We start from the raw sequence: 144,179 nt of genomic DNA on the forward strand, positions 1-144,179 counted from the left end.
TATGTTGCAGCTAGTGTAGCTACTTTCCCTAATTTCATCTCTTTACGAGTCCGACTCGTTGGCTGAATGGTCAGCGTACTGGCCTTCGGTTCAGAGGGTCCCGGGTTCGATTACCGGCCGGGTCGGGGATTTTAACCTTCATTGGTTAATTCCAGTGGCCCGGGGGCTGGGTGTTTGTGCTGTCCCCAACATCCCTGCAACTCACACACCACACATAACACTATCCTCCACCACAATAACACGCAGTTACCTACACATGGCAGATGCCGCCCACCCTCGTCGGAGGGTCTGCCTTACAAGGGCTGCACTCGGCTAGAAATAGCCATACGAAATTATTATTATCTCTTTACGAGCAGTTGAGGTGTAACGGCCTTAAATTCTGCTCAGAATTGATGAACTTTTCGACTTGGGACATCATGGGTTTTAGTTCCAATAAAAAAATTTTCGTCTCTTTATCACCATGAGTAACATTTTATGCCAGGCCTATTAATCTTCTTGTCACTTAATCTGTCTTAACCTTAGAGACATTACTACTGAATGTAGTAGAACTGCTTTACAGTTTTCTACTCGAAGTTCGTATTTGCCACTAGACCGTCCTATTTATTTCTTCTAGCAGAATCTATCCTTTGTTGAGGGATGCATGAATACTGTATATGGTGTGTTTCTGTAGCGGTTGGTAGAGTGATGAGTTGTATGTAGATGAAGAGATGTTTATTACTACGAACATAAACAAGCAGTCCTCGAGCCAGATGAATTAACCATATGCAGGGAATAGAACCCGTGGCCCTTGAACCAAGGGATATAGTCCTAATATCGAAAGGACCGAGCTCGGTAGCTGCAGTCGCCTAAGTGCGGCCAGTATCCAATATTCGGGAGATAGTAGGTTCGAACCCCACTGTCGGCAGCCCTGAAGATGGTTTTCCGTGGTTTCCCATTTTCACACCAAGCAAATGCTGGGGCTGTACCTTAATTAAGGCCACGGTCGCTTCCTTCCCACTCCTAGCCCTTCCCTGTCCCATCGTCGCCATAAGACCTATCTATGTCGGTGCGACGTAAAGCAACTAGCAAAAAAAATATCGAACGAATAGTTCTGAGAGCTAGCTCAGTAGGGAGGGGCTGAAATGGAATGAAATGGCGTATGGCTTTTAGTGCCGGGAGTGTCCGAGGACATGTTTGGCTCGCCAGATCCAGGTCTTTTGATTTGACACCCGGAGGCGACCAGCACGTCGTGATGGGGATGAAATGATGATGAAGACGAAATATCCACCCCGCCTTTGAGCCAGCGGAATTAACCAATGATGGTTAAAATTCCCGACCCTGCCGGGAATCGAACCCGGGACCCGTGTGACCAAAGGCCAGCACGCTAACCATTTAGCCATGGAGCCAGGGAGGGACTACTCTAGTGCCATTGCTGAGAAGTGAAAGGTCTGGCAACTCCAAGCAACTACAAGTGGTGAATGGGTTTGTCTCCATGGCGACGGCAGTGGGTCCGCCCACGTTTCCATGGCAACCAAACCACTAATCTCTTCTGCTCAGCTAGACAGGCAGTAAATGCACCCTCCTTGTGTTTGCTTCTTTTATTATCAGGACTGTAGTAAGCTAATTATTCAACCTATGAGCCGAACAAGTACTAGATATTAAAATATACCTCTAGCCCGGACATCATATATTTCAACCACAAAGAAAAATTAGCTACAATATGTACAAAAATCATTGTACAGTGATAAGAATCTAGGGCTTTGATAAAGAAGCAGAAAGGAGTGAGGCAAGGCAGCAGTTTGTCCCCTCTCCTTTTCAAGCTCTATACATAACGGGCGGTAAAGGAAATGTAAGAGGAATTTAGAGAGAGAATCGCAATCCAAGGAGAAGAAATAAAAATTCGAGATTTGCCAATTATATTTTTATATGATCTAAGTCTGCAGAAGATCTGGAAATATTGCTGAATGGCATGGACACAGTCTTGGAGAAGGAAAGAGAAGAAAATCCTCAACCTGTTTCCAGTCCTTCGACGGGGTCAGGGATGGAATCAGCGAGGATAGAAATTGTGGCAGCTGCCGAAACCTTTCGCACTCCTCTGGAGCAGTGATTAATGACTGAGAGCTGAAATAATATTATATTGGAGAGTGTTGCTGGAATGAAAGATGACAGGGAAAACCGGAGTACCCGGAGAAAAACCTGTCCCGCCTCCGCTTTGTCCAGCACAATTCTCATACAGAGTGATCGCGATTTAAACCACGGAACCCAGTGGTGAGACACGGAGAATTTTTCTTGGAGAAGGAGTACACGATACTGTAAAGGTAAGTTAAGGGTGTATTCTGCTCTTAGGCAGGTCCGAACGTCCGCAGATGTGTGCCTGACCCGGAGTTTACGTACGGTAGGGTGGCCAGTTCCTTTTCGGTCCTCCATTCCCTTACCCCCACCAACAGCGCGTGGCAACCCATCCAAATCTTGACCACGCCCAATATTGCTTAACTTCGGAGATTTCACGGGATCCGGTGTTTCAACATGGCTACGGCCGTTGGCGAGTCCAAGATGAAAAAAAATTCCAAAACAAAGGTAATCGAGTGTAGTCGAAGTCAGGTGATGCAGGAAATATTAGATCAGGAAATGAAGTTTTAAAGGAAGTAGATGAATTTTGTTACTTGGGTAGTAAAATAACTAACGATGGCAGAAGAAAGGAGGACATAAAACGCACTCTAACACAAGCAAAGACGGCCTTTCTTAAGAAAAGAAATTTTCTTACTTCGAACATTGATGTAGGAATTAGAAAAATGTTTTTGAAGACTTTCGTCTGGAGCGTGACATTGAATGGACGAGAAACTAGCTCAGAAAGAAAGATAATAGAAGCTTTGAAATGTGGTGTCACAGAAGAATTCCGAAGGTGAAATGAATTGATCGAATCATGAATGAAGAGATACTGAATCGAATTGGCGAAAGAGGAGATCGACTTGGTGAAGGTTGACCAGAAGAAAAGCTAGAATAATAGGACACATCTTAAGACACCCAGGGCTTTCTGAGTTTGTTTTTGAGATAAGTGTCGGCGGTAAGTACGGTAGGAGTAGATCAAGGTATCAATACGGCAAACAGATTCGAGCAGAATAAGATGTAGCAGTTATGTAGAAATGGAAAGTTAGCACAGAATAGGGTGGGATGGAAGCTGTATTAAACCAGAGTATGGACTGTTGGCCCCAAACAATAACAACAATCTTATGTCCTAAGTGAATGTGGAACGAGCATTAGAGTCGTTAAAATCTCCTCTAGAGAAATACTACTCTCTCCAAGGAAGTAAGCTTTCTAATAAGTCATCCTGAGAAGAAATTTACCAAGTAAATCTTGATAGAAACAAAGGTATAATACAGTTCGATAATTCATTTTAAGCATCGATGTCTTCTTTCTGTTAGCGTTGACCAAATATGAGAAGTTTAATCGCTAGTAATAAATTGTCCAGCAATCTCGACACAGGAATGAAGGCGACATCACCAAGAAAGGAAAGCTGGAACATTTGAATACCTCACAACCTTGCTGTGTTTTAACGGACTTGACAATTACCTTTCCCAGAGCCGTAACGGCGGGTCACCGGCATAACTTAGGGTAATAATGTTACCCCTTGAATTCCTTAATGTGTGCCCATTACAGTCTTCCAGCTGCGTTACACGCACCTTCTTGGGAAATGGTAGTGAATTCTTCTGTCTGCTCAGCGCCTTATCAACAGAGACATTAGTTCCACTGCACTGACGATGTTCACGTTCACATAGAAAGTGGTATAATGTCATCTTCGTGACTGAAATTTGAACTTATGCATTTTACCACTCATCACAACCAAATTTAAAACACAAGCACGTATGAATAGAGCGGAGTAAATAAAAAAAAGGTTGATTAGTTAATTTGTTGCAAAGTTATTAACAAATAATGTTTATTTTTTATATGTCGCATGGAAAATTCTCCATGCGACACAGTTCTCATTATTTTTTTCATTATAATTCTCAGGCTTTTCAATTTTTTAAAAATTTAAGGTAACCCATGAGTGAATTTTCGTGAAAATCGATGAAAAAAATTGAAATTTTGATTTTGACGTCATAAAATACCCCAGGCCTTCTTCTATCGACATATTGCATCATCGAACCGCAACCGCCATTTTTAATGTCCCTGCAGCGATTTAAATGTCTCGCGGAGCCCACTTCTTCAGTCCATGCATCACTTAGTTTTCATTTACATTTTCGTTGCATTGTGTTTGAATGCAAGAAGCGAGGTTCTACCAGTGGAAAGGACCAGAGAAAGAAGAAGAAGATTGCTAAAGCATCAGGAGAGCAGGAGAAAAAGAAATTTGAGGGCCCTACATATGTACCAGGAGGATTTTAGGGTGAGTAGTGCATGCAGATCTTTAATTGCTCTTTTCTCATACTTCAAATTTTCAGTACCTTCCTGCATATAAAATGTCCCTTGCGTTACAGTTTTTGAGACAGGAAGTTCAAACTTGCTACATTACTTCACAGATGTATGGTGAATTAAAATTGCGAACAGTTTTCTTCTGGGAAAAAATTACTATTATTCTTTTTCAAATTACTATTTTTTTGCTGATATTTAAGGAAAAAGTTTTGAATGCTAATTTTAAAATATTCTAGTAGATTATCTATCATTAGCACATTAAAACCAAAAGCAATTTTAAAAAGTGCATGTTTGATGAACATGCTGACAAAATATGGAGTTGAAAAAATCAAATTTGCAATACGAGGAACTTTTTCTATGGCATCCCATAAAAATGAAGTAATTTGACCATATCTTCTGAACCATTAAAGCTACAGAATTGAAAACTTATAAACAGTCCTCTGATATCATATAACATCTTTGGTATAAATTTGAAAAATATAGCTTTGATAGTTTAGGACTTTTGAATTTCACTCATGGGTTACCTTAAGAATTTGCTCTACGTAGCACCGACACAGATAAGTCTTATGGGGATGATGGGACAGGAAAGGCGTAGGAGTGGGAAGGAAGTGGCTGTGGCCTTGATTAAACGTACGGCTCCAGCATTTGCCTGCAGTGAAAATGGGAAACCACGGATAACCATCTTCAAGGCTGCCGACAGTGGGGTTCGAACCCACTATTTCCAGGATGAAAGCTCACAGCTGCGCGCCTCTAACCCCACGGCCATATAGGTATATATATAGGTTCTTAATAATTACTCTGGGTTTTAAAGTCAGGCATACACTATTGGAAATATACGTTTTCCATTTTTTTCGTTATTCATACAATGGGCAAAATTCTAGTTTACCGGGTGAGTTGGTCGTGCGTTCTAAATGTAAAACCAGCTTGTGCGAATGTCAGTATGAATGGATGAATGATTAGGTCAGGATTTTTATTTTATTTCATTTCATTGTTAAGCAAGCAAGCAAGCAAGGAAGCAAGCAAGCAAGCAAGCAAGCAAGCAAGCAAGCAAGCAAGCAAGCAGAGATACTTTAAAATCCTGTACGTATTGAAACTTTATCAGAAAATTTCAGGTGAATTTGATAAGAACTCTGTCGCAAGAAGCATTTTACACATGCCAATGAGCTCACAATATTGTAAGCTAGAAAAATGCAATTGAAAGTTTTGAGAAACATACTTGCTTTAAAACTGCTCTCGACTGTAAGTTACTCCCTCAGACGTCTGTCTCCTCTTACGTACAGCCTAGGTAAATATATTCCAGCGGGATTATTCAAATGGTAGTCCGAAAGAACGTTGAGGACAATATTCTCTGACAAGGTGAGAGAAAGGGGCGTATGCATGTTCTATATAAGTCGTGCCACTATCCTTTAAATCAGGCTTTTAGAGCGTTAAAATCGACGTTAGGGCAAGAGGGATAACGGGATTTGAAAGAGGGGAATAGTGGGATTTTTAAGGTTAAAATTGAAAATTCTATTTCTTGGCAAAAAATCGCAATAATTCAGTCATGACTCATCTTAAAGGGACTTACATTGCCTTGTTTCACAAGTGTTAAAATTGCCCAATGTATGCCACTTTTTCTGTCACTCTTATCTACGGAGCTCCTGGGACGACGACGACAAAGAAGGTTTCATTCCCAACCGTGAAGGGGTGGGACGGGCCACCTAGAGTGTCACGCCCTCTCTCTGGCCAAGGGATGCAGGTGGGTATCTTCTGGGATGGACAGTGCTTCATTGACCTCCATCCATTTCTCGCACCTCTCTGGAGACACAAGAGATGCCCGTCGTCTTGGTCTCTCTCTACTTCCCCTCCATGACGGAATCCAGTATTCTCCTAGATAACTTATCAACCTCCATTCGCTTCACATGAGTCTACCCCCGACGCCGGTTTATGCGTACAGATTCATCCATCGAGTTCATTCCTAACTTAGCCATTATCTCCTAATTCAAATTTTTACAACTTGTTTTACGTCGTAGCTACACAGGGGGATGATGGGATAGGAAAGGCTAAGGAATGGGAATCGGCCTGTTGTTAAAATGGGAAACCAAAGAAAACCATCTTCAGGACTTTCGACAGTGGGGCTCGAACCCACTATCTCCCGAATGAAAGCTCACAACTGTGCGCCCCTAACAGTACGGCCAACTCATCCGGTAAATTCTAAGTACCCTCCTGCTATTTTCCCACCTGTATGTGCCAGTGATCATTATCTCTACTTTGATGTCTCTTACATCTAACTTATGAGAAAGTTACACTGAGTCCACCCAGCTTTCACTCCTGTAAAGCAAAGTTGGTTGAAAGACTGATGTAAAGATAGTTTCGTCCGGGAGCTGACTTCCTTTTTAGAGAACACTGTTAATCGCAACTGCGAGCTACTATAGTAATTCGCGGATATTGTAACTATTTAACTTTATTACACTGCACGTATTGAAACTTATAGATCTGTTGACATAATACAACCGGCCTGACACCTGACACCAGACCTACTACAGTCACAGGGTTGTTAGGGATTTATTGGCCGCGCGGTTAGGGGCGCGCAGCTGTTAGCTTGCATCCGGGAGATAATATGTTCGAACCCCACTGTCGGCAGCCCTGAAGATGGTTTTCCGTGGTTTCCCATTTTCACACCACTAAAATACCGGGGCTGTACCTTAATTAAGGTCACGGTCGATTCCTTCCCACTCCTAGCTCTTTCATATCCTATCGTCGCCATAAGACGTGTGTCGGTGCGACGTAAAACAAATTCTGGAAAAAATAGGGATTTCCTCTCGCGACAGCTACCAATATATTGAGCGGTTCTTTTTCGGAAAAATGTTTCTTCCAACCACTAATTGCGGGCAGGAGCCACTTAGGCTTAGGTCGGATTCACGTATGGAATATCAGTCACCTGGCAGCAACTAACAAAGAAGGACATAAAATTAATGGAATCAGTGAAAGCGAGATTCCTGGAAGCAGCATTAGGGACTTCAAAATACTTACCATCAAAACTAATGTACGAACTAGCCAACGATACTTTCCTCATCGAAGGACATCTCTACTCCCATCCACTAGTCCAGCAGAAGACGTGCTCAATGAGAGAAAACGCAAAAGAGAAGAAATCTGGATCGAATTCTATAGTACAGATGCAATGATTAACAGAGGCTGGACCAAACCCAACCAGAGCATGCGAAGCCCCATCACAAGACTCGCTCTTCACGGATTCCACCACAAACTGTGTGAAACAAAACACTTCCATGAACCAAACAGTCAGTGCATATACAACTTATGTGACAAACCGTGTGGAAGATATCACTTTACGTACTGCAAAAACCGAACTAGATCATTGAACGAGTACAGTAAGGAGATCTGACTCCCTAAAACTTCATGCACATTCGTACGCTGTTATTATATATATATATTTACGGCTTTATGGTCTCAACGGCCAACGGCCGTAGCCGTGTTGAAACACCGGATCCCGTGAGATCTCCGAAGTTAAGCAACACTGGGTGTGGTCAAGATTTGGATGGGTTGCTACGCGCAGTTGTAGGGGGGTAAGGGAATGGAGGTGCGGAAAGGAACTGGCCACTCTACTGTACGTAAACTCCGGCTCAGGCACACCTCTGCGGAGGTTCGAACCTGACTTTGGGCAGAATACACCCTTACCTTACCTTACCTATGGTCACAAGGCTCTTTATATATCACCATTTTCCCATCCCAGCATCAAGTGTCGTCTAACCACAAGCAAAATTAAGAGTGTACCTCAGTGAAAATTAACAAACTTCATTACTTAGAAATTAAGATATCTCTTCTAAAACTCAAAGGAAAGAAAATTCTTCTCACTAATCCCCAAAATTAATATTTGTACACATTGCCATACATTTTGCATCCGCCAAGATACTAACATCGCGGATATCCGCATCGATGTAGGTCTCTAAATATCACTCATTTAGTCTTGATTTTTTCACGAATATGAAGAAAAGTATCATTTTGAGCGTGAAAATGAACTCAGTTATTTTGTTTAGATACAATAATTTATTTTTAAGAGACATGCAATAAAGTAAATCACGTCTATCATAATGGGCATAGGGACCGAAGTAGTTAATAAAGATAAATCAGAAGAAGTCTGGCCAACCTCAAGCTGTTGAGAATCGCATGAGTGGGCATAGGGAAACCATGCCGGACTCAGTTAGAGGACAGATAGTCGCAACTCCGCTCGTAAAAGTCGTGTGTACTTTGAGGGCCAGTGCTGTTGTGTTCCCTTTAAGACTCCACGCAATAATCTGTGGTTGAAATGCACTTTAGAATATAAACTCTACTGTTATATACTAGCTCGTTCACTTTTAACATGTCAAGAAAAAAGGAAGCTGTTCCTAGGACAGTGACACAAAGAAAGGAGGAAAGTAATGATCTTTATAGTCGTGTATGAAAGGTAATTGCTCCAGTTGTGACAGCCTCCGGCTAGTAGAGCTTGTAAATCATTACCATGCGCTGAAACGAGACAAATTGGGCTACATTAATCTTGGAGCACTTCCTAAACCCTGAGCCAATTAGGCCTCACACTTCCCACTGAATTATTACAGGGGAAGCCTTTGGAGAGGCAATTTGTCGCTCGTACTAAAGGTAAAAAAGAATTAACAAAGAAATTCCATTCAAATTCTCGTTGCTTTCCTCTTAAAACGACAGTCGCTTCCATAATTTAGAGTGATTTATTAATTTGTATTTTTTTAACATTAATATCCATTATATAGTCACAATATACCTTAATTGCTATGACTTCAATAAACATTAAAGTAATGACCGTGTTGGAAGCGCTTCCTACCAGGACGGTAATCATGAGCAACTGTTGTTACGTTCTTGTATTCTTAGATCTGTTTTCTGGCATGGTCCATTGCTGTAGTTCGGCTGGTACACTGTACCAGGACAAAGAGAAACGCGCTGTTAGCGTACGGCAGACGATTAGAGAATTGAAAATACCCAATTCATTTTTGTTTAAAAGTGATAGGCCTATTATTAGTTAGCTGTTTGAAACCTTCATTATTAGGCTAGAATTATAAAAAAACTACTGTGTTAATTCTTTGTCCGCCTCTGTGATGTGGTGGTTAGTGTATTTAGTTGCCACCCTTGAACGCCCGGGTTCGATTTCTTTCTCTGCCACGAAATTTGAAACGTGGTACGAGGACTCGAACGGTGTCCACTCAGCCCCGCGAGGTCAACTAAGTAGAGGGGGTTCGATTCCAACCTCAGCCACCCTCTAAGTGATTTTCCGTGCTTTCACACTTCTCCTCCAGTCAAATGCCGGGATGGTACCTAACTTAAGGCCACGGCCGCTTCGTTCCCTCTTCCTTGTCTATCCCTTCCATGCCCCAATAAGACTCCTGTTTAGCATAGCAGGTGAGGCCGCGTTGGCGTGGTACTAGTCCTCCATTTCAGTTGTATCCACGATCCAATGTCTCACGCTCCAGGACACTGTCTTTGAGGCGGTAGAGGTGAGATGCCTCGCTGAGACCGAGGGAAAAGCCAACCCTGGAGGGTAAACGGATGAAGAAAGAAAGAAAGAAAGAAGTTAATGTTTTGAAAGTGAAATGTTATTCCCTTAGTTTGTTAAAACACTTGTTCGTTGTTAACTTTTCTTGAAAACTATGGACAGCTGTCCTACGAGTTATTGTGATAGGTTAATTATTTTCAGAATGTAATGACTTACACTCAAATTGGCTAGTTCACACTAAACTTATGGTGCGGCTTCTCAAGAATTCCGCTGCTGTGATTGATTGATTGATTGATTGATTGATTGATTGATGGTCTCAGGATGGACCTCTGAATCTTTCTGGTTGTCACTTATGGGCGACTTGCGCATCTGAGTGTGATGGTGATGATGATGATATTAATAGTGTGTGTGTTGAGTCATCAGTCCATAGACTGGTTTGATGCAGCTCTCCATGCCACCCTATCCTGTGCTAACCTTTTCATTTCTACGTAACTATTGCATCCTACATCTGTTCTAATCTGTTTGTCATATTTATACCTTGGTCTACCCCTACCGTTCTTACCACCTACACTTCCTTCAAAAACCAACTGAATAATGCGGTAGGGAGCCTACTCATCGTATTGCAGGAAGGGGTCTGCTGAAGGCTTAACGTCTCTTCCTCACGGGTGAATCGCCATCAACAGCAGCAGTTCCACATTCTTTTTAAAAATATAAACATGTTGTTTGCGTCATCAGTCCATAGACTTCTTTGATGCAGCTCTCCATGCTACTCTATCATGTGCTAACCTTTTTCATTTCTACGTAACTGCTATATATTACATCTACTCTAATGTGCTCGACATATTCATACCTTGGTCTACCCCTACCGTTCTTACCACCTACACTTCCCTCAAAAACCAACTGAAGAAGTCCTTGCTGCCTTAAGATGTGCCCTATCATTTTTCTCGTAAAAGTTAGCTAAATCTCTCACCAATTCGATTCAGTATCTCTTCATTCCTGATTAGATTTACTCATCTCACCTTAGGCATTCTCCTGTAACACCATATTTCAAAAGCTTTTATTCTCTTCCTTTTCGAGCTAGTTATCGACCACGTTTCACTTCCATTCAATGCCACGCTCGAAGCGAAAGTCTTCAAAAACATCTTTCTAATACCTGTATCAATGTACGAAGAGAGCAAATTTATTTTCTTAAAAAAGGCCTCCCTTGCCTGCGCTAGTCTGAATTTTGTCCTCCTTACTTCTGCCGTAGTTGGTAACAACAATACTCCTCTACTTCCTTTAAGACTTTATTTCCTAATCTAATATTTCCTTCATCACCTGACTTCGTTTGACTGCACTCCATTACTTTTGTTTTGGACTTATTTATTTTCGTCTTGTACTTCTTCACCAAGAATCTGTCCATACCATTCAGCAATTTCTCCAAATCCTCTGCAGACTCAGATAAAATAACACTCTCTCCTTTAGTCCAACCCTTCGTAGGGGTGTAGTGGCATCACGCGACAATCCTTTTGGTGATCTTCCTCCAGGAGTCTCTGCTTTGGGCATGGTGACTTGTTTGCTGTAAGCTCATCCTGGTCAAGCTCTTGATCTGGTACATCCATCGTAACGGTGCACGTCCTCTAGGTCTTCGGCCATCGACTTTTCCATCTATGGTAAGTATTTCTATTTCAGGATTTTGATTTTCTCTCCTTGGATTGAGATTCCTTTGCAAAATTCATATATGATTTCCTTTACCACCGGCCCTGTATAAACACTGGACAGGAGGGGAGACAAACTTAAGCCTTACTTATGTCCTTGTTGTACAGTGTGTGGAATTATATACATCACTGTAGAGCTAAATATAAATTTATCATCTGTTGCTTCCTGAAATTCAGCTTTGATCATTACCATGGCACTTCAAAGTTTTTGAACAGATGAGGAATTATTACGTTATACAGCGTCTAGACTCTAAAGAAGGAGATATTGTCTGTGATGAATTTACTGACGTATATGATGCAATTTATATTACTTCTGTTTCCCGTCTAAACGAATCATCTGAGTCAGATGATGATGAAAAGGATGAGAGAAGTGTAGAATATGAGCAGAACAGAAGAGTTATATTCTTCCGTAGTTGGTTCATATCCTATTCTATGTGATCTTCCTGCTTCTAGAGTAAGACACCCAAGCTGCAGATGAAGAAAGGTATATTCTTGTTATCAATGAAATGAGACATTCATGAAAGAGCTGTTTAAAGTTTTATGACTTGATTCGCTTTTGCTCGTTGGGGGCTCCGCCCCAAACCCTCAGTTGCACTTCTTTGGAAGTGGTTATGTGGAAAATTACTGTGTCGAAATTGCACGTCGTATCGACAAACTGATTGCGACACAAGACGGCATTTTAGTTGCCTACATGTTTGCTCCTATGACATTTGTTCGTATATTGGCGATTTATTGCATATATAGAGGTAAACGCTTCGATCTGGGGAAAATTTTGTACGTTTTTTCACTAGTTGAAAAATTAATTTCCTCACCTATTGAGCAGCTACAGTCTTAAGACTTTTGAGGCGTATCGAGGATGAAATAATCTACAACTTTGCTTCTTTGACGTTTTGTCGTATCGGTACACCATAGATTGGTTTAAACACTTAGATTAATTTCTGCATATTCCTTTCATTTGTTCATATTTGATCAGCAGCTGAGCCTCCGTGGCTCAGGCGGCAGCGCGCCGTCCTCTCACCGCTGGGTTCCGTGGTTCAAATCCCGGTCACTCCATGTGAGATTTGTGCTGGACAAAGGGAGGCGGGACAGATTTTTCTCCAGGTACTCCGGTTTTCCGTGTCATATTTCATTCCAAAAATACTCTCCAATATAATTTCATTTCATCTGTCATTCATTAATTGTTGCCCCAGAGGAGTGCGACAGGCTTCGGCAGCCAGCACAATTCCTATCCTCGCCGATAGATGGTGGCTTCAATTCATTCCATTCCTGATCCGGTCGAATGACTGGAAACATACTGTGTATTTTCATTACTTGATCGGTAGCTAGAATCATACAATTTGGCTTGCATATGGCCCACGAACTTCCCAATGAGTATACCGCCTTTCATGATACTATCAGTCATATAAGTGTGCTAAACGGTAAAATTAATCATGGGAAATGTACAAAATTGACGTAAAATCGGAAAACGCAACTCTGTATAAGGCATAAAGGATCGAGATACGACTAAAAGTCATAGGACAAAAGCTGTATATCTTTCATGATAGGTTGGGAATGTGCTGTTTTGCGATACGACTTACCGTTTTGCCACAAAGTACCTTTAAACGATGGTTTGCACAGTCATGAAAATTGCCTCCACATTTCGATATTTTTCGGAGGTAAAAAAATTAAACATTGAAATATTTTGGAATTTTCTCCGTCCGTTACAGGCTAAAAGTTATTTACCAAATATCAATTTTTCAAGTGCACCTGGAAGTTCACGTCCGCCATTTTGCTTTTGGGTGCGGGGTAAAATAAAAATGTGAACTTTTTGGAATTTTTCCTTAGGTTACATTCTATTAGCTATCAGTTTACCGAATTTCAAGTTTCTAGCTCGTCTGGAAGTGGGTAAACATTAATGTCAGTAAGTCAGTGAGTCAATTAGCCTTCTGGGATTTATAGAGGAAAAATGCATTTATTTCTGCTTCCCCCTTTTGCAGGCTGCCAAAAAGACAAAGCTTACATGAAAAGTTGATTCACAACTGCAAGTGTCGATTGGAATATGTCTATAAATTATGGGTATACCATATTATAGCCTACGTATTACTTAATAAAAATCGTATCAGTCAATAATTTTGAAATCCTATGAGGAACTCCTTATAGTATAAAGAGTATAAATTATTTCTTACTATTGTTAACGAGCCTTTTAGGGCTGTTAAGCCAATGCCCTTAATAAATTGTTTATACAAATTAAGTTTCTAACATAAGTTGTGAAATATGTGAGTAATGGTGCCTCTTGCTGATATAATCAATCCTAATACCTCTATGGGATTGAGGATATTAAATATTAGCACCGTCGATTAAACACATCATCTTCAAAGACCCATCATAAGGATAAACCAATGATGTGTTTATACATTACACTACAATTATTTATACCGAACAGGTTCGCTCAGTGCAGTGAGGCACGGCCATTTACGGCTTCTAGCTCTCTACTCGGGAGACAGTTTCGTTCGAATGCCCCGTCAGCCATCCTCGAAATGGTTTTCCTTGGTATGCTATTTTAACTTCATGCATATGCTGGTATGGTATATTTCTCAAGGCATTGGGGGCTTCCTTCCCATTCCTAGCTCGTAAAATTTCATCCATACCCACTGTCAACACCCTCACACTGCAGTACCAATGTGTCCCACTCCCAGCGGGGCCGGGAGACAACATACATGTTCCGAGCGGTATATTCATCACCGTATTCTATTACCGATATTAATATATGTATTACTTATTTATGCACCCAATAGCTTTATCATGAGTACTAACCTTTTATACAGGCGGTGTTGAAAGTCGTGTCCTTCAGCATTCCAACATTCCTAGCATCTTCTAATGAAACTGCTATTCACACGCATAAGTTCCTGATGCGTAATTTCTCGTAATTACGGTTGTTATGCTTACTCTGGCTTCATTATCACAGGGTCGTAACTGGTGGACGATAGTCACTTTCTAAGGTTTTAATTTCAATATTTCAGTAGCCCTATGTACTGAGGATTTTGAGATACCACCCCTTGTGAGTGGGGGCGGTAGAATAACACCCACTGTATACCCCTCCTGTAGGAAGAGGCGACAAAAAGGGGCCCGAGGGGCTCACAACTTGGGAGCGTTGTTTGGCGACCACGGGGCCCTAAGCTGAGTCCTGCATTGCTTCCACTTACTTGTGCCAGGATCATTGCTTTCATCTATCCTATCCGACCTCCCTTGGTCAACTCTTGTTCTTTTCCGGCCCCCACGGTATTAGAGCACTCGAGGCCTAGGGAGTCTTTCATTTTAGCGCCCTTTGTGCCCATTGTCTTTCGATAGCCGCCTTTTGAGATACCGACTTGTTGTGCAACACGTGAATTTTTCTTCCGATGGAACCCTTCGTTTCGGTTTAGGAATTACAGCATTGTTCTTCATATATTGAGGAGACATCTGACTGCTTCTCTACCTCGAACTGGAAACCCGGAAAATCTCTCCTAAAATCGTCTGCACACCTCTGTACATGACTCGGTTGTTAAATATGTGTCATACATAAAGACTCTTTATTCAAGCGTGAATTTCACTGGCATTTCAACGGTGTAATACTATAATTAATCTAATTAATTCTACTGTCATTCAGCCACACGTGCTCTTGCAACAAACGTATCACTTCACGGCTTCCCACTACACACAAACTCGAGAACCTGACCGCCTCGTGGCTATGCAGAGAATCAGCATGTTATGAATACATCGCTCGGAGCGTGCATGTGCATGTCAACTACCGCCCCCGCTGGTGCTCACCCTCATGATGTGTACTAGGAAACAGAGCTATGCAAAACGACGTGTAGACTCGCTCAAACCAGCCGCGGCGGGCCTATGTTTGCCGTGTTAGCCGGGCTAACACCATCTGAAACGAAAGGAATAAGTCTACATAGTATAATACATTATAACAACAATAAAGCCTAATTCTCTCACGCGTAAATACCAGTTTAAGTGACGAAAGCTTCGCATCTGTCGAGTGATGAACATATGCCAACTGTGCGCTCTGTTTGCCGTTTCGCAGGGGCAAACATGGGGAGGTTGAATTTAGTCGGGGCGCGCTTGCGCATTGATGCACTCGGTAAAACAGCACAGATCTGACCATACTGGCTACTAGGCTCGCGTGTTTGCCCCAGTCGAGAGGCTAACTTAACAGTAATCGCTTGCAGTGTTCAGTGGTGATTGTTAGGAGCATGTCTTCTGCCTGCAATGGTTTTGTTGTTGCTAAAGGGGGATTCAGTTATGATGGTGTAAGAGTACTGCGGTGTTAATGAGGACTTACTAAAACATTCATTCTCTAGCCGAACTATTGCTGCTAAGATAAAAATCATTTACAATGGGATACTCCCAGTATATCGGTATGGTAACAGAAAGCAAGGAGAAGTGCGTCGTTTTAATGATTCTTGGTACAAAAATGGTACACGGCTGTGTGGATGAAGGTAACTGTGTTCCTTGTATTGGTGGCTTTGCCTTTTATTTTCAACAGAAACGAATATTTGGAAAACAAATGGAGTTTCTGATGTTAACAGTTATTATGTAGACCAAAGAAACGACATGAACAGTCTGTAGACCATGTTGATTCCAAAATAGTTTTACTGAAGTTCAGTAGCACTAGAATAGAGGAATCGCTATGCCTTCAAAATTAATCGAGACAAATATGTAGGAAAAATAAAGCAAAGAGGTATATAGTTGTCTAATAGATGCTGTTTGCTCCGTGGTGGAGCAAGAGCTGCCTTTTAGGGACCAAGCAAAAATCTAATTCAGCATTTTGCAAACTAACGTTAATGACATAATATACTGTATTGTGCTCTCAAGGTCGATGAATTAATTAGATTTCTGAATGACAAACATGATACATTTTATTTGTTTTGGAAGCGGTGCACAGACTAGCATTCATAAGTTTCATCAAATGAAAATGATGTTAAAGTTTTTTTTTGCTGGTGGCTTTACGTCGCACCGACACAGATAGGTCTTATGGCGACGATGGGATAGGAAAGGCCTAGGAATTGGAAGGAAGCGGTCGTGGCCTTAATTAAGGTAGCGTACAGCTCCAGCATTTCCCTGGTGTGAAAATGGGAAACCACGGAAAACCATCTTCAGGGCTGTCGACAGTGGGATTCGAACCCACTATCTCCCAGATGCAAACTCACAGCTGCGCGCCTCTAACCGCACGGCCAGCTCGCCCCGTAGTTCAAGTTAAAATGCAGCGAATTGATGATGTGGAAATTGACAAACAGTAATCATACTGAGACTGTATTGGGAAGTACTTGATACAGTGGTTTGATATACAACCTATCGTTTTTCCCAAATCGAATAAGCTGGAATTTCATTCTTTTTTGGATCTTGACTTGTTTGAAACATAGATTGACTCTTTCCGTGCTCGGCTATTCAAGTCTCAGGTTAAATCATATGGTAGCTATTTCAACGTCCTGGTACTCAAAACCGAGTTGTCAACCAGAATTTAAGAAGTCCTGCATACTAGAACTTTATAAATATATAACATGTTCGGGATTAAATGTGGCTTTACCTTAAGTAACTAAACTCTGTTCTTTAATTTTGACTATTCCTGCTATAAGCATCTCTGTTGAACGATCTTTCTCAGTAATGAAATGAATGAAAGCTGTTTAAGAAGTACACAAACACAAGATAAATGATCAAAATTGTCTAATTTCAATTGAGAAGAATCTCCTGAAAAGCTGTGCGAATAATCCGGGTTTTCATGATTCTGTTACAGACATTTTTGCTGCCAAAAATCGCCAGGTGGAGCTGTGCTACAAGAAGTAATATATGTAGATGTACAGAGATTTGTGTAAGTTTAAAAATTCACACTTCTATTTAAGCTTTAATATCCATAAATTTTGTTTATCTTTGTTTCTACAAACTAGTGTGCTAACACCTTGATAACGATCACGCACCGTCACTGGCGGAAAGGGTCCCATTCACTCTAGACTTGTTCAGAGCTTCCCGCTCCAGCACTCTGTTCAGTAAGTGTTTGGAACGCGTTAAACTTCACTGAACAAATGAGTTTACCGAACTGTCCATGCTGTCTGATCACAATGAGCAGGTCATCCACGGGCGTGAAATATAAAGACCTGCACTACGTGAGGCGAACATATTTCTCGGACACTTTCGGCACCAAAAGCCATACGGTAAATAAATAAATCTTCACCTTCGCATTATAGTTCACCATTTCAAATTTAGATTCATCCATTCCTTCTGTTTTATGACAATGTGGTTTATTTATTTATTTATTTATTTATTTATTCATTCATTCTTTGCGTTTAGGCCATCTGTGGACCACGGTGCTTGTGTTCTAGCTGTGTTTTTGTCGTCGTCTACCCCTTTTAGCATACTGGATTGTGTTCTTAGTGGCCTCTTGAGCCTTCCTGTTGGCCCAGTATTCCTTCATTTTCTCGCTGAATTCTTTCCTGCGCTCCTCTGACCATTTCCCGGCTCCTTTGTGGCTAGCTGATGTAAGGGATGTTAGGAAAGTTTTAGTTTTGACCATTAAACGGTATGCATTTCTGTCAGTAATGGCGGCTTGATTAATATTAAGCTCTGCAAGATCTTTGTCCAGTTGTTTGGTCCAGGGGAATCCAGTAGCTTTGCCTTTGTTAGCAACCTTGAAGATCTTACGGGATAATCTATTAGGATCCATTCTGTATAGGTGTCCATAGCAAGTCAGACGTTTTCTTCTGATGGCATCTATGAGGTTTTCTTGATGCTGGTAGAGCTCATTGTTGGGTTTGTACCATCGCCTTCCATCTGGTAGGATCCTTGGCCCTGTTATTCTTCTCAGGAATTTCCGTTCTTGCACTTCCAGGGCTCTCAGTGGTTTTTTTTTTAAGTTAGGGATAGGCATTCTGCTGCATAGAGGACTGATGGTCTGACTACTGCATTATAGTGTCTCAGTTTTACATTCTTTGATAAATGCTTTGAGGCATACAGTTTTCTGCAGGCACGGTAGGCCTTGTCTAATTTGACTTTCCTTTGTTCAAGAGCCATCGTTTCACTTAGGTTCTCCGATATCCACTATCCGAGGTACTTCACATTTTTAGCTCTCTTGATGTGTTTTGTATCACTGACTCCCATTGTTGTAGGGGCATCTTATTTATTTATTTATTTATTTATTTATTTATTTATTTATTTATTTATTTACTTATATCACCAACAGTGTGTTGCTCTAATTATAGGTGGCTTAAACAGGACACAGTTTACAAGCGCTGTATGAAAATAAATTGAAATAATATTCAGGATGTATTAGAACTATACCGCCAGAAAGTTCGGGGATGCTCTTTGTGTTATGTCAAGAACGATAGTGCAATCGAATTGGAGGAGACAAATTTTCTTTTCGAGAAAATGAGGTTACGCCGTTTACTTCCGGGCGCGCGACTCAAATTGATGAACTCGCCGCCAGAGCGTACGCCGCTGTCGTGCTGCAGGGATGAGAAGGGGATGCAAACAGAGATAATGCTCCGCGCTTGTGCACAAGTTTCCTCGTTCGATTCACACAGAAGTGTCCTCGTGTCTTACAGGCAATATTCACAGTTATTTTTTCTTTCTTTCTTTATTTCATTTCGGCAACTGTGGACCACGTTAATTCGCCCAGTAATCCTTCATCCTTTCAATTTGCAATCTTCTTCTCTCGTCCGTCTATGGTGTTTGGGACCGCAAACTAATTTTTTCTTGGAAACTCTGTGTGTTCTTTATTTTCAACTTGTTTTTCTGTTGCTTATCTCTGGTCCTTGTATTCACATTTCTGTTAGGTCCTTCTTCGCTTCCTGATGCCAGCGTACCACGGTTTACCTGGTCTCAAAATACCTTACTATCTGGTTGGTAATTCTTCCCGGGTCCATTCTGTAGATGTGTCCAAAGATCATGGCTCTCATCTTTGGGATGGTGTCTGAGATCTTTTCTATCTTGCGGTACAGTTCTTGGTTTGCTTTCTTTCTGTATGATCCATCTTCTGTTCTTTGGGCTCCCAGTATCTCCCTCAGAATTTTTCGCTCCGGCAGTTCTAACTTCTTGACCAATCCTACCTTTATCAGGTTCAAACATTCAGCTGCATATAAGGCTTCTGGACGGATTACTGTCTGGCAATGTCTGAGTTTTGCTTTGATTGAGATCGTCTACTTGTTAAAGGTGTTCATACTTAGCTTCTATACCAAGTTCATTTTATTGATTCTCGATATCGGTTCCTCTTTCCCTCACAGGTTGTTATCTATCCACTCTCCCAGATATTTCAATTTCTCTACTTTCCGAATACTTCCTCCCTTCACTCTCACCCCTCCGGGTGCTGTTTCGATGTTGGTCATGTACTGTGCTTTTTCGAAGAGGATCCGTAAGCTTGCCTTACTTGCTTGTTCATGGAGCTGGGCAATATGGGTCCGTGCCTCCTCTGTTGACTGTGACAGAATCACAATGTCATCCGCAAAGGCTAGGCAGTCGACTACAATCACTCTATTCTTATATCCCATTCGTATACCACATATTCCTTGCACTTTCTTGTGCCACTCTCTAATGACCTTGTCAAGAACACAGTTGAGTAGAAGGGGAGAAAGTCCATCTCCCTGTCTGACCCCTGTTTTAATCTTAAATGATTCTGATAGTATCCCCCTGAACGTGACCTTGAAACAGCCGCAACTGCACACACAGTACAAGAACACACTGTAATTAAGATACATTTGTCAGTCAAGGAATGCATCAGATCGTTGCTCCTCTCGTCTGTTGGTCTCAGTAACGTTCTTTATTATTTAACATGCTCAAAGATGGAACGCTGCCGCCCTACGATTGCGTATTCCTACAGTCACAACATTGTAAATGGAATGAAATACTGAACGAAGGAAACAATACGCCCAATGGCTCGATTACAGTAGATGTTCAATATGTTCCCCTCCTACTTCGATGCACAGTTCACGACGGTGTAGTAGTGACCTTTGGACTATGTTCAGGATGTGTAGATTTTCGCGAACGACCTGGAAAGCTGCCTGTATTCTTGGTACAAGTTCATCTTCTCTTTCTATGGGTTTCGCATAGCAGTCAGTTTGTTCAGGACCAACTGTATACAGCCTACTGGGACTGAGAAGTGACTATGCGAAACGAACGAGAAACTTGTGCATTCGCACCGAGCATTATCTCTGTCTCCCACTTCCCACCTCCCCTCCCTTCCCTTCCCTTCGCTCCTCTGACGCACAACAACTAGCAACGGCTGGCTCTCTGGCATAGCAAATTTGAATCGCGCACCCGGAAGTAAGGTAAGGTAAGATAAGGGTGTATTCTGCCCGAAGGCAGGTCCGAACCTCCGCAGAGGTGTTCCTGGCCGGAGTTTACGTACGGTAGGGTGGCCAGTTCCTTTCCGCTTCTCCATTCCCTTACCCCCCAACCAACAGCGCGTGACAATCCATCCAACTCCTGACCACGCCCATTGTTGCTTAACTTCGGAGATCTCACGGGATCCGGTGTTTCAACACGGATACGGCCGTTAGCCGGAAGTAAGAATGTAACCTTATTTCCTCGAAAGGAAATATTTTTTTCACCAATCCGATTACTTGATCGTTCTTAACATAATGCGAAGAGCATCCCTGATTTATTTTTGTCGGTATAGTTCTGATACACTCTGTATAGGAACAAAATTGAAATATCAAAATTACAAAGAAAAAGGAAAGCACATTTTAAAGTATTCTGTAAACAATAAAATAAACTTATTCAGTTCTTCTTCTTCCCGGTTGAACCGTGCTGCTGTATTCTTTGTCAAGGCGACTGAAATTCGCCTACCCGATCCGAGGTAATCAGTCTCCCAGGTAGCAATGTATTCGAAACATCGTCAAACTGTACGGGATATACAGAAAACAACAAGACGGTTCCACCAGGAAGAAGTAAATCATTCTACACACCGTGGAAGCTTCAATTCTAATAAAATAAAATAAACTATTTCCACGAGGAAACTAACTAGCTTACTAGCTGATAGAAAAGCAAACAAATCGCTTTAACGTGTACTAATTACTTCCACAGTAAACTTTCTTTAGTAATTTCATATATCTCTTTCAAGACCAGGAACGAAGTCAAAATCATAATTATCGAAGGTATGTTGTAAACCATTGCACGTTACGCATGTCCTAGCTCAAGGTGAATGTCTGAAAAATATTGTTTTCATATCCATAAAATTAATCATGTATTCAAGAAATTACTGAGGCACTTTTTAAAAATCTTCAGTTGAACACGAGGATGGCTGACCTTCCTGGGTGGAACAAGAAGTAGGTTGTTCCATTCTCGAGTTATTTATATCATATTTTATAAATATCACCAGCCGTTTGTTCTCACTTACTCTGTAACTTGTTGAGAAGATCAGTTTTGCGTGTACCGAAATAAAATGTAACGGGAAGTCATTATGGATGTCATATCAGCGAGGATATTCTTAGTGTCTGGAGTGGGGCCAGCACCTCACTTGGACTGGCCAATTCACATTCATAATGGGAGCTCCTCCGCGAATGAGGGAGGAAGTAAGGAACAGAAGCACTGGAGAAGGAATTCATCTATTAACGCCCATCGTATGATTAATCATACTTTAAGAAACTTTCCTTAAAATCTTCACTTTTAATATGCAAGTGAACGGTTGTAGTTTAGACCTCTTTTGATGCTTTCACGGCCCATAATTATAGACATGATATGAGTAATAAAGTTATTGGCTCTACGTCCTACTAAATACTTTTACGGTTTTCGGAGACGCCGAGGGGCTGGAATTTTGTCCCGAAGGAGTTCCTTTATGTGCCAGGAAATCTACCGACAAGAGGCTGAGGTATTTGAGCACCTTCAAATTCCACCGGACTGAGCTAGGATTGAATCTGCCAATTTGGAGTCAGAAGGCCAGCGCCTCAACAGTCTGAGCCACTCAGCCCGGCATGATATAAGGTTTTGGGCTTGTGCCATGTCAAGAAAACAAGGTGAAATTATTCACATTTCGCAGAGAACTTTGCTTCGCGTCTTCAGAACGAAATCTCGACAGTTCACGAGGAAGACTTCTTCAATAAATTATTCTGAGGACGCAGAGCAAAATTCTCTGCGAAACGTAAATAATTTTTCATCATTTTCTTGACACGGCATAAGCCCAAAAAACCTGTATCATACCTACTCTTTTATGGTGTTTTGTACAAAGATTCATATGTTTGATTATAATTATGTCCAGCCGATAATAACTGAATAATAATAAGCGGTTGATTAAGAACATTTTTACCATACTCGATAGCAGACCTAATGCATGTGATAAGTGGTTCACGGAGGTCAGGCAGGATCTGAAAAATTTTGGACTAAATCTTGAAGTCATTGTTAACAGAACCAAGTAGCGACACCACATCAATAACTTCAAGGGCTTTCGTGAAGAGCAGCAGAACAGCAGAAAGGAGACAGGCTGTCAAAGAGAGGATGCAACGATACTGGGCTGCGAAGAATGTTGCATATTGTGGTCTGTAATGACTGTAGCCAACGGCCGTAGCTGTGTTGGAACACCGGATCACGTGAGATCTCCGAAGTTAAGCAACATTGGGCGTGGTCAAGATTTGTTGCGAATGGAGGAGCGGAAAGGAACTGGCCACCCTACCGTACGTAAACTCCGGCTCAGGTACACCTCTGTGGAGGTTCGGACTTGCCTTCGGGCACAATACATCCTTACCTTATCTTTAACGACCGTAAACGTATAAAAAGTTGAATATTGTTGCTTAACTCTCCTACCGGTCCGCCTCTGTGGTGTAGTGGTTAGCATGATTAGCTGCCAGCCCCGGAGGCCTGGGTTCGATTCCCGGCTCTGCCACGAAATTTGACAAGTGGTACGAGGGCTGGAACGGGGTCCACTCAGCTTCGGGAGGTCAACTGAGTAGAGGTGGGTTCGATTCTCACCTCAGCCATCCTGGAAGTGGTTTTCCGTGGTTTCCCACTTCTCCTCCAGGCAAATGCCGGGATGGTACCTAACTTAAGGCTACTTCCTGCCCTCTTCCTTGTCTATCCCTTCCAATATTTCCATTCCCCCTCAAGGCCCCTGTTGAACATAGCAGGTGAGGCCGCCTGGGCGAGGTACTGCTCATCCTCCCCAGCTGTGTCCCCCGACCCAGAGTCTGAAGCTCCAGGACACTGCCCTTGAGGCGGTAGAGGTGGGATCCCTCGCCAAGTCCGAGGGGAAAACCAACCCTGGAGGGTAAACAGATAAAGTAGAAGAAGAAGAACTCTCCTACTGCCATGTACTACTAAAGAAGTAGAATTATTTAAATAAATGCTTTTATAGAGATAGGCCTACTTCAGATGTTTCGATATACAGAGGTATTAGTAAAAGAAAGGGAAATGTCTCGAAGGGCTTGGATATGAAAGAATCCTTAGGCCTCACAAAGCTAATACCGATAGGTTTGGAAGAGAGCAGTAGTTGACCGAGGGAAGTCCGATATAAATAATAATAATAATAATAATAATAATAATAATAATAATAATAATAATAATAATAATAATAGTAATAATAATAATAATAATAATAATAATAATAAGTGGTATGCAAGTGGGATGCTGCAGTCGCTTAAGTGCGGCCAGTATCCAGTATTCGGGGGGTAGTGGGTTCGAACCCCACCGTCGGCAGCTCTGAAGATAGTTTTCCGTGGTTTCCCATTTTCACACCTGGCAAATGCTGGGGCTGCACCTTAATTAAGGCCACGGCCGCTTCCTTCCCACTCCTAGCCTTTTCCTGTCCCATCGTCGCCATAAGACCTATCTGTGTCGGTGTGACGTAAAGCAACTTGTAAAAAAAAAGTGGGATGCAAGAACAAAGGAGTTTGAGTTAACTGTTTAGCCTTTGCAGATGACATTGTGGGTCTGCCAGTCAACAGAGGAGGCACGGAACCAAATTGCCCCATTCCAGGAAGAAGAAATTAAAGCAGGACTGCGGATCTCCTTCGAAAAGACGCAATACATGACCAACATAAAAACATCACCCAGATGGATGACAGTTGATAGAGAAAGGATTCAGAAAGTGGAGAAATTCAAATTCCTGGGAGAGTAGATAGACAATGAGCTGTCAGAAAGAGAGGCACTGTTACCGAGAATCAGCAAGATGAACTTGGCATATAAACTAATTATGAACACTTGCAACAAGAAGAATATCTCGATCAATGCAAAACTCAGACACTACCAGACAGTAATCCGCCCGGAGGCTTTGTATGCAGCTGGGAGTTTGAACCTGATAAAAACAGGATTGGTCAAGAAGTTGGAACTAGTGGAAAGAAAGATTCTAAGGAAGATACTGGGACCCCACAGAGCAGAGGACAGATCATACAGAAAGAAAGGAAACCAAGAATTATATCTTAAAATGGAGAAGATCTCAAATACCATCCGGAAGAGGAGAGCGATCTACAGACTGAACCAGGGAAGACTGACCAGTCCGATAATAAGATTTTTGAGATCAGGAAAACTATAATGCTTGCTATCAGGAGGTGAAGAAGGACCTGGAAGAAATGGGAAAAGGAATGGGATGCTTACAAGTCGACGATCAAGGCTACGAAGAGGTTTAAAGAAAAAGATCGCGTACCCAAGGGCCATGGCAAAAAAAAGAGATAATTGCAGAGTGAAAGGATGAAGGAGAACTGGACGAGGATTAAAGCCCAGAAACAGATGAAGCTGAATTCGAATTAACGTGGTCCATCGTCAGCCAAAATGAAAGAATAAGAATAAGGTTCTACGGACACTCTTTTGAGGACGGACAATAATGGACTTACGAAGAGTACCTTCGAATTCTCCAGGAAGTGGAAGACAGAACAGAAATGGTTTCGAGAAGTGAGGTTGGACTTGACAAAGATGGGAATTCCGGAAGATTATATCGTGGACGGAAATCGATTTAGACAACCCGTCAAACACTTCCGTGATTTCCGGAAGACTGGAGAAACACAAGTGAGAAAAAATAGGTCCTATACAGAAGAGAAGAAGAAGGAAATAGGAGAAAGAATGAAAATATATTGACAGAGAGTGAAGGCAGTGAAGGCTAAAAATGCTGCAAATATTGTCAAACGTGGAATATACACGGCCGAAACGACAATTTTAAAAAATCCCTTCAGGCCAGCAACTCAATATTGAAATCATCCTAGGGATACGAGCTACGAATTTTAGGTAAATAAAATAGAATAAATAATGAGAATATATTCTTTATTTGTTCCTAAAAATTACAATCCTTTTCTTTATCATCGTTATCCGGTCGATTAGATTAGCAGTTTGCCTTTTTCTAGCACTACGAGTGTTAATGGGAGTCAATGCATTGTTTCACTTAAGCTCCACTACGAGTGTTAATGTGAGTCATTGCATTGTTTCACTTAACGACCACTACATGCGCAAATGTGAGTCAATGCATTGTTTCACTTAAGCTCCACTACGAGTGTTAATGTGAGTCATTGCATTGTTTCACTTAAGCTCCACTACAAGTGTTAATGTGAGTCAGTGCATTGTTTCACTTAAGCTCCACTACGAGCGTTAATGTGAGTCAATGCATTGTTTCACTTAAGCTCCACTACGAGCGCTAATGTGAGTCAATGCATTGTTTCACTTAAGCTCCACTACGAGCGTTAATGTGAGTCAGTGCATTGTTTCACTTAAGCTCCACTACGAGTGTTAATGTGAGTCATTGCAATGTTTCACTTAAGCTCCACTACAAGTGTTAATGTGAGTCAATGCATTGTTTCACTTAAGCTCCACTACGAGTGTTAATGTGAGTCAATGCATTGTTTCACTTAAGCTCCACTACGAGTGTTAATGTGAGTCAATGCATTGTTTCACTTAAGCTCCACTACGAGTGTTAATGGGAGTCAATGCATTGTTTCACTTAAGGACCACTACAAGTGTTAATGTGAGTCAATGCATTGTTTCACTTAAGCTCCACTACGAGCGCTAATGTGAGTTACTGCAGAGTTTCACTTAAGTACCACTACGAGCACTAATGTGAGTCAGTGCATTGTTTCACTTAAGCTCCACTACAAGTGTTAATGTGAGTCAATGCATTGTTTCACTTAAGTACCACTACGAGCGCTAATGTGAGTCAATGCATTGTTTCACTTAAGCTCCACTACGAGTGTTAATGTGAGTCATTGCATTGTTTCACTTAAGCTCCACTACAAGTGTTAATGTGAGTCAATGCATTGTTTCACTTAAGCTCCACTACGAGTGTTAATGTGAGTCAATGCAATGTTTCACTTAAGTACCACTACGAGCGCTAATGTGAGTCAATGCATTGTTTCACTTAAGCTCCACTACGAGTGTTAATGTGAGTCAATGCATTGTTTCACTTAAGCTCCACTACGAGTGTTAATGGGAGTCAATGCATTGTTTCACTTAAGCTCCACTACGAGCACTAATGTGAGTCATTGCAATGTTTCACTTAAGCACCACTACGAGCGCTAATGTGAGTTACTGCAGAGTTTCACTTAAGCACCACTACGAGCACTAATGTGAGTCAATGCATTGTTTCACTTAAGGACCACTACGAGCGCTAATGTGAGTCAATGCATTGTTTCACTTAAGGACCACTACGAGCGCTAATGTGAGTCAATGCATTGTTTCACTTAAGGACCACTACGAGCACTAATGTGAGTCAATGCATTGTTTCACTTAAGCACCACTACGAGCACTAATGTGAGTCAATGCATTGTTTCACTTAAGGACCACTACGAGCGCTAATGTGAGTCAGTGCATTGTTTCACTTAAGCTCCACTACGAGTGTTAATGTGAGTCAATGCATTGTTTCACTTAAGCTCCACTACGAGTGTTAATGTGAGTCAATGCATTGTTTCACTTAAGCTCCACTACGAGTGTTAATGTGAGTCAATGCATTGTTTCACTTAAGCTCCACTACGAGCGCTAATGTGAGTCAATGCATTGTTTCACTTAAGCTCCACTACGAGCGCTAATGTGAGTCAATGCATTGTTTCACTTAAGGACCACTACGAGCGCTAATGTGAGTCAATGCATTGTTTCACTTAAGCTCCACTACGAGTGTTAATGTGAGTCAATGCAGAGTTTCACTTAAGCACCACTACGAGCGCTAATGTGAGTCAATGCATTGTTTCACTTAAGCTCCACTACGAGCGCTAATGTGAGTCAATGCATTGTTTCACTTAAGGACCACTACGAGCGCTAATGTGAGTCAATGCATTGTTTCACTTAAGGACCACTACGAGCACTAATGTGAGTCAATGCATTGTTTCACTTAAGGACCACTACGATCACTAATGTGAGTCAATGCATTGTTTCACTTAAGCTCCACTACGAGTGTTAATGTGAGTCAATGCATTGTTTCACTTACGGACCACTACGAGCGGTAATGTGAGTCAATGCAGAGTTTCACTTAAGGACCACTACGATCACTAATGTGAGTCAATGCATTGTTTCACTTAAGCTCCACTACGAGCGCTAATGTGAGTCAATGCATTGTTTCACTTAAGGACCACTACGATCACTAATGTGAGTCAATGCATTGTTTCACTTAAGCTCCACTGCGAGTGTTAATGTGAGTCAATGCATTGTTTCCCTTAAGCTCCACTACGAGTGTTAATGTGAGTCAATGCATTGTTTCACTTACGGACCACTACGAGCGCGAATGTGAGTCAATGCAGAGTTTCACTTTAGCACTCATATCTACATTAGATGTGGACATTCTTCAAAAACTCAAGAAATGTCTGAGGACATTGAACTAAAGAGCACGTTACAGAAAGAATTATGTAAATAAGTTAATTCGGCTAGGATTTGAATAAAAAAGAAAACGAGTAAAGAAAGAAGCGATTTTAGGGTGTTTATCCGGAACTGCATTTTGGTGGGAAGTGATTTTCGAAATTTTGGTTTTAGTTTTTTAGAACTATTCAAGGCTCACAATTTGAAACATTGCTGAGGCCTTTAGCCCTTCAACGTTGGGCACAATTAAGGAAATTGCTTAATTTTACGTCTTTTCTGCTAAGAAAATATTTTTATCATTAAAAAGTGCAGGATGCCATAAGGAGAAAGAGTACCGTAACCAATAGGTATTATTCCACAAAATATTTTCTTTTAGGTAAATGAAAATAGGGTAGCTTCAAGGTTGCTGTGTAGTTTCTGTAGAAGGATATCGAACTCTTTAATGCGCCCGTCACAATTGGGTGGAGAAGGTCAGTTGTTGGGCCAAGACGTCCACGAGTACCGTGGTACCATAAGTTACTGTGGTTTGTTAGATTCGCCTTCTTTCAAGGTCAAAATTCTCAGGTTGGTCTTCATTTGTCTCTAGCTATGTGAGGGTGGATGGTGATGATATCTATTCGTCTGTTGCTCCCGTCAATGAAGAGACCACGCATAGGCTGCGTAGATGTTTAGTCTTACACAGTTGCAATCAGGGAGTGGTGGTAGTGATTAGGTAACCATCCTTTATATAACACCAATCAGAGGGAAAAATGGAAGATGAAGGCATCGGCCGAAGAAAGACAAGGGACACAAAGGGCATGAAAATGAAAGACTCTCTAGGCCTCGAGTGCTCTAATACCGTCGGGGTCGGGAAAGAACAAGCGCCGACAAAGGGAGGTCAGATAGGATAGATGAAAGTGAGGAGCCTGGCACAAGTAAGTGGAAGCAATGCCAAGACTCAGCTAAGTGCCCCATGGACGCCAACCCACGCTCCCAAGTTGAAAGCCCATGAAGCACCTTCTAGTCGCCTCCTACGACAGACAGGAGATAGCGTGTGTGTTATTCTACCGCCCCCCACCCACAGGCGTTAACAATCAGGGATTTCATGGTTGATTTATATACTCTTTGACGTGTACTCTTTTAAGGCCTTTCTGCGTGCATGTTCCTTGGGGACTTACTGTTGTTGTTGTTGTTGTCGAATAATAAAACCAGATATTGAAAATGAAATTAAGATCTTGTCCTCGGATATATTCACTGGCGACGATGAATGTCGAATCCTAACAGTAAAGTTGTGAAATCCATGACTAACGAACGGGCTGGAGCGTTGGTTTCAGCACAGCCTGTTACACAGGTTATATCGGGTATGTAAATTCCATTAGCCATATTTAACAAAGTCGAGCGCGTCGAAAATTTTATTGAAAGGCTTGAATATTATTTTGATGTGTCATCTGTAACAGGGGCAAGTCTTCTTCCAGTATTAAGTTTAGCGTTAGCCTCGGATGTCTATGAAGTCTTAAAAAGTAGTCTGTTACCTCAGTCAGTAGCTCAAAGCTCCCATGAATTATGTATTGATAAGTTAAAAGGAGTTTATTGTTCACCAACGTGTGTTATAGCAGATAGCTAGAAATTGCAGTAGCGCGTTCAACAACCGTGAGAGTTATTGATGGGTTATGAAATCAGGTGGTCATTATGTCATCAGGTCGGGCCGAGTGGTGAAGCCGCCCCATCGGTTCGCACTCAGACCTAGATTCCTAGCCTGAGTAACTAGCACAGTGTATGTTTATTGTACACATTTAAGCGGGGACCTACACCTTTGAACATAGAACAATGGGGTATGTTAAACTTTTTTCCCGGAGCAAATAATTAATGCTAAAAGGAAACTTAGTATCACGCACACATTATTCCTTAATAATATGCCTACATATTTAGAAAGCATATACACCCATACCATTATATATAATTAATTATTCAAAATGGCGGCGTATAATGGTCACTATTTTGCCGTTTCTCTGATATAATGTTATAGCATGTACTAGAATCAGTGAAGTCCATCAAGTATAAATATTTTTCCTTGAAGTTATTTTCAAGTAGTCAATTTTTTCATTAATTCTCATTTGATTTTTTTAAACTTAAGCAATTAAGCTAGCTCATTAATTCTAGCCTATCTTCTTCTTCTCTATGAAATATACATGCATGCATGCATGCATGCATGCAAAATTTCATCTTAATATCTTAAAAACTTTCAGAGTTATCAGGGAAACGGTTCTAAAAAAAAGAGTTACGTGAAACGAGCAAAAAATTTACCGATTAAGGGCTTGCTTGGGTGAGAGGGCTTCACGTTTTTGGTCATAAGTCATAACTCCGTAAGTATGGGAGCTATTAACAAAACATTTACTCTGTTATAAAGAGAAAAGTTCAATTTTAAATAGAAGAATAAATTGAAAAATAGCATTTTTAGTCGGTAAAAAGTGCTGGTCCCCCGTTAAAGTAAAATAAGTAGTCCTAAATTTTAGGTAATATACTATACTTCTGTGGAATTGTATGTATCCCTTACTAGTGGGGAGAAATAATGATATATAAGCTCTTTGATGTATGTACTCTTCGGTGATTTCTGTGTGCTTTTGTTTTGTATATGTTCTTGGGTAATTACTGTTGTTTTTATCGAATAACAAAACGAAAGATTGAACATGAATTTTTTTTTGCTAGGGGCTTTACGTCGCACCGACACAGATAGGTCTTATGGCGACGATGGGATAGGAAAGGCCTAGGAGTTGGAAGGAAGCGGCCGTGGCCTTAATTAAGTTACAGCCCCAGCATTTGCCTGGTGTGAAAATGGGAAACCACGGAAAACCATCTTCAGGGCTGCCGATAGTGGGATTCGAACCTACTATCTAACATGAAATTAAGATCTTGATCTCGGATATATTAATGGTATGATAGCCAGTATTGCGCAGCAGTTCACAGTGTGGATCCCAGGACGTGCGCGAGTGCCAGCGTCGACAGGGGCTCTAGTCTTGAAATCTGCCTGGTACAGAGCGCATGGCTGAAATATTTGTGGTCATCCTCAAGCCCTTGTGGTCCCTAATCCATTTTTTGACTGGAGTATGTTCCTTAAACAGGGCTAGTCACTTTCCTTTCCTTTATGAGGCTTCAGTCTAGAACTCAGAAAAATCGAAAGAAAATCAGCTCGATTTGTTCTGGGTGATTTCCGACAAAAGAGTAGTGTTACGAAAATATTGCACAGTTTGGGCTGGGAATACCTGGCATAAAGGAGACGAGCTGCTCGACTAAGTGGTGTTCCGAGCTGTCGGTGGAGAGATGGCGTCGAATAACGTTAGCAGACGAATAAGTTTGAGTGGTGTTTTTAAAAGTATAAAAGGTCACAATTAATGAAAATAAAGTTGGGATTCAAAAGGACAAATTGAGACATATATTCTTGTTTATAGGAAGGTGAGTTAGGGATTGGAATAAAATTTATCAAGGCGGATGTTCAATAAGTTTCCAAAAATTCTTTGCAATTATTTAAGAAAAGACTTAGTAAACAACTGAAAAGGAATCTGCCACCTAAGCGACAGCCCTAAATGCAGATCAGTAGTATGAAATGAAGTGGCGTGTGGCTTTTAGTGCCGGGAGTGTCCGAGGACATGTTCGGCTCGCCAGGTGGAGGTCTTTTTGGTTTGACTCCCGTAGGTGACCTGCGCGTCACGATGAGGATGAAATGATGATGAAGACGACACATACACCCAGACCCCGTGCTGTCGAAATTAACCAATGATGGTTAAAATTCCCGAACTTGCCGGGAATCGAACCTGGGACCCCTGTGACCAAAGGCCAGCACGCTAACCATTTAGCCATGGAGCCGGCCCAGATAAGTGGTGATTAGTGATTAAGCACGTGGTTGGAGAAGGTTCTCCAGGATGAGGAGCCGTGACAGTGGTATGATATCCACGAGAAACACAAAATACTCTATGACGGTCACCAACCTTCTGTGAGAAGACAGTAGAATAACGAGAAGAAGAACAAGAAGAAGTTGTAGTTGCAGGAGAAGAAAAAGGAAAAGAAGAACGAAAAATCTTACAACTCTCTGGTTCTCAATATTGTTCAAGCCTTGCATTCTTGAGGATTAAAGCAACCGGGCGAGTTGGCCGTGCGGTTAGAGACGTTCAGCTGTGAGCTTGCATCTGGGAGATTGTGGGTTCGAACCCCGGCAGCCCTGATGATGGTTTTCTATGGTTTCCCACGTTCACACCAGGCAAATGTTTGGCCTGTGCCTTAGTTAAGACCACGGCTGCTTCTTTCCCACTCCTCGGCCTTTCCTATTCCATCGTCCCCATCGGTGCGACGTAAAGCAGATCGTAAAAGAATAGAGGATTGAACATCGAAATACTTGCATTAACCCTCTCGTAACGTAATTTCGTTTCGAAAAGAACATTCTTTTTTCATTGAAAAATTACAAAATACAATTCCAGTTTGTCTACAAAAATCATTCATGTGCATTTGCTTTGAGAAGGGTAAGGCCCTCATACAATCAGACCTTTAAATCTTTCGGAAATACAAAGTAATTTATTTATTTCAATAGAGGCACCTGAGGCAAGGCTCATAATGGTTCGGTACTTTAATTACATTTAGGAACAGAGATGAAATTTGAGAATCAGCTTCTAGGACATAAACATGCTTTAAAATTAATTCTAATACTAAAGTATCATAGTGATAGAAACCTACTAAATCAGTACTGTATATGCTAGACATTTTTACTGTTAGAAAATCAACAAGGTTGGTTTTAAAGATTAGCAATTTAGTAGCTTCTCGAATATGCTCAGGATGGCTATTGGAAATCTTTACAGAGTAATGCCATAAAGAATTAGTGCCATACTTAGCTGACTCTGGTGATTTACGGTGCATTTTTGTTGTTTAAGTTGCATAGAGTGCTGGAATTGTACGCACGATAAGAGAATAGTATAATTGAACGAAAACATTTCTACTATAGAAAACATAATTATTTACCCACCAATTATCTTTAATTTACGTGGAGGTTTCTGTAACTTCGGAAACAATGGTTTGACAGATCCACCACAATGTTTCTCATTTCCATCTCTGAAGTAGGTGAAAGTCATTCTCTTAAAAGGAAGTACCTAAGGGCACATTGAATAAGACAGGCATTCAGGATTATGAATGTGTCATCCACATACCTAGCCCAGAATTGAATATTAGCAGATTTAATGTTATTGTCGATGGCGGTGTGCTCTAGGAAATCAAGGTAGATCTCTGCCGAAATCCCCGAGTCCGGTGAAGCCATTTCCAAACCGTCTTGCTTGTAACACTGTAGAATTAGTAAACAAACTAGACAGTTTCAAACTTCAACCATATCATTCAATGCACTCCTTTGATATAGTCAACATGTATCCCAGTATAAAATCTAATTCATTATTCCCGATTATCTAAAAAAACTTACTAGCTAACAGTCAACTAAGTAAACTTGAAGTTCAGGACTTCATGACTATTTTAAGATTACTAATTAACAATAATTATTTTACATTTGGTGAGGTATTTACAAGCAAGACGGTTTGGCAATGGTTTCACCGGCCTCGGGGATTTTGGCAGAGATCTACTTTGATTTCCTATAGCACAACGCCATCGACAATAACATTAAATTTGCTTAGACAGGCATTAGTGACCTCGTGTGAGGTGTGGGTGCTCGAGGGTGTTGATGTTCTGGGGCATGTCACCAGTATCCACAGCGCATTAACATCGCATCTGCTTTGTGCTTTAGGGGAAATATTTCGCGTATCTCTTAGGCAAGTGCATGCATTCCTTTAATGTATATCTAAGAAAGCTTACACAGTCTACGGAGGCTAACCGGATGTTGCAAGGAACAAAAATAAGTCTTCTTTGACTAAATATTTATCGAAACATGCAGAGGGGAGAATTCCACGAGTGTGACCATTGTTCTTAACTGTATCTATATGCTTGTTTATGCCAAGAGTTACTCAGTGTGCTTGAGGCTCAGGTGAAATTTAAACTTCTTCATTGTTTATTTCGTCCTTGAGCGGGAACATTGGCCGAATTCTGTAAACAAGAATGAAGGAAAAGAAACCTTAATTTATACGAATCACTGAAAACAAAGGGGAATGCACCACACTGATCGTGAAGAGGGAGACCAGATAGCATGAATAAAACACATTTGAGCCCTAAGAACATGTATAAAATACATACATTTCCTTGCATACTTGCACCCAATGATATAGAAATACTGCACTTCCTGCAGAAGGTTTTACCAATACAATATTTTTTTATAAAAAATTAATTTCCCAGAAGGAAACCATAATTTAATCGCATCGATTGCAAATGTTCGAACCCCACTGTCGGCAGCCCACAAGATGATTTTCCGTGGTTTCCCATTTTCACACCAGGAGAATGCTGGGGCTGTACCTTAATTAAGGCCACGGCCGCTTCCTTCTCAGTCCTAGCTCTTTCCCGTCCCAGCGTCGCCATAACACCTATCTGTGTCGGTGCGTCGTAAAACCACTAGCAAAAAAAAAAAAAAAAAGAATGTTCAAACATATAAGCTCTTTAGCTCTTTTAAATCGTGAATATACTAGCGTTTCGCCCCAGTGTAGCAGTGGGCTCATCGGGTGGATTGCTACACCTTCCGAAGATTCTGGCGGCTTGTAGTGGTGTCTCGATGGCACATAAGCCGACAGCGTCTTGGAAAGGTGTAGCAATCCAACTGATGAGCCCACTGCTACACTGGGGCGAAACGCTGATAGTTTTACGGTTGAAGAGGCCTAAAAAGCTTAAATAATTTTTTAAAATTATTTTTGATACCTTTAAAATATCATCATCATCATCATCATCATCATCATCATCATGAACATCATCACCTTTTTACAGTTCCACTTTCCCGGCTACTGTTGGCGAGCCTCTTCCACTCTGTCTTATTGAGCGTTCTGTTGTTGATGACTTCCTCTAGTGTCCTTCCCCGATATGCAATCTCCATCCAGTGGGTTCTTGGTCTTCCCATCATCCGTTTTCCTGCCACATGTCTCTCCAAGTTAACACAAGCCCTTATTGTTGACTAAATCCTCATTACATGCCCGAACTACCTCAATATGGACATGCTGAGCCGATCCGACAATAATGTCTCAATCCGAGCTTCCTTTTACAACATGGCATTATGTTTTTACAAGTTGTTTTACGTCGGACCGACGCAGATAGGTCTTATGGCGACGATGGGACAAGAAAGGGCTATGAGTGGAAAGGAAGCGGCCGCGGCTTTAATTAAGTTATAGCCCCAGCATTTGCCTGGTGAGAAAATGGGAAATCACGGAAAACCATCTTCAGAGCTGCCGACAGTGGGGTTCGAACCCACTATCTCCCGAATACTGGATATTGGTCGCACTTAAGCCACTGCAGCTATCGAGCTCGGTATGTTATTCCTTAACTTGCCCAGTTTTGGGTTTTGAATTGTGGACCTCAGGAACTTCATATCAGGTGCCTGAAACCAAGATGAGTCCTTCTTAGTGAGGGTGCATTTTTTGATACCTTGATTTTGTTGGCACTCTGAGGCCCCAGAGTTTCTCTTACTTGCTGGTAAAAGTGAGTGAGAACTCTTTTATACCCTATTCGTCACTTCCTTGTGTATTGCGAGAAATTACACTGTCGAGTAAGTAAATTTTCCTCACTTTCCAGTGGATGGTTTCCTAGCATGGTGTTCGCTGGTCGTCCCTCTCTGTTTGCCATCACTACTGTTTCAAATTTGCTTATCTTGAGATTGAATTCCTCGAACTTAACCTTCCATTCATTGAGTCGCAATTGTACTTGTTCCTCAGTTTCTCCCCAGATCATTACGTCCTCAGCGAAAGCCATTGCAATCAGTGTTTCGCCGAAAAAAAAAAAAGAACCCAAACCTTTTCATTCCAACTGACTGTGGTTAAGTCGACTGTAAGGATTCACAGTGTTAAATATGTTATAGTATTTCTGACATTATTTTTATCTGGCCAAGACTAAGTAAGTGAACATGAAGCGTAATAGGACCACCATATGGGATTGATTATTACTGGATATTCAGACTCAAATTACGTCGGACTCATTGGCTGAATGGTCAGCGTACTGGCCTTCGGTTCAGAGGGTGCCGGGTTCGATTCCAGGCCGGGTCGGCGATTTTAATCGGTTTTGATTAATTCTTCTGGCTCGGGGACTGGGTGTTTGTGTCCGTCCCAGCACGCTCCTTTTCATTTTCACACAACACACTATACTACCAACCACCACCGAAACACGCAATAATGATTACATCCCTCCATATAGGGTTGGCGTCAGGAAGGGCATACGGCCGTAAAACAGGGCCAAATCCACATGTGCGATGCAGTTCGCTCCCGCGACCCCACAGGTGTGGGAAAAGCGGTAGGGAAAGAAGATTAAGAAGAGGATTCAGACTCCAGTTACACTGATTACAAACCTTATGTAGGCATGGCAGTCAATAGGCCTGAGCATTCATGGATTTTACACAAAATGAACAGCCATCTAGCCTTTCTTTTTAATATTATCAACAGTCTTCTTCTTGGATGAATAAGGATTTCCACAAAAATCACTCTACTTAACATTTGTCGAGCCAGTATGAATGACCATTCCAAAAAACACCTTATCCTTTTTTCATATCATCATCATCATCATCATCATCATCATCATCATCATCATCATCATCATCATTTAGTTCTGATCTGCATTTAGGATTGTCGCCCAGGTGGCAGATTCCCTATCAGTTCTTTACCTTGTCTTTTCTTTATTTCGAAGAAGTTGGAGTTTTATCGAATATCTCCCTTGGTAAAAATATTCCAACCTCTAAGTTTACGCTTTCAGAAATATTTTGTCATGTTTAATAATAATAATAATAATAATAATAATAATAATAATAATAATAATAATAATAATAATAATAATAATAATAATAGCTTTACGTCCCACTAACTACTTTTACGGTTTTCGAGGACGCCGAGGTAATGGAATTTAGTCCCGCAGGAGTTTCTTAACGTGCCAGTACATCTATCGATACGAGACTGACGTATTTGAGCATCTTCAAATACCACCGGACTGAGCCAGGATCGAATCTGCCAAGTTGGGGTCAGAAGGCCAGCGCCTCAACCGTCTGAGTCACTCAGCCTGGCTCTGTCATGTTTAAGTACTGTTTATTGATAGTATTTGTTGTCTACAATCGGTGTTGCTTCTGATACGAATGAATAAATTAATGAATTTTTTTCTTTCTGTCCTCAAGGGCTCACCCTGTGTGGGTGAGGGCGGTAGAATAACACCCGAGGTATCCCCTATGCCTGTCGTAAGAGGTGACTAAAAAGGGCGTCAGGGGCTTTCAGTTTGGGAGCCTGGGTTGGCGACCACGGCGCCCTTAGCTGAGTCCTGGACTAGCTTCCACTTACTTGTGCCAGGCTCATCACTTTCATCTGTTCTATCCGACCTCCCTTGGTCAACTCTTGTTCTTTTCCGACCCCGACTCTGTTAGAGCATTCGAGGACTAGACAGTCTTTCAATTTCACGCCCTTTCTGGCCCTTGTCCTTCCTCGGCAGATACCTTCATTTTTCGAAATGCAGATCCCTTCCATTTTTCTCTCTGATTGGTATTGTATAGAAGATTGATGCCTAGTTGTACTTACTTTTAAAACAGTAATCACCACCACCACTCCTCTCAGTCATGGTTATCCATCAACACTACACACCACACACAGCCTGTGCGGTTGCTTGGTAACATCGCGTTGTATCGCCAATTTTTTGACGCGAATTTTCAGATGATTCCCAGTCATAAGAAATATTTATATCAAAATATAAAGTAATAAATGCAATTTTAAAACCATAACGGTGTACCTCTTCCCGTAACTCTTCCCTGTAAGATTTCTGTTCCCTGTCTGGAGTAGATTACGTACGCAGACACTAGTTTAGATTAATTTTACAACATTATATCTGTATTAATAAATGCAAGTCGGTTTGGAGCGATCTATATATAGAGTATAAAGATGAAAATAGACGTGAACTAATGAGGCACTTCCAGACACCTCAGAAACTTATAACTTGGTACCAGAGAAGCTGATAGCCGCAGGATCCCTAAACGAATAGAAAATTCTCTAAATTTCCTGAGAGGGTACGCTGGAGGGCTTCAAATTTGGGGCACAGCCTAAGAACGCAGTGGGATATATTCATCCAAAGCGATAACGTATAGGTTTCGTGGGCTTAAAATCTTTCAAGAAATTTCTCATTTTTACCCTCCCCCCCCCCGCCCAAATTAAGATGGTGGCACAATCTGCCAGATGAGCTAGAAAATTGAAATTTGGCTAAATTATAGATTTTAGTCTGTAGCGGACGGAAAAATTTCGAGATGTTTAAAATTTTCACATTTTACCCCCAAAAAATATCGAAATATGGAGGCAATTTTGTAGACCTTCCTTTCGAAGTATTTGGTGAATAAACGGTAAGTCATATCACAAAACGGTTGGCACAATCCTCGTTCAATGAAATCTCACTCACCGTGCGAAAAGTAATTTAGGTAGAAATGCGTATACAGTATATAATACCGTAGCGAAGGATGGGTACTTTTGCTAGTTACTTGGATGATTGAGAGAATTATTGATCCCCGCAGGGCATTAGAAGATAGGTAGTGATAGGAGAGGGTAAGGAGCTGTACAAGATATCTCTAGTACTAGCGAACCTCACTCAATATACGGACTTCAGCCTGTCGATCAAAGACGTATGTTTCCCCTGGGCTAGTGAAATCCTCAAAGAGCCAGGCTAACAAAGTTAGTCTAGCTACAACATACTGCTGGATGGTTGATGTCATCAGAGAGGCTTCTGCCAGGTCATGTGGAACACTGGACAATGTGTGCGTCGCTAAATAGATTTCTTCCTAGATCGGAACTTATCCTAGACAAGTGGGGCTTTCCTTACAAGCGTACCTTTTGTGACTGTGGCATTGTACAAACCACAAACCATATTATGAATATAAGGGCGGATTATGAGCGCTATGATGTACGGTAGAGGACTGAGTGAAGGCAACACGCAGTTCTCGAGACTTGGAGAAGAATTTTGTCACACACAGAGGCATGATTTTTTCCGCATTAATGTATGTTCGATTTCACAAATGGAAAGAATTTTCGCTTCATTTCGCGAAGTAGGACTGACCCCATCGTTTTAATTTCGCTTTAACCCGTTCCTAAAGTTATTCAAAAAAGTTTAATTCCTGTTATTTGTGAATTATTTTTGTGAAAGGTAGATAATTAGATGATGATGATGATTGTTGTTTTAAGGGGCCTAACATCGAAGGTCATCGGCCCCTAATGGTACGAAATGAAAGAACAAAAATTGCAAAGGCATCCACTGACCAAAATAAAAATTAAATATGGCATGAAGAATGAATGGATGGACAGGAACTCAACAAAACACAAAACAAACAAACAAAAACCAGTGGATCGGACTCAATACAGATCGAAAATAACATTATTGCCGACCAAGGAACCACTCATAAAGCACAATGATGCTTGGTGTCTAAAGAGGGTGCAAAATCCACGTCTAAGGCCCCACAGAATGGTACATGTCGCGAGTAAAATAGAACCATGGTATGTGTCATGTTGGGGTATTAATCAGAAGTAGCGAAGACTCACGGTGTTCCACAAAAGATGGTACTACTCACAAGTATTGCAATACGTACAAGTAACGCAGACCTATGGTGTGTCTCACACAATGACCCAACTCCGAGTCAACGCAAACCAAGAAGGTTCCCCACCTAGGTGTACTAAACACGGGCGCCGGTATTCCCGTGGTGTTCCTCACATAGTGGGTACTAATCACAGGCAACGCAGACCCACAGTGCTGCTCAAATAGTGGTACAACTCACAGGCTACGCCCAGACCCGCGGTGTTGCACACATGGGTACGACGCACGGGTACTGGAATCCACCAGGCCAGGCTTTTACTGCTACTAATCACAAACCTATTTCGTACCGAATTTAGTGGTACTACTCGCAAGTACAGGCAACCTATGGTGTTCCCCGCGTGATGGTACGATTCAAAATTAGTTTCATGGTTCTAATTCACAGCCCTTGGCCGCCCCTTTTAGTCGCCTCTTACGACAGGCAGGGGATACCGCGGGTGTATTCTACATGTGCGTCCCCCACCCGCAGGGGGTAGTGTGTTTGGTCCGCGAGAGGTATTTTATTTCCCTCAAGTCCGCCGGCAAGCCGGTTAGGACCCCCCTATCCGCCACCTGGGATGCTCCACGTGGGAGTATCACCTCTCCCCCTGCTACGCCTGCGTAGCAGGTTCGTGGGGTAGATAATTAAAGAGAAGCAATATTGATAATCATTCATTATTGCTTATGTAATCGTGATGAGAACTATAACATGGCCCTGGTCAAGATAACATAACAAATTACCTTTCACCCTGCATGGCCATAGCTTTCACTGTATATGATCATGCCATTAAGAGATTTTATAGAATATTAATACGACGAGATAGTTCTGTCGAAATGAGAAGTCCTTATTCTGTCCTTTGTTTCCCTTGACACACGTGATATTGTAATACAATTTCAGGATCGTTGTTTTCCATGAATTTTGCTGCATTTTAGCACTTATTGCAAAATAAGTAAATTTCGTTTTAAACTGACCTTGTCGCTTTAATTCGCTGTAATTCGCGAAAACGAAATCACTTATTTCTTGACCAGAATCATAGGGTTCAAAATCGCTTCAGAATTTTTGTCGCATTTATATTTAATGCGAAAAAAAACCATGCCTCTAGTCATACATCTTCTTAAGTTGACACAGAAAAATTCTGACATGTTTCAAGTACTGTTTATTATAGTGTTTGTTGTCTACAATCAGTGTTGCTTCTGGCATGAATGAATGGATCGTTGGATGGATTAATTAATTAATTAATGAAATACTTCTTTCACCGGGATGAGTGGTTCAGACGGCTGAGAGGCTCTGGCTTTCTGAGCCCATTTTGGCAGGTTCGATCCTGACTCAGTCCGGTGTTACTTAAAGGTGCTCAAATTATTGTTTAAGATGGCGGAGAGCTCAGTCATAGTGTAAAGTGTGTGTCAAGGCTAACTCGTAAATCTGCAAGATAAACAGCAACTAAGTGCCGTTCGCGACCTAATCTCCATAGTTTTAATAATCACCGTCCAATACTGACAAAAATCATGACGCTACGGGATGTAGTTCAAAAGGTATCGGCAATTGAAGATGCGATGCAGCATTTTCGCGCCCAACTCAAGGAGGCGACCAGCAGCGCCAACCGGGAGGAGAAACTACAGCGGCTGGAGGAGGAGTTCTGTGCGTTTCAAGAGAAAGTGTCTGGTGAACTGAAAGACATAAAAAATAATATTTTAAAAATAGAAGAAAAGCTGGACGAGCAAAGAGAACGGATGGACGAAGCGGAACAATACAGCCGCCGAAACTGTCTAATTTTGCATGGCGTCCCGGAAGCACCAGGTGAAAACGTGTACGCTAAAGTATTATCAACTATTAAAGAAAAACTGGATATCGAGCTTAATATGTCAGACATTGACCGTTGCCATCGCCTAGGTGTTCCGAAGCGAACAACGGCTGATGTGGTTGCCACGGGTAAACGCCCACTGATTATTAAGTTCCTGCGGTACCAGGATCGTGACCGCATTTGGAGGGCTAAACGTCGGCTAAAAGGCACGCACCTTCTCCTGACGGAATCGCTCACGGGTACCAGGAAAAACATTTTAAATCGTGCACGAGATCACTTTGGCCTAAATCGTGTCTGGAGCCAGGACGGTCGCATTGTTGTGCTATGTGACAATGGACGAAAGGTGTTAATTACAACAATGGTACAACTTGTTAGTTTAATGTAAAACACGAGTGAGCATTGATACGGACTCATTACTGAGATGGCATTAATGGATAATGTTGTAGTTTTAAGTAAATGTGCGTGTATGTGTGTGAGTGAATGTGATTGTGCCCCTGGAAGTACTTGTGGTGAAAACAAGGTGAGTAAGCAGAAGTATTTTCTAGATAATGGCTAGTCACAATACAAGTGCTATTTCTACCGATTGTAGTAACCTTGATGTCAGTGACCCGCTCCCACCCCTTTCCCAGTCGCCCCCCTCACCCTACCCTTCAGCAGCGTCAGCGGGAAACATTCTCAGGGAAAGTCTTTCAAGATATCGGCGAGCCCTACAGTGTTGTCATATTAACGCGCAATCGTTAATGGCTCACATTGACGAAATACAATCCCTCTTTCATGATAGTAATACCTTGCACTGCATATGTGTAACTGAGACTTGGTTACAACCCTCACTTAACTCAGGCCTGGTTGAATTAAATAACATGACTTTACATCGTCTAGACCGAAGAAAACGTATAGGGGGAGGGTGTGCTATATACTGTCGTAATGATCTCAAAAGTAAAATAGTGGCTACTTCAGACCAGACGATTCCCAATCGACCTGAGTTTATGTTTATAGAAGTTTTGGCTAACAATCAAAAAGTACTGATCGGAGTAGTTTACAAACCCCCAGACGTAAGACATATATCGGACCTTGAAATTTGCTTAGCAAAGTTAATTCCACTGTACGAAAATATAATTATACTTGGAGATTTTAATACAAATCTGCTGACTGCGACAAACGACTCATTACATTTACAAAATATGTTCTTTAGCTTAGACCTGAACATCCTACATCTAAATGCTACTAACCATCTACATACAGTAAACCGGACGACTCATACTTTGATTGACTTGATCATAACTAACAATACTCAGAAAGTTTTAAATTACGGACAGCTTGCAGTGCCAGGTATTTCTACCCATGATCTAATATATGTCTGCTATTCATTAAAGATGCCAAAATATGAAACTAAATATATAACACGCAGGGATATAAAAAATCTGGACAAGGAAAGAATACGACACGAAGCATAGTATCTGCCGTGGAACGATATTTTACACATGGATGATATTGACGTAAAAATAAATAAACTATCTGATCTGGTGTTAGAACTGTATGACAGATTTGCTCCCAAGAAAGAGATCTGGGTGACTCGACCACCTTCTCCGTGGCTGACTAGTGAGATTAAATCAGAAATGGCAAAGCGTGACTCATGGTACAGAAGGTTTAAACGAACGGGTAATGCTAATGACTTTGAAAATTACCGCGTTCTCCGCAACAGGGTTAAACAGTTAATCAGAAACAGTAAATATAAACACATATGTCAAGTATCGAAATGCAAGAACTCGACAGAAATATGGAAACAATTACGAACGATGGGTATAGGTCGAACGTTATCAAAGCAGGCGCCGAATGTATCCCTTGATGACTTAAATTTACACTTCACGTCGGCCGAATCCACTGTAAGAGCAAATAATAATAATAATAATAATAATAATAATAATAATAATAATAATAATAATAATAATAATAATAATAATAATAATAATAATAATAATAATAATAATAATAATAATAATTTTCATAACTGTACAAGTAATAATAATTTTTATAACAATAATAATAATAATAATAATAATAATAATAATAATAATATTCATTTTATGCCAATTCAAGATACATTTGTGTTTAAATAGGTTGGTATAAATGACGTAAAACGAGTTATGTATTCTCTCAGATCAGATGCTGCTGGACACGATGGCATACCTCTGTCTTTCTACAAATATATCATTGGTGCCATCCTGCCGATCGTAACACACATTATTAACTACTGTTTAACCCAAGGAATTTTCCCTACGGCGTGGAAGGATGCCCTCGTCATCCCAATCCCAAAAAAGGATGGACCCAGTATTCCTTCAGATTACCGACCAGTTTCTATCCTACCACCCCTGTCCAAAGTGCTGGAACGCCTGGTACATGAGCAAATCCTTACGTACTTACATAAATATGCTTTACTCGACTCTTACCAATCAGGCTTTAAGAAAAAACATAGTACCATGACAGCTCTGCTAAAAGTGACAGATGACATTAGATATGCAATGGACAACAAACAAGTGACAATACTTACTCTTTTAGATTTCAGTAGCGCATTTGATACTGTCGATCCTAGGTTGCTTCTTTCCAAATTACAGTCCTTAAACTTTAGCCAGAAAGTGCTGGAATTTTTCTATTCTTACCTCACAAACCGCCGGCAGTGTGTGGTTGCAAATAATAATAAATCAACGTGGCGAACAAAAAATATTGGTGTTCCACAAGGGTCAGTCCTAGGCCCTCTCCTATTCACTTTATATATAAATGATATCACCAGATCAATTAAGCACTGCAAGTACCATCTTTATGCTGATGATCTGCAAATTTATTACCACACTAGAACTAATAATATACAACAAGCAATATGTAATGTAAACGCTGACCTTGAGCAAATAGATAGCTATGCAATTAAAAACAACCTTAAATTAAATCCCCATAAAACGCAAGCCATTATCATCGGTACATCAAAGAATCTTCACATTTTAAAACAAAATTGCATTCCTCCCGTAACTTTAAATAGTACTGTTATACCTTATTGTGAATCAGTTTCTAACCTTGGTGTTATTATAACGGAAACTCTAAAATGGTCAGCACAAGTTAAGAATATCTGCAAAAAGGTTTATTGTGGCTTGCACCCCTTAAAACGTTTCAGAAATGTATTCCCTCGATCACTAAAAATTCAACTTGTTCGGTCATTATTATTTCCCATTTTTGACTACTGTGATGTAATTCTTACGGATATAACAAAAGAATTAAGCTTGAAACTACAACGCACTCAAAATGCTTGTCTTAGATATGCTATGGATTTACGGTATGACGCTCGAGTTTCTCCCTACTATAAACAATTATCTTGGTTACGACTAGACGACAGGCGTAAACTACATGCAAATACTCTTATGTACCAGGTACTTTCGGAAGACATCCCTGCTTATCTCTCCAGCAATTTTCGTCACCTTGGTTCTTTACATCTCCATGATACTCGCTCAGTGTCCCTCCTAGAAATACCTGTCCACCGAACAACCACATACCATCGATCATTTACTATCACCGCTTCGGGATGGTGGAATGCTCTTCCCAAAGACATCAAGGATGCTGCATCAAAAAGTATATTTAAAACCTCCTACCAGCAGTTCCTCGTTAAGTGCTTCCAGCAAGGTACAGTACCTGTATGAGTGGAACGAGTGATTGTGTGTGAAAATGATATGAGATTATTGCACATTAAAATAAATATTGGTTTAATATAATAATTTAAATTAAATTAAAAACATCCACATTGTATTTACGAAGTAGGAGTAGTCTAAAAATAGCTAATAGTAAGTACAGTATTTAACTTAGATCTAGTCTTGCAAGGATACAATTAGTTAAATTTTCATTTAGTATTTTTATTAAGCTTATTAGTATTTTTACATTCTTATTTCTTTTGTTGTGTATTGATTTTTTTTTCTTTTTCCTCAAACCTGTATTATGTAGGCAGTTACTTTTTCTTTCATTCTTCTTTGCATGCATATATTCATATTTTTGTTTTAAAAATTAGTGTTATTTGTAGTTCTTAGTATTTTAAGTTAATGTCATTGTATGGAATAATAATAATAATAATATGTGTGTGGTTAAGTGTAAGAAAGGGCCAAGAGCCCTAACTTCGCCACAGAAAAATAAAAAATAAAATAAAGTGTTATACAAGTACGTCAGCCTCGTGTTGGTAGATTTACTGGCATGTAAAAGAACTCCTGCGTGACAAACTTTTAGCACTTCGACGTATCCTAAAACTGTTGAAGTAGTTTGTAGGACGTAAACCCCATGGCATTGTTATTATTATTATTTTTTATTATACATATATTATATATAATTGGGTTTATGTGCTTCTTCGGTACAATGTACATGGAAGAAGTACTATTTAGTACATACGTACATATGCTCCATACATACCGGTATATACTTAAATATTGACATATAATTTGACAGGTATTTATAGGATATATAAATGGGCAAAATTATTAGTAGGCGATTTTCATTAGTCCTCTGTATATGGTGGATGGTTCATACCAATAAACTTCCTTACTATATGGCAAGTGGCCAGGATTACTTCTTTTTGTAATTCTCTGTAAAAGGGAGGATGGATATTAAGTGCTTCAATGCTCCTGTGTAGTGTCTTTGGTATAATACCATTACACCCAATCGCTACTGGATTCCCCCTGTAGGTGGGGGCGGTAGAATAACACCCACGGTATCCCCTGACTGTCGTAAGAGGTGATTAAAAGGGGCCCCAGGGGCTCTAAACTTTGGAGCGTGGGTTGGCGACCACGGGGCCCTTAGCTGAGTTCTGGCATTGCTTCCACTTACTTGTGCCAGGCTTCTCACTTTCATCTATCCTATCCGACCTCTCTTGGTCAACTCTTGTTCTTTTCCGACCCCGGCGGTATTACGTATGGAGGCCTAGGGAGTCTTTCATTTTCACGCCCTTCGTGGCCCTTGTCTTCCTTTGGCCGATACCTTCATTTTTCGAAGTGTCAGACCCCTTCCATTTTTTCTCTCTGATTAGTGTTATATAGAGGATGGTCGCCTAGTTGTACTTCCTCTTAAAACAATAATCACCACCACCACTTCACTACTGGAATGATGATAACATTATTGAATTTCCACAAGGTTTTTATTTCTGTGGTCACATTTGTGTACTTGGATATCTTCTATGAATGTGTTGATTGGAGGTGGTGAGGATTGGCTATGCCAAGTATGAAGCAGATTTTCTTGTTTTTATCTACAAAAAAGTTGTATCCGGCCTATTGTAAGTAATAGTGTTATCAGTGATGATACTTCTATTCCTGTAAAGTTTGTAATTTTCACTTTCCAAGACTGATTGGGTTTGTACTTCCAATATACTGTAGTACAATGGATTAGGTTAAATTGTCGGGCTAATTTCTGATGAATAATTTATGCAATTTCGTCATGTCTGTACTTGTATTCTGTATTTGCCATTAATCGACAACTTGAGGTTATGTGCTGGATGGTTTCTGAAGATGAATCTTACATCGTCGGCACTATTATTATTACCGTATTATTGTTATTTCTTTCTTTCTTTCTTTCTTTCTTTCTTTCTTTCCTTCTTTCTTTCTTTATTTTTCTTTCTTTCTTCCCTCAAGGGCTCTCCCTCTGTGGATAGGGTGGTAGAATAACATCCACGGTATTCCCTGCCTGTTGTAAAAGGCGACTAAAAGGGGCCCCCGTGGCTATGAATTTCGAAGCGTGCGTTGGTGAGCACGGTTTCTCTAGCTGAGTATGATGTTTGTTTAAAGGGGCCTAACATCTAGGTCATCAGCCCCATAGCTCAATCTGGTGTTGTGTCCACTTACTTGTGTCAAGCGCACCGCTTCTTTCTTTCTTTCTTTCTTTCTTTCTTTCTTATCCGATCTCCCTTGGTCAACTCTTGTTCTTTTCATATCTCGATGGTATTAGGTTTTCGAAACTTAGGGAGTTAATCATATTTTACGCCCTTCGTGCCCCTTGTCTTTTCTGCCGATACTTTCATTTTTGGAAGTATCGGATTTCTTCCTTTTCACCTCTGATTAGTATTAATAGAGGATGGTTGCCAGGTTGTACTTCCTCTTAAAACGGTGATCAACTCCACCACCACCACCACCTCAAGGGCTCTCAATTTGAAGCGAGGGTTGGGGATCACGATACCCCTAGCTGAGTCCGGCATTTCTTCCATTTATTTACGCTAGACTCCTCAATTTTTTTTGCTAGTTGTTTTTATGTCGTACCGACACAGATAGGTCTTATGGTGACGATGGGACTGGAAATGGCTAGGAGTGGGAAGGAAGCGACCGTGGCCTTAATTAAGGTACAGTCCAAGCATTTGCCTGGTGTGAAAATGGGAAACCACGGAAAAACATTTTCAGGGCTGTCGACAGTGGGGTTCGAACCTACGATCTCCCGAATACTGGATACTGGACCGCACTTAAACGACTGCAGCTATCGAGCTCGGTGAGACTCCTCACTTTCAATTTTCCTAAATAGCCTCCTAACATGGAAGCTGCGAAAAGCGGAAGTGCTGAAACTCAAGGTCTTTGAGATGTGGTGCTGGCGTCGACTCTTAAGAACACCTTGTGCTGATAGAGTCACACACGAGAACGTTCTCACAAGAGCAAATGAGACACGCACCTTGGTTGAAGCTTCAAACAAGAGGAGAAGAAATAGCTTCGTTGGCCACTTGCTTCGTTATTCTGTTTGATGCACCATCCTGTGTGAAAGGAAAATGGAAGATATAAGGACCAAAGGAAGACCTAGAGTGTAATTTGATGATAACCTAATACTTTTCCAGTCAGTGACCGGGTCAGGGATGGAATGAAGGAAGCCCCCATCTTGCGGCGAGAATAGGAATTGTGCCGGCTGCGGAAGCCTGTCGCACTCCTCTGGGGCAATGATTAATGATTGACAGATGAAATGAAAAGATATTTGAGAATGTTGCTGGGATGAAAGATGAGAGGAAAACAGGAGTAACCGGAGAAGAACCTGTCCCGCCTCCGCTTTGTCCAGCACAAATTTCACATGGAGTGACCGGGATTTGAACCACGAAACCCTGCGGTGAGAAGCAGACGCGCTGCCGCCTGAGCCACGGAGGTTTGTATCTAGAGTGCAATTGATAGAACGTATAAAAGGCTTGATTGAAAAACTAGAAGTTGGAGAGAGAGAAGTATTCTCCGTAATATCCTAGGCCCGATTAAAAAAAAAGAACTATACACAAGTATAAACGCAATGCGTCTATGCAGCAGAGAAAGGGGTTACCGAAATAAAAAAGAAAGAGCCAACATTTCTGAGGAAAATTCTGGAACCCAAGAAAGCAACAGGAAATGAGTTTGTCTTCCGTTTGAGACCAAATCAAGAGCTATATTAAAAATGCGAGAACATTTCAACCTCGATAAGAAAAAAAGGCGACTGACTTTCTATGGACACCTGATAAGAATGGGGCCGGAACGCCTTGCAAATAAGATCCTCATCTTCCACGAAAGAAGAAAGACCCAAGTACCATGGCTGAAAGAAGTTCATCAGGATCTTAAGAAAATGTGGAGAGAGATATTACAAACAGAACAGTGTTCAGAAGGAAAATTGCGGAGGTGGCGGATCTGTTCGTAGAGAAACCCAGGAGAACAAGAAGGGTGTTCTCGGATGAGGAACGAGCAAAAGCGAGCCAGAGAATGAAGGAGTATTGACGTAAAAAGAAAGAACATCAACAGTCAAGGAAGCTGTGTAATCGTAATCCATAGGAGGTTGAAACGATCCTAAATACATAACAAGTAAAAAAAAAGGGTATCTGGACTTTAGAGGAAAGTGCTACCACGCGTCCTAACCGATGATCCTAGCACAGTGAACGCCATTGTCTAGGTTGTTCTTGATCTAAAGCTAACAATCACTGCCAGCACATCACGCTATACACTCCCACCTGTCATAAAAATTACCTCTAAATCAATCAGAATCCTATTTACTGACCAAAAGTGAATGGCATATTTATATGGAGCTGACATCTCAATTGCACTAAGCAGCCGGAATATAAATCATTAATTAATTTCGCTCAATGATATGCCATAAACTATGGCTGGCGGTTGTATTGGATGTCAAGAGCGATATATTATTATGTTAACTAAACAGCCAAGCTGCTTTATTAGCTCGCTCCATGTTTTTACCATTAATGAATCACATACGAAAAGAAACGACAATGAACATTTTAAAACTTTTATGTGTTCTAATACGATGGGAAGGGAAGCTGGAGAACATGAAGAGAGGGGCATGAGAATTTGTAGGATAAAAGTAGAATATACTGCTGTGCAAAACTTAAGTACGAAAGTAACTTTCGCATGTTGTGTCACATCCAAGTAACATAGCTCGATGAAACTTGAACCATACATAGGAAAAACTGCTACAGTACGTTATACAACTGAAAGGAATATGAGATGAGACGAACAGAAAATTTTATACAGAGACAGAGACGTAAGTCAGTGCGACTCATAATGGTCTTCTGGACATCACAGAAGAAGGGAGATGGTTCTTAAAATGGCATGTAGTGACCACGGACAGCGATGCATGCTCTGCAACGTGTTCCCGTGCTGGCCACAAGATTGGTAAGGAGTTCTTCAGTTAGGGCGTTCCATTCCTCCACCAGCGCGGTTGACAATTGCTACAATACGTCTGCCCAACATGTCCCACACGTGGACGATGGGATTTAAGTTGTGGGAACGGGCAGGCCAGTCCATTCGTCGAATACCCTCTTGTTTCAAGAGCTCCTCGACCTGGCGCTGTTCGATGCGGTCGTTCATTGTGATCCATAAAAATGAAATCCGGGCTGAATGCACCCATAAAAAGATGCACATCGGGAAAGAGTATACTGTCACAATAACGTTGATCGGTGAGTGTACCCTTCTCAAAGATTTGGAGAACGGTACGCCCATGCAACGACATTATGCCTCCCCACAATATAACACTTCGACCACCCAAATGATCATGTACGATAATGTTCCTGAGTGCATTACGTGTTCCCACCTCACTACAGACGAGGGTACATCTACTGTAGATTCACTATTCAGACTGAATCTGCTCTCATGTGAGAAGAGCGCGCGATCCCACTCCTCGTCGGTCCAGACCTGATGCTCTTGGCACCATCCCAAATGGTGCCGCCGATGTGCGGCTGTCAGCGGAACACAACGTAATGGTCGTCGGGCAAACAGACCACCCTCATGCAGCCGTACCACTGTGGAGCGTGAGATTGGGTGCCTTGCAGTTCTGTTAAATGTGGTTGCAATTGTACCCGCTGTTTGACGTGAGTATCTTCTTGCCTGTTGCACAATGTAGCGGTCATCTGCTGCTGTAGTTGACCGTGGTCGACCCCCTCCTCTCCTTTGGGCAGCGCTGCCTGTCGTTCGGAATGCTCTCCATGTAGGTGAAACAATGCGATGAGCAATACCAAACTCCTGGCTACACTCGTCACACATCGTTGTTCTTTCAGTTCTCCCATGATTCTTCTCATGTGAAGTCATCCAAATGTTGTCTCCGGGCCATGTTGTAATGAATAAAACCACCACAGTGCACCGTAACAGCTCGTTGATTGACTCTGGGTGTCTTGCCCCGTTCCTTCCACTGCCTCGTTTTGTGCGGTCAGACCCATTTGCCGTAATAGTCGCGCTGATCTCACGCTAGGTTTCAATGCATGTGAGGGATACCCCTGGCAATACTGTATGTTACCGCACTTCCATTCATTCCCACCAAGTAATTGTAATGTTATGTTGCTTTATGTATCTCGTCCTTAAGTTTTGCACAGCAGTGTGTGTGAGAAATGCTAAGAAATGCCTTTGGGTTGCGCTCCAAGAATTGCAGTTGCCAGCGGTATCCAAATTCAAGTACCCAAGGGTTATGCCAACAAAGGGATTGTAAAATGGAGGATTAAATAATGCAATACGGGATAAGCTGTGGTTGGTTAAACTGGAGAAAAATAAGCTGAATACTCTGTGATAAGAAGATGAATTAGAGACTAAAAGGGAAGGTATTCAAGTCAGAACTGCTTCCGGCTGTGGCGTGGAAACGTGGCCCTTTACAAAGACCCAAGAAAAGAAGTTCGGTGCTCATGGTTTAAGTTTGTTTTTAACCTTTCTTGAACATCTACAATCTCCTTTTATTTTCTTTCACATGTACCAAATGCATTTGAATGGAGGTTGTTTTCTGCACTTCATATATATTCAGTTAATAATATAATACAAATAATAAATGCCTCCGAACGACAGGAATGTCGGGTCTAAGACAACCGGAGAAATTCGAGAGAAAGATCCTCTGCAAGATAATGCGTCCAAAAATCGTGGATGGCCAGCGTAAGTTACGAGTAAGGGGAGAAATCTACCAGGAATGCGAAGGATTGATTGAGTCAATGTAGAAAAGAAGACTCCAATTTTATAGACATCTGTTTAGAATGGATGTGAAGAGGCTGAGAAAACAGGTTTTTAACACACTTAACAGTAGAACTTAAGTTTTCGACAAATGGTTCAGAGAGGTAAGAAAGGATTTTTTTTTTTTTGCTAGGGGCTTTACGTCGCACCGACACAGATAGGTCTTATGGCGACGATGGGATAGGAAAGGCCTAGGAGTTGGAAGGAAGCGGCCGTGGCCTTAATTAAGGTACAGCCCCAGCATTTGCCTGGTGTGAAAATGGGAAACCACGGAAAACCATTTTCAGGGCTGCCGATAGTGGGATTCGAACCTACTATCTCCCGGATGCAAGCTCACAGCCGCGCGCCTCTACACGCACGGCCAACTCGCCCGGTAAGAAAGGATCTTGAGCAGTCTGGATTAAATCGGAAACACATCCTAAACCGAACAAAGTCTACTTCAGTGATCAACAGCTTCAGAGTCTTCCATGACGAACAGAAAATGGACAGAGGAAAGAAGCCGTGCTGCCAGAGAAGTGGCAGCAAAGCAGGCTTCTAGTAATGTTGCTTAGCGTTGTCTCAAATGTCCGTAAACGAATATAATAATAATAATAATAATAATAATAATAATAATAATAATAATAATAATAATAATAATAATAATAATAATATCGAGCGAGTTACACGTGTAGTTCGGGTCGCGCAGCTGTAAGATTGCATTTGGGAGATGGTGGGTTGAAATCTCACCGTCGGCAGCCCTGAAGATGGTCTTCCATGGTCCTTCATGTTCACACCAGGTAAACGCTTGGGGGCTGTTCCTTACAGTAATTAAATACACGGCCACTACCTTCCGTCGCTGAAAACCTTCGATGTATTACTGTGACGTTAAACCAGTATAATGATAATGATAATAATAATAATAATAATAATAATAATAATAATAATAATAATAATAATAATAATAATAATAATAATAATTGTTCCGAGGTATCTGTGGAACAGCAGAGGTGAAAGAAGGTGCGGGGGTGAACAGGTCTCAGAATACGAAATTAAAGTTAAGATAAAATTTAACAAGTTTATATTTTCTTAGCAAAATCAAGAAATAACAAGAATGGCAGGTACAGAGTAGCAAGGTAACAAATGTACAATTACAGTATTCACAGGATTTGGGCTTCGAGCCCCGGACTCACAATTCTTGAGCAATTAGCCCAACTTTACCCAAACAAAACAAGATTCCACAAAGGGGCAGAAGACCCCAATCATGTTCAGAAGCACTTGCTCCCAATTACAAGGTAAAGCCTCCTCGAGGCACCCAAAATCAATTTCAAAAGAGCGATCCGCTCTCAAAGTTTAAGCCTATCAAAGGCCACACCAAACTCAACTTTCAAGCTGTCCTCCAAGGACATAGGCACAGGGGTAAAAAAGATACCCAACCTACTGAGGCCTATTAAGTGAAGAAACAGAAATATTACATGGCCTCGACAATACCAATTTGAGAGGAGGCGAAGCTGCACTCCTAATACATCTTGTGTAAAACCTACTTGGCACTAGGCCGTTAATGCAAGGCTAATCCCATACTAAAGAGGTGACTTATATGAGAAGACAATTTACATTACGCTAGACCGGAAGAAACGGTTGAGAAAAATAAGTTCACCTCAAAGCAATATGAGTGGGAGCTCGAGAGGGTTAAGCACTCTCTATCCCAATTTGTAGTTTAAAAGATAGAATATATACTAAGTGTCTTTACATTTTAGGGGAAAAGTTACATGGTGGAAAGGCTTCGGACCTGCCCCGAGAGTTAAACTGCTGAGCTGACAAGAAAATAATTTATTAAACGGCCATTACCTTGTGGTTGAACTGCTGCCCGAAGAAAGAGGCGCTTCCCGCCCCCTGCTACGTACTTTACACACTGAAAGATGTTACTGAAGTGGCCCGGAGACCCAAAAATCAGCAGTTTATATACTCTCGCGGAAAGTTCGAATTGTTTCAAGAATGAGAACACCCTCCCACAAGAATTTTATTGGCTAACCAAGAAAACCCCTACACAAGATGAAGAAGAAACACATTATTGGTGGAAAAATAATTCGAGAAATTCGGGATTGGTAAATTCAAAACAAGGGGAAAGAAAGGGTTAATATTGCCAACTTAAACAATGACTGAAAGAAATTTAACAAAGAACAAACTTATGAACACCAAATTTCTTCAAAAACATAGTTCTTTCACTTCGCACCAGGGTGCATAATTGTATTTCTTCAGTAGTGCCATCTGGAAGAGAATGTCCACACTTCTTACTACAGGCAAAACAAAAATACATCGAAAACGACCCAGTTCAGAAACTTCAAAATTTCCAAGTAGTGACATCTTCTGAGAAACTTGAAAATTAACACCGTAGATAAAGTTCAGGCTTCCTCCAGTAGAGGAGTTTCAACTGGCGCAAGGTTTGACTTAGCGGCGTGGGGGTGTACCACCCGGTACAATAATAATAATAATAATAATAATAATAATAATAATAATAATAATAATAATAATAATAATAATAATAATAATAATCACAATTCTGAAAGGATCACCGAAATGGCGATTAAAGTTCTATGGCCACATTCTCAGAATGAACAACGACAGGCTCACTAAAAGGATTCTCGACCTTGCTCTCTCAAGAAAGTCAAGGCTTGCATCCGGGAGATAGTGGGTTCGAATCCCACTGTCGGCAGTCCTGAAGATGGTTTTCCGTGGTTTCCCATTTTCACACCAGGCAAATGCTGGGGGTGTACCTTAATTAAGGCCACGGCCGCTTCCTTCCCATTCCTAACCCTTTCTTATCCCATCGTCGCCATAAGACCTACCTGTGCCGGTGCGACGTAAAGCCAATAGCAAAAAAAGGAAGTCAAGAAGAACTGCTTTAGTGAAAAAAAGAAAGATTTTCAGGAAATTGGAATCCCACAGGAAATTGTTCGAGATCGACTCCAGTTCAAACAAGCAGTCAACAGCCATCATTCTGCTGAGAAAATGAATACCAGGACCATAATCCATGGACTGAAGAACGGAGGAAAATATTCAGTGCTCAGACGAAGAAATTGTGGGAGAAGAAAAAATCAGTATCAACTAAATAAGTTCTATCATTCTCCACAGATAGGTATAACTCTGTAAAAACAATTAATAATAATAGTTTTACGCCCCACTAACTACATTTACGGTTTTAGGAGACGCCGAGGTGCCGGAATTTTGTCCCGCAAGAGTTATTTTACGTGCCAGTAAATCTACCGACACGAGGCTGGCGTATTTGAGCACCTTCAAATACCACCGCACTGAGCCAAGATCGAACCTGCCAACTTGGAGTCAGAATGCCAGCGCTCTACCGACTGAGCTACTCAGCCCGGCATACATTAATTTCCTGTCGCTCTAATGTCTGCATATTAGCATTTAATATTTTTCGGCCCTCGTTGCTAATACTGACACTTTCGATATGTCGTAACCAGATATTAGACTTGCTACCTCGCACTCAATAGGTTTCTTGGCAGAGATAGTGCAATGTTTCCAGTCTTCAGTCCCGGGTTCGATTCCATAAATTTAAGAATAGGAGGTAGGCTTGTATGTGATTCAAATGGTAGGCTTCATGAAGCTCACCTCTTCCGGGGATGTTCTTGTAAAGAGCTGCGCCACCTCGGTATGGAGACAAGAGTTTACTTTCTTTTAAACTCTAGCACGGTTGTGGCTCGTTAATTTTCTTACCTTTCCGAGGATTATTAACTGATCTCTTAACTTCTTCCTCGTAGCGAACGTCGTTGCCTCGAAGTTGTTTGAAATTCCCTAAGCGTCTTGCGGGTTGTATCTTATTTCCACTGTCGATAATCATCAGTTTGTCTTTGCTGGTGATTTATATCCACACCGAACTCCTGTCTGACCCTCTTTATCTGATCGATTTCTTAAGAACGTAGCAGGTTTATCTTCGCTACTTGTAAACAAGGCTGAGTCGTGAGAAAGAAACAAGAAACGTCTTTCATATCTGCAGTGCAGAATTTACCTTACTAAAGCTTAAAAGACGATGCTAAAACATTCTTCTTCTTCTTCTTCTTCTTCTTCTTCTTCTTCTTATGATTTCGACTCCTTGGGTGAATGGTCAGCGTTAAGCCTTCGGTTCAGAGGGTCACGGGTTCGATTACCGACCGGGTCGGAGATTTTAATCGCTTCTGATTAATTCTTCTGGCTCGCAAACTGGGTGTTTGTGTTTCCCCCAGCATTCTACTTTTCATATTTACACATGACACCACACGCGACACAGTCGCACCAGAAACCCGACAAGTGTGGAAAATATGATAGATGATGATGGTGATTATTTTTATTATTATTTCCTTGTGGCATTAATACATCGAATATATTCGGCGGCGCAAGTATGGGAGAGAGCTAAGATAAGGAAGGTAGCGACCGTAGCCTTAATTAAGGTACAGCCACAGCATTTGCCTGATGTGATAATGGGAAACCACGGAGAACCATATTTAGGGCTACCGATATTGGGTTCGAACCCACCATCTCCCGAAAACAAGCTTACAGCAACGCGACCCGAACCACGCGGTCAATAGAGGCTGGATGTCAACATGTACTTCCTCTTAAAACAAAAATCACTACCAGCACCACTTTTAGCCAGTAATAGTGTAGAATAAAAACTTACTGAAGCGAGTAACAAGTGTAGTCTAATCTGCACAACGGTTATGCTATGAGTTTTGCATAAAACATCAGGGGCACGGCCCATCAGAACCCCTAGAATTTATGTTACTCTCAGTACATTACAGATGAGCGGGGTAGTCAACACTTTCTAAAAGTGTCGACACCCCTGGGTGGGGGGAGGGGGGGTGACGATAATCCCAGGGGTCCGTGATAATAATATAAGTTGTAAGTATTTGAAGAGTGAAATGTTATTGTACACTAAATTCATAGACCATTATACTAAATTTGGGAACTATCGAATATATTCGGTGGTACACGTATGGGAAAGGGCTAAGAGTGTGAAGCTACAGACCGTGGCTTTAATTAATAGCTACAGCATTTGCCTGGTATGAAAATGGGAAACCACGGAAAACCATTTTCAGGGCTGCCGAGAGTGGGGTTCGAACCCACTATCTCCCGGATGCATCTATGGCTTCACTGTTGTATGACTTGCATACACCATATGTATATCTTAACTTGGCCAATAGGTAGTACAATTTAGCAGCGGAGAAAGAAGAAATACTACGAGGCAATGCAAGTGATGTAATTGTGAGACACTTGGAATTGTTAGTCAACACTCTGACCATATTTTACGCCTCTGGTTGAGAAAATCTCGTGGATCAGAAATCCCTTCTTTGAAACTGAACGTGAACTGTCCTCCCTTGAGGAAGATTAACTAGTCGACGTATCTGGGCAGAGAGAATGTGAAAAATACATTGAAATATGATCTGCGTGGAGAATCAGATGAAGCGGCATGTTTAGATCCAGGGATTGTCATGACTGTATTGCAACTCTACGTCATTGATCGACTTTAGGGTCCATGACATCCCCTATACGCTACAATTTCTGGAAGTGAAATACTGATTTTTTTTTTGCTAGTTGCTTTACGTCGCACCGACACAGATAGGTCTTATGGCGACGATGGGACAGGGAAGGGCTAGGACAGGGAAGGAAGCGGCCGTGGCCCTAATTCAGGTACAGCCCCAGCATTTGCCTGGTGTGAAAATGGGAAACCACGGAAAACCATCTTCAGGGCTGCCGACAGTGGGGAATACTGCTTTTAATGACTTTCATAACAACATAACTGTGTGAGTGTACCTTTTCTGCTCCCACACCAGTGAAAACGAAGTAGAGAAACCGAGCTAATGCACAGGCTAATTTTGGTTTGAGTGACTACGCTTTGAAAACAGCACCATCCGTCCCATTGATCCAACAACCGCAACATGTGAAATTGTTCAATTATTTAAGTTTTCAGACCAAGACTGTTGTAATTATTAGCCAAGTGTCACACTGTTTTATAATTTCTGTGCATTTATAAAATATCTTTATGAAAATTAAGTTAAATTTTCAAAGAAAGTGAATACTAGTCCTAAATAGTATACGGTTTCGCCTCTGTGATGTAGTGGTTAGCGTGATTAGCTGCCACCCTCCAGAGACCCGGGTTTGATTCCCGGCTCTGCTACGAAATTTGAAACGTGGTACGAAGGCTGGAACGGCGTGTACTCAGCCTCGGCAGGTCATCTGAGTAGAGGGGGCTCGATTCCCACCTCAGCCATCCTCGAAGTGGATTTTCTTGGTTTCCACCTCTCCTGCAAGCAAATGGCGGGATGGTACCTAACTTAAGGCCACGTCCGCTTCCTTCCTTGTTCATTGTCTCTCCCTTGCAATCTTCCCATCCCCCCACAATGATCCTGTTCAGCATAGCAGGTAAGGTCGCTTAGGCAATGTACTGGTCCTCCTTTCCAGTTGTATACCCCGACCCAAAGTGTCACTCCCCAGGACACTGCCCTTGAGGTGGTAGAGGTGGGATCCCTCGTGAGTCCGAAGAAAAAACCCACCCTGGTGGGTAAACGGATTAAGAAATAAAGAAATAAAGAAAAGAATATTGTACGAATAAAATCAAACTTCATGTCATTACAAAACTCTGTTTTTCTTTAGTAAATGCAGTATTATGTTCTGTGGCTAAGGGGTCGTTGCACATGCATGCGATATACTAAGGGGGCCTCAGAGACTAAAAGTTTGGAAAACATGCTCTAACCTATTGAAAATGAAACTCCACAGCCTGTTTTCAGTCCTTCTACTGGGTCAGGAATGGAATATAACGAATCTAGTGGCGAGAATAGGAATTTTTCCGGCTTCCGAAGCCTGTCGCACTCCTTAGGGGCAATGATTAATGACTGACAGTTGAAATGAAATGATATTGGAGAGTGTTGTTGGAATGAAAGATGACAGGGAAAACCGGAGTACCCGGAGGGAAACCTGTCCTAGCTCCGCTTCGTCCAGCACAAACCTCACATGGAGTGACCGGGATTTGATCCAAGGAACCCAGTGGTGAGAGATAGGCGCGCTGCAACCTTAGCTAAGGAGGCCCTCTTGCACTCCAACTTCCCACTGCCTAAAAATTCGGTCTTTAGTAATCACAGTCGAAAGTGATCAGTCAGCCATGATCCTCCAGCCTCGTCAAGGAGTACCTCTCACCAGAATTACTTCGAGCTATGCAGCAATATCACTGAACTGGGCTTGGAGACATTACTCATTCATCTCCGCTTTAAGTATTGGCGACCACATAAATAAGCCTTACCGTTCCATCTTGTGACAGCTGGAGCAATTAATACCTTATACGGGCGGATCTGTGTCGTTATAATTGAAGTAATTTCGTGTGACAATGATTGAGAATGATAACCATTTTCTGATGAATTATGAATAGAAAATTAATTTTCTTATTAAACTGCTCTTTGGACACGATCAGTTCTGAGCACACTTATTTCAAAGTTTAAAACCAGTAGTATAATAACCAATTATTTGAAGTTGAAAGGTGATATTACATGCTTGACGTTAAGAACTCATAACAGGTTACAGGTCGGCGGTTTGCAGACTAGACTTCGGCCTTCAAGTAGCCACGGCTGGTCCGTAGTCCCACCGACTAACTGAGCAAAAGGCATTGGCCACGGTAGTGCCCTCCACGGATATCCGCAAAATCAGTGTCTTGGCGGATACAAAATCTGTGGCATTGCGGATAATTTTGGTGATAATTTCTAAATAATGCTTATTGATTTTAATTCATGTATTCTGCTTGTTGCTAGGTGAACCTTGGCATTAGTATGGGAGAATGAAAAAAATGAAAATCCACAGCCCGTTTCCAGTCGTTCGACCGGGTCAGTAATGGAATGAATGAAGCTCCCATCTAGCGGCGTGGATAGGAATTGTGCCGGCTGCCGAAGCCTGTCGCACTCCTCTGGGGCAATGATTAATGACTGACAAATGTAATGAAATGATATTGGAGAGTGTTGCTGGAATGGAGGATGACAAAGAAAACCGGAGTACCCGGAGAATAACCTGTCCCACCTCCGCTTTGTCCAGCATAAATCTCACATGGAGTGACCAGGATTTGAACCACGGTATCCAGCGGTGTGAGTCCGGTGGGCTGCCGCGTGAGCCATGGAGGATCTCTGGGAGAATGCTAATATATAAAAAGCCTTGAGACCATAAAGTCATAAATCTGACCTGAGGGAAGCATTCTATACGTCGGTAGTATAAAAACCTCTCTACAACTGCTAAATGTTTTCATTCCTCCCCTGAAAGGGTACGCGGGCCACACTGGCGGTTACGCCTCTCTCAGGACAGGAGATTTGTATTGGAGAATGTGTTTGCTTAACGTGAAAGGATTGGCAGCCGTCGCCTATAATAGGAACTGTCCCGGAATTCGCCCTAGTGTAGGAGAATGGAAAACTACGGAAAACCATTCTGAGGCATATTTTATACATCCGCGCAGAGCTCCAGGCCGCGGCTCTACCGTGGCTCTACGCCTCTGTATTCGGGAGATGGAGAGGGGCTAGTCCTCATCGTCGGCTGTCCTCAGAGGGATTTCCGTGTTTTTCCATTCTCCTGCGCTAAGGCGAACACGGGACGGTTCGTAGCATAGGCGACGGCTGCCAATCCTTTCACCTTAACCGCACACATTCTCCGATACAAATCTCCTGGCCTAAGAGGCGGCGTCACTGTCTAAGAGGCCCGCCTTCCCCTTCAGGGGAGGAATGAAAACTTTTACCCCCTGTGGGGGCGGGGAGGGGCGCAAACGAAGGAATACACCCACGGTGTCCCTCTTCCCATCCTAAGAGGTGACTAAAATGGGCGACACCCCCTGTGGGTGTGGAACGCAGACGAAAAATACACCCAAGGTGTCCCCTGCCTGTCGTAAAAGGCAACTAAAACGGGCGACCAACGGGCGGTGATGATTTTGGAACCATGAGATCACCTGTGATTAGTAGCACTACGTGAGGAACACCATGGATCGACGTAATCTGTGATTACTACCATGGTATGTGAAACGCTATGGATCTACATTACCTGTGATTACTACCATGGTATGTGAAACGCTATGGATCTACATTACCTGTGATTACTACCATGGTATGTGAAACGCTATGGATCTACATTACCTGTGATTACTACCATGGTATGTGAAACGCTATGGATCTACATTACCTGTAATTACTACCATGGTATGTGAAACGCTATGGACCTACATTACCTGTGATTACTACCATGGTATGTGAAACGCTATGGATCTACATTACCTGTGATTACTACCATGGTATGTGAAACGCTATGGATCTACATTACCTGTGATTACTACCATGGTATGTGAAACGCTATGGATCTACATTACCTGTGATTACTACCATGGTATGTGAAACGCTATGGATCTACATTACCTGTGATTACTACCATGGTATGTGAAACGCTATGGATCTACATTACCTGTGATTACTACCATGGTATGTGAAACGCTATGGATCTACATTACCTGTGATTACTACCATGGTATGTGAAACGCTATGGATCTACATTACCTGTGATTACTACCATGGTATGTGAAACGCTATGGATCTACATTACCTGTGATTACTACCATGGTATGTGAAACGCTATGGATCTACATTACCTGTGATTACTACCATGGTATGTGAAACGCTATGGATCTACATTACCTGTGATTACTACCATGGTATGTGAAACGCTATGGATCTACATTACCTGTGATTACTACCATGGTATGTGAAACGCTATGGATCTACATTACCTGTGATTACTACCATGGTATGTGAAACGCTATGGATCTACATTACCTGTGATTACTACCATGGTATGTGAAACGCTATGGATCTACATTACCTGTGATTACTACCATGGTATGTGAAACGCTATGGATCTACATCACCTGTGATTACTACCATGGTATGTGAAACGCTATGGATCTACATTACCTGTGATTACTACCATGGTATGTGAAACGCTATGGATCTACATCACCTGTGATTACTACCATTGTATGAAAAACGCTATGGACCTACATTACCTGTGATTATTACCACTATATGAGGTACACCTTGGCTCTACGTTACCTTGATTAGTAAGACTATATGAGGAACATCATGGGTCGATGTATCAGTGATTAGTACCATATAAGAGAAACACCATGGTTCTGCATTACCTGTGAATGAATGAAAATCTACAACCTGTTTTCCAGTCAATGACCGGGTCAGGGATCGAATGAATGAAGCACCCATCTTGTGGCGAGGATAGGAGTTGTGCTGGCTGCCGAAGCCTGTCGCAATCCCCTGGGGCAATGATAAATGACTGACAGATGAAATGAAATGAAATGATAGTGGAGAGTGTTGCTGGAATTAAAGAAGACAAGGAAACTCGGAGTACCCGGAGAAAACCCCGTACCGCTTCCACTTTGTGCAGCACAAATCTCACATGGAGTGTGAGGGATTTGAACCACGGAACCCAGCGGTGAGAGACCGACGCGCTGCCATCTGAGCCACGGAGGCTCCTACTTGTGAGTAGTACCATTATGAGGGGCCGGTGAGCAGGATTTTAGACCCTTTTGGACAACAAGCATCATCTTAGAAAATAAGGACCGAGCTCGATAGCTGTAGTCGCTTAAGTGCGGTCAATATCCAGTAATCGGGAGATAGTGGGTTCGAGCCCCACTGTCGGCAGCCCTGAAGATGGTTTTCCGTGGTTTCCCATTTTCACACCAGGCAAATGCCGGGGCTGTACCTTAATTAAGGCTACGGCCGCTTTCTTCCAATTCCTAGGCCTTTCCTATCCCATCGTCGCCATAAGACATATTTGTGTCGGTGCGACGTAAAACAAATTGCAAAAAAAATAAAAATAAAAGGCATTGCGAATTGGATCCACTGATTGTTTTTGGTTCCACGGTCATTTTTTCACCATCATTCGTCTTAGATTCTTTTTTTTTTGCTATTGGCTTTACGTCGCACCGAAACAGATATGTCTTATGGCGACGATGGGACCGGAAAGGGCTAGGACTGGGAAGGAAGCGGCCGTGGCCTTAATTAAGGTACAGCCCCAGCATTTGCCTGGTGTGAAAATGAGAAACCACGGAAAACCATCTTCAGGGCTGCCGACAGTGGTGTTCGAACCTACTATCTCCCGAATACTGGATACTGGCCGCGCTTAAGCGACTGCAGCTATCGAGCTCGGTATGTCTTAGATTCTAGTCAGTGGATATATTTAGAAGTTTTAATTATCGTTTCATTTCGTTGGGGCCGATGACCTAGCTGTTAGCTCCCTTTAAACAACAGACTTCATCATTGAAAACATTTAATAGTAGTAGTATTGCACGATACAAGCAGAGGCGTATTTAGGCTTACGCAGCAGGTTTTAAGGGGTAGTTTTAAAGCTGTTTATTTTATATTTAATTTTAAGCATTTCATTCACAGCTCTTGAAAAGAGAACACGAACTTAACTCGCAATGAAATGAATACGAATGACGTTGGCAACAGTCAGCTCAAATTTAATGAACGTCCTGGCAACGGAAAGAGGACAGATTTTGTTTTTGTAATGACGTCGCGTCGTCACACTGCCATCGTTAGTACATTTTTTCGGTGTTATGCCTTCTCATGTGATAATCTTAAAGAACTTATTAAAATATGCTAGAATAGAAAATTGCAACGGCGTTACAGAGGCGACGTGGACGACAGCTTTAACCCGCGAGTGGTCGCTATATGAGATTTTCTCTCACATTATTTTTTATTGTGCTATTACTTCACAGTGATGGAAGGGAGGTGACTGTTACCTCTTCTAGCTGAGTTTATAACTGTCGTAAGTAGAGCGATTCACATTTGAAGGGAAAGCACCCCCTCCGCTAGTCAGAACAAAGGTTCCTATGTGTCCGTGCGCGCTGCGTGAGAGTTTCTCTCATCGCGCGAAAAATGGCGTTCGTGTTATTTTCAAGTGGAGCGGGAAACTTACGCCTGTTGTGCGCGTTAGTATTTGTATTATGAGCACTTCTTGTTATTGAAAATGTTATTGTATTCAGAAAGCTTTTTACGCAAATATTACTAGATATAATGCATGTGTGAAATTTTCAGGACGGAAGTTATATTTATGTACATTGCATATGTTATTTTAAGTAGTAATTTGTGTCTTTAATAAACAGCTAATCATTTCATTTTTATGTCCGGCTCCATGGCTAAATGGTTAGCGTGCTGGCCTTTGGTCACAGGGGTCCCGGGTTCGATTCCCGGAAGGGTTGGGAATTTTAACTATAAATGGTTAATTTCACTGGTACAGGGGCATGGCGTATGTGTCGTCTTCATCATCATTTCGTCCTCATCACGATGCACAGGTCGCCTACGGGAGTCAAATCAAAAGACCTGCACCTGGCCAGCCGAACTTGTCCTCGGACACTCCTGGCACTAAAATCCATACACCATTTCATTTTTCGTATTTCACTTTTATGGAAAATATATAAGGTAGAACCTGTGTTTCATTTCAACAGTAAAATTCAGCCTTACGCCCCTCAAAACTGTGAAAAATGACATACTACTTTAATGTGAGAGAAAGTCTCACGCGCGACCACTCACGTTACATTTCGGCTAGCGACCACTCGCGGGTTAACGCAGATGAGTGGTGACTGAATTTAGGAAAGGGGGAGGAGGGCTGTCCGAGGAGGTAAAAGAGTATTCAGTTCATCTGGAAGAAAGTAGTTTTAATTTCCCGTCAGGTAATTTAAGAAACGAGATTTCCACTTCTGGAGGTGCACATGACACACCAGAAATGAGTACAGACGGCTGGACGTAGAGCTAACCACTCTACGCCATCATGTGCCGAGGTTACGGATAGTGGAAGCTTTTACCTTCCATCTCTTCAAGGACCTTCATGATCTGTACGGAGATGACTTTGCTTTGATGATTGAATTTGATGATTGATAAGGCGATCGAATTCATCCTTTTCGGCTCAATAAAATCATTTTTACTTTTTAGTTCGTTTGGGCCGCCTGAGGACCACAGTGCTTCTGCTTTATCCGTGTTCTTGTCGATGTTTGCCGCTTCTGATTTTCTTGATGGTAGGTTTGGCTGCTGCTTACTCCTTGGTAGCTTGACCTTGTCTGTTGGCTTCATTCTCTTGCTGAACTCTGTGGTATAAGTTCTACTCAGACCATTTCCTGGTCTCATTGCGGTTAGGGATGTTAGGAAGGGTGTGGTTTTAATAGCTGAACTGTGCTTACTTCTGTTAATTATGATGACATTAATAAGTTCTGCCAGATCATTCTCTATTTGCTGGATCCATGCCGATCTAATGGCTTTACACTTGCTGGCTACTTTGAAGATCATATGGGAATGCATTCTATACAGGTGTCCTTAGAAAACAATTCATTTTTTTCTGATGGCATCTGTGAGAGTTTCTTAGTATTGGCAGAGTTCACGGTTTGATTCGTATCATCGCCTTCCTTCTGATAGGATTCTGGAACTTCAGGAACTTCCTTTCGTGTACTTCGAGGACTCTTAGTGGAGATAGGCACTGTGCTGCGTGGAGGACTGACGGATTGACTGTTGCACTGTAGTGTCTTAATTTGGCATTCGTCTACAGATATTGTGAGGCGTACAGTTTTCTATTATTACTCTAAACATTATTTTATCAATTTTCTTAGTTTAAACCGGGCGAGTTGGCCGTGCGCGTAGAGGCGCGCGGCTGTGAGCTTGCATCCGGGAGATAGTAGGTTCGAATCCCACTATCGGCAGCCCTGAAGATGGTTTTCCGTGGTTTCCCATTTTCACACCAGGCAAATGCTGGGGCTGTACCTTAATTAAGGCCACGGCCGCTTCCTTCCAACTCCTAGACCTTTCCTATCCCGTCGTCGCCATAAGACCTTTCTGTGTCGGTGCGACGTAAAGCCCCTAGCAAAAAAAAATCTTAGTTTAATACATAATTTTACAGTTATTTTCACTTTTGTTTCCACTTAATTTGTTCAGGGAGGAAGGTTACCTAGTTGTACTTCCTCTTAAAGCCACAATAATCACCACCACCACCACCACCACCACCACCACCACCACCGAGATTTTCAAGCTATTGAAGCCCCACTCGAGGACTTACCTCATTGTTTGAAAATGATTTGGAACTCATGATCTTGGAGATGTGTGAATTAGTTAAGAAATAATGTTTTTTTTTTTTTTTGCTAGGGGCTTTACGTCGCACCGACACAGATAGGTCTTATGGCGACGATGGGATGGGAAAGGCCTAGGAGTTGGAAGGAAGCGGCCGTGGCCTTAATTAAGGTACAGCCCCAGCATTTGCCTGGTGTGAACACGGAAAACCATCTTCAGGGCTGCCGATAGTGGGATTCGAACCTACTATCTCCCGGATGCAAAATAATGTATCAACAATACAATTTGAAACCCATACTAACCAGATACTTTATATCTACAATACCCATGACAAGGTTCCTATTTTATGTTAAACCTTGCGGTGTTACCCTGACACCCCCCCCCACCCGTTCTATTTATTATTTCATGATTGCGGCACGCGTACTACATTTTTCTGTAATGAAGCCGATACTCTACCTTTTTGTATTCCTCTCACCGTAACACATATCGGAAGCTTGACAATCATACGGCACATACATTAACAAATTATGGTAATTAGTTTAATTACCATAGAATTAGAGTGTTAATTCAGAAGCTGACAGGTCAGCCTTTCGGCGATATTTTAGTTAATTATTAGTTAGCTATTTCTTCGTATTTGTAACACCACAAAAACGCATCGGTACAGTACGAGATAAAATCATGTAAATCTATAAATATGAAATAAAAGTTTTGTTTGTACACTGCTTAGAATTTAAAAAAGGATGTTTTTTTATAGGTCGTGTCCACAAGGAAATGTCATTTTTAATTTTCAACCATTTCTGTCTGTCTGTATGCACAGGTATCACGTGAAGATGGTTGGAGAGAATTTAATGAAAATCGGTAAATAAAGTTGAGGAATGAGGCCCTACAATCTAGGTTATAAATAATTTCATTCACGCTGAGTCAAATGGTAGTTTAGGGGAAGGCCGAAAGTTTAATTCTCAAATATCTATGTTATTAGTGGTCCTACCGATAAATACTGCATGGCTAAATCTGTATATAATTAAGTGTTCGATCTCTCTAATGCAATATTACCGTACCGGCAATAATAACAGAGATATTCATGAAATTAGATTTTTGTTGCCAAGTCCATATCAACGCCGAGTATGGGAATATTGTACAACTGTGTTAACTGGAGATGGTTTTCGTTATTATTGTCTTAATGTGTAAAACCCCACGGTCATCGGTCGATATCGATAAGGAAAATTGTGAAGATGGTTATAACAATGAGGAAAAAATCGTAGTAAAGGAATGATCTCTTGAAGATTAAGACAAGAGGTAATCATGAAAGAAGGAAGGACTCCCTTTACTTTAGATGCCCTATTATCACTGAGTCGGAAGAAAACTAAATGTGAAGGCCTATAATATCGAAAGGCCATGAAAATGATCAACAATAACCTCACATGGGCCATTGTTGTGATTTGTCTCTTCTGCTTCCACTCATCTCCAGTAGATGGCATCACTGCTGCGTCCCGAATAAAACAGCCCGCCTCAATATTGGCGGAAAATAGCTGGGGAGTTGGATTACTTTGTAAATTCTATATTACTGTCCTGTCAACGACCGGTAAAGGCTTCCACCATTGTTAACCGCGGCACGTGATGGGGTAGAGTGGTTAGCTCTACGCCCGGCCGCCTTTGCCCCATGGAATTAACCTGGTACTCATTTTTGGTGTAGGCTGAGTGAACCTCAGGGCCCTATGCACCTCCGGAAGTGGAAATCTCGTTTCTTAAATTTTACGACTTCCTGACGGGGATTAGAACCCACGTCCTTCCGGGCGAACCCAGCACGCCTTTACCGCCTCGGCCAGGCAACCCCTTTGTGATACATATACCATACATATTTAGTTACATTTGGCAGAATGTTATGGGAGAAAATGGGTTTTAAATGTAAAATTACAATTGGCAAACAAAGCATTATTACAGTGAAAAATTGTTTGAATTCAGCGGAATAACTTCGTGACAAGGAAAAAAAAAACTCAATTCTTTCAATTTCACTCATAATTTTTTTTAAACAAAATGCCCAAAATATCGATTTTTATCTCCGGAGTGTCGCCTTAAGTATATTCACTAAGGAAAATAGAGTAGCCTAACTATTTGTGCTCTTAAGTTGTTATTTAAGAATGAAATAGGTAAAAAGTAATGATTTATTGCTATCACAGCACTACACTCAATTAAAAACCTGATATAAACAACCCTAGATAAAAAGGAGGTTACACAAACTTAAAGAAGCAAAGAGAGAATGTGAAGATTGGTCACTAAGTTTTTGGAATTGTTTCAATGCAGGTGGAGCCACCACAAAAGTATCGAAGGATGATTTTGATATGAAGACGGTATATTGCTGCCTTCATTAATGGAGGCTGGCATTGAGGTACCATCACAGCATTTACCTGCAATTGCTGTAAAAAAATGAAACAAAAAACAAGGAAAACAAATTTTAGGGTGGTTGAGAGCAGGTGTTTACGCTCCTTCGCGAGATTAGGAATTTTCACTTTCCTCGCTTTCCCAATTATCATCACTCATTTCCGGGAATTTATCAAACCTATTTTATAATTGTGACTATTTCCGTCTCGTTTTTAATACATTTCTGCCACAACAGAAAAGAAAAACCACGAAGTTTCACAATGTCAACAAACTTATATGAAATAGACCAGCATGGAAACCGCGCTTCGAAACGAAAACTTTTTTTCTACAAAAAATCCAAATCCATCTGTTTTGCCTAAATAAAGGGCCTGTGTATACGCTCCTGGCATCTATCGATTAATATTTCAACCCTAAGAGGAAACACGGTCGCAAAAGTGCATAATTCAAAATTCCGGATCAGCACTTATATCGCTCGCGCGGGAGTAGATAGGTTCCGGATAAAGACGTGTAACACTTGGCTAAGGTGTGTGGAATATTGCAGAAACAAGTGAAATGACAAGCTACGTGTTTAGTTAGTGGGAATAAGGCAGACCGCAGAGTTTGATGGGTGACCGCCTCAAAGTGACGGGGTTGGAAAGTCATTACACAACTAGCTCTGTCTTGCCGAGCAAATTACTGCTTCAAAGGAAAACAATGGTGTCGACATTATAACAACTTCCGCGGGCGCTCGACACAACTGACAGACGTCAAACGAGGAATAGTTGAGTAACTTGCTCATTATCCATCTTATAAGCCTTTAACATGATGTTTTATGCGAATAATAGGCCTGAGCCGAGTATGTGGTGAAGATTGTTGATTGTTGAAAATATAGCTTGCTAGAGAACAGTGTTTCTCAACTGCTGGGCCGCAGACCCGTACCGCGCCCAGATATCATTCATATTCGACCGCGAGATATTCTTCTAGATCAGAGGTTTCCAAATGGCGGTCCGCAAAGCCATATTCAATCAAATCAGAAATTGGAAATTTATTGAACATTGGTAATTTATTCCAATCCCTAACTCCCCTTCCTATAAATGAATATTTGCCCCAATTCATCCACTTGAATTCCAACTTTATCTTCTTATTGTGATCTCTTTCCTACTTTTAAAGATGCCACTCAAACTTATTCATCTACTAATGTCATTCCACGCCATCTTTCCGCTGACAGCTCGGAACATACCACTTAGTCGAGCAGCTCGTCTTCTTTCTCCCAGTTCTTCCCAGCCCAAACTTCGCAATATTTCTGTAACGCTACTCTTTTGTGGGAAATCACCCAGAAAATATCGAGCTGCTTTTCTTCGGATTTTTTCCAGTTCTTGAATCAAGTATTCCTGGTGAAGGTCCCATACCCTGGAACAATACTCTAGTTGGGTGTCTTACCAGAGACTTATATGCCCTCTCCTTTACATCCTTACTACAACCCCTAAACACCATCATAACCATGTGCAGAGATCTGTATCCTTTATTTACAATACCATTTATGTGATTACTCCAGTGAAGGTCTTTCCTTATATTAACACCCAGATACTTACAACGATCCCCAACGCAGTAATTAAAACTGAGATAACTTTTTCTATTTGTGAAACTCACAACCTGACTTTTAACCCCGGTTATCATCATACCATTGCCTGCTGTCCATTTCACAACATTATCGAGGTCACGTTGCAGCTGCTCACAATCTTGTATCTTATTTAGTACTCTATACAGAATAACATCATTTGCAAAAAGGCTTACCTCTGATTCCGGTTCTTTACTCATATCATTTATATATGTAAGAAATACATAAATGTCCAATAGTACTGCTTTGAGGAATCCCTCTCTTAATTATTACAGGGTCAAATTAATCTTCGCCTACTCTAATTCTCTGAGATCTGTTTTCTAGAAATATAACAACCCATTCAGTCACTCCTTTGTCTAGTTCAATTGCACTCAGTTTTGCCAGTAGTTTCCCGTGATCCACTCTATCAAATGCTTTAGACAGGTCAATTGCCATACAGTCCATTTGATGTACTGAATCCAGGATATCTGCTATATCTTGCTGGAATCCTACAAGTTGAGCTTCAGTAGAATAACCTTTCCTAAAACCGAACTGCCTTCCATCGAACCAATTATTATTTTCGCAATCATGTCTTATATAATCAGAAAGAATGCCTTCCCAAATCTTACAAGCAACGCATGCCAAACTTATGGTACTATATCCCAACCTTTTGTCTTTAGTATATCCCCAGAAATCTTATCAATTCCAGCTGCTTTTCTAGATTTCAACTTCTGTATCTTGTTGTAAATGTCATTGTTATCTTATGTAAATTTTAATACTTCTTTAGCATTAGTCGCCTCCTCTATCTGGACATTATCCTTGTAACCAACAATCTTTACATACTGCTGACTGAATACTTCTGCCTTTTGAAGATCCTCACATACACACTCCCCTTATTAATTATTATTCCTGGAATGTCCGTCTTGGAACCTGTTTCGGTCTTAAAGTACCTATACATACACTTCCATTTTTCACTAAAATTTGTATGGCCACCATTATTATGCTTGCCATCGTGTTATCATTAGCTGACTTCTTTGCTATATTAAATTTCCTTGTAAGTTTCTTCAATTTCTTCTTACTTCCACAGCCATTTCTAACTCTATTTCTTTCCAACCAACACCTCCTTCTTAGTCTCTTTACTACTCTGTTATAATATACTGGATCTTTACCATTCCTTACCACCTTTAAAGGTACAAACCTATTTTCACATTCCTCAAAAATTGCTTTAAACCCATCCCAGAGTCTGTTTACATTTTTATTTACCATTTTCCACCGATCATAGTTACTTTTTAAAACTCCCTCATGCCTGTTTTATCAGCCATATGGTACTGCCTAATAGTCCTAATTTTAATATCTTCCTTTCAACCCATTTATTTTTAACTACCGCAAAACAGCTTCGTATTCGCTAATACCATATATTTCTTTGGTTTCTCTATAGAGCTCATCTGATTTTTCCAGCACCACATCCAGGATATTCTTCTCTCTAGTTTTTTTCATTACTTTCTGAATCAGATGCCCCACCCATATTAAATTATTTGCCATTTGTTGGTCATGCTTCCTGTCGTTCGCATTACCTTCCCAATTGACATTTGGTAAATTGAGATCACCCGCTACAATCACGTTCCTTTCCTTATCGTTTCCCACATAGCTGATTATATTATCAAATAATTCTGAATTAGCGTCTGTGCTATCCTTTCCCGGTCTGTACCCTCCAAAGACATCAAGTTGCCTATTATCTTTAGAGATGAGCCTTACACTTAGAATTTCACGTTTGTCATCTTTATCTTTTTCGTAGCTTACACATTCTTCTTTCACCAGGATGAATACTCCCCCTCCTACCATTCCTATCTCTACGATTCACACTCCAGTTCCGTGAGAACATTTCTGCATCTATTATATCATTTCTCAGCCATGATTTAACTCCGATTACAATATCTGGTAAGTGTATATCTAATATATTACTTAATTCTATTCCTTTCTTTACAATACTTCTACAGTTGAGCATTAACATTTTTATGTCATCCCTACTTGATTTCCAATTCCCTGTTCCCTTATCACCGCTCCGTAGGCCACGCCGTTTCCCTGAATGTTCCTCCCTATTACCCTTCCAAACAAATTTCCTAACTTAAATGTAACACTGCGGTTCAAGTGAAGGTCATCTGAGCCCAGATTCCTATCTCCTACCCACCCATTAGGATCTAGAAATCTCACTCCCAGTTTCCCACATACCCACTCTATAGTCTCTTTCGAATCCCCAATCACCTTCCAGTCAGTATCCCTGTTACTCAGTATTCCATTGATAACAATCTCCGCTTCCTTAAACTTCACCCGTGCGGCATTTACCAGGTCCCACACAACCCCAACTATGTTGGTGCTTATACCTGCTTGTCTTACGTTGTTGGTACTAACGTGAAACACTGCCATCTCCTTCCCTCATCTTTCTCTTCTACTGTACTTTCCTCAACATCTGCCTTAACCTAATTCCTGGATAACACTCTACCCTCGTACCCTTTCCTCCACACACTTTCCCAACGTGTCTAACGATGGGATCCACCATGACCAGAACCTCAACCCTACCCACCTCATTTTATCCCCTCCTCTCCTGGTTAGACCTATCTTTCCTGACAGCTGCAGAAGCTGCTTCCTCCTCCCTTTTCTCCATTCCATGACCCTGTTCCACCTGTCTATTCCTATCCAATACTCCACATTTCTCTTTCCTACCTTTTCCCTTTCTCCTACTTCCACACTTCTGAGCAACAGTTCCCTGTTCCTCATCTTCCCTCGGTAGTTCTACCTGCAGTGAATCGTACCGATTTCCCACAGACACTCGTCCTGAATTCTGATCCTGAATGGAGCTCTTAGCCTGCAATCTCCTTCCCCTTAAAACATTAGACCACCTGTCTTCTTCAATTTCCGCTTTTCCTTCTCTTCCCCCTTTTACACCTACTGTATCCTGTACATTATTTGAGGGAGGTCTACTTTCCTTCCTGCCCTCTGAAAGAATCCTAATTATCTCCCTCAAACTCTACACTCCTCCCACATACTCCTAAATGCCTGGCCACACCAACAGTTCCTACACTTGCACTCCTTAGCCATTCTTTACTGAACAATGAAAAGGAAAGGAAAAATATCTGTGGAAAAAAATGAAAGGAAAGGAATATTGTCTAGGATAGTTCACAAAGATCCCACGACAATAAGTTAATTAATATAGGCTACTACTACACTGCAATACTACTTAATTGTACGACTTTTTATTCCTACAACACCCTAACAGGATGAAAATTGCTGATAATTAATGGAAACAGAGAATAATACACAAGAATTACACAATTCTTAACTGAAGTTAATTCTACCCTAATTACTTCAATAGAATTCTAGTAAGAGAGTTACTAGAGGTACCACAGATACCATACTACACAAATATTTCACAGTAATAGAATAAACACACTATTTTCTAATAAGATACTACAATACACTACAATAATTTTAAACTACGTTCAGACGTTTTCTAATTACAACTGGTTATTACCAAGCACAAACAGGAAAGGAAATTACAATTAAAGTTCAAAATTCGAAAACCTACTCAAAATAATGGAATAGGCACTCTAATTTCTAATAAGTTACTATACTACACTACAATAATTTTTAAGGTACGTTCAAACGTATCCTAATTACAATAGGTTATTACTAAGCACGAGTAGAAATGAAAATTCCAATTAGGCCTAAAGTTAGATATTTGCAAGAAATACCGGTACTCATGATTACCAACAAAGTTTAACACGTAGACAGATTAATATTAGTACTACTTTGTCCTACTATGCTGTAATAGAAATTAAACCTGCCGTTTGCACAAGAATACACACAAACATAACAGGCACGATACTTTTTAATATACCGTTTCTACACTCCAATTCTCAACTTAAATGTTACATTCAAAATTAGGACTGCATGAACATAAGGGGTTAAATGAGCCACATGTAGTGGGGTTAAGTAAACAGTGGCGTAGTTAACCACAAGTTTGCAATTTAATTCATTTTCATATATCCAATTTTATCCGCAGGATTCAGCATGCCGAGAGTCAGTCAGATTACGGACGACAAACCATCTAAGTTATCCAGAACTACTGAAATCTGCTGTAAATCAGCATAGAAGATTCCTTTGAGGGAACTACAAAAGGACACAGGTATTCTATGAGCAACCATAAAGAGTTTTGTTACAAATGTTTTAACGCGAGGTATTGACAGTGTGAATTTTAAACCCTCAAATAAACATTTAAGGATCTTCACGCCGGTTGAAGAATTTTTTTTGGCTGATTACATCAAAACAGCATATCTATCAGTCGAAATTCACTCCAAAACCTTGCCATTTTGTAGCAACGTCCCACAAACCCGGGTACTGTTTGTTGTTTGTAAATCACCCCCCCCCCCCCCAGCCCCCACCAGTTCCAATTCCCAATCCCCACTACTGTAAATTGCAATCTATCTGGTCAACCGAAACAGTTCCCTTGTGAGCGAACAAAAGCCTTACGCATTCGTGAAAGTGCCACTAAAGTTGGACAGTTCTTGCTGACGTCACAGATAATTACGAACAAGCAGAACAACTACCATATCTCATTAAGAACACAAGTTTGAATTTCAAGTACTAAACTAATTATTTCTCCTCTTTAATCATATCCTTTGTGAATTTCTACACAGAGAATAACTAGTTTCGTCTTCTTCTTGATGCCATCGGAGGAAATACAAATGCATTTAATGAGACGTGGCGAGGACAAAAGCCAAAATAAGATGATGTGGGAATGGAGTTAAAATCTCCACAACTTAAAACAAATTATTTTTGGTGAGGAAAAGCGTTAAACGTTTCCGTCCTGTGCCCATGATTTCTGGATCACTTCCTGGGGCAATAAATCTCTGAATTATTTCTTACTAGCGACTCACTCCTAATTTTCGAATTTATGGTGACAGACCTTGGTTGATTTTCCTCCTAATTTATGTACGTATGCATGTATGTATGTAAGTAGCTCAGTGTGGCACTTTTTTATTGCTATTACGGCCACTTACTTGTTAGCTTATTTAGCGATATTTAAACGATTCCTTTGCTTTCAATAGAACGATGTTAACTCCTAAACTTTTCAGCCACATAGTAAAAGAAAGTAAAGGAAAAATGACCTGAAGGTAAATAAGTAGACTTTCATAACTACTTAATGACATTATAATATATAAATTTGGGGATTTTAAATCGTGAAATACGCATTATGTGCTGACGCGTTTATACTAGGAAGTCAATATGTATATGCAATTTTGCTGTAATTATCTTTAGGTTGGCTCTATGGCGTTACGTGCTCACCAGCAGCTGGATGGCACCGTTATCTACATCTTTGGTAGGTTTCAGCGTTATCCGATCAGTACAGCTTGCGCTGTTGCGACGTAAATATGGTCGCACAACTCTCTGTTTGCACCAAGAAAGAACAACATTCCGCAATCTGTTTTTTGTGGTCTCAGGGTGTACCAGGAGAGGAAATTCATAGAAAACTTTCAGAAAAATACGGGGACAATATTTTGCCACAGCCAAGTGTTTACCAGTGGATCGAACTGTTCAAAAGGGGTCTTACGAGCGTGAAGAATGAGGAAGGAACCGGACGTCCATCTGCAGGCATAACTAATGCCAAGAGCAAACGTCTGAGCATGGAATGGAAGAATTATTCTTGAGGCGATAGAAGTTGCTAAGCACTCGAATAATTTTAACAAAGGGGACATATACTGAATAAATCATGGCTTCCCTCCGTAGTTAAGGGCACCCGGAAGGGGTGAAATCGAAAACTTTTGTTTTCAGTTTCATAAACCTACGACTTTTTTCTTTCGGATACTTTCCGTTTCAGACCTCTGCGACGTTTGTATTATCTGGAGTGCTGCAGATATCGCGCATGACATGTCCTCGAACAGATGTGACATGACATTACTTTCCATTTGACAGCGGTGACAAAGACTCTGTTGAAGGTGTTCATATTTCAGAACGTGGTCATTTTCTGCGAGAGGATATCTCTGCTGCAGGGAAGTTCTACTTTCAATTGTTGGCCAACCTGGACGGCATAACGATTGAGAACATAAGTGCGTGTGTTTATTGTTTGTTTTAAGGCTTCTTTTACAACAGTATTCAGCTGCTTTGTTTTCCTTCGGTTTTATTCATTGAACAAGACGCCTAGACATAGTAATAGAATTTTAAAGGTACGGAATAATGTGGAAAAGCCGAAAAATCATTGTTGTTGTTCCGAACGAAACGATGAGTGCGCAAACGCGTGTTCTCCAAGTGACTACAAAAAAGATGCAGAACGAACAACTGCAGCACAGTTTGTGTCCAGTGTTGCCAACTTAGGGGATTTTCCGCTAAATTTGGCGGAATTAGAAGACTGTCGGCGGAGAAATATGTCATTTAGCGGACAGCGGATTTTTTTTGGCGGAATTCTAGATTTATTATAGCGTAATTTAGCGTTTTATCCATTTTACTTTAAAAAAATTGTACTCCAGTCTGTCTCTAAGCTATTTCGTATTTCTTGTCAGGAGCTAGCAGTCACACGAGGAAAACATGTTATTTGGATTTGATGTTATGAGATCGTGGTGTCATAAATTTGTAATGCGTGGGGAAAGGGTACTTATCTCTTGGTTGACGAATGACGACAGATTATGAAACTATGAGAGAGTTGCATTTATATTTATGCCATGAAGGAAGACTGTTTAATGAACTCTCTTGTTCTGTGTGTGGCCCTTGAGGTAGGATATTCGCCTAGTTTACCCAGCAGTAAAACGCCTTCAAGTTTTACCTCGCCGGCTCGCAGGCAGGGGGTTAATCCCAGTGGAACTCACAGATCAGGTGAATACGGGCATTTACGATTATTATTATTATTATTATTATTATTATTATTATTATTATTATTATTATTATTATTATTATTATTATTATTATTATGTGCGTATGGACCCAATGGATCAAGCAAAGCTCTAACGATTCTGTTTTCTGAGTTGCCAAACAGCTCTCATCCTTTCTCCGTGGATCCTTTTTCGTTCTTTTGTCCACTTTGCTCCAGTCTTCTTTTTCACTTCGTTTTCTGGTTGCACTTTCCATCCATTAATGTTTTGCCTATAGAGGTTTGCGGACGTCTGTTGCAATGTTGGAAAGCTTTTCTGTCACTTTGCGTGACCTCGGCCGAGAACTTTCCTCAGATTATTATTATTATTATTATTATTATTATTATTATTATTATTATTATTATTATTATTATTATTATTATTATTATTATTGCCCATTATTTTAGATCGGATTTCTTGGCGGAATTTTAGCGGATTTTTAGTGGTATTTGGCGGATCTTGAAAATATAAGTTGACAACACTGTTTGTGTCCACAAGGAGAGGACACGTGGTGAAAATACCATACAAATAAAGGAAACTACGACCACGACCACAAGCACAGTCTCCCGTATTCAGCCGTGGAATCCATAAGGCCAGTCTTCAGAGACTTATCCGATGAAAAACTCCTCCGGAAATGCCTCCACGGTAAAACCCAAAATCGTAAAGAGTGCCTAAATAATTTGATCTGGACTCGGATACCCAAGAGAGTATATGTGGGTATAAAAACATTCCACTTTGGTGTTTATGATGCCGTGGAAACATACAATGAAGAGAATATCTCGAATTGCGAAGTTCTACAAAGACTATGTATACCTCCAGGACACAACACTGAAACAAATGTCAATTATAGATAAGGAAAGAAGAAGGAAAGCAGATGCAGCAGAAAAGTAACTGGTGAAGCTTGGAAGACAGAACAAAAGAAGTGTAAATAGAAAATTACAAGATGAGATGGAAGAGAAACCATTTGATTCAGTGTATGGAGATGGAATTCATTAAGAAACTTTGAGGCTCGGTTCCTGGCAAGTAGTTTTTTGTGTATCTAAGGAACATTTACACGGATGCCATTGAACGTACATTAACCAAACTTGTAGGTGGTATGTAACTAATCATTCTACGTATTTCAACACGAGATTTTGAAAATCAAAGGTATAATTTCTGAATTATGGAACAAAATGTCTCATTTTAAAACCTACAATTTTGATGTTCACTTAAACATGTATATTAAAAAAACATCAGATATTAAAAAATGATATCATCTGTCAACGTGCGAAGGTCTAATAAATATGTGTACGAAAATGACTTTCTTTGGTTCATAACTGTATGAGAAAATGATCCTGAAAAACGCCCATTTTAACAAGGCAGGCATAACCCCTTCCGGATGTCCACAACTCTTCAACATCTTTCTCCTTGACTCTGGAGGCCCTGGAAAGAAACAGGGTCTCTCTGTTTTGAGTCTAGTTACTCTGGAGTGACAGTTGCTACTAAATTCTTTTTTTCTGTCCTGAAGACTTTCCTGGTTGCAGGTTTGAGAAATGCATCCGCTTGTATAGTCGTAATATTAAAAGATGCTTCTGACAGTTCTTAGAGGGAGGTCTGTTTACTGCCTGCCTGGCTGTGGAAAGGGGAATAGGGGGTATGAATCTCATGGCAGCGCGGGCATTGCTTCCACTTACTTTTGCCAGACTCCTCACTTTCATCTATCCTATCCCACCTCCCTTGGTCAACTCTTATTTTTTCCGACCCTTATGGTATTAGAGCACTCGAGGCCTAGGTAGTCTTCATTTTTACGCCCTTCGTGGTCCTTGTCTTCCTTTGGCCGATACCTTCATTTTTCGAAGTGTCTCATCCCTTCAATTTTTTCTCTCTGATTAAGTGTTGTCTAGAGGATGGTTGCCTAGATGTACTTCCTCTTAAAACAGTAATCACCACCACCACCACCTCTCACTTCTGAGTTACGTACAGCACAACACAGCGGCCTGAACGAACGAACAAGTGAGCCGCAAGCGAAAGGAAGGAGAAAGGAATGAAGGAATGTAGCAACACCGTGCAATGCTCCTGCCTCCAGCACTAGCTGTCAAAGCGCTTCCTTTAATATTATGAGGATAATTGTTCAGCCTGCTTGTTCAGCCTCCATGAAGATGATGTAGATCGCTTTAGTCCAAGTCTTGTTTGGGGCTGTCCTCTGGATCTTTTAAGTTGGGGACAGTGTAAATGAGAAAAGAAAGAAGATATTCTTCCATTGCACAACCAGGATCAAACTAACGTTATTCTCAGCCGTTGTATTCCTTCGTCATTGGCGGTCAATCAATCAATCAATCAATCAATCAATCAATCAATCAATCAATCAATCAATCAATCAATCAATCAATCAATCAATCAATCAATCAATCAATCAATCAATCAATCAATCAATCAATCAATCAATCAATCAATCAATCAATCAATCAATCAATCAATCAATCAATCAATCAATCAATCAATCAATCAATCAATCAATCAATCAATCAATCAATCAATCAATCAATCAATCAATCAATCAATCAATCAATCAATCAATCAATCAATCAATCAATCAATCAATCAATCAATCAATCAATCAATCAATCAATCAATCAATCAATCAATCAATCAATCAATCAATCAATCAATCAATCAATCAATCAATCAATCAATCAATCAATCAATCAATCAATCAATCAATCAATCAATCAATCAATCAATCAATCAATCAATCAATCAATCAATCAATCAATCAATCAATCCCCTGAAGAAATGCGTCTCCTTCGTTGTGGTATCTGTCCAGGTAGATGCCATCAAATGCATACCGGTGATATTTCTGTAGGTCGATGAGTCGATGTGGAACCCAGCGGGACGCAATTTGCCTCATGGTAAGACACTTCGTCAGTATGTACCACACCGTTTAACGACTGAGACCAATCGCTACCAATAATACCCTGGCAGTTCATCGATGTTCTATAGAAAACAGACCACGCACGATGCCAATCTGATGTTGAGGAATGTGGACCTGTGAGGTGCAAATCTGCAGTCTCACTCCGACCCGCATTAAACGCCTTGATCCATCGTGTAGCCATTCTATATAGTAAAGCATTCTCGCCACAGGTTTCACGTAATCCTTGGTAAGATTCTGATGCATTTTTGCTATGGGAAACCTCGATTTTACTCCAGGAACGCTGAGCAGTTTTTGAAGTTATGCTTTAGAGCGGCGAAATCGACACTCTTCACTTGAACGCCACACAGCAACAACACTCCCAGCTGGATGTCTACACATCGACAACAGCGCCACTTGACCGCTCCCTTTATGAACATGCCCGATCTCCTGCGAGTATCTGGACTACGTTGACACTAATTTATTTAAAGCCCTCGTAGATTCGAATGTTAACTAAATTTGGCAAACAGGATGTGTCGACAAGCCCTCTCTTCTGGTTTCCTGGCCCACCCGATCGCCCGATCTTACACCCCTGGAAATTTCCTGTTTCAAATCGCAGAGCAGTACTGTTGTCCAGGCTCAGATACTTGTTTGAAAGTTGGAATTTTAGCCGACAAATAACTAAACATCCGAGCTCTGTCTATCAACACGAACACTACACTGACTTATTATTGTTGTTAGTTGAGGTTTGCGCTGTCTGATCTGTTGCCAGTCTTCACCGCGTGATTGCATTATTATTACAAAACCTATTCGTAAATGACCAGCACACTAGAGTTAGTGGTGCTCTACAAAACGAGAAATAACACAAAACTCAGTTTCATTTTTCATTCGAAGTTATGAAGTTACGGTTGTTTAACTGCTTCAGAGGGGAGTTGTGGTCAGGGATGGTCTGGAACTTTACTGTTCTCATACTGCAGTGATTTATCTCTGTGAGGTCAAGTTTGAAGGTTTTGTTCTGGCAAGTGAAATACACTGGACACCGCATGCTACTTGAGTGTACATCTGCTGCCTGGAAATTTGTGGCTTTATAGTCACTTGGTGTGAAAAAGCCATTGTATAAGTATCTAGTGGGCACGAATTCTTCTCGTCTCATGACAGCTGGACGCTGCTGTAACAAGGATTTATTCTTTAGCGGAAAACTATAATAAATCAACACAGAAGATATACCTAAAATCTAGTTTTATGCAACCCGTCGCGTTTACTACAATTCTGAAAAACATAGGTTCCTCACCCTAATTTGGGTTAATATAACGAAATGTTTGGTTACGGGCTACAAGGCAGCAGAAATCGTGATCGTCAATGTTAATTTAGACTCCGGATTATTTTGCAGTAATAGATTAGAATGAAAACTAATTCGGTTATTAGGAAGTGACGAATAGACCGCTCTTTCGTAATGTAGTGAGAATAACGTAAATTCTAGAAGTTGTGACGGGGCAAGCCTCTGCTGTTTATGCAACACTAATAACATAACTGTTGTGCAGGACAGTCTGTACTTGTTACTCGCTTCAGTATATTTGCATTTAACCCATTACTGCCTAAAAATCCGGCCTGTATTAATTAATTAATTATGGTTCGTCCGGCCCCGCGGTGTAGGGGGCAATGCGTCCGCCTGTCACCCGGCGGCCTCGGGTTCGATTCCCGGTCGGGTCAGGGTTTTTAAATTGCAATTATTAATATCCCTGGCCTGGGGACTAGGTGTTTGTGACGTCCTTAATCTTCCTTTCCTCACATACAACATTCCACACTACCGCCATTCCAATTACACACAGGTTCATACAATATGGTGATAGTAGGGGCAAAAGATCCACAAATAGCATTTTAAAAGAAAAAATAAAGAATTAATTATGGTTACCCCGGATGAACCCGTAAAATGAGCCCAGATACGGAAAACTGTATGTTACAACAGGAGGAGCACACAGAGACTGGGAACAGGTATTATTTAGGCTGGAGTACGGTCGCAGGGTGACAGTTGACAGGGCTCAAAGGTACGGAGGTTCCAATATCACACAAGCAATTGTTATTTTACCACCAGTTGCCTGAGATGTGGCAAGGTTGTATACTTACTAGTTTCCACATACTGATTTGTTTATTTGGTGGTAAGGTTGTATACTCACTAGTTTCCACATACTGATTTGTTTGTTTGGTCCTGAAAAGGGTCATTGGTATGGTGGCATAGTGCATTGTGCTTGGTTGTTCGAAGCTAGGAGACTATGACAGGATTTGATTTACGTACGTCGTTTACTGTTGCACTTACTTGAGCTGACGGCCTTCGTGGTCGATACAGAGTCGCGCGCGATTTTGTAATGACCGCCCGGCACGTTGCAAAATCTTCGGTGTAGCATATCGGCATGCTTCGGCGATGAGCTGTCTAAGTTGACTAGGATAGGTTTGTTTTACATGAATCAAGAGGAAAATTCCAGGGGTGTAAGATCGGGCGATCTGGTGGGCCAGGGAACAGGTCTTCCTATCCATGTATCAAGATACGTCGTATGGAGATGGCGCTCACAAGTCTGTTTTCTTCTACTATCTGCGTCCGATGAGAAGTCGCAGCAGCTTGTAGTTTACGGCAAGAGTAACAGATACTACACTCTTAGCTACAAACATCAGTTGTGCCGGACAATGCGAGCTCTCTGAATCAGTGCATATTCCTTATCAAACTGTTCATGATTCAGTACATACAATAAATGTGTAACTAAGGCACAATTGCACTACCACTTTCAAACCTTACGACAACACTTCAATTTGCTAAAGTCACCGGAGACGGAACAGATGTTTATTGTCAGGCCTCAAGACTTGAGACAGGAGCATGCGCAGCAGCCATGCTTACCCCGCGTCTACGCGACTTCTCGTCAGACGACCACAGTAGCCCGTATCCAAACATCGTGTTACATTACCACGGATTAATGAGATATACCGATGTTTTTCATAATTCTAGTAAGTACGGCGGGTTGCATAAAACTAGATAGCAAGGGACATGTGGGTCACCCTGTATGTTTGCATGCATTAAGTTACGTTCTTATAATATTCAAGGTGACGACGACGGCAACATTTGTCTAATTGCATCGGTTCAGTATGATTTCAGAATGTGCACCCTCATGACTCACGCATTGTTCCTGATGAAACTGTCGAACATTGTGATTGAGACTTTCGCAAGGCTGAAATAAGGACTGTAGTGTGGATTCTTTTGCAGTTCTGGAACATTTCTACAGATCATCCCATGTTAAGGAAACAGTATTGCTCTTATGAACCTACAAGGAAAGAACACTCCCCCTCTTATACACGCATAATTCTTCGTGATTAAGAAATATTATAATGAAATTTATGCTCGACGATGCCGAAATATAAATATTATGTGCCAGAAAACTGAATCTTAATGAGGCTCATTAAGTTTCATTACGATTCAGGTTCTCCACCAATCAGAGTTCAGATTTTCATTATGATACAACTGTTTGACCAATTAGGTAAGGATAGCATCGCACCTGCGCTCAACGCGCTAGCTTCGCACTTGTTTCCAAAATCAAACATGTCGGACACACATATTAACATCAATGCACCTTCAACTTTCAATATTCCACAACCACACGGCACATTCCCACAAATTCACTTCACCAACTGTACAATGAACAATTTGTATTTGAAATAAAGCTAGGTTATGACAACCTTCTATCAAAGCTTTGAAAACATATGACATTGTCAAGGTCTCTGATCCACTCACGGAAAATCAATAACCCAGCGCATGCGCTCTGCGTTCTGTTCAGTAAACTCAACTGGCAAGCGACATCTCGACAGAAATTTATGAATATTTAAAAAATAGAATTATAATATCGTCGAGCATAAACAGTCGTATTCAACTCGCCTATAATGGCAATTAAGACACGAGTATGACACTTATAAAACTCGCTTCACCCGTTTTTTAGACACACTCGTGTTTTAATTATTGCCATTATAGGCTTGTTGCATAATATACTATTATATTGTATTATTGTATTATGGACTGACCCAGTTAGATCATGTCAACAACATAGACATCCGAAAAATCATGGGAGTTGCCCCGATCGTAAACACGATGCTTGAGACCCGACTTCGGTGATATGGCCAGGTAATGCGTAGAGAAGTTTCATCTATTGTACAGACAGCATTTGGCATCACGCCATCTGGAAATCGGCCACTTGTCGGCGCAAAAAAAGCGCTGGTTTGATCGCCTTCAAGAATACATGCGCTATGTTCAACTTGTTCAAAATGATGCGCTTAATAGAACCAAGTGGAGAGTGGCTTGAAAAAAAAAAACGCGGACTCTGCTCCACTGCGGGACAATTGCTAAGGAGAAGAAGAAGAAGAAGCTTTTAATATGAAACAAAAAAGGATGAGGCATTTTTCTCTTGCGTAATTAAAATAAGAAGTGAACTTTTCTATTTCATAAATACATACGCACGGAGAAGCACAATGGCTGAACAGCCATCACTTCCTTCATTTTCGTACTGTGTCGTTGTGGTACATGTAAAGCGTAATCCGTTACTCTGTGAATCCTGGCAGCTTGTCACTGTTGCAGAGAAGTCGTCTGTTTATGTAATGCGTATATTTTTATTCCTTATGTCAGTGAGTACATGTCTTGTGTTGAGTGAGCGTTATGTGATTAACCCTTTCCCACCCTTAGCGCCCGAAAGCGCCTGACTGTTCACTTTGCCTTCCGGTCCTTAGCGCCCGAAAGCGCCTGACTGTTCACTTTGCCTTCCGGTCCTTAGCGCCCGAAAGCGCCCAGCTGTTCACGTAGCCTTCCGGTCCTTACTGCCCGAAAGCGCCCGATTGTTCACGTAGCCTTCCTGTCCTTACTGCCCGAAAGCGCCCAGCTGTTCACGTAGCCTTCCGGTCCTTAGCGCCCGAAAGCGCCCAGCTGTTCACGTAGCCTTCCGGTCCTTAGCGCCCGAAAGCGCCCGACTGTTCACGTAGCCTTCCAATCCTTAGCGCCCGAAAGCGCCCAGCTGTTTCACGTAGCCTTCCGGTCCTTGGCGCCCGAAAGCGCCCAGCTGTTCACGTAGCCTTCCGGTCCTTAGCGCCCGAAAGGGCCCAGCTGTTCACGTAGCCTTCCGATCCTTAGCGCCCGAAAGCGCCCAGCTGTTCACGTAGCCTTCCGGTCCTTAGTGCCCGAAAGCGCCCAGCTGTTCACGTAGCCTTCCGGTCCTTAGCGTCCGAAAGCGCCCGACTGTTCAAGTTGCCTTCCTGTCCTTAGCGCCCGAAAGCGCCCAGCTGTTCACTTTGCCTTCCGGTCCTTAGCGCCCGAAAGCGCCCAGCTGTTCACTTTGCCTTCCGGTCCTTAGCGCCCGAAAGCGCTCGACTGTTCACTTTGCCTTCCGGTCCTTAGCGCCCGAAAGCGCCCGACTGTTCACTTTGCTTTCCGGTCCTTAGCACCCGAAAGCGCCTGACTGTTCACTTTGCCTTCCGGTCCTTAGCGCCCGAAAGCGCCTGACTGTTCACTTTGCCTTCCGGTCCTTAGCGCCCAAAAGTGCCTGACTGTTCACTTTGCCTTCCGATCCTTAGCGCCCGAAAGCGCCCAGCTGTTCACGTAGCCTTTCGGTCCTTAGTGCCCGAAAACGCCCAGCTGTTCACGTAGCCTTCCGGTCCTTAGCGCCCGAAAGCGCCCGACTGTTCAAGTTGCCTTCCTGTCCTTAGCGCCCGAAAGCGCCCGGCTGTTCACTTTGCCTTCCGGTCCTTAGCGCCCGAAAGCGCCCGACTGTTCACTTTGCCTTCCGGTCCTTAGCGCCCGAAAGCGCCCGGCTGCATTATCTGCACACGTCTGCCATCTATTTGATAATTTTGGATTTTTTTCGGCAGTGAAGTGTTTATAAGGCATTTATGAACATGAAGTACAATCTACAAGGCTTAGGAAATAAAAAAAAAGAGCGATACTTTGTCTTGACGTTGGCTAGGCAACAGTCGAACTTCCGCGAGTGCAGGTCAGCGGTTTCGTTCGTAAACATGGCGGCAATGAATACTGCGGATATTGAAACTGAGCTGAATATAGGCGGAGAAAGTGACACAGAGTAGGGCTGTAGGTGAATTTCTAGTGAGTGAATATATCAAGGAAGATAATTTTAGTGTTAACAGTGATATAATTGAAAAGGGATTTCGAGAAATCGGACCTGATAGCGATGCCACGGCAATTCAGGTAACACAAATATTTCGTTTCGTTACTCCGAATGATTATATGGATGATGTTGAACCTTTCATTAATTTCGAAAAAGTTTTACGAGAAATGGATTATTTTTTATATATGTCAGGAGGAGACAAACTATTCAGTGACACAGCCAGTTGCGCTATATCCATGCAACATTCCAACAGGCACATTCCGGTAAAATAGATACAGAATGAGAAGACACTTGCTCAGTGGAAATAAAAGCTGATATGCGTGGACATCATTCCTCTTCCAGAATCACGTAATTATTGGTTTAGAGGGATTCAGACAATATGAAAATATGACAAAAACAGCCTACCTCTGCGTCGAATATCACCAGTAGGGGTGGGGTGTTGTGGGTGGAGGTTTGAACCAACAACATTATGACTCTATAAATAGATAAATGGTTGTGATGGTATGTTTTTTAATATTATTGAATACTAACTGATGTACCCGTGCTTCGCTACGGAATTTTAAATTTTATACAGAATTCTAGGTTAGGTAGTGTAAACGTTGTGAGCAAGATTGTATTAAGTTGCATAGCTCTTAACGTTGCCCTAGAAACACGACGGGGAAGTCACCAAACGTCTTTTCTCATATGAAGATTGGGTTGGGGAATTTTCATTGTAATGGTAGGCCAGCTTGCCTACCGTGTCACGATCAGGTTGGAAAGTTTTCATTATAATAGCAGACACTCAATCTCCGCCTGCCTTTATAGATTCTCAGAAAGACTCTCTTAGCGGTTTTCCCAACTGAAATAAACATGGATCATTACAATGACATCAGTAGGAATGGCGCGATTAAAAACAATGCTTTCATATGAAATACTCGATCAAATGAGAAACCGCATATTTTCTCACTTTTAACGAACAGTACTATGCTGCCGAACTAACAATCCAAAGCTACAGAGCTGGAATGACCAAGACCCAGACATCCGTGAACTATCTTCATCCTTTTTTCGGCGGGGATTCGAATAGTGGATAGTCCCAAGGCAAAAACTATGCCCGTTTACTCATCTGTTTCCTGGGAGTACCCGATGAGTCGGAAAATCTCAATTCACTACACTGGCGGGGGAAAGAACTATCTGACGTGGAGGCAATTTTTCCTCCAAGCCAGAGAAGAAACCACATCTTCGCTGCTAATTTGGAATAAAATTAATGTAGATTTAATAAAAGTGAAGAGGAAGAAGCATTTCTTAAGAAACGGCTCTTTTCAGGGTTGAGTTTTGAGTGATTTAGTGAATTGTGGTGCTATAATTTGGAATAGGCCTAAAATGTAATTCTAGACCAGTTCATACTACTACTAACTGAGCCTCTGACTTAAGTGCGCACACTGCTCATTCAAAACAGCGCGTCAGAGTAGGTATCGAATAGCTGGCATACTATGATGAACCAGTGTGTTACGTACCAGCAGTATCAGAAAATGTATGAACCAGAGGAATGGCATGCTAGACGAAAGTTATCTAACTCCTCAGCTATTTCCCGCCAATATTCAGTTAGGCTGTTATACTCGGTACGCAGCAGCAATCCCATCTATCGGAGTTGAATGTCAGCAGAAGAGACAAAGAACATTAGAACAAACAACGGCCAGTGTAATGTTATTGTTGATCAATGTTACGCGCTTTCGATATTGTAGGCCTTCACATTATTAATTGTCTTCCGGTTCTGAAATACCACTCTTATCATAGTCGGTACGGTAAAACTGAATAAAACGTAAACGATCGGAAATTGTATTCTCTATAACTTTTGTTATTTAGTACTTTTCCATAGGACCAAGAACATAGGTATTTAAAAATTAAATTTTAGGTGCCTTCCCCTAAACTACCATTTCACCCAGGGTGAATAACATTGTTTATAGCTTAAACTGTAGTTTCTTATTCCCCGACTCAATATACCGATTTTCATTAAATTCTGTTTACCCATTTTGTCGGGGCTCGGCGTTGATATGGACTTAGCAATTCATGAATATCTGTGTTATCATAGCCGGTACGGTAAAAAGGCATAAGACGTAAATGATCAGAAATTTAATTGTATATAACTTTAGTTATGTAGTATTTATCGATATGACCACTAATAATATAAATATTTAAGAATTGGATTTTAGGCCTTCCCCTAAACTACTATTTCGCTCAGCGTGAATAAAATGATTTATAGCCTAGATTGTAGCGGCTCACCCCCCGACTTTACATACTGATTTTTATTAAATTCTCTTCAGCCGTTTGTTTTTTCGTGATGCGTGTACATACATACAGACAGACAGAAATTACGGGAAAGTAAAAAGTGCATTTTCTTGTTACCGTGGACATGATCGATACAGAAATACCATTCTTTTCAAATTCTGAGCAATGTACAGACAAAACTCTTATTTTATATTTATAGATATGAATACGTTTTAAACTTTCTCTGAAACAATGTTCTGCTTCATTTTTTTCTAAATAATAGGTTGAAACCTGGGGATAAGCGAATTGAATGGGTTAATTAGCCTACATGTGCATTTTCTTTCTCTAACATCAATATTTACTTTACGGATGAGGCTGAGGAAGAAACAAAAATAAACTGTGCATTAACATAAAGAAATAAATGAACTGGATTAAAGCCACTATATATATATTTATTTAATAATAAAGTTGAGCTTTCAGTCAAATTGCACGCATTGTATTGGCTTTATTATTAAATATATATAGTGGCTTCAACCCCGTTCATTAAACTGTTTATTATTTGCAGATTACGTTCTTCCTCCTTTTATTTTGAACTTAAAAAACTCAGTTTTACAAATCAAAATATCCGCCGTTTTTCCGTTATGATGTGAACATCACAATGCCCTTACTTCCCCAACACCCTAGAGTTCATGAATGTAATTTCCAGACCGAGCTCGATAGGTGCAATCGCTTAAGTGCGGCCAGTATCCACTATTTGGGAGATAGTGGGTTCGAAATCCACTGTCGGCAGCCCTGAAGATGATTTTCCGTGGTTTCCCATATTCACACCAGGAAAATGCTGGGGCTGTACCTTAATTAAGACCACGGCCGCTTCCTTTCCACTGATAGCCCTTTCCTATCCCATCTTCGCCATAAGACTTACCTGTGTCGGTGTGACATTAAACAAATTGTAAAACAAAAAAGTTAGTAAAATATAAAATTCATCGTCACAATAAAGGCATGTTCAAAAATTCATTTCACACATAATTAACAGGTGATAAAAACCCTGAAAATAAACGTTCCAAAAAAAACGTACCCGGGCAGCATGGAGTAATTTTATATTAAGACACGTTCTCCGACCTATTTGTCCGACTTGTTGGCTGAATGGTCAGCGTAATGACCTTCGGTTCAGAGGGTCCCGGGTTAGATTCGCGGCCGGGTCGGGGATTTTAACCTTCACAGGTTAATTCCGGTGGCACGGGGGCTGGGTGTTCGTGCTGTCCCCAGCATCCCTGCAACTCTCACACCACACATAACACTATCCTCCACCAAAACTACACGCAGTTACCTACATTTGGCAGATGCCGCCCACCCTCATCGGAGGGTCTGCCTTGCAAGGGCTGCACCCGGCTATAAATAGCCACACGAAATTATTATTATCCGACCTATTGATAATGAATGCTGTGGAGCCGCACGGGTCCTCTAATAATAATAATAATAATAATAATAATAATAATAATAATAATAATAATAATAATAATAATAATGAAATGGCATATGGCTTTTAGTGCCGGGAGTGTCCGAGGACATGTTCGGCTTGCCAGGTGCAGGTCTTTTGATTTGACTCCCCTAGGCGACCTGCGCGTCGTGATGAGGATGAAATAATGATGAAGACGACACATACACCCAGCCCTCGTGCCAGCGAAATTAACCAATGATGGTTAAAATTCCCCACCCTACCGGTAATCGAACCCGGGACCCCTGTGGCCAAAGGCCAGCACACTAACCATTTAGCCATGGAGCCGGGCATAATAATTTCATTTAATAATAATAATAATAATAATAATAATAATAATAATAATAATAATAATAATAATAATAATAATAATAATAATAATAATCTTCTTCTTTCTTCTTTTCCTACCGCTTTTCCCACACCTGTGGGGTCGCGGGTGCGATCTGTGTCGCACAAGTGGATTTGGCCCTGTTTTACGGCCGGATGCCCTTCCTGACACCAACCCTATCTGGAAGGATGTAATCACTATTGCGTGTTTCTGTGGTGGTTGGTAGTGTAGTGTGTTGTGTGAACATGAGGAGGAGAGTGTTGGGACGGACACAAACACCCAGTCCCCAAGCTAGAAGAATTAATCAGAAGCGATTAAAATCCCCGACCCGGCCGGGAATCGAACCCGGGACCCTCTGAACCGAAGGTCAGTACGCTGACCATTCAGCCAACGAGTCGGACAATAATAATAATAATAATAATAATAATAATAATAATAATAATAATAATAATAATAATAATAATAATAATAATAGTAAATGGAAACTATGGACAGAGAATTTTTCTATGGACAGAGACATTTTTAGAAAGAGGGTAGTAAGTATGGAAGGATTCGACGAAGATTCAACAAGAAGCCTGGTGGTAAGTGGTCCGAGGACAGAAGGAAACAGCATATTGAAAGGATGAGAAAATATTGGAAGGAGCGGAAGAGAAAACAACAAAGTATGAAAAACTGAATTGAAATTGGCACGTGGTACTTAACAGGCCTCATCGGAAATAATAATAATAATAATAATAATAATAATAATAATAATAATAATAATAATAATAATAATAATAATAATAATAATACCCGCAGGGTTCGCTTGTACGGTCACTTGCTACGAATGGACGAACTTTTAATAATTTTGACTCAAAGTCAAAAACAACAATTCTCTGGTACGTTAGCGTTAAGAGACACATCGAAGAAACGAGCCTACGACCAAGCGATGCGCACAAACGAGACTTTTTTTCAGAACAAACATTATGACTTTTGGGACTTTCCGGGATGGAAGTAGATAACTGGTGCAAAGTGATAGGATCAACGCCGTGCTCATTAGCGACCTAATGAAAACCTATTGGATCAATCGAAAATTGAGTAAAGGCCAGAATGTATAATGAAACGTATCCTTGTCCCTAGTGGCCGATTAGCGAATAAATAATAATAATAATAATAATAATAATAATAATAATAATAATAATAATAATAATAATAATAATACCTTATCCGTTCTGGATGTTTACCATCCTCGTGCCTTAGGGTCGCGCAACTGTGAGCTTGCATTCGGAAAATAGCGGGTTGGAACTTCACTGTCGGCAGCCCTGAAGATGGTTTTCCGTTTTCACACCAAGCAAATGCTGGGGCTGGACCTTAATTAATTAAGGACCCGGCCACTTCCTTACCACTCCTAGCCCTTTCCTGAACCGTCGTCACCATAAGACCCATCTGTGTCGGTGCGACGTAAAGCAAATTGTAAAAATAAAATACAATATCCTCCTGCCGTGCGTAGTCTTGTGCAGACGTTTTCCTCAGCCGTGAGAAGCGTAGATATTCAGAACGATTCCTCCCTTGTGTAATGACTGGTATTAGATTTCCCATTAGTATCATCTGTTACGTACTGCATTGAAAACGGCTTGATTCTGTGAGTGGGCAGCACTGATACATTATAGCTAAATTGGCGAACAGGTTCTGTAACACATGTCACTTGCTGTGGAAACGTAGATAAAATCGACATGAGTGGATTTGCATGAAATGAACTGAGAAATGATCCCGGCTTGACATCAATGAAGAATGTGGTAGGTGTTCATCACGTTACATTCAGCCAAAAAAAAAAAAAGCTGTCTTACTTTTTAAAATCTTAATCTTGACAGGCGTGTAGAGTTGTCGAACAGAACTTCATTCACTTTCGGTTACGACTCTATTAGAATTATGTTCTTTGACGTGAATGAAAACTTCAAGTCACCGTTTGTCTTATAAAACACTGGTCGATTTAAAATTCTAGCAGCTCTCGTAGTGATCAGAATGGAAACTATCCAAGATGCTGTAATTAAATGGGTAGTAATGTATGTTGCGTTAAATCAATGTAGAGTGGTTGCGAAAGGAAGGTGTCAAATTTACGTTTAGACTATTGAAGGATCATTAGTATGCCTTTCAGTAAATGAAACTCAGATTGATAATCCAGAGTTTACTAAAACAGCTTTGGCAAATCAGTACGTCCGTTCTGCTGGACCGATTTGCTTATTCTCTCCGGAATTACCTGCCGGTGAATCATGAGGCTTTGATAGGTCTCTAAGTGCAGCCAACTTTGAGTAAACACTCCGACAATTGCAGGCGAAAGCTTACCTTAACCCGCAATACATTCTGTACTTAAAAGATTGTTAAGTGACTAATTCTTTCATTAATATTCTGATATGTGATTATCATACTTAGTAATGACATGGCATGCAGCCATGTTTGATTGCTACTTGTCAATCCAGAGTTTATACATTTCCTCTGATCACGGAAGAATACCATTTCCTGCTAGATACTCTTTGATTCTCTAACCTTTTCCAGCTTCCAAATATATTCAACAGATGGCAGAGCGTTCCTAATAACTTACATGCTGCTAAGAGAAAAAAAGTCTACGTACAAACAGACCCCATCATGAAATACGCCTTAGATATTATCTAGGAATACTTATCGAAGGATAATCAAGCCACACTAGAAAGAGTGAAGGCCATGTGTGTTAAAAAAAATTATCTGTCTGGGAAAAGAACGCTCTTTCGAGACTAACCTATGACCTCACAAGACAACCGTTCTATATAGAAGAACTGCCATTAAAAATATCATTGTCTAGTACGACACAATACCAAGCTTTACTTCAGGAACTGTAGGATAAAAAATGGATAGACTTTTACCAAACAGGCGGCATGATGACGTAAGCATGGATTAATTCTGACTACGAACTGCTGCTTACCATAAAGCGCTTCTTATTACATGCTCATGAAACCATCGAAAAGGGCAGGCAAAACAATATAACTAAGGAGGCATATCAAGACGAGTTATCTGACCTATTGATAAGGAATGCTGCGGAGTAACGCGGGTCCTCTAATCATTTATTTGTATTTAACGATTCGTTTTGGAGGGAGATCTGTATGGAATTTGCAGTTGTAATTATAGGATTCACTGCATCGAAAAGGCAATTGTTACTCAGGGCCTCTGAAACTGCCTCGAATGATATAATCAGTTCTCTAGAGCAGACGTCAGCACGTAGTTGCTCTAGGGAGCCGGTGCCACTTGCTCCGCTCGGGACGGGTGTTTTTGTCACGTGACAAGAGAGCAGCAGTCAGGCGGGTTGCATATCGTGGCCGTACTGTACTTGCGCCACTGGCCTTCAGTACGTACTACGTCATGCACTTCCCCTACTTCTTCCCCTACTTGCTCGGTAAGCTGCTCTCATGCCTCGAGAGCGGGGAGTAAACTGGCTCCGAAGGCATTTCGCTCTCAACTGACGATGCCTGCTCTAGAGAATGATGAGATGTGGCGTCTTTGATAAAAGATCCTTCCATATGTAACTAAGTCATGGCCAACCATCAGTACTTCACATCACAGTTCTGCAAGATCACATAGACCGTCTCCACTGTACCCAGGTTGTGTGATACTGGCGTTAGAATGACTTTCGCGTGACTCCCAAGCCACGTTGGGATTGCGGGACAATGAACTTGCGGATGAAGCTGCAAAAGAAGTGTCACTCTTATACCCACACCTATGAACTACTACGGATATTTGTTCTCAGCTACGTCGAGGCATCTTGGCGTCCTGGGAATTGGAGTGGCTAGCTATCCGAACTTCCAACAAGTTGAGAGCAATTAAGAAGACAACTGCCGTGTGGCGGTCCTCTTTCCGGCCTTCACGGTGAGAGGCCGTAGTTTTGTGTAGGCTGAGGATAGGTCATGGAAGATCTTCGCACCCTTGTCTCCTAAAGAAGTAAGACCCCTCCCAGTGTGTTCTTGTGGTGCCGACTTCACAGTGGTCCACATCCTCACAGAGTGAGCCGATCTCTCTGGCTTAAGACGGAACCTCGGCCTGCAGGAGCCAACAACTGCACTTCTACCAAAGTATCTAATAACTTTCTTTAATGTTGTATAGGTACCTTTCCCTAACTAGGATAACGTTTACACACAATGAAATCAGTGGAGGCTGGTAACCAAACCAGACCAAACCAATCCCCATGGCACTACAGCCCTTGAAGGGCCTGGGCCTACCAAGCGACCGATGCTCAGCCTGAAGGCCTGCAGATTACGAGGTGTCGTGTGGTCAGCACAACAAATCCTCTCGGCCGGTATTCTCGGCTTTCTAGACCGGAGGCTGGTAACCACAAATTCTAAATTATCTCGCAAGCGGCTCGTTTCTTCTAGTGTCATGTACTTACAACTGTTTCAGTTTGCGCAACGATTTATGAAGCACCCTGTATAAAATCGTCTTTCTGTCCGTATTTTTTCATTTTTAACCTGGTACTTGTTTTTTTGTACCGGACAGCTAAATAATAGCATATGCCGGGTTCTGTTTCATTTTATCTATTTGTCTGTTACAGCATCACATGAAAAACGGCTTCAGGCATATTCATGACATTTGGGAAGTTAAGTATAGGTTGTTCAAAAGAATGTAGCAAGAGGGGTTATTCACAGGGGTCGCAAAACATGAAACTCAATGAATCTCTCTTACGGTTGATTAGACAGGAAAATTCCTCGTAGAAAAATTGATTTAGAAAATTACTTACAAAGATTTTGTCATAACTTTTCCCAATAAAATGAAAGAAGGGGAAATACCTGTTGTTTTAAACTAACTCTATGAAGTTCGTACTGGCATTTTTTACATGGTTTGTATAATTAATGTGGCAATATTAAGACAGCTGTGGGAATTGATTGTAATTTATTAATTTATTGTTTTAAATTATTTTTGTTGTTGTATAAGATTTTGTTTTGTTTGGACCTTTCGTCTTGGAAGAATTCTGTTTTCGTGTTATATCAAAATGGTCATTTATCTGTGAATCTTAATATTTTGTTGTTGTCAAAATTCGTGAAACGGCATGTACATGCAGTTCTCGAAGCGCGTTTCTGCGAACGTTTATCACTGTGTCAGCAATAACGAAGATATTTTTGATTGGAGAAAATAGGAGTTATGCTTGTTGCTCACGGTAACATTTTCTGTCAAAGTTATTGTACAATAATGGAATTTTATAAAATTTCCGTTGCTCACGGTCAAATTCAAGTTTTACAAAACCTTTGATAAAAATTTTCATAAAATAGGACATGTTCTATTGCGTAAAATTAATTTTAGGAAACGAACCAATCAGCGAAGCTGACATCACGATGATGCTGGCGCTACGTCGTGAGAGGATTGTGAAGCTCGATTGTAAACAAACACTTATTTCTAAAATGGCATCATCCGGTTGCACTAAGGAAGCTGTTAGCGGTTTACTGGACGAATACAAGAAATATCCTTGTTTGTACGAAGTTAAAACGCCACTTTACCACAGCAGAAATGCAAGAAGAGAGGCAGAAAACACAATCACCAAATTTCTATATGAATGCTGGTCTGATAACCTGAAGTAATTTTCGACCAAGGACAGCAATCCTATACCTTCTTCTCTTCCTTTGATCCAATCCCGAGTCCAGCATTTCCTGGTATTTCTTTTCTTCCTTTTTACCACTGTACAACATATAATTGCAGCTAAAGCAGCGAGTTTTGCTTTGTTTGTTGGAACCATACTCTCAAACACACGTAAGTTGAACAGCTGATTCTTGATTTAAAAGTTTATCGATAGATGGCAGCACATACACATCTTAGTTCAGAAGTGAGTTCATAGATGGCCATCCTGATGCTTCCACGGATTTTATAAAATAATTTTACCATGAGCAACACAACTTGTCTTCTCAAAATTTTTATAAAATTAATTGTACAACAAATTTTACGAAACATTTTAGCGTGAGCGGTGAATTCCGTATTCTGATTGGTTCTCTTTGGTGGTTGCACTATTTCTTGTTTCTCGATCTTTCCCCGCTCCTTCGGTGGGAGTGAGGTAGGATCTGTGCCTTTGATCATTTATGACCATTGTAGCGAGCGGTCGTGCTCCTTCTTCGGTTCCCTCGTGGGAAATCCTGGTTTCAAGGGAAGCACTGTTTCTATGTTTATTTCGAATTTCAACTTCATTTAAATGTAATAATTCCTCTTCTTACGCAGGAGTTTATCCTCGAGCTTCACGTTCACCGCTAAATTGTCCGACTCGTTGGCTGAACGGTCAGCGTAGTGGCCTTCGGTTCAGAGGGTCCCGAGATCGATTCCCGGCCGGGACGGGGATTTTAACCTTAATTGGTTAATTCCTATGGCACGGGGGCTGGGTGTACGTGTTTTGTTCTTCATCATTTCATCATCAACATCATCATCATCATCATCACCACCACCACCACCACCACCACGACGCGCAGGTCGCCTACGGGAGTCAAATAGAATGATCTGCACCTTGGCGAGCCAAACCCCTCCTGGGATATCCCGGCGCTAAAAGCCATACGACATTTCATTTCATTACCGCTAAATTTGTCGAAATGACTTAGCTTTTCAGCTAAGATCTTGCACCTTTTGTTTCGGAGGCAATAATTATTTTTCTAAAATTTGTAACTTACTCTCGTATAATGTAATTATCCATCGGGTTCGCCTCCCCGTATTTCTGTGTCACCTTACATTAGTACTGAAAATCTATGCACATTACCTGAAGTGTTTTAGGTAGAGATGTAAGTTTCCTGTACCTCTGTGTTTGGTCTTATTTCTACCTTGTTGTAGATTGGAATCAGCCCTCATTTTAGTCGACATGTATCACTGAATAGTGTTTCTAGATTCAAATTCTGTGATTAAATTTCTTTTAGTGTATTGCGCATGTCTGAAGGTGCGGTTCAATTCTTAATTTCTCTTGATAAACATCTTTCTATTTTAAGTTTTGATTTGTTTCCTTTTCTAAATAAATAAATGTGTGTAATCAAAGGGCAATTACCCTTTACGTTCCATTATCTCTCAGGGTTCCATGTAGCTTTCCACATCCTCTCGGTAGGTGTCATGTTTCTTAACCTGTCTGTTTACGTTTTGTGCTGGAATGTTAAGTCGAACCTTAAGTTTTCTTTACTGCGTTTCAAAATATTATTATTATTATTATTATTATTATTATTATTATTATTATTATTATTATTATTATTATTATTATTATTATTCCGAGGTATGTGTGGAACGCAGAGATGGTGAAAGAAAGTGCGGGCTTGAATGGGTCTAACTACAATATCAAGAACTGAATAAAAATTTTAACAAAGGTTATATTTCTTTAAAATATTTTAAAAACAAATGTAATAAATTTCCACTAGGTGGAATAACAAGAGAAAAAAACAGGTACAATGCCAATCCTGAAACGATACTTGAAAAAATCCAAGATAAATAAAGTTTACATAGTTGGGGCTCCAAGCCCTTAGTTTACAGCTTCAGAGATACCGGGTCCAGTTTACAAAAACTTAATAACCCACAATGTTTAAACAGGGACGGATATATCCCGATTGAAGAGCACTTGCCCTAAAAGTTACAGTATCTAGCCTTCCAGAGGCCTCCTTCACCATTACAAAACCTTGAAAAGAGCTTACAGGCTCTCATTTTCTTCCAGATTAGTCAAAGCAACATTACATGAAAATCAGACAATCTATGGCCTCTCAAGGCACTATTCACAAATTGAAATATTTTTCTCAGAGGTATCTAGTACCCAACCTACTGGGCATTTGCGAAAAAAGAACAGGTTAAATAAACGGTCGTAACACAAACTGAATGGAGGCGAACACTGCACTCCAAATAATGAAATATAACATCCTACCGGGCCCTCGGCCGTTGAAACAGGGACTATTCCCAAACTACTGAGGTGGCTCGCATGGAAATCACTTTAACACATTACAGGAAGAAAACAGTTACGAAAACCTAGTCACCTCAAACCAAGATGAAGGGGAGCTCGAGAGGGTAACTCACTCTCTATCCTCGATTTACAGTTAAAACTCTATGAAATTTTACATTAGTGGAAAGAAAATTTACATTTTAGAAAAAAAGGTTACACAGTTAGGATTCGGACCCTCCCCTCAGATAAAGTTGCGGATATAGCACGAAAGATAGAATTTACGTGGCCATTACCTTGAAGATGTACTGCCAGCCGAAGAAAGTGGCGCCTCGCCTCCTGCCTAAACACACACACTTATAAAGACGGCGATCAATTGACAAGGAAACACGAAAATCCGCAACTTATATACCCTCAGGGAAGGTTTGAGATAATTCAGGACTAAACAGGCCACAACCTCTCAATTTTATTGGCAATTTCAAAGTGAACAAGAAATGCGGGATTGGTTGAAAATTAATTACAAAAATTCTTGATTGGCTAGATTCAAAACTGGCAGAAAGAAAAGGAAGTGTTGCCAACCCAAAAATAAATGAACATAGATTCAGTTTTGGAAAACCTAGGAATACGAAACTTCCTTAAGTTATCAGTTCTTCCACCTTGCACTAGAGTGCATGATCAGAGGTTTTTGGTAGTGACATCTTCCGATTGAAGTTCCAACTTGTTGTGTTATCAGTTTCACTTTCTGATCGATAGAGGAGTTCATAAAGGCGCTTATTTTGAATGAGCGGAGTTGAGGTGTATCTCCCGGTGCAATTATTGTTAGTGTTATTTGTGTAATCAAGCCTTCGCGGTTACAATTAATAATTATAATACCCTTCTCCCATAATCTCGGAGACCACAGATCCTGGAGAGGTTATTGTTTATTGTAGTCTTAATTACCGATGCATGCAGTTTACGAAAGTTGATTTTCTATAGCATAATTGAAAAATATACACAAATAAAGAATAATGTGTCCGGAAAATATCCTGAAACAAAATTTAATATTTGTGATTTGGGAAATTAACAGAGAAAGAATGACTGGAAGGAGTGTTAGAAACATTATTGTAAGAAATGAAACTTCTCGGACATGATATCGGGGTTCATCAGATACCCCGCAAACTTGACCCCAAAAGAGGTCACCACAGTAGTCATCTTCTGTTCCTCCATTTCATGTCCGACTCCTGAAATGAATATTAATATTTACTATTGAGAGAAAAAACACATGAAGACTAATAGAACTACGAAGATAAATTAATTGCATGCTATAAATATAACCTACGTACCTAACGGCTCTAGACTTCAATGGACTGGTATTGTCTAGGTTGCCTTAGGCACAATTCTGTTACTAACTAACATGCATCACTTCTCTTCCATTCTCAAATGTATTACTCCACATTCCCCTCATAATGATGAAAAGTTTTGCAATTCTTCGCGGGTGCATCCACTCTCTGTTCAATGCGTTGACAATCGTATACAGCTGATTTTCATTATCAAATTAACTCATATCGTCCTCATTTCTATAAATTTCTCTCTTATTTCCCTTGTCTCTAAGCATTTCACTAGAACATTGTTATACAGCATGAAAAGAACACTGGAAATACTGTTTACATTGCCTATGTTACCTCCTACTGAACAATATCGTACAGGCTATGCAATATTCTTTAACTTCATAGCCTACTACTGAAAGCGTCGGTATAAAATAATTTCGTAATTTGGCACGTTCAAATACATTATGTAAAAACAAATTCAGTAATTTACTATTATAATACGAGTTATGCGTTCGAATAAATACAAATGTAATTCATTGTGATATTATTATGTTAGTCTGTGTTAGAAACTCCTATAAGAAAAAAATAACGTTTCTTCATGTTCTAAACGACGTTAAAGAGCTATCATAATTGGAGTAAAATTGTAGAGGACATACATTTTGAAATTTACTTATATTTTCTTTCGTGTATATTTATTTTTGTACGTTTGTATGTCAGTGTATCAGTATGAAAAATTTTAAAAATAGAATACGTTTATGTAAAACAAACCACGAACAGTCACATAAAAATATTTACATTTGCATAGGAATGTATATCAGAATAAACCAACACAACCATTCATCCTTCATATAATATACACATGCTATATCATTAAACAGCCCTGGAAGAGCCTTGGCCTACCAAACGACCGCTGCTAAGCCCGAAGGCCTGCAGATTACCAGGTGTCGTGTGGTCAGTACGATGAATCCTCTCTGCCGTTATTCTTGGCTTTTCTAGACCGGGGCCGCTATATCACCGCCAGATAGCTCCTCAATTCTAATCACGTAGGCTGAGTGTACCTCGAACCAGCCCTCAGGTCCAGGTAAAATCCCTGACCTGGCTGAGAATCGAACTCGGGGCCTCCAGTTGAGAGGCAGGCACGTTACTCCTACACCGCGGGGCCGGCACACATATGCTATATACTACAATATAATTATATTTCTGTGATATGTTAATATTTTATGATAATGATGTATGTGTAATATGTAGTTTTGATTTTACAAACTTATAACACTGGATTGTACTAATTTATTTTATAAATACTCTGTAGCTGTTATAATATTAAAATGTACTGCACCACAATGAGCTATAGTTCAGGTGCCCTGACGAATAAATTAATTTAAATATAATCAGTCATGCACTCGCTAAATGACAGTTCCTTCAGCGATAGGTACAATGTTCTCTTTGAAATAATGTGAGTACAGATCTCCTGTACTTATTAGTTAACAGTAATGCCCTTCATCATTCGTGGGAGAAAGGGCGGCATTATGTGCTATCTTAATCCGTCCTCCTTGATCTGAATTCATCTGCCAAGGGAATTCTCGGTTATTGACGAACTGATTATAATAAGCTGATTTCAAATGTGCAGTAGGTCCCTTGTGACAAAAGTTACCGTGATCATGTTGATAACTTGTGCTTCATTCTCTTAGGCCTTGCTCCACCCCTTCTGAAATGTAGGAGAACTCTGATAAGTTTAGTCTCATTCTTCTTCAGCACCCTTGCGATTCCATTCCATGTTCACTGTATGCGAAGTTTTGAACACAACATAATCGATAGCTCTTCGTGGTTTCTGCTGACGCGCTAGCTGGTCCGGAGGGCCAGATTTAAGTAGTGCCTCCGCTAAAACGTGTCTCTCCCATTCCTAGAAACAGAATAATTTATCTATTCTTCGTACACAATAGGGCTGCCAAACACATGATGGAGTATCGATCATGATTCTCGAAAAACATAGTGACTCTCTTATTGTAGGACGCAGTTACTGTGTTCCCACTCTGATTATTGGTGCTATATCATGAATTATCTACATATTTAAAACACTAGGCTGATATTTGTCACGTCGATTTTTTGAGAACGGTTCAACCGATTAAGGGAACCGGGTAGTGTGGAATAACCATAAATAGCATTTTTTGTTTTTAGGTTCAAAAAAATTCTCCATTCTTTCCCGATTACAACAATATATAACACATGGGTATAGAAACCATTTTGAGGTCATTATTGATATTTTAATGTAACCATGCATATGTAAATTACGTGTAACGATACGGCCTCTTTTTGTTTTCCGGAAATATTTCTTGTTCTACATAGTGTAACTGAAATCGGGGAAGTTTATTATCTTGGGAGATTCTTCTGTTCATCACATTGGCTAGCCTGAGCACGCATTAATGATTATCAGTCGTTTTATCGTCTGTCTAATGTTTATGTTAACCTGATGTTTACATTGTGATTGTGCTCGTAGTCAAACTTCAACCTAATTTTTCTCAAAACACAATTATTGATCGGTCATGTACCTTTTTCTCGGAAACTAAAATCTGTACAATCCTGAAATTTCTACCACATACTGTGCAAGTACCAGTACATAGCCTATGGCATTATCGCTTTGAAACCATTATTTAGTTATTGACATAAGTTATGAAGTATAATCAAAAAATGTCATTACAAAATGCTCAAAAAGTTTGCTCGATTAGATTTTTGTTTAAAAATCAACCATCAAGCTCATTAATATAAATCTGATACAGGCTATTAATCACACATTTGCAAGTACATACTCTAATACTCATGGTTCTGAGTCTTCTAGATCACAACAAAATGGTACAGAAACAAAGCAGTTCCTTTTTTAAATTTAACCTTACGCCACTGCTCATAGTATTTTAATCATCACGAAATTCAACTGATGTGTATCCTTAAGCTATTGTAACAATTATTCAAAATATCATACTTATAGCTCAAGTAGTTTCGGTGATATTCAAGATTTATTGGGAACTAACGTTTACCTACACGTTTGAACATAGAAAAATGGGGTTTGTTAAACTTTTTTCCCGCAGCAATGGAATATATATATAGTTAGTTAGTTATTCAAAATGGCCGGGTATCATGGCTTCCATTTTGCAGTTTCCCTGATAATTTCCAAACACATTAATATTTTTCTATGATTATGATTATTTTTATTATGCTCATTAATATTATAGCTTCAGTATGAACTAGAATCAGTGAAGTCAACTAGTATAAATATTTTTTTCATGAAGTTATTTTCAAGCAGTCAATTTTTCCTTAATTTTCATTTGAAATCTTTTATAAAGCTTAATCAATGAAGCTAGCTCAATAATTCTAGTACATTTTTTCTTCTCTATGAAATATACACGCATGCAAAATTTCATCTTAATATCTTAAAAAATTCAAGAGTTATCAGGGAAACAGTTCTGAAAACAAAAGTTACGTAAAACAAGCAACTAAACGTGGGTTACAGGGCTTCATGTTTTTGGTAAAAACTTCTAAAATTTTGGAGATATTAAGAAAACTTTTGCACTGTTATGAAGAGAAAAGTTCAATTTTCAATAAAAAGATAAATTGAAAAGTGCTTTTTGGTAGGTCAAAGGTGTTGGTCCCCTCTTAACATCGTGAAGCTTTCGTACGAAACCTCTTGGCTCGTACATTTGCAGTGTGTCCTTAAAAAGCATAAACAAATTATTTCCATATTCTCATTGGGCAATAATCTCGCCTGTACTTCAAGACCGCCTGAACCGTGAGAGCACTGAGCAGGTGGCGCTATAGGGGAGGTGGAAGTGGGTAGACACGCATGCGCAGTGAGACCTTCCTTGTCAGCTGTACTTCGTGGACAGGAACAGTGGCTGGTTTACTTCCCAGCAGTTGAACAGTGCACATTATATTCAAACTTCCTCTAAATTTAAATGAGAGTTCGGTGTCTGGATTAAAATTAAATGCCAAAGCAGCTAACCATTTTGGATAAGCACGGCTCGGTATGGCATAAAGCCCGAATGGCAAATCTATATATTAAAAAAATATGAAAACCAAAATCAGTCAGCCCGACCATTATGTCCAGTCGATTTCTTTCATTTTTTAACTAAAAGGTATTCATGCACATATTTGTCATCAGGTACTATAAATCACTTAACTTCTGCCTTCCTCAAATTACTAGATTTTTCAATATTTTGTCTCTTTGAAGCAATCATATGTTTGGTTCTAATTGAGATACGCAGTTCGTTTTTGTTTAAAAACATTCAGTGGATTAAGAGCTGTCTTTTGAGGTAATAACTACTTAAATTAGTAGATTCTGAGAAAAGTTATGAGTACATTTGTCTCCATGATGAAGATCTTTGAAGGTTTTTTTGAACAGTTCGGCGCTTAGTGTTGTTCCAAGGAACGTTTAATTCAATTTCTTTGTGTGATGTATTTTCAGGTGTTTTGTTGACATAATATTACATTCTATTACCACAGCAGATCATGTGGTTTATTTCACCAACTCGAAACTTTGAAAAAATATTCGTGGGGATAGTAACGAACAACAGCATACTTTGTACATTACGGGCGGAGCCAGCGGGAAACTGCTAGTATTTATTAATGTGTGTGAACTGTCTTCTAAAATATATTATAGCCAACGACATTCCACTCTTCTTGGTGCGAAAATTATTGTTTTTGAGGGAGATTTCATAAAGGTTTTGCCTGTTTGTTCATATGCTTATTGCCAAAAAATTACTTAGTTATAATTATATGGAATAGTGTCCTGTTTGACCCTTCTTCAAAACACGCCGCTTACATATAAATGTGTGGGCAAAGCACAAAAAATGCAATTCATTGATTTTTTTGTAAGAAATCGGGTGACGACCACTGCCCCTCAGTAGATGGTGACGGATCAAATTTTATTGAACTACCATCCAGAATTTTAGCACATAATGATATTGTGAGTGAAATTCATAGCAAAACGTTCAATTCTGCGAGAGATGACATAATTTTCTCGAAAGTTACCATTATTAATAAATTTGAAAATCATTGGGCTTTTACGCGGTCGTTCAAACCCGTACACTAACGTCAACATATTAATACTGAAGATGAAAAGCAGCTACTCCATGTTCTAGCATAATTCTTGAATACTTTCGAATAAATGGTTTGCCTCCACATATTCTTATTATAAAAAATTGGAGCCAGGCAAATACTGCATCTGTACTTTAATTAAGGCCACGGTCGCTTCCTTTCCACTTCTAGCAATTTTCTATCCCATTGTCATCGTAAGAGTTATCTGTGTCAGCGCGCCGTAAAGAAAATTGTAAAAAAAAAAAAGTGTACATGGAATGTCGTGTATAAGGAAATCTTTCAATAAATACTTACCCCGTTGGCCGTCTTGTCTTGAAGGGTTTCAGCCAGTAAAACTATAATTTTCAACAGATACTTATTACTACTGGAGCCTCCGTGGCTCAAACGGCAGCGCGTCGGCCTCTCACCGCTGGATACCGTGGTTCAAATCCTGGTCACTCCATGTGGGATTTGTGCTGGACAAAGCTGAGGCGGGACAGGTTTTTCTCCGGGTACTCCGGTTTTCCCTGTCATCTTTCATTCCAGCAACACTCTCCATTCTCATCTCATAGCATCTATCAGTCATGAATAAATCACTTTGGGAGTGGTGACTCTATCGTACTAATAGCCCATATATGATTCATTCATTAAATCCCAGACCCGGTCAATGACTGGAAAACAGGTAGTAGGTTTCCATTTTCACTTATTACTACTAGCTGTAGTACTTGTCGTTGGCGGGACAACCACATATAATGTGCTTGGTTACATTTTTGTCCACCCCTCACATTGTTTCCCAGATTCTGAGGGACATTAGCGGATAAGCCTCTCCCTGTCGGTGGCTTGTCGTGACGTACCCGCTTTCTTGCTCTCTCGGGCCCTTTGAGGTTTCATATATATTTTCATTAATGTTGATCTTGATTTCGTCTCCTCCTTCCGGTATAAAGAAAGTTATGTATTGGGTTAATTTCCAAGGCCTTTAAAACGTGTCAGAAACGATCTCCCTGGGGACACTCTTTGCAGTCCACAGAACTAGTTACTGGTCCTTGGACTTTCGTAGGCATTTAAAAATTAAATTTTAAGCGCCTTCGTCTAAAATACCATTTTATCCAGCGTGAATAAACTTATTTATAACCTAGAAGGTAGTACCTTATTCCCCGACATTATATACCCATTTTCTTTAAATTCTGTTTACCCGTTTTCTCTTGACTCGGCGTTCATATGGACTTAGCAACGAACAATTGAAATTCATGAATATCTGTGTTATCATAGCCGGTACGATAAAAACGTACGAGGGAGAGTCAATAAGTATCTGCAATTTTACTCCAATTGTCTTTAGGTTGTCTCCATGGCGTTGTGTGCTCACCAGTCGCTAGATGGCACCGTTGTCTACGTCTCTGTTAGGTTTCAGCGTTATCAGATCAGTACAGCTTGCGCTGTTGTGACGTAAAGATGGCCGCACCACAATATCACGCACTTGTTCAATATTGGCTTCAGTTACTGCTGCAGATGGACGCCCGGACCTTTCCTCATCCTTCACGCTCGTGTGATCCCTTTTGAACTGTTCAGTCCACTGGTAAACACTTTGCTGTGGCAAAACATTGTCCCCGTATTGTGCTGAAAGTCTTCTATGAATTTCGGCTCCTGGTACACCCTCAGACCACAAAAATCGGATTAGGGAACGCTCTTCTTCCTTTGGGCAAGCAGAGAGTGACGCGGCCATCTTTATGTCGCAACAGCGCAAGCTGTACTGATCTGATAACGCTGAAACCTATCACAGACGTAGACAACAGTGCCGTCTAGCGGCTGGTGAGCATACAACGCCATAGAGCCAACCTAAAGACAATTAGAGCAAAATTGCAGATAGTTATTGACTTGCCTACGTATACGAGATAAATGACAGGAAATTTAATTCTATACTGGTACTACTCCGCAGTATTCGTTATAAATAGATCAGATTATGTGTCATCACTTAAAGTTGTTCCATGCGCTGCCCGGGTACTATTTTGAACGTTTACTTTTAGGGTTTGAATCACATGTTAATTATGTGTGATGTGTTTTTTTTAGATTTCTTTATTGTGACGTTGATTGATAATTTACGAACTTTAAGAAAATGTTTTACATCGCACCAAGTCTTTATGGCGAAGATGGAATAGGAGAGAGTTAGTAGTGAGAAGGAAGCGACCGTAGCCTTAAATAAGCTACAGCCCCAGCATTTGACTGGTGTGAAAACAGGAAGCCATGGGAAACAACCTTCTGAGCTGCCGACAGTGAGGTCCGAACCCAGTATCTCCCGAATTCAAGCTGACAGCTAAGTGACCCAAACCGTGCAGCTTCTCGCGCGGGTTTTACCAACTATTTTGTGGTTTTAGAGAATTGTCTTGTGTTTAATTTGAAGTAATAGTTTTATATTATTTTGTTTCGCATGGTAACCTCGTACCTTTGGCGACCCAAATTGTCTGGGAAGTAACTGATATTTCAGCAATAAAAATAAGTGATTTTGTATGTATTTACATGTAGCGCTATAGATATGAAGTATATGGTTCGAACTGCCATTGGAACTGTCACCAATCAGACTAGAGAACCCAAAAACTGTAAATTCAGTACTGATATCTATCACTCTGGACATTTTCTTTCACACCCGCTGATCACCCGTATGCCACTGGTGGCTGAACTTGGACTTAAATGTCATCCAAAGTGTCACTATTCATCCCAGCCACCCCGAAAACTATCGATTGTACACTAGTATAGGTCATTTTCGATTAATTTTACTCCCTCCTCACTTCACCCGTAGGGGTGCTAGGTGTGTCTTATTTCTACGGCATCTCTAAACAGTATCAAGTCACATGTGCACCAATTTTGGTTGAAATTGGAGGTATGCCTATAGTCACCGTCATTTCTAATCGTTTAACTTTGCCGATATCATTACATAAAGATATTTCTTCTTAAATGTGTGCAACCCGCTAAGCACAAAATATATTGCGGGCTAGTGTAGACGTTCGCCTAAAATTGTTGGAGGGATTTTTTTTTTTTTTTTTTTTTTGCTATTGGCTTTACGTCGCACCGACACAGATAGGTCTTATGGCGTCGATGGGACAGGAAAGGGCTAGGACTGGGAAGGAAGCGGCCGTGGCCTTAATTAAGGTACAGCATTTGCCTGGTGTGAAAATGGGAAACCACGGAAAACCATCTTCAGGGTTGCCGACAGTGGGGTTCGAACCCACTATCTCCCGAATACTGGATACTGGCCGCAGTTAAGCGACTGCAGCTATCGAGCTCGGTAGGAGGGATCTTTTAATGCCTAAATTTTATGATAAATCTGACTGAAATTTAGAGACATATGAATATCTCATAATTCACCGGCAGGTAATTCCGGAGAGATTAAAGCAAACATGAAGCAAATCTATCCCGACGGATCGGCCGAAGCTGTTTAATCTATATTTATTTATTACACTGTTTACGCCCACACTGGAGCACACCAGAATCAACCCTTATACAAAAAAGTCTTCAAAGAATAAGTTCAGCTTTTAACACTTGACATCTTTTTCCTTTCCCAAAAATTCTTCATTGTGGATGATCTTGCGGCGCGTTCTTCTGTTTACGTTGCGATATTTTTAGTGATAGCCTTGTGTACTTGTTCTTTAGAATCCGTTTCTCTTTTCTATTTTCAATTTGATCTTTAGTAATTTTAAATTCATCTAAATCCATTTGTATTTCTTTAAACCATGTTTTTTTCAGTTTTACTATTCCACAATAAATCAAAAATTTGTTTCAGGAGTCTAGAATTTGGTAAGCGGTATATGTGTCCAAAGAATCCAATCCTCCGTTTTTGCATCGTGTCAATGATCGATTCACTTTCCTTCTAAAGTACTGAATTTGGCAAAAGTATCCACTGGCCATCAATGTGGTGTTTTTATTGATTAATTGTCCGAAGAATTCTTCTATCAACTTTCTGCAGTTTGTCTGCAGTTGTTGATTGGGTATTCAGTTTAAATAATGTTTCACTTGCATATGTTGCTTCTGGCTTAATGACGGAGTATATTAAACAAGTTTACTAAAAACAGCTTTGGAAAATTCGTCCATCCGTTCTACTGGACCAATTTTGTTTTTATATCCGTGGAATTACCTGCCGGTGAATCATGAGACATTGATTGGTCTCTAAGTTCAGCCAACTTTGAGTAATCATAAAATCAAATCGTTAAAAATAATCACTCCAATATTTGCAGGCTAAGTCTTAACCTAACCCGCAACACATTCTGTACCTAGCAGGTTGCTAAGCGACTAACACTTTAATTAATATGCTGATATATGACATTTTAAAAATCCTGAATCATGTCATTGAATGTAGCCAAGTTTGATTACTACCTGTCAAGCCAGAGATTATACACTTCCTCTGATCACGGAAGAATACTATTTCCTGCTAGATACTCTTTGATTCTCTAACCTTTCCCAGCTTCCAAATATATTCAAAAGATGGCAGAGCGTTCCTAATAATTTACATGTTGCTAAGAGAAAAAGTCTACGTACAAACAGACCCCGTCATGACATACGCTTTAGACGTCATCTGGGAACATCTATGGTTAATGGGTAAGTTTCTTAGTTCTTTACAACTTATTTCTCTTTTAATCATTGTTCACTCTTCCGTATATTGTTTATCTTCGGGAAGAACTTAATGAAAAAAGTATGGTTGGCTTTTCTCTTCCTTCAGCACGTTCTACTACTTTTTTCTACACCAGTAACCTCGACTCGTGGCCAAAACTTACGATGGGGAAACGGTTATGTTTACAGTAAATGTATTGCTTTCATATCTGGCTGATCCCACTGTATACCAGAAAGGCTAATACGCTTCTTTGACGTCAGTAACAAATGTCCTTTTTAAATATGCAATCTGTATACGTCGTTGTAGGCTTGGTAATGAAGAAATTACCTGAGCCAAGCCGTTTATGGTAACGTCCTTCTACTGTTGATTTACAGTGACAGCTACTGCCTGCTATCCTGTCTCGCAAGCCTCTTACATTTCAGAGAACATCGAACACCAGAGAAAAAAGGAATGTTGCATTCCGTGTTAGAATTTTCAAAACTCTTCATTAGAATCGACAAATATTTCCTTGCTCGCGCATAAATTGCTATATCAAGGCCGAATGTTGTTGCTCTCGAGATGAATAACAATCCGCTTTGAACAAAATAAGTAGAGGGCTTTGGCGATAGAGCACGAAGGAGATGACTCACGGTTTAAGTACAAATTACAGTGTAAATTTACCGTGTTGTAAATATTATAATATGTTAACAATCGTTAGCCATGCCACGTAGTAAGTAGTGATAAGCATATATTTTTCAGTGTTCTGTTGTTACGTGTTCAATTTTATACACCGTATTCTATCTGAGTCTGCAGAAGATCTGCAGAAATTGCTGAATGGTATGAAGGAGTACAAGATGAATATATATAAATCCAAAACAAAGATAATGGAGTTCAGCCGAATGAGGTCAGGTGATGCAGGAAATATTAGATTAGGAAATGAAGTCTTAAGATGAATATTGTTACTTAAGTAGTAGAATGATTAATGATGGTAGAAATAAGGACATAAAATGCAGACTAGTACAAGCAAGGGAGGCCTGTCTTAAGAAAACCATTTTCTTCACTTTCAACATTGATATAGGGATTAGAAAGACGTTTTCGAAGACTTTCTTCAGGAGCGTGGCATTGTACGGAAGTGAAACATGGACGATAACGAGCTCAGAAAGAAAGAAAGAAAGAAAGAAAGAAAAAGAAAATACAATCTTTTGAAATGTGGTGTTACAGCAGAATGCTGAAGGTGAGATGGATAGTTCGAATCACAAATGAAGAGATACTGAATTGCATTACTGAGAGGAGATCGATTTTCGAAATTTCACCAGAAGAAGAGACAGAATGATAGGGCACATCTTAAGACACCCATGTCTTGTTCAGTTAGTTTTTGAGGGAAGTGTATGTGGTAAGAATGGTAGAGGTAGAACAATGTATGAATACGACAAACAGATTAGAGCAGATGTAGGATATAGTAGTTACGTAGGAATGAAAAGGGTTAGCGCAGTATAGGGTGGAAAGGACGGCTACAGTAAACCACTCTATAGACTGATAACTCAAACAACAACACAGTAACTCCGATGCCCGGTTTCGTCAACAATGTGTTGCATTTTACTTAACAAAATGTTAACTAACAATTGTTATTAATTTAACAATTCGGTTAAAAGTCCCCTGTTTCACGAACTCATTTACAAAATTTGTTACGAAACAATTGCTAAAAGGTGGTGGTGGTGATTATTGTTTTTAGAGGAAGTACAATACTTAAAGACAAATTAACACGTTCCCGTGAGATTTCTGCGTGCATTTGGCAGAGAGCGTGTTATGTTTCTTTAGCTGAAGCGCCTAGAGCGGTACTTTGGAATTGATCGGGCGAGTTGGCCGTGCGGTTAGGGGCGCGCAGCTGTGGGCTTGCATCCGAGGGATAGTAGGTTCGAACCCCACTCTTGGCAGCCCTGAATATGGTTTTCCGTGGTTTTCCATTTCCAAATCAGGTATATGCTGGGGCTGTACCTTAATTAAAGCCTCGACCGCTTCCTTCCCACTCCTAGGCCTTTTGTATCACATCGTCGCTATAAGACCTATCTGTGTCGGTGCGACGTAAAACAAATTGTAAGAAAAACCAAAAAAACATTGGAATTGTATTTTGTCACACATGGTTGACATTATTATGGGTTATGGTTAGTGGAGACTTCGAAGACTTAAACATGTGTAGTAAGAAGCAACGAAAGCATTATTAAAATGGATATGAGACAAAAGTTATAATAAGTTATATTGAATCTGAAAGTAATAGGGTGTGCTTGAAAAACAAAAGAACGGACAGTAATATAACGGCATTCAATATGAGTGCAATCCATGGCTAAATGGTTAGCGTGCTGGCGTTCGATCACAGGGGTCCCGGGTCTGATTCCCGGCAGGATTGGGAAATTTAACCATCCTTGGTTAATTCCGCTGGCATGGGTGTTGGGATTATGTGTCGTCTTCATCATCATTTCATCCTTATTACGACACGCAGGATGCCTACGGGCGTCAAATCAAAAGACCTGCATCTGGTGAGCACACTCGGACACTTCGGCACTGAAAGCCATACGCCAGTTCATTTAAGGCTCCTGTAACACGTGGAAAATGTGATAATTGATATACATCTTGAATTATTTTCTGGCATTTTTTTACGGCCGGGAAAGTATTATAATGCCTTGCCAATGCAGCGCAGACTCTTTGCACAGTTCTAAACAGTTTTGCCTTGCATTCATGAGCGTAGTCACCTACAATTTCAACAAAAGTGTCTAAGGCGTAATATCTGACTACTATAAGTTACTCCTAAATTTGAGACACTAAAAAGTTGCATCTGCGGGAAACTCTAACCTATTATCAATTTCATCTATGCCGCTTTTCACGAGAGTTTAATCCTGATGTAAACAAATAGGCGGAGCGCATTGCCTTTGCAAGTGGACATAGACGTAGTTGATTGGAGAAGCAACCGTCGCACTCACTCAACTGTATGCGAGCTCGAAGAAAAGTAGTACGTCACATTTATTTTATTTTATTTTATTACATTCAGAGAGTTTGGAAGAGCACGTAATGAAATTAAAATATGGTTGTTATATATACCGGTATATACAGGGTGAAGCGTAATTCGCGCACTCGGGCGTCGCAGCGCGACTCCTCACATGCCAGCAATTAAAAAATGTCTCTTACAAAATTTCGTCTTGCGAGTATATCCGGCAGAAAAACGACGTTGAAGAGTAGCAATCTGGCAACACTGTAACCACATGTAGGGTAACTACCTCTGTCAGCAGAAGTTAGTCGTACTGTACAGTTGGTGCAGTGGATAGAGTTTTGGGTTACCATGCAGGAGGTCGAGTGGTCGATCCTGGGTTGAGGCGTATGTTTTTTATTTCGTAAATGTAGTCCAGGTGGTGTGGTATCTGGCATCTTAATCGTCAACAGCGATTGCAGTGGGTCCTCTAAAAACCATTTGCACTTACATACTACGATCCTAGAAATGGAAGAACAATCGTTTTCATTGGTACCGGGCGAGTTGGCCGTGCGCGTAGAGGCGCGCGGCTGTGAGCTTGCATCCGGGAGATCGTGGGTTCGAGCCCCACTGTCGGCAGCCCTGAAAATGGTTTTCCGTGGTTTCCCATTTTCACACCAGGCAAATGCTGGGGCTGTACCTTAATTAAGGCCACGGCCGCTTCCTTCCAACTCCTAGGCCTTTCCCATCCCTTCGTCGCCATAAGACCTATCTGTGTCGGTGCGACGTAAAGCAAGTAGCAAAAAAAATAGTTTTCATTGGTCAGCTTTGAAAGGCGCCCTTTCCACGTCGTGAGCGTGAATTTATTCGCACCACTTCATCTACTGGATGTGAAACCTGTTTGTTTAAGCTGTCTGTTTCTTATTAGTCTAACCAGGTATTTGTTGTTTCAGCGTTACAAAATGTTGTAAATGTAGGATACATGTGACCTCAGAAACTGTGTCTTACTGTATTACAGTAGGTAATGTCAGATGGAAATTAGCAAATAAAAAATGCGCCTCAACCCAGGATCGAACCATCGACCTCCTGCATGCCCACCAAAAACTCTACCCACTGCACCAACTGTACAGCACAACGAGAACGTGCTGACAGCGGTAGTTACCCTACATGTGGTTACAGTGTTGCCAGATTGCTACTCTTCAACGTCCGTTTTCTACCGGATTTACTCGCAAGACGAAATTTTGTAACAGACATTTTTTTATTGCTGGCATGTGAGGAGTCGCGCTGCGACGCCCGAGTGCGCGAATTACCCTTCATCCTGTATATATATACATTACATATATGCTTTTTAAAATAAAATAGTGATTAAATAACGAGAAATGAAGGCACAAACCTTGGTGTAATACAGGAAGTCTTTTCGTAGTGGGGGAATATCCCAAGCTGTACAGCGTGGCGATAAGTTGTTGCATCTTACAGCAGCAGTCAGTGTCAGTATTCATGTGAGAGAAATGGAGCAACAGGTAGGACCACCACATGCAGTGAAGCACAAAAGAGGAAAACCGCCCAGAAGTGATCATTGGCAGTGCATTGTGAATGTGTTCAATAAACTAAGTGAAGAGAATCCAGGTTTAGTCGTTTATTCAGAAGTTCAGATCTTCGCACTGTTGTCGTATGCGATGCGCAGCCCTGTACGTCCAAACACGAGACGTTGATGGAGTGGAGGTCGGTACTACACGCTCAGCGAATCACAACTCTTTCTTTGGCGGAGGCGTGGACATACCATGTTTACATCAGGATTAAACTCTCGTGAAAAGGCATGTAATATGTTGTTCATTATAGCTTTGGTAATTAGGAACCTATCTTTGTAGAAAACTTTCTTCTGAAATGAAAAATATGAAATGGCGTATGGCTTTTAGTGCCGCGAGAACCCAAGGACAAGTCTGGCTCGCCAGATGCAGGTCTTTTAATTTGACTCCCGTAGGCGACCTGCTCGTCTTGATGAGGATGAAATGATGAAGACGACACATACACCCAGCCCCCGTGCCAGCAGAATTAACCAATTATGATTAAAATTCTCTACCCGCCGGGAATCGAATCCGGGACCCCTGTGACTAAAGGCCGGTGCGCTAACCATTTAGCCATGGTGCCACTTTCTTCTGACTACAGGTCCTACCAAAAGTTTAAGGATACCTGCATATTTCATGAATATGATTCCTGACCTTAAACTTTTAGTCTTAGGCATACGATTGTTTACAGGGAATTAGAACATATTAAGAGGAACATTTGCTTAAATTTTCATTAAGGTATCGTTCTTTGTTTCGAAGTTGTTATGTTTTTAATGTACTAATAGTTGGAAAGAAGACAGCTATTTTTAATACTTGAGGAGCTCTGGACAGTACAGTATGGGGTTTACATTAATAATAGTTGTTATGTAGAAACACAGATACTTGAACATATTTATACCTGTAATAGAAAAACTGAATATGTTTCTATTTAAAAGTATCCTACGTTTAATAGCTCGCAATAGAACCACAGAAAGTGGTAAAAGAACAAACACCCGTTGACTTTGGCTGGGCAGGAGGCCCCTGAAGTTACAGAGATCGTTCTTATGTCACGTTGTACTGTAGATATCCCGCTACAATATAACACACAAATGATTTAGGTATCTTGAGGGGTCTCCTGTCCATCCAAGGTCAAGCAATGCTTGTTTTTTACCACTTTGTGTGGTTCTGTTGCGAACTATAAAACGGAGGATATTTTTAAATTGAAATATATTCTGTTTCCCTATTACAATTATAAAGATTCTGTAGACATCTGTGTTTCTCCACAACAAAAATTATTACTGTATTCCCCATGTTGTACTGACCAGATCTCCTCAAGTGTTAAAAATAGCTATTTTCTTTTCAATTATTATAAACAAGAACTTCAATAACTTAGAAACAAAGAAAATTTGAAAATTTCAGCAAATGTTCCTCTAAATATGTTCTAGTTTCCCATAAACAATCGTATGCCCGAGACTAAAAGTTTAAGGACAGGAATCCTGTTCATGAAATATGCAGGTGTCCTTAAACTTTTGGTAGGCCCTGTACTGTAAAAGAAAGCAGTATGGGTCATCCTTTGTTTTCTTCAGTTTGTGGATAGTTTTTATACAGCAAAATAGTTCCAAACTTACGTCTTCTAGATGCAGCCATTTTGAAATTTTAACAGCTATTAAGGGGAGTCATCACTGAAATTTGGAACTCCTATAATTTACCACTTATCACAAGGAAATTTAAAAAACAACATAGTACCACACACAATTTGGATTTGAATAGTTAATTTGTTGCAAAATTATGAAAACACAAAACACAATTTTTATGTGTTGTACGAAAATTGCTCCTTGCGTCTGAGTTTTCATTATTTTGGTTTACAATTTGACAGACTTGTCAAAAATACTCATATACTTAATAATAACTCTGGGTTTTGCAGTCAGGTATCAACTATTGGAGATATACATGTTTCAGTTTTTCATTATTCATACAAAAGGCAAAAATCTAGTTTGGTGCTATTTTAGGAGCAAAAATACGAAGGTAATATTCATCTGATAATAAAATGCAGAACTGTTTTTAATTCCTGTACTTATTCAAACTTTATCTGAAGATTTCAGGTGAATGTGATAAGAACTCTATCGCAAGGATCATTTTATACATGACAAAGAGCTGAAAATATCTTAAGCTAGAAAAATTCAATGGGAAGTTTTAAGAAAAATACTTGCATTAAAACTGCTCTGGACTTTACGTTACTCCCTCAGACTTCTGTCTCCTCTCACGCACAGCCTAGTACAAGGTAAATATATTCCTATGGTATTATTGTAATGGTACTCTGTAAGAACTTTGAAGTCAATATTACTTGACAACGTGAGAAAAAGGGGGCGTGGCCTTGCTCTTTGCACGCCGTGCCGCTACCCTTTAATTTCGACATTTAGAGCTTCAAAAATTGTGTTAGAGCAAAACTAATAATAGGATTGGAAAGACGAAGAACCGGAGGATTTTTAAGGTTAAATTTGAAAAATTCGATATTTGGTAAAAAATCGTATCGTAACATTCCAGCGTGACTCCCCTTAAGAGGTTAAACACAGGGCTGGTGTCATGTTAAGGAACATAACTAATGGAGGATTCTTGTCTTGAACTGAAATTGCCCGGGCAGTACTTTGAACATTTACTTTTAGGATTTATTTACATGTCAAGTGAATTTTTGTAAATTGTTTTATTAGGGCGTTTATTGACAATCTACTATTTTGCTATTTAAAAGTTATTTTTGTGAGTTTAATTTAAAGTTAAAGTCTTCGATTGTTTTGTTTCACGTTGAAGTTTTTCCTTGTTTTAGCTCATATACTCTGGGAGGTAGATGATCCTTTGAAGTAATAAAAAATCGCGATAATACGTAGGTCAAGTCATAAGTCATGGCAACTGTTTCTTTTCTCGCAAACAAGAGACAACGCGGAAAATCTAAGGTATGCATTTGGAAACGTACGGTATGTACTTGCGTATGATGCCACTAGATGGTGGATGTAAACAACAGTGTGGGTCTAAGCATGGCCCTAAGTACAGTGTGTGAGTGAGAGCATCACAAAATGGAAGTCAAAAAAGCAGGAGCAACGATCGTATATTAAAATAGCAAAAATGCATGCCAATGCCCTGCATGGCTGCGGGAAGCATTAGGCGTGCATGCCATGCCCTATAGAACAATGGCGAGGTGGGTGGAGACGTTCAAACGGGGTAGAGTATCAACTGCCGATTTGCGCCTGCCCCACTGCTGGCAACGCACAGTGGAAACCTTGGTTGATTATTTCGAAGGTCGAAAGTCTGTAACCAGTGGAAACCTGTCCTTTCTACGTAGTCTTGTGTATTTGCTGTCTATACCATAATAAAACAATGTTTACCAATGGCTTCTGTTCTGTCACTTTCCTACGAAAATCTCCTGAAGTCAGAATTTGTCTTTAGGCACTATGCATAAGTACATGCATAAATATTAGTCGTAGGCCAGTACCAGGTCGACCAAGGTAACCACCCCACAGCAGGACCGATGTCTGGCCTTAACCGCCCGACGAAATCGAAGTGTATCTGCAAGACAATTGTCGGCGGAGCTTGCAGCCGTCTCAGGGGTTGCCGTTTCCCGGCAAAACTGTGTACCGGGGGCTCAGAACAGCAGGGTTGTTTGCCCGACGTCCAGCGGTGTGCGTCCCGCTCACTCCAGCACAGAGACTGGCCCGTTTACTGTGTAGTCGTCAACATCGAAACTGGAGGAAATTGAGGTATGTGCTCTTCATAGATGAATGCCACTTCAGTTTGCGGAACGATTCCCGTCGTACATTAATCTGGAGAGAACCGGGTAGACGATACAACCACAGGAACATCGTGTAACGGGACCAGTATGGTGGTGGTGGCGTCATGGTGTGGAGCGGCATCATGTTAAATGGCCGTACGGACCTGCACATCTTCATGGGTGGCCCAAGGAACACTGTTAACGCTCGGAGATACAGGGATGATGTACTGAGACCATATGTTCGACTCTTCAGAGGTGCGGGTGGTCCAGAATTCCGCTTAATGGACGATAAAGCCCGACCGCACCGCGCTGCTCTGGTGGATGAATTTCTGGCTAGGGAAGACGTTCATCGCATGGACTGGCCAGCGAGGTCTGAGGATCTGAATCCTATATAGCATGCCTGGGATGCATTGGGGAGGCGAATTGCATCCCGTAAGCCTTCACCAAGGACCCTCCAAGACCTTCGCATTGCCCTTTCGGAGGAATGGGATCGACTGCCACAAGAGCTCTTGGACCATCTGATAGAGAGCATGCCACGTCGCTGCGAAGCATGTGTGGCCGTTAGGGGCAACCACACACCATATTAACAGCATATTTTATTGTGGAAGTCATTGCAAAGGTTTGTTAGTTGTTGTAAAAGGTGTACCTTAGTTATCAGAATCTTTCTGACACTGTTTCCTTGGACAAGTTGTGTGACATTTGGTGTGTGATTTAGCTTCCGTTTGTTCAGCAATCCGTCTGACATTCCAATCAGGCGGTATGGCCTCGTTTAGTGATTATGCTTAACTTTTGGACACTAGTGTAATTTGACTGTACTGACCATAACTTCTACAACGACTGTGGCTACGTTAACTTTCATGTAAATTTTCCTCATTTATACCCAACTAACTGCAGTGAAAACCGTTTATTGCGACATCGCTTTTAACAGCGTATTTGATATAACGGCCTCGTCGAAATCCTGTATGAAGAACGTATTTAAAAATAGCTTATTGCGACATATCTTATAAAACGGCATATTTTAATCACATTTTCGAAGAAATGTATCGACTATAACGTCCAATGTTGATTGTTGTTTGTTGCGCGTCTGGAGATTGCTGACAATGTAAAGCTTTTTATCTGTAGATTGTATATTTCAAATCAGTCTGTCTGTTAAATAGACAAGGCAAGCATCGCTGTAAAGATATCGCAAAAGAAAGGGAACGTGTTTAGTATTGAGGAAAAGTCATAATTAATATGGGGATATCAAAATGAAAAACTTTCACCGTCGCCAAGGAATTGGGAGTACTTCACTCAACAATTTCCAATGGGACAACGATGGTATTAAGCTGAGGAATCATAATAGTCTGATGAAAATTAAGCCCATACTTGTAGTACAGATAGAAACATTAATTTGAGCAAAATGCGATGACTACGTCTTTCGGCACTATCCTATAAGGCAGAGCTTTATCTGCTTTGTAGGATTCTTGAACACGTGAAGCGCACTGTGCAAGTTTCCAAAGTGGCTCTCTCGTCGTCTTGGCTCAAAAATATATTCAGGAATCTGTACTTTACCGTGTAGCAAAGTGCCACGGCTTTCACCACTTTATATCTTCGTCTTTTATTTTGATAGTGATGATGAGATGTTTGTTTCAGGTATAAACTTGTCATGAGACTGAGGATATTGCCATTCAGCCCATAATGCTTCTTTTTAATTCAGTGCTGCAGCGTCATACCTAGACCCTCTATTTTTAGGAAGTACGTAGGCAAGTCAATAAGTATCTGCAGTTTTTCTCTAATTGTCTTTACGTTGGCTCCATGACGTTGTGTGCTCACCAGCCGCTAGATGGCACTGTTGTAGTTTTCAGCGTTATCAGATCATTACAGTTTGCGCCGTTGCCACGTATAAATGGCGGCGCCACTCTCTGTTTGCACCAAGGAGGAACAGCGTTCTGTAATCCGTTTCTTGTGGTCTGAGGGTGTACCACGAGCGGAAATTCATGGAAGATTTTCAGCACAATACAGAAAAAATGTTTTTTTTCACACCTAAGTGTTTACTTGTGGATTAAACAGTTCAAAGGGGGTCGTGCGAGCGTGAAGGGTAAGGAAAGATCCGGGCATCCATCTGCAGCCGTAACTGATGCCAATATTGAACAAGTGCGTGTTATGATCCTGACTAGCAGGCGCGTGACTGTTGATGACTTCCACTTAAAAATGCTCTAAGAGGTCGTTGATTCCGCTCCGATCAACAGGTGAAGGAAGCGGTGCATCCGTGGCTTGCTGCGCAACCAACAAACCTCTTTTTGCAGAGGGTATCAGAAAGCTTGCATAACAGTGCACCGTGTGCATAAAAAAGCAGGGTAACTTTTGTTGAAAAATGATATCAATATAAAGTGTGTACTCTTTTTGTAATAAATTATAAAAATGGATTGCAGATACTTATCGACTTGCCCTCGTATAATAGGTTAGAATGCAAATTAATTTGGTTACTAGGAAGTTGTTATCTAGTCCGCTCCTCTGTAATGTAGCGAGAGTAACATAAAATCTAGGATTTTCTGACGGGCCGTACCCCTTATGTTTATGCAAATCTGATAGCATGACCGGTGCAGTAATTTTACATTCTAACCTGTTACTGGGTAAAATTCGGGCTCCAGTCATGCCATTGCTTCTAGAATAATAATTATCTACGCAGCAGGCCAAGATTCAAGCGTGTATGTGCAAAACTCCCTAGTGTGTAGTTAAGGGATGACGTGCACGAACAGTCATTGATTTCTTTAATTCTCGATAACTTGGACATTATTTGAGTTAGAATCATGAAACTTTGTACGGTAATTTAAAATACATTGTTCTAAGATATAAAATTAGACAGTTAATTTAGATAAAATGTTTTTCAAAAATATTTTTACCAAATTTGAATTTTGGTCATTTTGATGTACCTTTTTCTCAGCAACACCGCGGTCCTGCGGCTTGTGATTTTTTAAATAGCGTTTTATAAGAATGCGATGATTTAATACTTGCAGGCGTTTTTAATTACATGTCTATTTCTATTTTTAAAAATAAATGCACTATTAAATTTGAAACCCTACAGAAATACAGATATATATTTAACTCTGAAGTCCATAAGATAAAATTTAGTAATTTCCTTGCAGGAAAATGCGTGAACATGTTTAGCCTGCCTGCGTATCACGTTTCAGATTGATACCTTCAGTAGTACCAGTAAAAAAGGTACCTTTTCATGGAGAAATAAAGTCTAGGAAATGATTGAATTTCACACCGCGAAACCTCGCACTGTATCTCTCAAATCAAAACAAACTTTCCGCAATAATCGTCAAGCTTGACCAACCTGAAATGATGCTTCTCAGCCTTCTTCAATACTCCTAAGTGTGATACCGACAACTGCCTGACAAAACAGACGTAATAAGTTTAGCGAAGATGAGAAAATCAATCAATGCCTGAAAAAAATGGGGCGTGTTACCTGACGCAAATGTGTTAGGAATTTAGTGCACTTAGGTTCTGAATTCGGCTAAATCCTTCGGGAATTAGATTCCCTACATAATAAGCTAGCTGTTTCAGCAACTACAAAAATCGTACTTTTGTAGAATTTAGTGCACGTGTTCCCTTAACTAGTCAGCTAGTTGGTTGTCCCTATCACGTAGTTATGACTTGGGCCTTGGGGCACGGCTTAATTAGTTAAGAAATGTGTTTCAATCCTTCCTGTACTCGACGAAGAAATTTTCAAGCAATTACTTTGTGTGCCAGGATGTGTGTGGATCATACTTGATTATTCATCGCGGCTACGTTCCTGAAGCTCTGTAGGGGACATAAAACGGTAGTTATTATTCTCGTAACTCTTGAACATGTTCTAAACTTTTAGTACTCCATCACACTGAGTTGGTCGTACTCTCGGTAAATGAGGCAGGATATTCTTATTACTATTATTTATCTTGGCCGGTTTGTGGAATGGGAGCATGGGTGTGTTTTTTCACTCTCTAACAGCTTCAAGTAGCGTCATAGTTCCTCGAATACATTCATACATACTTTCCTCCCCTCATCAGCTACAGAAATATTTGAACCTAGATCTGCACAGTAGTAAAGTCGTGTTAGTGCGTTCACCTCTTGAACTTCCAAGGTAGCTCTGTGGTTGTCTGTGTAAAGATTTATTTATTTATTTATTTATTTATTTATTTATTTATTTAATTGCCGGTTTACAACAGGCTAGTAAAACCCAATTATAGTAAACCTCAACATCTTTAAAATACTTATTAAATTATATTGACACAACTCTTAGATTTTAATAAACAAGAATAACCTTGTTAATAACTACATTATTCAGTACCTTTAATAACTTGTTGGCAGCTTTCAGTGGGATGTTAATTCTTAGCGCCTGTACTGCGACAGCCAGATAAAAGTGAGGTTTAAATTTATTATTATCAGGTTTTTAACAGCGTAATAGGTGATATGAGTAACACAATGAAATATTTATGGCAATTCCTTAAGATTCTGAATTTACACGTAGGCAGAACATGAAGAAACGTAGGTTCGGTAAGATTTAAGGACAACATCGCAATAATCCGAATACAATGTAGGAGGCCAGGAAGGTAAACTTTGGAATAAATATTAATGTCACTGTTATCTATGAGCTTATAATTAAAGCAGGAAGTCTGTATGTCCGTCTGTCTGTTCCTTATAAAAATCCATACCATTTCACCAATCTGAACCAAATTTTGTATACTTATCATTGAGGACCCTGCGGGTTACGCTGTCTATAAGAAATAAGAAATTTGAAAACCCCTCTCTGTTCCCTAGATTTGGGCGTTTGGCACATCAGCATAATTGAATATAGGCGAAATATCGAATTTGCCTTACAAGGACGAGGCGAAGATCATTTTAAGCCTCATAACGCGAAGAACAGAACTCAGCACATTTCCTGTACTAGCAGTTTTTCGACTAAATTACTTCAGTCACTTCTTCTTCCTATTTCGTTACGTCCTCTGTAGGACCAAAGGTGGCTTTGTCATGGTTTGGGTTTCCTTCTTCCCCTCACAGAACCTCTTCAACCCCTCTCTCTTTCTCTCCCATTCTTCAGCTGATATTTTCAGTATCCTCTTCTCTAGTCTCCCCCACAGGTGCTTCTCTATCCTACTCCTGTACCTTTCTCTGTCACTGAGCTTTGGTTGGTGTATAATTATATTTCACGAGTTCTCTGTCCCTTCCACCTGGATCCCCATTTCAGTCCAGTCCTTCCGGAATTCGACGAGCCACTTATACTCCGCACGGCTTTACTTCTAAATTGACGTTTCGCGAAAAAAACAAATGAGCATCACCCTACCTCTGTTGCCAGCGCGCTACTGCCGCGGGAACAGCTGATGCAATACGACCGCGATAAACAGCCCTCGTAGAATGTACTGCCCTGTTCCGGAAATCTTATGAATCAGGATTGGAAACAAATTCACAAAAACTACACGTACTAAGAATATCAGACGCTAAAAAAGAGATTAAATTATTAAAAATAAAAGAGAATGAAGAAATAACACATGACTCACCGCTGATGGTTGGCACAGGAAACAAAGGGAACACTCCACTGATCTCAGAGTCATATTCCTACCACTTGTCTTTCCCGGTTACGTCTCAAAACTCACGAGTCTCAAAACTCACGGGCTATAATTAGTAACAAATAGTATCAGAACTCACGACTACAAACTGGTAGCTAAAGTAAACATTCTAATGAGTCTCAAAATTCACGAATCCTGACAGCAGAAGCTTGCGATGACCGCAGGAGGGATGAGGTGCGCGGTGACTCACGCTTCCCTTCAACCCATGTTTTTCCAACGACTTAGGGCAATCACCCAGGTAGCAGATTGCCTATCAGTTGTTTATCTAGTCTTTTCTTAAATCATTTAAGAGCCCCTGGGGGCCCTTTTTAGTCGCTTCTTACGAGAGGCAGGAGATACTGTGAATGTTATTCTGCCACCCCAACCCACGGGGAAAAAATTATGGTTAGTGAACGAAAGAGACCGAGGTGTATTATTATCATTATTTTAAAAATATTTAGCTGTTGTCTTAAAGTTAATACAGTGCATTTCTTACCTTTCACATAAATTTACAATACTGGCATGTGGCCTCCGGGGTGGTCTGGTGCAGGTCTTTAGAGTTGACGCCGTATAGGTGACCTGCGTGTCTGTGAGGATGAAGCCCTACCGAAGATGAAGTCTAATGCTGAGGAAGGCACGAACACCCAGTCCCCGAGCCATAGGAATTAACTAATGAAAGTTAAAATCTCCCACCCGACCGGAAACCGAACTCGGGCTCCCCTGGATCCCTTGGACCAAAGGCCAGCATGCTAACCATTTATGCATGCAGCTGGACGACATAAAATTAAAATAGGTATATTTGCCACTGCTAGTTAAAAAAGTGTCAGTTGTTAGTACTGGGGCTTAGCTCCATAATGCGGCCGGAAGGCGGCATTTACTTGAATAAGGAATTTTATTTAGAGATACTAGATGTAAAGCTAGTTAATTCACTCATTTAGTTTCAACATTTGGAGATTCGTTTGGAAAAAGGCATATTTCTAATTTTCGTAAGCGTTCATCTATTCGCTTACTTCAATCGGTTATCTACCAGACACATTTAAACCGAAAAAAATAAAAAGTTTTGAGACTGGCCCAGGTAGAGAAACTTGTTCCCACTAATCCTCTTCCTGGAATTCGTGAGTTTTGAGACTCGTGAGTTTTGAAACTCGTGAGTTTTGAGACGACACAGTCTTTCCCGAACTACACTGAGATAAGTTAAACACGCATGAACTAAGTATACTACACAGTACACGGACGTAAATAAAACTACACCTATTTTTACACACTGAACTATTAAACCTATATTGAACTAACTTATGCTATGCTAAACTGTAAACTACGCTATGCTTTACTATATTAGAGAGATAAAGACTAATATGAAAACCACTAATTAAAGAATGAAAATGCAAAAGATCGCGAACTTTACTGGATAACATACACGCTGAGCGAGAGTAAAAAAATGTCTGGAGGTGGACACACAGAGGCATAAACTTACTACCCATGGAAGTGTCAAATTTGCCCCTAAATGGTTATGTTCTGTGCTAAGAAAGATGACAGGATCAGATAATACTAATGCAGCTATCGGGCGAGTTGGCCGTGCGCGTAGAGGCGCGTGGCTGTGAGCTTGCATCCGGGAGATAGTAGGTTCGAATCCCACTATCGGCAGCCCTGAAGATGGTTTTCCGTGGTTTCCCATTTTCACACCAGGCAAATGCTGGGGCTGTACCTTAATTAAGGCCACGGCCGCTTCCTTCCAACTCCTAGGCCTTTCCTATCCCATTGTCGCCATAAGACCTATCTGTGTCGGTGCGACGTAAAGCCCCTAGCAAAAAAAAAAAAAAAAACTAATGCAGCTTACAGAGTAGCAGTAGAGCCAGATTTCGGTACGCAGCAATTGAAATTTGTGCAAACTTGGCTTGTCATGGGGTATCTCTATTATGTTCAGAAAAATTAAACAGTACTCCCTGAACACATGCATCCGTCTTCTAAAAGATTCCAAACAAAAATTCTTGAAACGTGTGCCACGTTAAGGAACTCGAGAGTGTTTTATAAGAGTCAAATGGTCGTGCAGTGAACAGTGCAGTGTTTTTCACGCAATGTGTTTTGTGCCAATGGCTTTTTCCTTTTTCTGTCTTTTTTCTCAGTTGAAATGACCATTTCCTAGAACAATACGATACGAGAGAAAATGTACAAGTTTTGTTTGTTTTGTTTTGCAAGGATAGAAGGACATGTGACCATTATACTGTAGTAGGAGATGGAACGATTTGCGTGTTGTGTTACTTTTGTATGTTAACATTGTATCTTGTCATTTGTGAGAAATAAACTAATTACTTAAATGAAATAAAATGGCGTATGGCTTTTAGTGCCGGGAATGTCCGAGGACATGTTCGGCTCGCCAGGTGCAGGTCTTTCGATTTGACACCTTTAGGCGACCTGCGCGTCATGATGATGAAGACGACACATACACCCAGCCACCGTGCCAGAGAAATTAACCAATGATGGTTAAAAATCCCGACCCTGCCGGGGATCGAACCCGGGACCCATGTGACCAAAGGCCAGCACGCTAACCATTTAGATAGGTTAACCACGTGGTGAATATAAATATTAAAGTTGGCAACTAGGTTTCGAGATCGTGCTCTGCCGATATAAGTCGATATGAATGGGAGCTAGGGATTGGCTGAATGTCTATATTTCAGCGCATAACCACCAGACAGAGCCAAAATCGGTCAAAACGTCAACTTCGAAGTAAAGCAGTGCTGAGTATCGTTCTCATCTTTCCTCTCGTCCTATCTGACGTCTCCCATACTCTTCTGGTCATTCTCTCTATGTCCATTTTGATCACATCACTGACATGGAATTATTTAATAATTGTTCCCATTTTCTTAACATCTCAGAGATTTAAAATATAGTTTTTAAGCATGGGGACAAAATGCCTAAGTTTAAATACTAAGGAATAAATAAGACATGTGTTCTCGCGTTCCGAATTATGCTTTAAAGCGGAGTCCAAGCAAGGAATTTCCCAGTAATGAGTCACTTAATAGCTCAGTAGTTATTCCCCTGGAAAGGAAGGCAGATTGAAAACACTTTCGTCTCTCTTTACATATTTAAGAACAGTAATGTCTCTATCTGTATGATAATTTATTTTCACTAACAAGCGTGCTGGGATGTAATAACTGCCACATTCACTGTGAGATATTCTCCCTGTTTGCCTGGGGAGCAGGTTGCTCAGTGCGTACATCACTGAGGAGAAAAATACGCTACTGAGTAATGACTGTGATACGTGAGAACTATTTTTTTGTTATCTTCGAGTTGAAAACATAGCTGGTCATAATCACAGTTTACTTGCTCTATGTGTTTCTCTTCCTTCTGGTACCATCTCCTTACAGAAAACTGACGACCATTATGGAGGGGATTTTTCCTGTTTTCCTGTGTTATTTTGCAATTATTTGGGTATATATAACCTTGAAGAGCGAGTAGTGGAAGGAAAAGTGAATGAGATCAAATCGCGTGGAAGAGCTTCCAAAAGATGGATGGACCAGATTAAAGACGCACCTCTTCGAGTGGCAATTCGGAAAGCAAAAGGCCGTAGACAATGGCGACTGTTAATAATAATAATAATAATAATAATAATAATAATAATAATAATAATAATAATAATAACGCAGCAGAATATTTAACAGTTTGAACGCATAGCCTGATTGAAAAACTGTCAATTAAGGAAAGGGGGATTATCCGAAAAATTCTTGGTACTTGTCTCAAAGATGTTCACAGACTTTGGAGCAACTTAGAAATATACACCCACACTAAAAAGATATTAACAGTAATCTGGAAAAGAAGGATTACATTTTACTCTCATCTCTTTAGATTGCCAGCTGAAAGAATCTGTAAGCGTTTGTTATCCTACTTTAAAAGTGTCAAGGCGATTCCTCCTTGGTTGGTGGATATTGATAAAGATCTTTTAAAGTATGGAATCTCAGAAACAGGCATTCAACTCAAAAACAAACTTAGACAGGTTCATCAGGAAGAAGCATGTCCGTTGTGATTAATGGAACAAAGCACACTCCGGAAAACTGGTGGGCCCGCAACCGTGGCCTAACTTAGGTACCATCCCGGTATTTGCCGGGAGGAGAAGTGGGAAACCACAGGAAACCATTTCGAGGACGGCTGAGGTGAGAATTGAACCTCCCTCTATTCAGTTGACCACCCGAGGCTGAGTGGATCCCGTTCCAGACCTTGTAACAATTTTTCAAATTTCGTGGCAGAGCCGGGAATCGAACCGAGGCTCCGGAGTTGGTAGCTAATCACACTAACCACTACACCTCAGAGGCGTACCTCTTTTCATTTTATTTTGTAAAAATTGTAGGGGGGTGGGCTTTAAAACCCCCCCAATAACCCTCCATCTTGGCTACGCCCCTGCAGTGCGGTAAAGTAAAATGTTTCTCAGGTAACTGTAATTCTATCTGGTTAAGTTTTTCTTGTACTTTTGCAATCATTGCCGGTGAAGAACAAACACATCCTGCTGTAGGAAGACATTTGAATACTCTACATTAAGAGGGAAATAAAAGTAGTACGGTATCTATCCACGAACCTACTAAGCTGGCGTAGCAGGGGGAGAGGTGATACTCCCACGTGGCGCGTCCAAGGTGGCGGGTAGGGGGGTCCTAACCGACTTGCCGGCGGACTTGAGGTAAATAAAATATCTCTCGCGGACCAAACACACAACCCCCTATGGGTGGGGGACGCAGACGAAGAATACACCCACGGTATCCCCTGCCTGTCGTAAGAGGCGTCTACAAGGGATGATCAAATTACAACAATGAGACTACTTGTAATTAGTACCATCATGCAGGGAACACCATGCGTCGCTTTTACTTGCGCTTAGTACCGCTGTGTTAGGTACAACATAGGTTTGTGAATAGTAGCAAAAGAGTGCGTCGCCGGCTTTTACAATACCTGGGATTCGTACCCCTATATTAGCGACACCTTGGTTCTACCTTGCCTATGCTTAGTGCCCACTATGTGAGGAACACCACGCGATAGTGCGGGTCCCTGTGGTTAGTCCACCTATGTGAGGAACGCCATAGGTTTGCGTTGCAGTGTGCGAAACACCATAGGTCTGTGTTACATGTGCGAATTCCATTACCTGTGAGTACTACCATAATGTGTGGATTACCGTGAGTCTACTCTACTTTTGATTAGTACCGCAATATGACAAATACCATGGTTGTATTTTCCTAGCGATAAGTACCATTATGAGGGGCCAATGACCTGGATTTTGGACCCGTTTCGACTACAAGTCTCATCGATTCAGTATTGTGCTTTAGAAGCTGTCCCTTGGTCAGTAATACTATTGTTTAACGCTAGTTTCTGGGAATGTGGGGCATTGCGGGTCGGATCCACTGATTGTTTTAACTTCATATCCATTCATTCTTCGTCCTCACATTTTCGAATTCTAGTTAGTGGAGGATTATGGATTTTTAAATTGTCCATAACATTTCATCTTATTTCGTAACATTAAGGGCCGATGACCTAGATGTTAGGCCCGTTTAAGAACAAGCGTAATAATCATCATCAAGGTATCAATATATATACCTTAAAGACTACTATTTATATATAAAATAACATGTCCTAACTGACTGACTGACTGACTGACTGACTGACTGATTCATCATTACGGAGACAAAACTACTGGACATATAGGAATGAAATTTACAGGATGCATTTATATTACAGTGTAGGTGCTCTAAGGGAGGATTTTAGGATATTCTATCGCTAAGGGAGTCAAATGGCGGTGAATTCTTATAATGAGTATATCTATTTTCCCAAAACTTAACAGTTTAAAGACTTGAAAATTGTTATTTGGAATATTCTTTAAAAATAAGGAAACAGGTGTTTTTTGTTTTCGGAAAATACACTTAGGGGGGTGAAAAGAAGTGAAAAAGGTGTGAATTTTTAAAATGAGTATATCTCGAAATCTTATCACGTTACAGACGTAAACATTGGTAGGTGGAATCTCTTTTAAAAATAAACACCTTTCAGTATTAAAAAAATCCACATTGGTGGGGGTGGGGGTAATGAAGTGGAAATGGAGTGAATTTTTCAAATTAGTGTATGTCAAAAACATAACATGTTATGGATGTAAACATTGGTATTTCGAATCTCTTTTAAAAATGAAGAAACCTTTCTTGTTTTCGGAAAATATGTTTAAGGGGGGTGAAAAGGACCGAAAAAGGGATTAAATTCTTCTTATGAGGATACTAACATCTCAAAAACTTAAGATGTGACAGACGTGAAAACTGGTATTTGGAATCTCCCTTATAAATAATGGTAAATAATGGTACATGCATTTCTTTCAGAAAATCCACTGAATTGAGGGAGGGGAGACACTTCTATCTCAAAAACGGAAGTTTCAGACGTGGAATAGGCATTTGGAATCTCCTTTAAAGATAAAGAAACACGTACTTTTTGTTTTTGACTTGAGAGAGGAGTGTTTCTCACCCGTACAGATCTATGTCGCATGTTCCAAAGTTAGCTCTGTCAGTGGCCTGGTCACCTTACCCCCGAAAAGACAATATTATAAACGTGGCTTACGAAGAGGTTCTGGGGTAAATGAAACTCAAATTTTTGGCAAGTTTTTATACTTAAGGGATTTTCAGTTTATGTCTCAGTGCAGTACCGAGGAACTATTAATTTTATTGAATTACGAAATACACGCGGGTAACAGCTAGTCTTTCATAAAAGATCTTGTCCTACACTTCTCTACACTTTGCGGATAATATTCATTTTTAGGTAGAGAACGTTAATATTGTGCTACATCAGTCAGGAAGGTGAAGACATTCTTCATTTCCAAGCCAAAGGTTCTCCTCGTCAGATAAAGCAGCCGCCCTTGTCTTCTCAAAAGAGCGCGAGGCGGCATAAATATTTATACCAGCTCTTGGCGAGAATTGAAAAAAGAACATTGGAACTCCTGACCCTACCACTTCAAGCGGAAGATTCGTGTTGTAGAAGTTGCTAACTCCAAACTTGTGGAGGAAGAAACTTTGATAGTGGCTTTAATATGAAATAGCCAACGATTCTGTTGAATGGGAAATAACAACATTAGGAACAGAAAGTATGATGATCATAATCGTGACTAGTATTTAGCTTCATACAATGCATCGATCCCGAATATCCCGGCCCAAAGGTGGTGGTGATTATTGTTTTAAGAGGAAGTACAACTAGGCAACCATCCTCTATATAACACTAATCGGAGGGAAAAATGGAAGGGGTCCGACACTTCGAAAAATGAAGATATCGGCCAAAGGAAGACAAGGGCCACGAAGGGCGTGAAAATGAAAGACTCCCTAACCCTCGCAAACCTAATAGCGTCGGGGTCGGAAAAGAACAAGAGTTGACCAAGAGAGGTCGGATAGGATAGATGAAAGTGAGGAGCCTGGCACAAGTAAGTGGAAGCAATGCCAGGACTCAGCTAAGGGCCCCGTGGTCGCCAACCCACGCTCCAAAGTTCAGAGCCCCTGAGGCCCCTTTTAGTCGCCTCTTACGACAGGCAGGGGATACCGTGGGTGTTATTCTACCGCCCCCACCCACAGGGGGATCCCGGCCCAAACCCTTTTTTCTTTCTTTCTTTCTTTCTTATTTTTTAATCCATTTACCGTCCATTGTTGATTCTTCCCTCGGACACTGCTAGGGATACCACCTCTACCGCCTCAAGGCCAGTGGGACTTTAGGTTGGGAATACAACTGGAAAGGAGGACTGGTACCTCGCCCAGGCGGCCTCAGTTGCTATGCTGAACAGGGGCCTTGTGGAGGTGGAGGGGTGGGAGGATTGGAAGGAATAGACAAAGAAGCGGCCTTAGCCTTAAGTTAGGAACCATCCTGGCATTTGCCTGGAGGACAAGTGGCGCGTGCTCTTCCCTTGCGAGATTTTTCTGAACTTTGTTTTCACAGCCTTTTCTTGCGGCAATATCTCGCCATCGCTTTATTAGAAGGACATCATTACTTTGTTCAACGAGACATAAAGCTACTGCTTCTTATAAAGCGAAGTTTTTTTTGTAGAAACGCCCTAATTTTTTCATAAATTACTCAACGCTGCAATGAACAGAGCGGAGTGGTCTCGCATGTTACCACGCTACGCCTGTATTCGGGAGACGAGTGCGTTTGAACCCCATCGTCGGCTATCCTGACAATGGTTTTCTCTGGTTTTCCATATAAGGGTACCTATATGATCATAACATTCATTATGCAAAGTGATGGCCTCCTAATTTGTGGATGTCATAATCTTTGTTAAAATTCCCAGTAGACTGTAATCTGTATCTTTATGGAACACCTGTACAGAAGGTCTTTCGGTACCTCTAGGGACGAGTTTCAAGGCCGCTGGCGGCGCTGTTATCTACGTGAGCACGTCAAAACGGGGAGTGATAATTCACGTCAGTGCTGAAAACGTGTGTGTAGAGTTTCGTGACATCAGCGCCAAGGATGCCGAAGCCGATTGACCCTTACTGCGAGGGCTACATGACAGCCCTTTCCGATGCTAAATATAGCTATTCTGCAATTAAAGAAGCGTGATTTCTTGGTATCGAAGAACGCGATCTGTGTTGTATTGAATAAAGAAAGGCAAAGACTGACTGGGCTCCATTCCAGAGGGGAAAAACAGGCAAACAGCCACAAACATCCAACAGATATTTTGGATTCAGGAGGTCGCGATTGACCTGTCTAAGTCATTTAATAGGAAAGATCATGGGAGACTACTGGCAAAAACGAGTGCAATTGGACTAGACAAAAGAATGACTGAATGGGTTGCTATATTTCTAGAAAAAGAACTCAGAAAATTAGATTAGGCGAAGCTTTATCTGTCCCTGTAATAATTAAGAGGGGAAATCCTCAAGGCAGTATTATTGGACCTTTATATTTCCTTATATATATCAATTATATGTGTAAAGAAGTGGAACAAGAGACAAGGCTTTTTGCAGATGATGTTATTCTGTACAGAGTAATAAATAAGTTACAAGATTGTGAGCAACTGCAAAATTACCTCGATAATGTTGTGAGATGGACAGTAGGCAATGGTATGATGATAAACATGATTAAAAATCAGGTTGTGAGTTTCACAAATAGGAAAAATTCTATCAGTTTTAATTACTGCGTTGATGGGGGCAAAAGTTACTTATGGAGATAATTGTCAGTACCTAGGTTTTAATATAAGGGAATATCATCATTGGGGGTAATCACAGAAATAAGATTGTAAATAAGGGACAGAGAACTCTACACATGGTTATGAGGGTATATTTAAGATTCCCTATCTGTTGTTTTCCTAGCCTTTTCTTAAATGATTGCAAAGAAATTGGAAATTTATTGAACATCTCCCTTGGTAAGTTATTCCAATCCCTAACTCCCCTTCCTATAAACGAATATTTGCCCCTATTTGTCCTCTTGAATTCCAACTTTATCATCATATTGTGATCTTTCCTACTTTTAAAGACACCATCCAAACTTATTCGTCTACTGATGTCCTCCCACGCCATCTCTCCACTGACAGCTTGGAGCATCAGTAAGAGGGTTATGAAGGAAACCGTGATATATTGTTAAAAATGCAGGAAATTTTGAACATTTTATTCGAAAATGTTATAATTAGAATTTTGAGATTATTGAAGTTGCTTCTGATTGCTCCTATAACCAACACCGTTATATCTGCATGATTTGCTGCTCGCCGAAAGATACATTGTACTTGAGTTAGCTCGCGCCATCTGCTGGAGATGTGAGCGCTTTGAACAACCTAGAAGTATTTTAATTAGCTGGATTCAATAAACTTTTCCCTTGTCTTCATTTGCATCAAGTGCGCTACGTTATCGAATTCCCATTGTTCTCTTTTTTCATTGTCTGGTTCTGGATACGCGCTAACGTGTAGACACAATTTTACAATACTCTTTGATTAAGACAAACATTACTTCCTTATCGGTAAGTAGCATGAGCAGCTTGGAATTTTTCTCCACGTATAATTAAAATAACTTTTTTCTCCTTGATGGACCGTCCATAATTCCAGAAATGAACGTACCGCCAATCGATCACAAGCTTTACATATAAAATTACAATTTATAATGTTGAAAAATTTCTTAGCAGGCAAAGTAATGAATACATTACATTACAAAACGAAGAAGTATGTGATTTTATCAATATTGTACCGAAATTTGAAGGGCTAAAGGAAAGGTTTCAAGTTGTTAGTTTTGGATAGTTCTATCAAAACAAAAAACAAATATTGAAAATCACTTCCAGAAAAACAGCCTGAAATCGCTTCTTTCTTTACTCATGCTAGCCAAATTAAGTTATTTACATTATTCTTTCTGTAATGTGTTCCTTGCTTCAATACACTGAGGCATTTCTTGATTTTTTTAAAAATGTCCACACCAAATGTTGTTATAAGGGCTTAAGTGAAACTCTGCATTGACTCACATTAGCGCTCGCAGTGGTATAAAAAAAGGCAAGTTGCTAATATAATCGACCGACAACGATGATTGTAAATTTTAGAAATAAATAAAGAATATATTATCATACTTTAATTTATTTACCTAAAATTCGTAGCTCATATCCCTAGGATGTTTTCATCATTAAGTTGCTTGCATGAAGGGACTGTGGATACCCCCCCCCCATGGTGCAACAGCCCCGAAGGGCCATGGCCTACCAAGTGATCGCTGCTCAGCCGGAAGGCCTGCAGATTACGAGCTGTCGTGTGGTCAGCACGACGGAACCTCTCAGCCGTTATTCTTGGCTTTCAAGACCGAGGTGGATTTTTTTCGGTACACTTTAAACTTTTCTTCTATAAGCTCAGGTTTAGTATATTTGTTTGTTTGTTTGTTGCGACAGCATGGGGGAAACGGCTTCATAGCTTTTCTTGAAACTCAGTGGTTGTGGATAGCTTGGTTGTGAATTAGGCGCTCTGTTATTTGGTTGGTATAGAGTCACGTATAAATATATATATATACATGTTTACATTTGGTTTAACGCCGCACCAACACAGATAGGTCTTATAACGACGATGGGAGAGGAATGGGCTACGTGTAGGAAGGAAGCGGTCGTAGCCTTAATTAATGTACGGCCCTACTATTTACCTTGTGTGAAAAGGGAAGACCACGAAAAACCATACTCAGGGCTGCCGACAGTGGAGTTCAAATCCACTATCTCAGGAATGCAAGCTGACAGCTACATGACCCAAAGTGCGTAGCCATTCATTTGGTTATTTCTGTAGTATATATTAAAGATTTTCAAATTAGCATTAAACGCTAAATTAGTAATGAATAAAACCAGTCAGCGAGAGGCACCATCCAGAATCTTGTACATCGTCCGCCCGTAAATCTTGAGATTGGATTAATAAAACGTAAATAAAACTTAAGATGACGGTTTTAATATTTCGGGTGTTCTACATGGTCTCCCACCACTGTCAGAAATCTCCTTGTTTTGGATGTTGTTCAACGCGCGTGTCACAGTGCCTTGAATGCCGGTTATGTCGTCAAAGCGGCGAACCTTCATGTGCATTTTTATTTTGTGGAATAAGAAAACTCACTCGGCGCCAAATCGGGTGAATACGGAGGGTGTTTGAGAACTGACGCTTGTTTTTCCGCAAGAAACTTTTTGACTACTCCAGCCGTGTGGCCGTGTCCTGCAGCAAGAAGAAATCCCTGCCATTCCATCGTTGTGGACGAACCCTCTGAATCCTCTTGCACAACCAATTCATGACACCCAGATAATACTGGGAATTGACAGTGCTGCTGGTTCTTCTTCTTTCTTCTTCTTCTTTTCTAGCCTATTTCAATCCACTGCTGGATATAGGCCTCTTCCATGTGCTTCCATCGTCTTCGGTCTTGAGCCACTTGGAACCAGCGTGTTCCAGCCAACAGCTTTATGTCGTCGAGCCAACTCTTCAGGGGTTTTCCAATGCCTCTCTTGTGTCCCCATGGTCTCCAGTGAACAATCCTAGAGGTCCGCCTGTTGTAGTCTTGCTGCTGATTGGAACAAACTAACTATAGATAATGCCGTGAGAGTAAAAAAAAAGGAGATGAATATTACCTTCACTTTTGATTTCGTCATTCGCACTTTCTTCGCTCATGGCGTATCATCAGAGACCCATTCTGCACTTTGTCATTTTGTGGTAGGCTCGTGTTGATAACACCAAATCTCGTCACAATGATGATATTTTCCAGAAAATAATTTTCCGTGTTTTTCATTGCAGTCAGTTCGCGGGAATCGTCCGTGCGCTGTTGATTTTTGTTCAGGAGTCAAGGTGTGTGGGACGAACTTTGCATACAATTTTCTCTTTTTCAAAACATTCTGGATAATGTCTTGAACAATTGATTTAGGTATGTTCAACACTTTAGCGATAGCTCTGTGTGAGAGTTGACGACGGTCGGTTTCTAAAGTATCACCAGTTTTCTCAATGTTTCCTTCGGATGAACTTGAGGTTGGGCGCTCTGACCTCTCATCGTCCTTGAGTGACACCTGTCCTTCTTTAACACGTTTAAATCTCTTAAACACTCGTGCACGACTTTAACAAGTATCGACGTAAGCCTTTTCCATGGAGTCGAATGTCTCCGTAGCCGTTTCAGCGAGTGAAACGTGAAAGAGTATCACTGCTCGTTGCTCCATTACGCTTTTTGACACAACGTTGACACTCTTCGGCCGCACGCCCACTACTGCCTGCTCCCAACTGACTGGTCAACATGCACATCTGCTATTAACAGTTTTTATTTCAAGCTGCCACCGCAGTTACTGCGCTGACGTTGCTTATACGCCAGGAATAAAATTAGTCTCGGAACTTTTAGGACGGAACTTTCATCCACTACCACAGCAAAGGGTTCTATCTCCAATTTTAGGAAGCACGCTTATGAACCTTAGAGGTTATCTCTTGTTTCTTTCTTTGTTTCTCTCTCACTTTCTTTATTTCTTTCCTTTCTTTCTTTCTTTCTTTCTTTCTTTCTTTCTTTCTTTCTTTCTTTCTTTCTTTCTTTGATTATTACAATTCTATAAAAAGTAGGTTCGTGCCTAACTAAAATTTGTAAGATACTCTGTGTCCCTGTGCCAAACTTCGGTCGCTGTCTGCCTGCCTTTATCGGTTAATCTCGAGAATTACCGAACAGATTTTGATACGGCTTTCACCACTATATACGAAATTAATTGACAAAGATTTAGGTGTATGAAGCAGAGCGATTTTAGTGAAGAAAGTCAACGAAGAGCGCGGCTATCGGAGCGTTTTATTGGCTTACACTGTCTAAACGGTCAAAAGTATACCACCAGTATATGAGAAAGAAATATTGAGCGTAAAGAGCTCTAAAAATCGTCCGCGATGGTATATAGTTATTTGTAAAAGGTAGGGTTTAATAACTGTTTTTATCTTGTAAGGATTATCACCAAAAATTCCAAAATTCTCTCGTGCAAGACCGAGTCATGTCACTGGTTATTACATGGAAGGTACATTGTTCATGAGAGTTAAGAAAAAACTAATTCAAAGTTCCTTCTGATAATTTCGAAGAAATTGTGAGTTGATATCTCGGATGCCTATTGAAATTGACTTTTCTTAACATTAAAGCGAAAGAGTTTTGAAGTGAAAGCTATTGAGAAGGTGATTGAGCAGCACAGAACTTAGTGAACTCTGTTCGATGTTATAAACATCTGGTGGGGATACGCGCTGTTCCACTGTAAGATGCAACGGCCCGATATTACTTTCTCCCTTCGTAAAAGAGAGTTCTACTCTTGTTATAATGAAGGAAATTCCAGTCCTCTTTCAGTACACCGTGCTGAAATGTTCAAAATGTTGAGGCAGTGCGAGTTTCCTCTTCTTCTTTTCTTCTTGTTATTTTTTATTTAGTATTTACTTTACGAGGGGCTGCATGGCCGAGGCGGTAAAGGTGTGCTCGGTTCGCCCGGAAGGACGTGGGTTCGAATTCCCGTCAGGAAGTCGTAAAATTTAAGAAACGAGATTTCCACTTCCGAAGGTGCACATGGCCCTGAGGTTCACTCAGCCTACACCAAAAATGAGTACCAGGTTAATTCCTGGGGGCAAAGGTGGCCGGGCGTGGAGCTAACCACTCTACTCCATCAAGTGCCAAGGTTACGGATAGTGGAAGCCTTTACCTTCCACCCCTCCAAGGGCCTTGTTGTTGTTGTTGTTTGTTGTATTTGCTTTACGTCGCACCGACATAGACAGTTCTTATTGCAACGATGAGAGAGTAACGGGCCAGGAGTGGGAAGGAAGCGATCTTGGCCTTACTTATGGTAATGAATATTGAAAGTCTGTTTCGATTACTTATGGTAATGCTATTTGCTTTACGTCGCACTGACACAGATAGGTCTTACGGCGACGATGGGATAGGAAAGGCCTAGGAGTTGGAAGGAAGCTGCCCTGGCCTTAAATATGGTACAGCCCCGGCATTTGCCTGGTGTGAAAATGGGAAACCACGGAAAACTATATTCAGGGATGCCGACAGTGGGACTCGAACACACTATCTCCCGATTACTGGATACTGGCCGCACTTAAGTGACTGCAGCTATCGAGCTCGGTTATGGTAATCCGAAACCACGGAAAACTATATTCAGGGCTGCTAACAGAGGACTTCGAATACAGTATCTCCCGAAAGCAACCTCACAGCTGCTCGTCCCCCTAACTACACGGCCATCTCGTTCGGTCTCTTCTTCTTCCACACGTGTTTGATATATAAATACAGGATGTTCCGAAACATGTGAGAAGTAGGTGGGCTGGGATGAATAATACATCCCAAAACAACACTTTATTTTGCTGTTTCATTCCCCTCCCTGAAGGGGAGGGTTGGGCCACCTTGAAAGTAACGCCTTCACCCCGGACAGGCACAAACGACACAAAATCTCCCAATGAACATATGCCCTACGATCGATCATTTAACAGCTATGTCTAGTTTAGTTATTAGCTAGACTGGAGGCGATAGTTCATGTTTAGAACTAGTCTATAAACCAAGCGTTGCTCCGATCCATAATTTCTTCATAGATCTATAAATTTAGAAAATAAAAATTGTCACAAACTTTCCACAACAAACATACATCTCCTTCGAATTCTTTCTTTAGGACGGATCAACGGTAAGTTAAGCAAAGTTCCATGAGCGGTAAATGGCAGAGGAAGTTTGTGGTGCGGTGGGCCCGAAATCTTTTATAATATTTTAGGATTCTCACACCTCACGCCTCCCATAGTTGGCGGTAGGGAAAATGTCCTAGAAAGATTTAGGAAGTTCTACAAATTTCCAGCGAAATGCTCCAAAAATTTTAACATTTTGTGAGGTTTTATGAGGAACCCGACACCTTCGACCGACCAAAAATCCGATTTTTCAACTTATTTTTTCATTTAAAATGGAACTTTTCTCTTTAAACAGTGCAACATTTTTGTTAATATCTCCAATACGTTCGGAGTTATGACCAAAAACGTGAAGCCCTATCACCCCTGATAACTCTGAAATGTGTTGATGCATTAAGATGAAATTTTGCATGCATGTATATTTCATAGAGAGTAAGAAGATGTACTAGAATTACTGAGTTTGGTTAAGTTTAAAAATATATATTTTCAAATGAAAATTAAAGAAAAAATGGACTACTTGAAAATACCTTTATGAAAAAATAATTATACTTGATGGGCGTTACTGATTCTAGTACATGTAGCTATAACATTACTAATCATGATAAAAAAGTAATCGTAGAAAAATATATTCATGTGTTTGAAAATTATCAGGGAAACGGCAAAATAGTGGTCATGATACACCGCTATATTGAATTATTGAATATGTGTAATAGCGTAGGTTTATATGATTTCTAGATATGTAGGCATATTATTAAGATAGGGTAATTCCGGGAGAGTTGCCTCACTTTTTATGTCTTTTGTTATATCTCGGTATATTTACTTTAAAAATTGTTGCAAATTCATCGAGCATAATTTGAAAACATGTACATTTGTTCAGGGATGAACAAAATATTGGCAATTGAAAGTAAATGGGAGAAAGGAGTGAACAAAGGAATTGTTGCATCTGCGGCGTCTCTCCCTGGATCCCGGTATAGATGCCGACTTTGCTCGGGAGAGATGCCGCGAGTAAAATAATTAATGACAAAATCAAATTTAAGCCAATTTCTTCAACGTTAATATAACCGAACACTAGAACGTACTACAAGACAATTATATCCACATAATATAATCATTCAATGGAAAAAATCTATCTGATAATTTACAACATTAAAATCATATTTTAATTTCGATTTACTATAAATGTGCATGTGCAATGGATTCTTCACTGTATTATATAAAACTCCACGGCACTTAACACCCTTGAAATGGCTCTGGCCTGCACAGCGACCGCTGCTCAGCCCGAAGGCCAACTATCAGGGAGAGACGCCGCACCCTCCTGTTTTCATACCTCAAGGCTATCATGGCCCAAAATTATCTTACTCTCAACTACAGTTATGTTTCTGACGTCTACTGTACTAAAAACGTCTGATTTAAGCATTTGAAGCCAACTTAATATACAATAAATTAACACACGCAAAAACTTTGTCAGGAGGAAACATGTACTCGCCTCATGATATCGGCTATAATTGGCGTAATATACGAGCAAATTTCGTCACACTCGCAGAGAGTAGTTCTTCCTTAGAAACTGAAAAACCACACATATTGCCATCTAGCTGTAACGATGGGAACCTTTAGCTACAGTGTATGCGGCATCTCTACCGGGGCGGCATCTGTCCCGGATTTACCTTACAATGTGTTTGTCATACAAAGTTTCCTTTCATTTTTAATTTGTATTGATGCGTAAATAAGGAGTTTATTACACCCCATTTTCTGTGTTGAAAAGTGTAGGCACCCTCTTAAGTTTCTCCTAAAATGAATTTTAAAAAATGTTTTAATGTTCTCTCACCTCACCCCTGCAGCATCTAGGGTAGGGATGTGCAACACCCACATTTGTTTTGCTCAGTTAGTAAGTAATAATTGTCCCAAGTTTTGTTGAAATCGGTCTAGTGTTTTAGGAGGAGATATGGAACAAACGTAAACACATTGAATTTTATTTATATTAAGATTAAGTATGAAGTCAGACATCCCCTTACGAACATTACAGTACTTTGACGACGTGTGGAACAAGTTGCCTTATAATATGTGCTATGTCTGGAGTGTCAGAACCTGTCCGATAATCAAAGAAGTGGCGTGTTCAGACGCATGGTGGACGTATTGAGAACATCTTGCGGTATCCCCGCTGGTAAACCAACATCGCGACAGCTACTTAGCGTAGAACGTACCAGGTACGGCTATTATAGCAGTTAACCGTCTTGCTCAAACAGAGTCTGCCATTAAGATACAAAAGAAATTTTGTTTTATTTATTATTATTATTATTATTATTATTATTATTATTATTATCGTTTGTTGTTGTCGTTATATTGTTTTTCGGACATTTGAGACTACGTTAAACAACAATCACACATTACTGGAAGCCGCCTTTGCAGCCCAAAATCTTTGCATTCTTTATCTGACAACCTGTCTTCTTTCTTCTGTCCATCCCCTATTCAGTTTCTGTTCGTCACGGAAGCTTTCCATCACTGATCTATGCCTCGTTCGTTCAGGATGTCTTCCCGATTTATTCCAAACTGCTCAAGATCCGTTCTTACCTCCCTGAACCATTTGTCAGGAAGTAGATCTACTGTCAAGTGTTTTAAAATTCTGTTTTTTCAGCCCCTTCTCGTCCATTCTAAACAGATGTCCATACCATTTGAGTCTTATTTTCTTCCTTGATTCAATCAATATTTCGCTTTCTTGGGATGATTCTCCGCGTTTCTCGTAACCTTTACTGGCCATCCTTGCGGAGGATCTTCCTCTCGAATTTCTCGCTTCTCTTAGTCTTGATATTCCTGTCAGTCAGAGGCATTCACTAACATACAACCGGGCGAGTTAGCTGTGCGGTTAGGAGCGCGCAGCTGTGAGCTCGCATCCGTGAGATAGTGGGTTGTACCCCACTGTCGGCAGCCCTGAAGATCGTTTTCCGTGGTTTCCCATTTTCACTCGAGGCAAATGCTGGGGTTGTACCTTAATTCAGGCCACGGCCGCTTCCTTCCCACTCTTAGGGTCTCTCTGGAGCAAGACCACGTGACCCCCCGAAGGGGGATCGCGTGGTTTTATTATGAATCATTTGTGGGACCGCCGACCTTTCTGGGTCCTTTGTCCCATGCCAACTGGTTGGTGAGTTGCTTGTTTCAACTTGCTGTCCTCGTTCTTCCGTTGGTTCTTCTCTGCAGTTTTCGACTATGCCATCTTGTGACATTGTAATTTCAGCCCTATCTTCCAGTATTTCAAGGGGGTAGGGCAGGTTCGATTTGGGAGTTTTATATCAAATTTTGGCGAGCGATGGGTGGTAGGGCATTAGCTTTGGAGACGATGGAGGTGTGCAGGAGTTTGTAGGTGGGTGGAGGGGAAGCCGGGACTGGGCGCATGAGTAATAGAAAGGGTTATCAAAACAGCCTTCCTCATCAAACGAAGGATCGTAGCTTGACTGGGGCTCTGGTATGGGAGATAGAGCTGGGGACGGTAGGCTGTAAGAGGGCTGCGGTTAGGGGTGGAACGGGAGCGGGACGTGCTGCTCCTAGTTTGGTAGTTTCTAGGAGGGTCTGGAACAGGGGTCCAGCTACTCGGTCCACCGGACTTGTTCCTGGATCGTGGCTTGTTAGGCATGGCGGGATTTTTCTTGGCTGGGATTTATTGGTTGAAGGCTGGGAGAGGTAAGGATGAAATACTGGAACGGTCAAACGCAGTAGCGGACCGGGCTGGGTATTCAACTTGTTGCCTGTGTCGTGTCAGGCTAGTTTTTTGTACGTGGATTACGCCACAGGCAAGACACGCGCACAGGACACCAAGCTGTAAAGACAAATAAGCTCTGTGGCCACTAAAGTGACCGTTTACTGCAGTTGTCTTCTTAGCTGGGCGCAGCTAGCGAGCGCTAGTAGCGAGGCTGGCGACTAGGCGGGCTTCTCCTTGGCTGTACGGGGCTAGCGAGTGCTAGCGGCGGTGAGCTCCTCTTGACGGGCTGCGAGCTGGATGTCTGGGTTTCCAGTACCAGGCGTCGGGGCTGGTCTCTCCGAAGTGCACTCGAGCGTGGCTGCACGGCGAAGGATGACCCACTCTTAGGCTTCGTCGCCAAAAGACCTATCTGTGTCAGTGCGATGTAGAGCAAACTGTAAAATAGAAAACTAACCTACAGACTCTCTGTTTTAATCACTTTGTTGGTAGTGTGTTAGTTTATCTCACCTTGAGATGGCTTTCCTCTTGTAGAAAGCATGTGTCCTGCGAAAATCAGCGACCAACTTCTCTCCTCTGGTGTAGTTGCTTCCCTCTCTCGCTGTACGAATTCTCCGAGGTACTTGAAGCTGTCAACTCTTTTTATCTTACCATGCCCTGTCTTCAAGTGATGAGGGACTGTTTTGATGTTAGTCATATAGTTTAGTTTCATTTACTAAAATAAGGTTTCAATATAACTAAGTTGTTATGCTATTAAGGTAATGTGTAAGGATAGCAACAGAGTGATAACGGTTTTGAGCTGTAGACCCTTTTGCAATTTCTGTCGCTTCCTGCAATCAACAAAAGAAAGTGGATTTTACACACCTGTACCCAAAGAAGAGACCGATGTCCTTATTATTTTTGTAGAAAGGATTGTATCGTGAGTTAGTTGACGGCTTTCTTTTCTTTGTCCACTTTCTAAAGTTGTTAACTTAAAATTATGATCCGAGCAGTGGGGTCAATAATTTCTGCTTCAGATTTCTTCCTGTTGATGGAGATAATTTTGGTTCAACGACTGCTGGTATTTCTAGCATGTAGTTTATATCGTCATGGACCTCCAGTCCTTTTGTTCGGAGAACATCGGAAATATATGCTCACGAATGTTGTTACCTCGTCACTGAAATCATTCATTTTGGCTCACGCAGTGACGTTTCTGCCTTTGTTGCTATAATCAGGCGGAGAAATAATTCAACAAGATTAAGTTTCTCTCATTCATAATCTATCTACCAGGTGTATGCCAGCTGATGATCCCATACCGCACTGAGGCGAAATACTGGTGATTTTTGACGATTGAGTTTTCTGATTTTATTTAGCTATCTCAATCAGAAGCTTTATTTTTAGTCATGCTAGCCTGAAGGGGCGTGTAGAACAAGTGGAGATGCTGTTCTCCCCTAGTACGTCGGAACTGCATTGTACTATCACACGTATAGTTTGCAATGGTGTCGCTACCGGAGTGCTGGCCGCCCTGTGTCTTGGGAAGGTGCAGTATCCAACTGATGAGGCCATGCCGCACTGGGGGCGAAACATTGTTTTTTTTTTTTGACGATTGAGTGTCCTGAATTTTATTTAGCTATCCCAATCGGAAGCCATATTTTTGATCTGAAAACTTTGTTCACCTGATGCGCTACTGAGCTGTTTCACGCTGCATCATCTAAAGCAAGAATCTGTATGATGGTAGCCGACCTTCTGAGAGGAGATGGCACTTGAAGAAGGAGAAGAGGAAGACGAATGAAGTGAAACAAAATTTCATCATCCATATATATCGTCGGTAGTTTTCTAATGTATTTCTCACTTTTTTCAGCATTAAAAGTGCAAAAGTTATACCCATTGATTTAATAGCATTAGTTCCGTTCATTACAGCTTCACGTCTATACTTATGACTCGAGTCCGGATTATTAGGTGCTGATAGGTTGGAATGCAAACTTACTTAAGCCAGTAACAAGTATACCCTACATTGTACAACGGTTATACTATGCGACTTGCATAGATATTAGATATTAATATCTATGCAAGTCGCATAGTATAACCGTTGTACAGCCTATAGAACTCCCTGAATGTATGCTACTTTTCCTACATTCTGGTACAACGGGTTACATGACACTTCCTACAAACCAAATTACTTTGCATTCTAACCTATTGCCACCTACACATCCGAGGTATACTTATGACAGACTTAGAACTAATGACACACAGGTGTGTTCATCTAAAGGCATGCGGCTAAATCATTCAATTGAAGGCACGTTCTAGACCAAGTTGGTGCTGAAGGTATAACTGACAGTTGAAAGGGAAGTTGAAGAGGAGAGCGCACCATTGTTGACAGTGCCAGTGGCTTACAACGTCCCACGCCCCGGACATTTATCATTGACTGACTTTTGTTGTTGGTAACGATCTATTCTGTCTTCTCTACTGCCACTTATCTCCTTTAGATGGAATTACTGCTAGAGTTAATAAAAATTGCTCGTCAACAATGGATTAGTAACAGCTAGTATGGAATAATTT

Source organism: Anabrus simplex, chromosome 10 (genome assembly GCF_040414725.1).
Source record: "Anabrus simplex isolate iqAnaSimp1 chromosome 10, ASM4041472v1, whole genome shotgun sequence".
Classification (NCBI taxonomy): Eukaryota; Metazoa; Arthropoda; class Insecta; order Orthoptera; family Tettigoniidae; genus Anabrus; species Anabrus simplex.